At 51.3% G+C, this 135,953-nt stretch overlaps 8 protein-coding genes across 11 annotated transcripts; 5 read left to right on the top strand and 3 right to left on the bottom strand.

Annotated features, from left to right (window-relative positions):
- The first annotated feature begins 214 nt into the window (after positions 1–214).
- Positions 215–27,003, top strand: PPP2R5D (protein phosphatase 2 regulatory subunit B'delta). Its single transcript, XM_041424170.1, has 16 exons — positions 215–280; positions 682–777; positions 7,212–7,431; positions 8,503–8,702; positions 9,076–9,186; positions 10,510–10,602; positions 11,061–11,191; positions 11,303–11,362; positions 12,009–12,117; positions 12,987–13,040; positions 15,814–15,984; positions 17,934–18,061; positions 20,532–20,633; positions 23,107–23,179; positions 23,639–23,755; positions 24,105–27,003. The coding sequence occupies exons 1-16, from the start codon at positions 215–217 to the stop codon at positions 24,240–24,242; spliced, it is 1,869 nt and encodes a 622-aa protein (XP_041280104.1). The 3' UTR covers positions 24,243–27,003.
- Positions 26,886–28,207, bottom strand: MEA1 (male-enhanced antigen 1). Its single transcript, XM_041424178.1, has 3 exons — positions 27,843–28,207; positions 27,649–27,763; positions 26,886–27,582 (listed from the first exon to the last, which is right to left on the bottom strand). The coding sequence occupies exons 1-3, from the start codon at positions 28,194–28,196 to the stop codon at positions 27,419–27,421; spliced, it is 633 nt and encodes a 210-aa protein (XP_041280112.1). The 5' UTR covers positions 28,197–28,207; the 3' UTR covers positions 26,886–27,418.
- Positions 28,208–28,306: 99 nt separating this feature from the next.
- On the top strand, positions 28,307–47,342 carry KLHDC3 (kelch domain containing 3). 3 transcript variants are annotated; one of them, XM_041424173.1, is made up of 11 exons: positions 28,307–28,445; positions 34,386–34,612; positions 36,872–37,048; positions 39,241–39,356; positions 40,660–40,731; positions 40,960–41,173; positions 41,438–41,524; positions 42,781–42,889; positions 46,452–46,525; positions 46,890–46,968; positions 47,183–47,342. In XM_041424173.1, exons 2-11 carry the CDS (start codon positions 34,459–34,461, stop codon positions 47,247–47,249), a joined length of 1,149 nt encoding a protein of 382 aa, XP_041280107.1. In that variant the 5' UTR covers positions 28,307–28,445; positions 34,386–34,458; the 3' UTR covers positions 47,250–47,342. The 3 variants fall into 3 exon arrangements, with proteins under 3 accessions (XP_041280107.1, XP_041280109.1, XP_041280108.1); XM_041424175.1 differs by lacking the exon at positions 28,307–28,445 and adding an exon at positions 29,829–29,852; XM_041424174.1 differs by lacking the exon at positions 28,307–28,445 and adding an exon at positions 34,102–34,301.
- A 630-nt stretch (positions 47,343–47,972) lies between these two features.
- Positions 47,973–53,315, top strand: LOC121346394 (neuronal PAS domain-containing protein 4-like). Its single transcript, XM_041424172.1, has 8 exons — positions 47,973–49,845; positions 50,373–50,539; positions 50,638–50,774; positions 50,960–51,065; positions 51,206–51,452; positions 51,587–51,696; positions 52,126–52,261; positions 52,718–53,315. The coding sequence occupies exons 1-8, from the start codon at positions 49,745–49,747 to the stop codon at positions 53,010–53,012; spliced, it is 1,299 nt and encodes a 432-aa protein (XP_041280106.1). The 5' UTR covers positions 47,973–49,744; the 3' UTR covers positions 53,013–53,315.
- An 86-nt stretch (positions 53,316–53,401) lies between these two features.
- Positions 53,402–62,414, top strand: RRP36 (ribosomal RNA processing 36). 2 transcript variants are annotated; one of them, XM_041424176.1, is made up of 7 exons: positions 53,403–53,618; positions 56,648–56,786; positions 59,632–59,698; positions 60,480–60,584; positions 60,707–60,781; positions 60,883–61,000; positions 61,240–62,414. In XM_041424176.1, exons 1-7 carry the CDS (start codon positions 53,444–53,446, stop codon positions 61,377–61,379), a joined length of 819 nt encoding a protein of 272 aa, XP_041280110.1. In that variant the 5' UTR covers positions 53,403–53,443; the 3' UTR covers positions 61,380–62,414. The 2 variants fall into 2 exon arrangements, with proteins under 2 accessions (XP_041280111.1, XP_041280110.1); XM_041424177.1 differs by lacking the exon at positions 56,648–56,786 and having other exon boundaries at positions 53,402–53,618.
- Positions 62,415–63,675: 1,261 nt separating this feature from the next.
- LOC121346362 (transmembrane protein 121-like) lies at positions 63,676–66,731 on the bottom strand. Its single transcript, XM_041424118.1, is given in 3 exon segments — positions 63,676–65,219; positions 66,410–66,444; positions 66,447–66,731. Coding segments are annotated over 3 exon segments (1,002 nt in total). The 5' UTR covers positions 66,480–66,731; the 3' UTR covers positions 63,676–64,285.
- Positions 66,732–71,608: 4,877 nt separating this feature from the next.
- Positions 71,609–125,998, top strand: LOC121346389 (phosphofurin acidic cluster sorting protein 1-like). Its single transcript, XM_041424167.1, has 25 exons — positions 71,609–71,845; positions 71,996–72,027; positions 105,982–106,069; positions 111,030–111,119; positions 111,432–111,557; positions 111,752–111,914; positions 112,062–112,153; positions 114,101–114,181; positions 114,988–115,047; positions 115,689–115,840; positions 119,789–119,882; positions 120,192–120,263; positions 120,567–120,697; positions 120,821–120,953; positions 121,060–121,164; positions 122,438–122,544; positions 122,731–122,885; positions 122,978–123,088; positions 123,176–123,278; positions 124,026–124,068; positions 124,160–124,202; positions 124,297–124,441; positions 124,534–124,757; positions 124,952–125,065; positions 125,166–125,998. The coding sequence occupies exons 1-25, from the start codon at positions 71,684–71,686 to the stop codon at positions 125,279–125,281; spliced, it is 2,742 nt and encodes a 913-aa protein (XP_041280101.1). The 5' UTR covers positions 71,609–71,683; the 3' UTR covers positions 125,282–125,998.
- A 209-nt stretch (positions 125,999–126,207) lies between these two features.
- On the bottom strand, positions 126,208–135,681 carry LOC121346336 (cullin-9-like; the record flags this gene model as incomplete). The annotated part of the gene is made up of 24 exons (XM_041424055.1): positions 126,208–126,573; positions 126,657–126,892; positions 127,291–127,408; positions 127,580–127,725; positions 127,848–128,013; positions 128,111–128,321; positions 128,629–128,786; positions 129,113–129,295; positions 129,730–129,845; positions 130,074–130,250; positions 130,330–130,463; positions 130,969–131,144; positions 131,232–131,327; positions 131,495–131,600; positions 131,777–131,948; positions 132,016–132,106; positions 132,269–132,496; positions 132,801–132,906; positions 133,387–133,618; positions 133,764–133,981; positions 134,121–134,314; positions 134,410–134,620; positions 134,881–135,082; positions 135,294–135,681. Coding segments are annotated over 24 exons (4,350 nt in total), but the record flags the coding sequence as incomplete, so codon positions are not given.
- Between the last annotated feature and the right edge of the window lie 272 nt (positions 135,682–135,953).

The following is a 135,953-nucleotide window of genomic DNA, read 5'->3' as shown; positions in this document are numbered from 1 at the left end:
GCCCCGCCTCCGAGGGCGTGCCCGGCGCCCGCGCGCCCTGCGGCCAATCAGAAAAATCGGCCGCCCTGCGTCAGCGGCACGCGGCGGCGGCGGAGGCTGTTGCTAGGCAGGCCGGCGCGCCTGGCCCAATGGGAGCGGGGCGCTGCGGCCGGGCCCGGGCGCAGGCGGCGGCGGCGGCGGCGGGCGCGGAGTGCGCGCTCCGCCGGCCGCGGGGATGCTCCCGGTGGGGGAGGTACGGCCGCACCCACGCCCTGGCCCCGCTGCTCCCTCCGCCGGCGGGGTGAGGGCCCGGATCCGCCTCTGCCGCCGCCTAGGGCGGCTGGGCCGGGGCTGTGGGCGCCCTGGCACCGCGTATCTCCGATGAGGCCGCGCCCCGGGGAAGGGCTGGGTGGGCACACGGCCCTGTCACCCGCAGGTGCCCCGCCGGGGTCAGCCCGCGGTGACCGGGGCGGGAGATGCCAGCATCGCTCCTGGGCTTGGGAGCCTGGCCTCGCCCTGGGCGTCAGCCGCCGCGGGAGCCGTTCGGGATGCCTCTCCCAGGGAGAAAGGGCTGGGAGTGGGTGTCCGGAGCGGGGCGTGCTGCGGGAGTGGTCTGTGGCAGCACACACCTGAGCTCTGCAGAGAGATGCTAAAATTCTGAACAAGGTGGAGTTTTCTCTGAGTGTGTTCTCATCCTTTCAGGAGTCTCCAAAGTCTACCAAAAGCACCACAAAGCCTGGCAGCAGCAGCAGCAGCAGCAGTAGCGGGAAGGATGGTGGGGCAGAGAATTCAGAAGAGGTAAGGCTTTCACCTTGGGTACAGCAGTGTGCATGTGCGAACTCATCTTTGGGGAGGAATTAAATCTTTCATTTTAACTACTTCAAGCTGTTCCACCAGATAACACATGTCACCAGGATCTTAGGAAGTCGGAGAAGGAAAATTGGCCCAAAGGGAACAATGATTATGGATGAGACCGGATGAGTCTCATTCCCTACAGCCCTGCAAAAAGACATTTGGCACAAAGCTGAGGGCAAGTGGTGCTCACAGAGGTGGGCAGGGCATGGCAAAGTTGGCTGCCCAGAAAGGGGCACGCCATGATTATCAAGGAGGTGGAAGCCTGGCAGATGGGAGCAGCCTCCTTGCTCCTGTCAGAGCAAAGTGCCATCAACTCCGTTGTCACTTTGTGTCAGAGTGGGAGAGTAGTGAGAAGCAAGAGGAAAAGATCTGTTCTTCTGAGGCATTTTCTGGAGGAGTGAGATTAGGAAGCAATGGATAGGAACACTTGAAAGAATAAACTGCTAGAGATTCAATGGCTCTCCTTTGATATAACAGCCTTTTTGCTGAATGCAGCATTCCTCACAAGAAGGCACAATCTGTATTCCCAGATGTGCAGTCTCACTCTCAGTTTGGATGTTGCCAGGGTAGATACATTAGAATGGCCTCAGCAGAATATGATAGCATGATAAGCTGTCCTTAGAATTAGCACAAAGTTGTGTTCAGTGGAACTTTTCTGGTAGTCCTGATTTTGTTTGGCATTCAGGCAGTGGTTGTGGAATTTGAGAATTGTCTCAGAAGGATGTTATACACATCTGAGGAAGCATGCGTTTATGTGTGGTTTATTTATTTTAATGCTGCAATTTGGCAAACAAGCTGTGCCACTTCTACATCCATAGAAGCTTGTGTGCTCTAGTCTTGTCTGGAGCACATTGTGCTTGTCATTTGGAGGGCTGGGCATGGGAGAGATGTAGGGCTAATCAAGACTAGGAATACATGTGTAGTACAGTGGCATGGCTGTAGTCAGTGTTTTATTTTAGAGTCTACTCCGAAGCACAGATCTGCATTGCAGAGCCTCAGAAAATAAACCTACTACGAGCCACTCAGTTTTGTGCACCTGCCATGTGGGCAGCAAGGAATCAGCCTTACTTTGTGTGCCTTGGAGCAGGCAGCAGTTTTGTAGATCCTCCACCCTGGCCTTTTCCTCTGTCTGTTTTGTTCTGTGTACGCAGCTGAAACCAGCTTGGTGGGAGAGCTGCCTGCAGACTCCAAGGAAGTGAGAGAACTCCTGCGTTGGCATTATGGGGTCAGACTTTCCTTTTATTTGTGTGGAACTCTTTGCTGAGTTCACAGCTCTGGAAAGGTGTAGGAAAGTCTGGGTCTTGCAATGGATAGCCAGCAAAGCAGGTCACTCTGATGTGCCCATCCAAATCAGCAGTGGCTGTGGCACTGCTCTCCTGGTTGCAAGTGGTGCAGTAAGAAGGGAAGAATGTCACAGGTGACAAGCTTCCTTTTGTGACCTGAAATGGCATGTAATATTTGCCTGGGTGCAGGAGAAACTTAGAAGTGATGTGTCTAAAATTCCCTCCCACAAAACAAACCTAGCCACTTCCTCATACTCCAGACAAAATCCAGCCCTCCTTTAAGATGGAAAGCTGCGTCTCCTTTGATCATAGGAACAGAGAGCAGAGCAGAAAGGAGACACTTCTGCAGTGTGTACTGCCACAGGTCTCTTCCCTTCTCTGTTGAGTCTGCAGTGAAGTTTGTTCCCTCTTGGTGCTTTCCTGTCTCTGGAGTACTCTGATGCAGAATGGAGGAGAGCTCTTTGGTTGATAAGAAGAAATGTATACCAGTTTGAATGCGATTTTCTTGCTCTTCAGGAAACACAGAAAGGTATTTTGACTTTCACAATGTGTAAAGAATTAGGTAATGTGTGCTGGGAGCAAAACTCCTTCCTTATGTCAGAAGCAAGAGGTGGTTTGACTTGTGAAACGCTGGGAGTGGTGTTGTCTGGTGGGGTTGATGGGCTGAGCCCACCCTGGGTACCTCTGCTGCCATTGTGAGAGTTTCATGCCCTGTGAATTCCCTTGTGGAGTTGTGGTTGGTCGGTTGCCTGTTCTAGAGTGAAAATTGGGTGCACTAAAGAGATCTTTCCTTTTTCTTCATATCTCAGTAGATGCTTACTGGGCTTGCAGCAGGGGAGCAGGATGTGGGCAGCCCTCTTCCAGCTTTTGCTTTTCTCTCTCACACCATGCTCCATGGAGTAGGGGAAAGAACCAGCTTTAATTTATCCTGTACCAGAAAGTTATGATTTGTTTTGTCTTGTCTAGCTGGTGGGATGAGTGAAGCTTGTTGCAGAGCAGCTCTGTTTTGATGGATCTGGGCAAATGCAGTGGACAAAGAGCTCCTATGGGGATCTCTGTGGAGAGAGATGAAGAGGGTGGGAGCCAGTCCAGAACCCCCTAAGCAAAGTGCTTTGTTCTCTGCAGCAAAGGAGCTCTTAGTGGAGCTGATCTGGAAGGGCAGATATGTGGAAAAGCAGGCACATCCACAAGGGAAGGCAGGTGTTGGATTCTCTCTTAAGTACAGGGGTACTACAGTGCTCTTAGTTTTACTCCAAGATGAGCATCTCTCTGATGTGAATAGCCAGCAGAGCTTGGCCAGGCCCTGGCTTTGGGGGGGCAGTTTGCTGTGGAAGAGACAAGGAGCAGTGGAGCAAAACATGAGAGCAGGGAGTGGGAAATTAAAGGTATACTTAGTTCAGTCCCTCTGCATGTGAATGCAGGGAATTTCTGTGTAGCTGTTTAAGGGGAAAAAAATAAATAATGTCAGAGACCAAAGCAGTGTTGAATGAGAGGATGGGAAAGAGTTACTCCTCGTGGCCAGAAAGACTGGGAGAGGCAGCTGGGTGGGGAAAAGAGTTAATGACCTGGAAGTGGGAGCAGGCATTAGCAGCAGTAAAGATGGGAGTTGCTCTGCAGCCTCAAGGGCAGCTTGGAGCCTTGCTGATGAGATTTGCAGCTCTGGGAGAGGGTGTATCTTTTCAGTGAGCTGTATTTTCATGTTTTGCACATATCTCCATGGGGCTTGTTACTGCAGTACCTGGAGTTCATTATTCAGAGACAGGCATTACAGTGTGTTCGTGTTACTTCTGAGGCAGAGCGCCTCATTTTAATAGGGAAGCTGTGTAACAGCAGACAAAGAGAGCAGGTACTGACTTGAGAGATGGGAAGGGAAGAGTCATCTGAGGAGGAGGAGCTGAGAGCAGATCTGGGCTGGGAAGCTTAGCAAGCAGGGGATGCTCAAGGGACCAGTGAGGCAGAAAGGGCTTCCCGAGTGTCGATGCACCCAGCTGCAGTAGGAGTGCCTGCAGAGGTGAGGTCATGCACGGGCAGGGGAGAGCAGGAGGAGCTAGCACAGCTCAGGGTGGCTGGGGGAAGAGGATCTCTGTTCTCTGGGGTGGAGAGGAATGGCACAGAGCAAGCTCAGGGCCTGGGGCTCATTGACGTGTGCAGGCAAGTTCCTAACTAGGAGGAGAGGTGGTGGGAACCAGTGGGGAGGAAGTGCTCTGGAGGCAGGGATCCTGTGTGCAGGAGTTCTAATTCAGTTTCATTTAGGGGTGGCCTGTCCTGTTGGCACAAGGAGCTGCTCCACTGCAGTGGGGAAAGTGGGACTACCCCACTGTGCTTGGTGCTATTCTCTGGTCACTTCAGCATGTTCAGTATAGCAGCCACAGCAAAAGCCAACAAGGTGTTGGCTTTGTCATGGTGTGTGAGCTCTGCTTGTCAGGAAGAGGCTGAGCCTGCTCAGGTAGAGAGGTGCCTGCAGCCATGGAGCAGTTGGCTGGTGTTGGTGTCAGAGAAAGAGTCTGAGCATGAAGAGAAAAGCTTTCAGGTTCAGTAGTCTGCTGTGTTTTCAGGGATGGAAACTTCAGAGAAGAAAGTGTTAGGAAACTTAAAATAAGCCTCTACTGATTCATGTGCCAAGGTAGGAGGTGTTGAAGGCAGCAGGACAGCAGGCCTGCCACAGGAAGCACCTCCTGAAAGCAGGGATTCAACTTGATCCCAGGAAGTGCCTGTACAAGCAGCCCATCATAAACCCTCTGAGCACTGCAGCATATATCTGACCTCTCCAACCATCAGGTTTTCCCTAGCAATCTCAGCTGTGGGACTTTTGCATGTACATGACTGTTTCTTAAATAGCTGGCAGCTAAACCTGAAACTATGTTTTGTCTCTCTTCATGCAAGATGTTGAAGACTGTGGACTGTTGAAGGCTGGTGGACTTTTCCAGCCCCCTGATGCAGCCTGTTCACATACAGTAAACACACCATGCTCTGAACATTTGCCTGTGGTGATTTTGGGTGGGTGAGGAGTACACAGGCATGTCCTGTCAGCTAGGAGGGCCCATGTGTCCTGCTTCCTTCAGTGTTACCTGGGAGGCCACCAGTCCATCTCCTGCTTCTCTCTCTACCATCTTTGCTCTGTAGTGGCTCAGCATTCAGATTTTTCTCTTCTTCCCTGTGGAAGGAGAGTGATGCAGAGCTGAGGATTCCCAAAGGCAGTCAGACAATATTTTGAGTGGCTCACACGGCCCTGATATCCAGATACTCAGGGTGAGGAATGAACTTTTCAGTCTTGGAGGCTGGCCAGCAAGGCTTTGTCCTGGCTTAACTGAGCAGAGACTACTCTTTAGGATAAGTTGCCTCCAGTTTGTAGTCTGGGCCTGCTTTGTTTGGCACACACTGCAGTTTTTATCACAAGCTCATCTGGCTCCCTCCTCTCATCATGGGACAGTGCTACTCTGTGAGGGGAATTGAAACAAATGTAAACTGCAGATAGTTCAAATCTTGTTGTCCTCCCCCCACCTTGGCTTGGAGCTGAGCTTGAAACAGAACCACTCAAGATTTCCTTCAAACAAAGCCAGACCAGAACCAGAATTTTTCTGATTTCTCATTAAAAGTAATGGCTTGGCAAAAAAAAATGGGTGTTTTGCCTTGGGCCCTGTTGTCTACAGAGGGTCTTTACACTTGCTCTACAGATCCCAATCTGTAGAGCAACATCTCCTTGTAGACAGCTTTCCCTGTTCCTACTTTGCTGCCTTCCCACATGCTGCAGGTACAGTAACTCTTGCTCTTGCACTGCAGTGTTGTGCTGCACCTCTTTGGAAACCAGTTCAGGGAAAGGACTGTGCAGAGTAGCTGCAGCTCAGCCAGGAGCAGACTGTCCATCTGGAGGGTGGTGAGCTCTGCTGAGCTCCTGCACTCCCTTAGAGCACTGCTGGTCATGTTCTTGTGAGGTGTGCATTCATACCACCGTGCTCTATGTGGCAGCTGAGAATTATAGGGAAAGAAGGAGGTGATGTCCAAGAATTTCACTCCCTCTGCTCCCCATCCATTGTGCTATTCTTGCTGTATCCTAAACAGGTTCATCCTGCAGCTCCTTGGCTTCGTGTACCAGCAGGAAGGAGGTGGCTCATGCAGCACAGCCAGGGTAGGCTGGGTGCTGGTTCCAGCTAATCCCTCTGCTTCCTGGCAGGATGTTGCCCTCTTTTGTCTGAGTTTTCCACAGGTTGGGTCAGTGTGAAATTAAAGAGTCAGTTATTGAGTCATTATGGTCCAAGTGGGACTTGAACCAGGAGAGCTTCAGCAAGGTCAGAAGAGAGCTGAGCTGAGCAAACCCTGGCTTGAGTTTCTGGTCACATGCTAAACATGAGAAAGTGCCTCTGTTAGTGCAGTGTAACAGGAGTGCAGTGGGAGAGGAGAATGTGGCTAAAAGGAGTGATGTGGAAAAAGCCCATCTACAAAAGTCCAGACAACAGTGAGGCAGAGATGGGAGAGAGCAGCCAGGATGGGCTGGGAGAGCCCACAGCCTGGTATCCAAGGTTGTGTATGTTTATATGTATGAATGATCCATGTGGTTTATAGGTGCTCCTGGACCATGAATGCAGCAATGATTGTAGTGGGCCTCACTATTGCCTTTCCAAGGCCTTTATGTCTGCTCTGTACTACATGCTTTGCTTTTTCACAAGTGATTCCCTGCACAAGGACAAGAAAGCAAATGGCTAGTTTTCTAAACTTGCTTGTTGTGTGCTGTACAGAGTTCTGCAGGGACAGCAGCACGCTGAGATTTCTGTTTGGATCACAGAAAATTCTTGTTTCTTCTTCATGTAATTTTGTCACAAGATGTGACTTTGCTTTCCATATCCATAGCACTGGCTGTGCTGAGAGTCTCCAGTGTCTTTGTGGTACCTTGCAGACATGAGTAAAACTGATGTTTACTTTGCAGGTATGCTTCAAAGGCAACCAGCAGCTCTAGAGCTGATGAGATGCACTCAGCTGCAAGTGCAACAGTGAAAAACCTGCCTGGTTTCTTCGTTCCAAGAAGATGCTGATGGCGTCTGCTTACGAGGCTTGTAGGTAAAAGCTTCTGAGTTGTTTTACTCTTTTCTCTGTCACCAGGCCCAGCAGCCTCAGCAGCAGCCTCAGCAGCCACAGCAGCAGCCACAACAGCAGCCAACTTCAAACAAGCGGCCCAGTAACAGCGCTCCCCCCCCAACCCAGCTGAATAAAATCAAGTACTCAGGGGGACCCCAGATTGTGAAGAAGGAGCGCCGGCACAGCTCTTCCCGTTTCAATCTGAGCAAAAACCGGGAGCTGCAAAAACTCCCAGCCCTCAAAGGTAAAGAGGCAGTGGGGTGGAAGTGACCTGCATGACGGGCTGCAGTTTCTCCAGGCAGAGTGCAGTGATGTAAGGGTTCTTCCAAAGCAGCCCTTCCAGTGTCCAGCTAGTTACAGGGGCAGTGCAGCAAGGATGGTTCTGGGAAAGGTGCTTGGCTTGTTAGCACATAGAGAATTGATGGATGGTCTAAAATAATCAGAGTATTCTGAATGCAAACTTCATAGTTAGCTTCCCAGTTGAGGTATTTAAACTTGCTTCCGTGTACTGAGGATTGCCTCAGATTCTTCAGCAGGTTGTGCAGGAAGGTGGTAAAGTGCAGAGACCTTGGTGCAGACTGTCCTTGGTTCCTACATCCACCCATTCCTGGGGAAGGAGCAGGCTTCCTCCTCATTGTGTTTCCATTGCAAATTACCATAGTGCAATTGAACCTGTCCACATTAGGGCAACTCGGTATTAGCACTTAGTGTACATTATGTTGCAATTAAGCATGAGTATGGACAAGGAGAAAGCATTTTCAGCAGTCATTGAGGCAGAGCCATTGCTTGGTATTGCTCACAGACAGAGACAAGCCTTTGGGGAAGGCTGAGGCAATGTGTAGTTTCCAGTTGTATCAAAAAGAGAATCTGTTAATGTACAGCTCCTGCCACCCTGGCCCCTCTCTTCCACCCTATTCTCTGGCAGGAGGGGCTACAGTGTGTGCTGCCCAGCTCCCTTTGTGTCTCTGGGGTGCAGGACATGGCTGTCACTGGTCTGTGGGGGGAGCTGGTTGAGTTCCCTTTTCAGTGTTCTCTGTACACGGAAGAGATCAATGCTTATCAGGTTAGAAACTGCTACCCCATTTGAAATCCTCTCACGGGATAGTTGCTTCAGAGGCCTGGCAGCCTCTCTGCCTCCCTTGTCCCATGTCCATAGCAGGGATAACACTGCCTCTCCCTCTTCCCCTCCAGCAGTTCAAGGGCAGTGTGACAGGGGAGGGGGAAACCACAGGGAGCAAACCACAGTGCTACCTGGGTAAGCCAGGAAGATGCTCTGCCTGTCTCCAAGGACAAATGTCCCTGCTTTCTCTGACAGATGCTCCTCCACACGAACGAGAAGAGCTTTTCATCCAGAAGCTGCGGCAGTGCTGCGTTCTTTTTGACTTCATCTCTGACCCCCTCAGTGACCTGAAGTTCAAGGAGGTGAAGCGAGCAGGTCTCAATGAGATGGTGGAATACATCACACACAACCGTGATGTTGTCACCGAGGCCATCTACCCTGAAGCTGTTATCATGGTAGGGCATGGAGCCAGCATTTGTGTGCCAAAGAAACAGGGAAGTGTGGGAGGAGGAGGGGATGGGGATTTGTCAGAGAGGAGTGTGACCCCAGTCCTAACCATTCCTTATCTACCCACCTCCAGAAAGAGAAGTGTGTGTGGGGGTGGTGGTAGTGTCAGTGGCTGCTGTAGGGAGAGCTGGAAACTCTTGTCTCTGGCACTCTGGGGAGGTCCTGTGCAGACTGTAGCCCTGCAGCCTGCAGGAAGGGATCAGCGTGTGGGCACAGCTGTGACAAATCACAGTGTGTCACACTGCAGTGAAGGGTTTGCTGTATGGAGGACCATCATGAGGTGTTAGAATGTCATTCATGCAACTTCTTCACTCACCTCAGTTTTCAGTGAACCTCTTCCGGACACTCCCACCATCGTCCAATCCCACTGGAGCAGAATTTGACCCTGAAGAAGATGAGCCTACATTAGAGGCTGCCTGGCCACACCTTCAGGTGAGGAGAGGTGGGGGATATAGATCTGGTGAATTTATTTCCAGGAAGTTAAGAATCCATGTAGAGGCTGCCAGCCCTGCCACTGCTGCTTCACCAGCCTGCAAGGGTTGCTGGGGAAAGACCAGGCCTGCCACTCAGGGGTCAGAGGTGGCTCTTAGCTAGTGCAGGAAGCAAGGCTGTCCTGGGAACTGGCTGGTGCCTGAATGCAACATTCACCTGCAGATGGCTTTAGACAGGCTAGGTAAAAAGGGTTAGGAAAATGCTAAGTGAGCATGGTTTAGCAAAGCTCAGCAGTGGAAGTCATGAGGAAAGCTCAAGGCACTTGCACAGGGATGTGTTGTCAAGCAGACAAAGGCAGAAAAAGAGGCAGGTACTGCAGAATGAAGCAGAAAATACAGAGAAGAAATAAGGTGTCATTCTGCAGCAGTGGTTAATCACTTCTCACTGCTGCAGTTGACATAGGGATGTGAGCATTGATAGAAATAGCTTGTCTTCAGCACCAGAGTGCTGTGAATGCAAGGCAGCATTTGTTTCTCGGAATTGAGTCAGCAGCAGCCAGCATGGATTTGTGGCAACTGATTGCTGAGCTTTTTGGTCAACATCTCAGTTTTTTTACTGCTGTCCTTGCCAGCTAGGCCCTACCTGTAGATGCATGGTCCTATCATTCCTTCAATTCCAAAGTCAGACCTTTCAAATGCATTGATCTTGTTTGACCTAGTGGCCCCTCAGAACCACTGGGAGGGATGAGAGTGGACTCAGTCCTCTCAGAGAACAGCAGGGCCAGAAGTTGATGTTTCAGCACTGACAGCCCTCTTAAAGCAAGCTGCCCTTTGTTTTCCAAGTGGGACACAGCATGCTGCTCTCCTGGCTTAGTGAGGCCAAGCCAACCTTGAGTCAGTACCCAGGAGGCAGAGGACACTGCATGTTTTTTTGGGGTCTGTTTCATTTTTCTGCTCTACTGTTATTCCTTGGCATGTCTCAAGGGCATCCAGTGAGTCTGAGCCTTTGCCATCTCCGGAGATTTTTGATCTCTGTAGGGATGTGTGCTGAAGATGGGAGAAGAGTTTCCCAGGCCTAATGTCTTTATCTGAGTAGGTGGATGTTATCTTTGGGAGGTGATGAGATCTCACGCAGATTCGGGCAGTTATGTGCCCATTAAAGCAAGGGCAGCTGAGCTCATCCCAGTGGGTAAGGAAACACTGGGTTTTATGCTCCTGTTTGGGCTTCCTGGCTTTTCCCTGAATCCTTAAGGAGAAGGAGTGAAGTAAACACTGGTGAGAGGACAGGGAGATTTCTAAGTAATCTCTCCTTTTCCCCCAACAGCTGGTGTACGAGTTCTTCCTCAGGTTCCTGGAGTCGCCTGACTTTCAACCAAATGTAGCCAAGAAATACATTGACCAGAAGTTTGTGCTATCTGTAAGTAATCACTGCCCCTGCCACTGAGCACCACCTTTATGAAGAATGTGCAGCATATTTTGGTGCTTGATGATGTGACTGTTCTTTATTTGTCCTGAATGAGCAGAGAATTTTCTGTGCAGGGCAAGACTGTGAGTGAGCTGTAGTCACTGGAACTCGTAACTCATTGTACAGATGGAGTGGGGCACAGGGGCCTTGCAGGGGAAAGCTGGGGATGTGCAGCTTTGTAGAATGTGCAGGCCATCCCTGTGCTTCTGAAGGTGAAAGAAATGATGATGGCTCCAGCTTGTGACTAGGAGGTCACATGTTTCAGGGAAATGACCACTGTGCTCAGGGTGCTGAAGGCATCACTCAACTGAAAGAGCTGTTTTTGCCACAGAGGAGCAGTGCCCAGTGGTGCTGGTAGCTTTGCCCAGACAGGCAGTATGCAGGCACTGACTGAATTTCTCTCCCCACAGCTGCTTGATCTCTTTGACAGTGAAGACCCCAGAGAACGAGACTTCCTAAAAACTATTCTGCACAGGATCTATGGGAAGTTCCTGGGTCTGAGAGCATATGTGAGGAGGCAGATCAATAATATATTTTACAGGTGAGGTCTTTCTTATTACCATTTAGACTCCCTGTCTCCAGCATGTTTCTTTCCACTTGCTTACCAGACTGTATCCAGCATTTGGCAGTGACTTCCCATCCTTCTCTTTAGGTTCATCTATGAAACAGAACACCACAATGGGATTGCAGAGCTACTGGAGATCCTGGGAAGGTAAGGCCACTTTTGGGAGTCCCAGAGGGCCATAGTGAGAATGGCCTCCCAGCCCAGTGTGCTGTCTGAAAAGGCAGTGCCTTCCTTCAGCAGTCCTTGCAGGAGGTACCTCTTCCAGAGAATCTGTCTGACAGAGCATAAAGTATTCCCCAGCGTGCTGATAAATACAGTGGTAGCCTTCTCCTCCCCAGGTCTGTCTCCTGTTCTTTAGAGTTTGAGTCACGTCACACTTACTATGTTGCCTCAGCAGGCAGTGACAGAGCAGAGCTCCTCACAGCTCTGAGAAGCCTTAGCAATGGGCAGCCTTCTCCCAGGTTTCAGCTTCCCTTCTGTTTGTGGCCCTGTTGTGCTGCCATCCTCCTGTTCTGTAATGCACAAGACTCAAGCACTGAGCTGCTTCAGTGCTGGCCTTCCCCAGAGGTTCTGCCTAAGTGTGTGTGGGCTCAGTGTGGCAGGGACAGAGCAGAGTCCAGGCTCCATCAGAGACATTTCCCTGTGGTGCCTGCCAAGAACACTCTTGCTGAGCTCAGTGTGCAGGCTGGGCTGCAGTGACCACGCTTTTGGTTGGTGCTTCCTCAAGGGGCTGGTGAGAGGCACTGTATTTCTGCTGGGTCAAAATTTTAACAAGACTCTTGTTTCTTCTCAGCATAATCAATGGGTTTGCTTTGCCTCTGAAGGAAGAGCACAAGATGTTCCTCATCAGAGTCTTGTTACCACTGCACAAAGTGAAGTCTCTCAGTGTGTACCATCCACAGGTGAGAAGTGCTTCAAGTTCAAGGGCAGATTGGGATTTTGCAAAAGCTTACAGCTGTTAAAAGCTCTATATATTTATATTTTTTATAAGCTAATTGTTTATAGCTATGCACCAAGCCACATAGTACAAAGTTCCTGCTGTGAGATGTTCTGGGCTCTGCACTAGTCCCGTACTGTAGTGGTTGTTCCATTCTTGTGCTGTCTGGGCCTGTGCCACTGGATTATAGGAGAGTATCCTGACATTTCCCAGTGTCTTAATGCTGTGGCTTGCTTTGTCTTTCTGTACTGGAAGCTTGTGAAATATTGGGGACCTGCTGAAACCAGAGGTAAATTTCCTAGCTGCAGTCATCAGCCTGTGCATGTGGTGTATCAGCTATTAGTCACCACTGAGATATGTGGAGAAGTTGGCTTGCTAGTCTGCTAGATCAGTTTAGAGATTAATTTCTTCCAATTTTGAGTACATAACAGAAGAATAGAGAAGATGAGAACTTCGGATAGGAAGTAAAAAAAAAAAAAGGGTACTAAGTAGGGATGTCTGTTCTCTCAGCCCTGTTTCTGTGGGGCAGAGCTTCGTGTCAGTCAGGTTTGTTCTTCCCCATTGTGTGCAGCTGTGCCTTCATCTGAATGTATTGGCTGTGGACTGCTCTGGGTGACTGAAATTTTGTCCTTTAAATTACACAAATGTCCTGATCTCAGGCCCTGCCTCCTTGGTCTTAAAGTCTGCACTGGCCATCAGTAAACTGGATTTGTTTAGAGCTGCAACATAATGGGCATGGTGTTACTTCCAGCCTAGGAGGTGGAAGCACTTAGTCTTGGGTATACTTGAGGAAGCTCTAATCTTGCCATGTTTTTTTTTTTTTTTTCCCTACAGCTGGCATACTGTGTTGTACAGTTCTTGGAGAAAGACAGCAGCTTGACAGAGCCAGTGAGTAATCTTGCTTCACTTCTGTGTGACAGTCAAATCCCAAAAAGCTTCACAGCTTCCTTAGAGAAGCCTTTTTTCACCCTTGCTGTAAAGAGGCTGGGAGTCAGTGGTATTGTTTACTGGGTTTGCCTGGCTCCCTGGGAGAAGAAGCAGCTGTACTCCTCATGTGCAAGCCTTTAGCATTCTCTCCTGAAAGCTTCAGGAAGGTGGGCTGATCTTCCTTTATGCTTCAGATCTTGGTGTAGCAGAAGGAACAGGATACCAAGCTGTTCTTCCAGGGCAGAGCTTCTGGCTAATGAGGGATACTGCAGAGACAAATTACATGACCATCTGATGGAACCAGAGCTTGTGGGAGCCCTGAAATAGTAAGAGTTCCTCCAGACTGCTGGAGTTGGCTGCAGAATTGTGGGGATGAGGTTAGGAACCTGGGACACAACATCTACTTAGGCATGCCACTGTTCCTTCCTGAAAGTATTCCCCTTCCAGCTTTAGCATCAGTCTGCTACTTTTGTAGAGGTAAGCCACATTGTAGACACAGTTACCTTCAGGATATAGTGCTGGGAAACAGCAGGTTCTAAAATGTGAGCAGTGTAAATGGTGACCTCACATATTCTAGTTACTGTCTGCATGAACCTGCAGTGTTAACCAGGCTAAATGCCAGCTTGGCAGAGAGTGCAAGAAGGAGACAAGTGTTTCTCCACCCACTGCAGGCCAGGAAATGTCTTCTACAGAGCTGAGCTTCACAGGCTCAAAACAGCAGATGGGCAGAGAACACACACTTCTGTCACTGTAGCAGGGAGCACCAAAAGTGTGAGTGTTTTAATGAGTAATGCTGGCTGAGGTCGTCCTGTTCTTGGGCTCAAACGTGTGTGCCCATGGTGAGCCTGCCTGTGCTGGGTAGAAGCTGGTCAGCTGTTGTCAGCTTTCTGGCTCCACAGCTCTGACCCCAGCAGTGCTGAAGCAGACCTCCTGGCTTTTCCTTTAAACCTGGGTCCTCCATTTCCTTTGTTCCCAGAAGCCTGCTCTGAAGCAAACCGCTTAAAGTAGCTTCCTGATCATGCTGAGTACTTCCTGTGGCTGACATCCAGTCCTACAGCCTCCTGCCAAAGCACCTCAAAGGTTGCGGGAGAAGAAAGAAATGGAAATCTGTCAATATTTGTAGGCTTCACTTTGCAGTTTATTCAGACAGTAAAGCTCTGTAGCTCATCACTTTTTTTCTGGATAGCTGTTTAGTGGCCCCTGGATTACAGAGCCAGGTCTGGCTTGGTGCTTGTGGAAAGCAGTGGAATGACCCAATTTCACTACCTTCAGTAGAGTTGTGTTGTGTTTCAACCAGGCATACCAAGACCATACTTGGTCTTGGTCACAGCTTGGGTTCTGTTGAAGCACCTTGCTTGTGAGAGTTTTGAACAGACCCCCAAGATGACTGGTGTAACTGAAGTCTGGAAGAATTACAGGGCTTGTGCATCAGCAAGTCTGAATGTATGGAGATGTTACCAGCAGTGCTGGAAAGAGGCCAGATTACTCCCTGGGTCCACACTTGCCTCGAATGGCCTCCCAGAAGCTTGCTCTGCAAGGCTTGACATGGTAGCTCTTGCCTCAACAGCAGTCTGAAAGACTGTCAGGTGAGCAAGGCCTCAGATGTGCTCAGCAACAGCAAACACAGACTGCAGACACCTCACGCCACCTTAGCTGTAGGTGAAATGACTTCTGAGTCATTGCAGCTGACTGTGGCCTGAATGGCAGACATGAATAATGACAAACATTGGGGATAATGGTCTGCTGGTTTCTCAAGCCTTGAGTTGGCAGAAACATAATGCTCAGATATCCCTAATCCTGTTGTTGCACTGCCCACTACTGTCCTCTGCTGCTCTGAACTTCCTCTCAAGTGCCTGACTTCAGGATCAGGTAGCTGAAGTACAGGGGTTTGCAAGGGCAGCTCCTATGGCCAGCTGTGTGTGACTCTGTGTCCACAGAGTAAGCATCTCTTCTTCCAACAGAGTGAAGGTCTGCTGCATCTTGGATCCCACCTTTATAGGCTAGAAGTAGTCTAGGAGCAGATGGGTGGGACAGGAAGCAGTATTAAAAATAAACAAATAAAATCTAGTGAGATATAGTCCTTCCCTGTTCTTGTAAGCAGTAGTTTTACTCAGCTACAAGTTGCATCTGCATTGTCATATTTAATTGTGACCATTAGGTGTAAACTCCATAAACTTGTCTGTTCCATTCTGGAGTCTGTTTCAACTTCGAGTCTCTATAAAGTCTTGCAAGAATGAATTCCATAATCCAGTTACTTTAGTGTGAAGTAGTATTTCCTTTCCTTGTCCCAAACCCATCCATTGCTTTATTTATTCAGTGCTCCCCAGTATTCAAGCTCTATAGTGTTTTGAATAATGACTCTTCAGAGACCTTCTCTATAGCATTTCCAGTTTCATTAGTTGAACTTCTGTGGTTACTTTGCACTGTCTGCCAGTGCTGCCCACTCCAGTTTCACCCTTCTGTGTTAAGCTGTGATGGGGATAAGAAATGATTGTAAGCTTTGTACTTGTAATAAGAAATCATAGCAACCTAGGCAGAGCTGCTGCCATGAGTGTAACTTTGCAGAGTTTGGGCTTTTGTCTTCTTTTTTCACTGGTCACCTGTCCTGACTTACTGAGAAAGTCTATTCTGTTACTTCCTCCCCTCTTGCTGTTGTGACCAGACACTTAAAAATTTATTTTGCAGCTGGTGTTGACTTTGAGCCTCTAAGTGTCTCTGTACTCCTCCCACTCAGGTGATTGTGGGCTTGCTGAAGTTCTGGCCGAAAACTCACAGTCCCAAAGAGGTGATGTTTCTAAATGAGCTGGAGGAGATCCTGGATGTGATTGAGCCGTCTGAGTTTGTGAAAGTTATGGAGCCCTTGTTCAGGCAGTTGGCCAAATGTGTCTCCAGCCCACACTTCCAGGTAGGTTGCAGCTCAGGGAGGAGATGGAGCATTGACTTGTAATCCACTTGGCATGTGAGGGTGATACCACAGTTTTGGGCTTGTATCTGGCACGTGGAGGTGTGACCAGGGCAAGTATTGGGGTGACACGTGGTGGGAAGCAGTGAGAATCCTCAGCACAACCACAGCATGAGCTCATCCAAAGAGAAAACAGAGCAGATCTGTGGAGCCTCTCCTGCTGCTCTGTGCTGTTCAGCACTGTGCTGCAGCAGGCTGGGGCTGGAGCACAGGTGCTCTGCCACCTCCTGTTCTGGCTAGCAAGGACAGAGGAGATCCATCCAGGGTCACCCTGTTGAAGTAAAACCGAGCACTCTGCAGTATTGGAGAGAGGCCAACCAAAGACACTGTGCTGGGAAAGTCCTTTGTTTTATTCTGGCACAGGTAGTAAAGAGTGAGGTATACTGGAGAAGTGCTGGAGTCTGTTTCTTCCTTGTTTCCACTGAAGGGAAACTGGTGTGGTAGCTGGCTAATATCATCTCTGTGGATGGTTGTCTTAAGGGTGGTAGGACCTGCTAGTAGCTCCTAGCAGGTGTTCTTCACTCACTGTTTTAGACTGCCATGAAGAGTGCCCAGGAAGAAGAGAGCTTGCTGGCCAAACACATGGTTGACCGAGGCATAGGTGGAGTGTTAAAGAAAAAATGACTCAGTCATCTCCCAGTGAGACTGCACAGTGAGGCAGGCTGTCTTCAGTTTGTCTTTTCATATAGAGAGGTACAAAGTCATGTGTTTACAAGCCAAAAAAAAGGTCAGTCTAGATCACACATGTATGTAAAAAAATCAGTTTTGTGTAAAGGTCTAGGGGAGCATGATGGAAACCAGATGGACATGGATTACTGGTGTGGTGGTGGGAACCAAAGGACTAATGTGACCTTTGGGTGTGGAGGCAGCTACCAGAAGGAACTAAGGAGCTTAAATAAAGTAGGGTAAAGGCTGGAGGAGAGACATCCTGTACTTGATAGCAGCCCTCATCTGTTGCCAAATTCTGAAGAACAATACTGAGAAACCTGGAGAAGGTGCAAACACTTTAGAGTGTAAGAGAATTAATCCCAAAGGCATCCCATACAGTCAGGCTGAGCAGTCTACAGCTTGTCTGAAGAGCAAAATTAGGAATTGACTTCTTGGTGAGTCTGAGCACTTTGGTGGGAATGAGTTTTCTCTGAATGAATTGTGTGTTAATCTAGCAGAAAAAAGCTTAACCAGATCTTGAAAACCAAAAGCTAGGTAAGTGAACACAAAGTGAGTTTCATTTAATTTACTTGTGTGGAATATTAAGGGAATATAGCAAGTTCTGCATTATCTGAAATGCAAAACTGAGTCTGGATGTCTCTTTTTCTAGGTTTTTAGGCCATTCTCAAGCTAGCACTAAATGCAGAAATTAGCCTGCATTGTCTGTCACTGTGCAGAAACTTGTTTGACTTGTTTGTCTTGTTAGAGCAGGATGGCTGTCCCAAGATTTTCCATATTTCCACCTTTACTAAATCAGGGGGTTGAATTGTGGGACTGGAGACTGAAGCAAGCTTCAAAGCCCTGAGAGACGCTGTTGTGGAAAAGCCAGGGAGGAATGGAACTTCACAGAGGACAGTCTGAGGAAATGAAGAAGGCTTGAAGCTAATCTGAATTGGGACCTGTAGTAGATGACATTACTGTCAAGTGTTGTGTAAAGGATGTTGGAATCATCACTATATTGATGATATAAGACAGTAGGCTTGTCTGTTCAAGAACATGAGGCTTGTCTCAGAAAAGTGAGAAGTGTCTAAGGCAAAGGATGTATGGCCTCATAGAAGTTCATGAAGGTCAGGCCTGTGCTGTGGGGAAGCACGTGGGCTCCTTGGCTGGGTGGTGGCTTCCCTGTGCACCACAGGTGTTACTGGAAGGAGCCTCTTCAAGGGTGCCTTTCTCTCCTGCTGCAGGTGGCAGAGCGAGCGCTGTACTATTGGAACAATGAATATATCATGAGCCTGATCAGCGATAATGCAGCCAAAATCCTCCCAATCATGTTTCCAGCACTCTACAAGAACTCCAAGAGTCACTGGAACAAGTAGGTCTTTCCCCCGTGCTCTGACACGTGCTGGATTGTCTGACCCACTGGCAGTCTTGGGGCATGCTGCTGCAATGCAGCAATGCATGGTGCTTGGTGGCAGCAGCTGCTGAGACCGGGGGTTGGTGGTGGTATCAGTGTGTATCATGGAAAAAGATTTCCTGAACCCTCTGAGTTTTCTGTCAGCACCCCAGGAAAACCAAGACCCTTGTGCCCAACCAGTCTGCCAGTGTCCTATTAAAGGAACCCTTCATTGAACAGTCCTGCTGGGTCAGTTCAGCTGACTTATTCAAGGAAGTATGCCAATAGCATAAGAGAAACCACTCAGCAGGTTTTCCATTTTATTTGATTATGTTCCCTGTTGCTGGTGACTGCCATGGCTTGGGAAGGACTTCCACTGACAGTTCATGGAATAACATTCCTTATAAACATAAAATTGTGACAGGTTCGGGGACTGCCAGTGAAAGTATCTGACTGCAAAAACATATTCAAAGCAATTCAGAGAAGCTTTAATTCCCAGTAAAAGTATCCAGTGTGCAGAGTATGTTTCTTACCCACAGAAAGGGAAGAAGATGGGTTCAGCCTGTTGACTGATCCCAGTAGTTACAATGGAGTCGAGCTCATCCAAGAAGGGTGATTTCACCCCGGTTCCTGGCTCAGCCACAGGACACCTCCTATCTCCCGTGGCTGACAGGCCCTGTGCAGTTTATCAGCTGCAGAGCACCATGGAGATCCCTGCCAGGACTCCCAGGGACCTTGGCCACGGCGTTTCCACTCCACTCCAGCCTCCGTTCCATCCCCCTCAGCAGGGCTGTGGCTGCAGGTTGTGTCTGTGGGGAACCATCCTGGAGCAGGCTTGGAGCATGCCAACAGCATTCCATCTAGGGAGCAGCTGCATTTTACCCTATAAATCCTGTACTGTTACAGCTTCTGTTAGGATGTGAATATAGCTTCTCAGTGTCCTCTGACTTTGCCCCCAGCCATCTCTTCACAGCATGGAAAAGGGCCACAGCAGACCAGAGTGGCTTGCTTCTGCAAGGGTTAAGGCACCTGCTTTTACCAGCCTTGGGGCCATTGAGTCTGCATAGAGTTTGATACCTGCCTATCACTAATGTTGCCAGTCTCTCAGAAGTGTGCAGTAGATTTTTCCATCTGACTTCTGGCTGCTTGTTAACTAATGTCCCACCCTTATGTTCTCTGTGACCAGAGAACTTGGCTAATACAGTGCCTGACTCCTTGAGTACAGGAAAAACAGAGAAAGCAGAACGAACTGGGCAGCTGTCCATGTCAAATATTGTCCCCTGTGTCTGATTCCTAGATGCTACTCTGTTTTATGGTTCTCTTATCAACTTCCTTTCTTCTGACTTCTTCATTTAATACCTTACCTAATTAATTCAAGTTTAATTAATTTGATTTAACACACTTCCTTTAGTGAATTAGCTAAAAATTAATTCTAGGGAGGCTGGACAAGTCCAGAGCTCAGAAAAGGACTTTATGTTCTTGTCTGAAACCCTTCACCCATTCCATGTCCCTGCAGCAGCCAAGATTCATGATTCTGCTGTTCCTGTCTTTTCTGGTCTGCTTCCCAGTGGTATTGAAGAAGGAGTTCTGAACGTCTTTTCCTCTTATTTCTCCTTGTCTTTGAGCAACAGCCACATATTCTCAGGGCAGGTTGAGTACCTCAGATTCTCCTCTTCCTTCACATATTTCATCTATTTGGTCAGACAGCCTGCTTAAGTCTAGCAGGGTTGCATCACTCTTTGATATTCCATTTGCAGTGCTGGTAGAGACACAGAGCTTAGTCTGCTGAATCTCATCTTTTGCCTCTGGGTCAGGTATTTCAGAGACAGCTTCAACCCTTGTTTTCATTTCCTGGGAGAGTCTTTGTCCCATAGGGAGTTCACACACAGTGCAAGCTATCCATAAATCACTGACACAGAGCTGACTTTTCTTCTGCGATATTCTGTGTGCTGGTTCCCATCTCTTCAGGGCTGCTGCCTGGCTGTGTTTTGGGCAGCTCAGTGGAAAAGCTCATGACCAAATACTGGCAGCCCAAAAAAGTCATTGTGTATATGTGGTGCATATGCACTGTGTATATGTGGTGTGAACAGTGGGAGGCACTAAAGCCCCCTCGAAAACAGCCTTGAACAGGCCCCCCTTCATTTCCCACTTCTGACTGCAAGAAATGAACACATGAATGTGTATTTTTGCTCTCATTAATCTGACCACAGCAGGCCTGTCCCAGGGTCTTCTCTTTCTTTTCCATCTCTTTCCCCCTGTTGTACAGTTCCTGCTGTGTTTATGGAAGGGATTTTGCCTTGGTGATAGCTGGGGTTGTGTGAGAGTCTTTTGCCACATCACTGTAGAATGAGTTGCTGCTGCTGTTACCTCCTGTCTGTGCTGCTGGTGCCAGCTGAGGTGTAAGAACCTGCCCACCATGACTTGTTCTCCTTTCCTCGTTCTTTTGCAGGACAATTCATGGGCTGATCTACAATGCACTGAAGCTCTTCATGGAGATGAACCAAAAGCTTTTTGATGACTGCACACAGCAATACAAGGCAGAGAAGCAGAAGTGAGTAAGAGGTTTTTGCCAAGTAACTTGATCCTAAAGTCTCTTTGGGGTACAGTAACAGATGATAGATGCCAGTAGGCAGAGGGGAAATGGAAAGGTGGTAAGTAATTCTGTCAAAAAGTAGGATTCCTTAGCCATAACTTTGAGCAGGGGTAAGGTGTACCCTGATAAAAACCCTTTCAGTCCTGCTGAAGCAGGTAGCCTAGAAAAGGTTGATAGAGTTTGCTGAGTCATGAGCAAATAGATTGCCACATAGAGAATACTCAGCTTTGTTCTGCCTTGGAAATACTTACCAGTTCATAAATGTTGTAGTGATGTCAGTAGAATCTATTGCTTTAGAAAGGCTTTTCTGAAGAGTTTTGCTGCAGTGGGCATAATGCATCTTTCATGCCACAGGATGCTTTCAATTTTCCAGTGATAAAGAGTGAATGGTGGGGATAAAATCTGAGCTCAGCAAGTACCTGTGCCATGATGCTGTAAAGAGGAAAGAACTCCACTTTTTCTGCTGCCTTGTGCTGATTTTGGTGCTTCTATGGCTTGCCTTGGTGAGCTGAGTCAGTCCAGTAAGCGAGAAGGAAACTTTTTTTTTTTTTTGATCTATTTTCTGCTGACTTAGTGAAATAAAATAGTAAAACAATGCTCCTCATTCCTGGATGAGCCAGGGCTGCTGGTGGGGAGAGCAGAGATAATCCTTACTGGGAGTGTAGAACTCTGGGGTACATTCTGTTGTTTTGTGAAATAGGAGTCAATAACTCAATAATAAGTAATTAGTTGATTTATGAATCAGACCTTCAGATGAGTAACCTGCTTATGGAGAAATTAAGGTTTTTTAGGATCTAAAATGGGAGCAAGCAAGTTTTCTTTTTTTCCCATTCGAGGCCGTTTATGAAGCCCACCAATATCTTTACATACATTTTAAGTCACAGTACATTTCCTACAAGATCTACCTAGTGTTTCCATCAGGAGTTTTCTCTCTGTTTAGCTGCTGGCCTGCTGAAGGTGACTGTTCCCAGAACTGGTGTGTGACTGATGGAGAATTGTTCTGAAAAAGCTCAACTGAACAGCTCAGTGCTGTCCAATAAAAGGATGGGTAGTGCTGCAGTTTTCTGCTCATGTTAAGATGATTTTTTTTTTTTGGTCTAGTGCCTCTGTGCTTAATTAGGTTTCAGAAAACCTTATGCTGTGAACTAGAAAACAGCATGTGTGGGAAGGATTGCATGTGCAAACAAACTCAGTAAATAGGAAATGGGGAAAAGGAGATAGTTGTGTGTTCACTGTTAGGCTGCAACCAGATGTTGAGAGGTCTGATTATGGCTTAGCCTCATTTTTAATTAGGTAACATGCCTACAAGTGACATGCCAGCTCAGGCCTGTCACTGCTGCACCCCCAGATGTGCAGCCACAGCCAGGGTGGTCATGAGGGACAGACTCTGCAGGAACATGTGGTGAGGCTGTCTCTGCTGTTCAGTGCAAATGGGCTGACTGCACCTTTCTAGTCTCCCCAGACACCTTTAAACTTTTGGATTATCAGAATCCTTTAGAAAACCAGTGAGGAAGTTGGGGCAGATGGTGTCTTGCCCCGAATGGGTTATTCATTTGGGATGTTTTGGGGTTGGTTTGTTGGAGGTGTTTATGTGACCTTATGTTTTCTGGTGGAGTAATCTGCTGCTTGGCAGCTTCATTCTCATTCTAAGCCTACATGACTCTAAAGAGTGTGATGTCCTTACAGAGTATAAGAACTCCTTAACATGGATACATAGGGCACTAGAGAGACTAGTAGCTGGGATGAAAGTCATGTGGTTAATAGCCATAAAGCAGAGATTTTTAGTGCAGATGTTTAAAATGTAGAAGAGAATAACAAGGGGTGGTCGATGCTCAGCTCTGTTTGCAGCAAACGTTCACTGTCCTATGATTTATAAGTGACCCTGCTGAACAGTCACTTCACATGCATGCCAAAATCTGTGCCAAGTTCAAGAGCTATGCCTGGGTGTTCGGGCAGCTCTCTGGTGTGTTATGGCTAGAGAGAGATGGAACAGAGGGGCAGTGGAACCCCAGTTCTGTTGGAAAATAGTTTGTCCCTCTGCATCTGGGGAGCACCAGGAAAATGTGTGTTTGAAATCCAGACTGGTGTCATGGCATTACCCCAGACACTCTGGCGTTAAACCAGACACTCTGCTCTACTCCTGGCAGCACAAAGCCAGGTCAAAAGTACCTGTGCAGCCCAGTGTGGCCACCCTGTGCTCTGAGGTGAGCGAGGAGCATGCCTGCCTACCCTCTGCTAGCCGTAGTGTGTCCCCTCTTCTTGCCCCATTTCACCTGTAGATTTAGAATTAGGCTGAATTAGGGGTCTCTGAATGACAGAGCAGCTCTTCCTCTTGCCTGCACTTTTCTGCTGTCTCTTGCTTTTGTCATCCTGTGAGTGAAAGCTGCGCTTTCCCCAGGAGTTCACACTTGCTCTCTCTCTCTCTGTGCAGGGGAAGGTTCAGGATGAAGGAACGAGAAGAAATGTGGCAGAAAATAGAGGAGTTGGCTCGACTGAACCCCCAGGTGAGTGACAACAGGACCTAGGATGAATGAGGCAAGAATGTGCTGGGAGTCTTGACCTGCTGCCTCAGCCCATGAGAGCAGGTTTTAGCATCTGATCTCAGTCCTGTGGACACCGCTGCAGCAGTGATGGGTCTCTCCCAAAAATCAGTGTTCTGGGAATGTTGGCAGTGTTTTATCAGGCTGTCCCTCTGTAGCACTGACCTCTAAGTACTACCTTATTGAGAGCATCTATGTGTGTTTATGGACCACACTGAACTGCAGCTGCACATGCAGCATGCTGGGAGTCAGAGGGCACAGTGGGGGAGAGGATACTCTTCCTTGCCTGTGTCCCTACTGTTGCCTTTCCGGGGGCCAGAGAAGGCAGCTGGAAGAACTGAGCCATGCTTTGTTAGCATGCTGGGGGACAAGGTGTGGTGTTGGATGGAGTGCTGACTCTGCAGCTGTCTGTGTTGTCTGCAGTACCCCATGTATTATGCACCTCTACCCTTGCCTTCTGTGTGCTGTATGGAGACGGAGACCCCGACTGCAGAGGACATACAGCTACTGAAGAAAACGGTGGAGACGGAGGCTGTGCAGGTGCGTACGTGACTCCAGTCCTTTCACAGTTGCTCCCACTCCAGCCAGCACATCAGCATAGCCAGAACTGGCTCTTTACAAATGTTCTGAAGGTAAATGCCACTATTCTCACTCCTCATCATTAAGAGATCAACCTGTAGTTTAAAGAGTGGAGTTTATCCTTTAACCTTTTCATTCTGGAAAAAGTGCCAGTGGGACTTGCTTGTGTCCTTTTGGTCTGTGTTTGGCTCTCAGCCTGTTCTGAAGCGTGCTGCAGTGCCACCCAGCATAACCTAGAGCAGTTGGAGTCGGAGGCTGAAGGCATGAAGGGGTTTGCTACTGATTCCTGACTCCTTTGATTTGTTTGTAGATGCTGAAAGACATTAAGAAGGACAAAGTTCTGCTGCGCCGGAAGTCTGAGCTTCCACAGGACGTCTACACTATAAAAGCCTTGGAGGCCCACAAGAGAGCAGAAGAGTTTCTCACCTCAAGCCAGGAGGCTCTCTGACGGGCTCACGAGCTGGCCCAGGAAGCTCTGCCCCATCCCTTTCCTCCAGGGGTCATGGAAATGCACTCGGTTCTCATGTATAAGTAAGGAATGAACATGGTGAGCTGTGCCTGTCCTCCACTCCATCTGCAATCTGCATACCTCCAGGGTAGATCTGGTTTTATGTTATAACTTGTATCTCACCACTGTCCTGTCCTCCTGCTTTTTCTCCATCCTCCTGCTTTCCCACCTTGGCTCTGCAGGCATTAGGGGAGCCTGCCCGACCTCTGTTTTTATCAGTCCAGGCAGGACTCACTTCACTGTGAGCTGCCACCTGATTGTTACTCTGCCAGGAAGCCAGAGCCTTGCTCAGGCTCTGCGTTGTGCAGAGCCTGCCGTGCATGGCTCAGTGTGCTGCTCCAAACTCCAAGTGCCCATCTCCGCCACACCTGCCCTGTGCTGCCTGTGCAGCTGAGCCCTGCCATGGTCAGAGGCCAGGCTGAGCTTGGGGCAGAAGCAGAGTTTGTGAAGGCTCTGCTGCCTCTCCAGCCTGCCTTGGGGTGCAGCTCCACAGCTGAAGGGTCTTAATGCACAGCGGAGGAAATGTTTACTTCCACCTTTCTTTTGCTACAAGCCCCTTGTTTTGTTCCCCTGTCAGTGGAGTGGGGGTTCAGTGCTTTGCCACCCCCAGTTAAGCTGGGTGCAAGCACTACATGCTATTGCAGTCCTCCCTTTAGAGCATCCTTAGAAGCTCTCTTGTGAGAAAGTGAATTCCTTCTGCTGTTTGTGTTGGTCCGTGCTGACTCATTTCCTTCCCGATGTCTCGGGTTAATTGTGGGCCCAGAATTAACTTCCCGCTTTGTAGCAGGTGTCAGCCACTGACTTCTACTTTCTTCCTCTACCTGCTCAATTAAAATACTCCTGCAGCTCTCCCTTTGTCTCTGTATCCCATCCTTAGCTCTTCAGGGCCAGGGTTTCTAGGAAGCTTGTGCTGCTAGTCGTTTCCACAAGCTAGTGGAAGCAATGGCTACACCTCACAAGGGTGTGGCTGAGTTTGAGTGTTCAGTTGTCTCCTCATTATTATCAATGGCTAAGCACTAGTGCTGAATCGCTTCTGTGGGTGCTCTGAGCAAAGTTCACCTGTCCTGTTACGTGTGCACCTGCTGTGGCCCGAGGCCCTTGTCAGTTATCACTTGGTGCATCAGGGGCTCGTGCTAACTTAGCATTTAGAAACACTTGCTGATAGCCCAGGGGCTTGCGCAGCACTTGGGTGCTACTGTGATCCAGCTTTCACCCCTGTTGTTTGTGGTGCAGATTTAGTGCCAGGCCAAGGTGCCACCTCAGAGGCTGGTTTGTCATAGAGAGGGAGTCCTTGCTTCTTAGCTGCTGTGCCTGCTTTCTTGACACATAAGCTTAAGTGGGTTTGCAGTAGTGCAGGGAGCCTGCGGGGTTGGTGCTAGCCTGGCACTGCTTTGCAGCAGCACGGGATGTTGTAGAAGGTTCTGGTGTATCTGCTTGTCCTCACCAGTAAACCATTTCCAGGTCAGAGGATCACCCCCTCTAATCTTTCTGCTGGTGTGCAGCACATCTTTCCTCCAACCCCAGCAAGGCTGTTTTGACCTGTGTATCCTGCATCCCTGCCCCGTGTAGCTCTCTCCCGGCTCAGCCCTTATCAGGAATGCCACCATCTCTTGGGAGGAGCTGGCGGGTGCACGTGTGAGATCCCCCCAGTCACGCAGGGCCCCACCTCCCCTCCGCCTCACACAACGGGCCAGTTCGTCAGGAGACTTCAGAAACACCTCAGGGAGGTTATTGCTTATTTTGAACATTAGTCTGAGCTCATGATCAGCTGCCAATCAATTACCTCACGCCTGGCACAGCATGTGGACACGCACCGGGTGGTGCCAGAGCAGCACGGTGGAAATGAGGGCTGCCAGGCTCGGGCTGGGCAGGAGGCTCCTTCCTGTTTCAGCACAGGCTCTCCACCTGGCTGCTTAGCATTGTGCTGTAAGCCAAGACCTCATTTTTAGATTGCTACAGCATGGTATGCCCTCACTTGAGCCTGCTGGCTGCTGGGCAGTGGCTGCCTTTGCCCGCTGTGGGCTGCTCTGCCTGCAGAGGGAACAGAATCTTGTGGTGTGCAGGGCTGGCACTGTCCTGCAGATGATCTGTCTCTGCTGGCAGCCCCTGACCCTGGCCAGAGGAATGCTGCTGGGGTTGTGCCATGTGCAGGGGCAGGATTGTAACACATCATGATTATGTGCTGTACAGCTTTGATGTTCCCATAGCTTTTTGTGTCTTGTTTTGGGTCAGGGAACTTAGGCTTAGTACCTTCACATCATCCTTTGTTTGCTGCCTATTCATTCCAGTGTCCTGGACACCTCAGAAGGGGACCATGTGAGACAGGGGGGAGTGTGCTCACCCTCTCACCACATGTACTGCTCTTAGGCAGACCTGCATCTGCCACGCTACAGCTGCCCCTTGCTCAATACTTGGTTTCTAGCATTAGTGCTGCTCATTTCTGCCTATGCCTTTCCCCACATCAGCCAAAGGGACAGAACTGGAGCTGCCTCTTCCACTCCACCTGGCTTGCTCCTCCCAAGGGAAAAAGCAAAACTACTGCATTCACACCCTGGACACAAGTATTAAGCTGCTTACAGTTCATATGTACATATGGTGTACTTTATTTTCAGTAGAGCATTACATAGTATGAAAGTGTTGGATTTTGTACAGATGTCCCTGTATGTACAGAACTAAATAAAACCAATCTCTTGGAATGACACATCTTGCTCCACCTGTGATATTCCAACACACAGACCCTATCCTGGGAGGAGGGGCCCTAGCCTGGAGAGTGATTTCTCTAGAACAGTCAGCATGGGGCCACGTCCACTGTTTGTCCTGAGGGAATCTGGGCAAAGCCAGCCAAGCCCCATCGCCCCATATACATCCAGGCATGGAAAGCAATCTGCTTCCACAGAGGTAGAGGAAGCTAACACAAGGTCATCACACTGACTTACGCACCAGCCAGAACCCAGAAGAAGGAGTGGGAAGGAAAATCAGACAATGTCAGTGGGACAAACTGGGAGGTTGATACTGGCAAGTCCTGTCAGCACCTGGCTCGGAGGCAGCGGGTGCTTGCAGGGTAGAGGGAGGGAGGGAGGGCTGGGGTTTGCAGCCCCTGTGCCGCAGTTCAGCCCTCAGTTCCACTGAGGCCGGGGGCCGCCGAGGCTCTGCCGGGCCTGCAGCGTGCGCTGCACCACGTCCTTCCACTGCTCCTCCGAGATCTGGTTGGCCCACGCAGGGATGCCCAGGGTGGGCAGCTTCACGCTGGCCATCGTCCTCTTCACCAGCTCCACATGCTCTGGGAACAGAGAGGCCGTGAGACCGCGGCGGAGCCCCGGGAAGGTCCCGCCGGAGACGCAGTTACCTGCATCCATGGGGATGGAGCTGTGGCTGCTCTGAGCCGTGGCGCCTTCCGCTGCCTCCTCCTCATTCTCCTCCTCGCTGTCCACCGGCGGGTCGGGCAGGTGCAGCCTCAGCATCTGCGGAGAAAGGCGGGCAGCGGGGGTCGGGACCGCGGGTGCCCCCGACCCCGGCCCGGCGAGAGGCGCTGGGCGGTACCTGCAGCCGCTCCTGCAGGCCGGGGCCCGCGTCGCCGAGGCCCTGCTCCGGTTCCTGGCTCAGCGGCTGATACAAGTACCCGCCGCCCTCCTCCTCTTCCTCCTCCTCCTCCTCCTCATCGCCGCTCCACCCCGCCGCGCCGTCAGGGCCCTCCGGCGGCCCGGGCTCCCGGGGACAGACGCGCTCGGGGCCCATGCTCCGCACCACCGCCATACACCGGGCGCGGCGCCGAGGAGGTGCCGCCGCCGCCACCCGGAACCGCCGCGGCCGCCGCGGGGCACTCTGGGTGTTGTAGTCCCGAAGCGGGCCCCGGGCGCGGCGGGCGGTGCCGCCGGCACGCGCCGCCGGTGCCATCGAGCGTCGCCATCGAGTGTCGCCATCTCGGTCTGGGCCGGGGCCGGGCCCGGGCGGGGCGGGGAACCCAGGAGGCCGCCCCTGAGGGGGGCCGGGGCCCAGCACCGCGGAAGGGCCTGTCGGGGCCACGCCACTCCGGCGTGGGGGGCGCCCGCGGACCCGGGCGGGGCCACGCCGCACTACAAGTCCCAGGGAGCGGCGGGAGCTCCTGTCGGAGCGGGGCTGTCGGAGCTCCTTGTACGGGCACAGGTACGGGGCTGGGGCTGGGGCCGGGGCCGCAGAGGAGCTGCTGAAGGACTCCGAGAGTAAGTCCTATGAGGAGCTGCTGAGAGAGCTGAGGGAGTTGAGCCTGGAGAAAAGGAAGCTCAGGGGAGACCCTGTCACTCTCAGCCTGAAAGGAGACTGTTGCCAGATGGGGGCCGGCCTCTTCTCCTAGGTGACAACTGGCAGGCAGGTCAAGAGGAAATAGCTTCAAGCTGCACCAGGGAAGGCTTAGATTGGATATTAGGAAAAAATCCTTCACGAAAAGGGTAGTCTGGCATTGGAACAGGCTGCCCAGGGAAATGGTCGAATCGCCATCCCTGGAAGTGTTAAAAAATTTGTAAATGTGGCACTTTCAGGACATGGGTTAGTGGTGGGCCTGGCAGTGTTGGGTTAATGACTGGGCTCTGTGATCTTGGTGGTCTTCTCCATCTTTAAAGGATTCTGTGACCCCACGCATCCCTATCCTCCCTGACAGGTCTGTGTTAGGGAGGCTGCCCTTCTGCCCTGCCATGACCTCTGCTGTGCCTTCTCTCTCCATCCTGTGGGCTCATGTGGTTTCAGGCCATTTATTCTCTTACCCAGTCGTGGCTGGTGTGTGGCTGCATGCCTGGTCTTCCCCAGTCCCATGTGCCAGGCAGAGGGAAGGCTGGCACCTGTGAGCACCACTCTGCCTGGGGATCAGTGTCAGTGCAACAGAGGGGCAGAGGAACATACTGTGGTAGCCCTGTGTAAAGCAACTGGCTGTCAGCTCAGCTTTCCTGAGCCTGCTTCCCAACCCAAGGGCTGCCCTTGGCCTGGCAGAAACAGCTTGATAGGCTGAGACAAATTCCTGATGGGGAAGTGGAGGTCAAGCACTATCTCCAGCGCAGAGAAGCTGGGGTTTGGAAAGCAAGGTGAAGAATAGAAGCCAGCTGAGTAGGGGCAGAATCTCAGCTAGGCTTTAGGCAAAAGTAAGTCAGAAGTGGGCAAAATATTTGGTGAAAAATAAGGAGATGGTGAGGCTGGCTGTAGGGGGGCCACTGGGATACATTTGTGCCTGAACAGCGTGGTCTGTGATTCCCATGGCTAACATGAGCTTCCAGAGCAGGCTCTGGAAGGCTGTTCTAGCACCATCTAATTTACTGGGGCTGGAATTGCATTGTGAGTGTCAGAGCTGCTGAATGTGCAAGCTTGCAGTTTCACACTGCCTTAGCACAAATGCTCCAAGCATTAGATAAATGTCAAGCACAAGTGAAGAAAGCGGGTTGTTCTCATGCTATCTCTAACAGTATGTTGGATGTGCTTGAAATAGAACGGTCTATATGGACTGCTGTGAACTGGCTGGGCTATTTTAAGGGTTACTAAACCTTGTGGCTGGTGTCTTTTGGGAGACGGGACTGAGGCAGCCACACGGTAGGATTTGCTCTCTGGAGCAGCTTTGCAGGGTAGGCTGCTCTTCTTGGGGTGCTGCTGTAATTCTGGGGGTGACAGAACAGTCTTTGAAAATCCTGGCCACTTGCTGCTGGGTTTCTCCCCCTTGCTTTGGGAATTGGATGCAGCAAGGCTATTGTGAGCAGCTTTTAGAAATGGCTCTAGGTTTCCTTCTCTGTGCATAGAGGAGTGAGAGAGCCCAGTGAGCTCCCTTTGAGCAAAGAAGTGGATCCAAGGATATCTGGGTTTGCTTTAAGATCATCACCTGGCTACTGTACTTGGAGATGCTCAGTAGTTTTCTATCTTGAACGAAGTATTTTCATAACTAACTGTAGGGTTTGAAAATACTATACCTAAAGCCACTAGAACAAACAAGTGAAAAATCTGACTAAAACCTGGTTTGGTTTTTTGTTGTTGTTTTGGGGATTTTTTTTCTATCTGTGCCACAGTGCTCAAGTCACCACAACAGTTTTGGAACATATGCTAGTGAGAGATTGAGTGATGTTTTTGTTGACCTCAGGTGTCCATATGCTGTGTTGTTAGGCTCTTGTTAGGTGTAAGCTGGAGCAGGTGGGATGAAGGTTGTTGCAGGCATTAAGTGCATCTTGAGGCAACAACACAACCAGAAATATGGGAGTGCTGTATTGGAAGAATGCAGAGCTGAATTAAATCTGATTGTTCCCTGGCTTAGCAGTGAAATGCTCCGGGTGCTTTGTGGCAGAGGAACAACACACTGCTGTTCTCACTTAATTTCCAGCATCACCAACATCAGGTACTTCACCAGTAAGTGAAGCATGTCCTGATTTTTAGAAATGCTCTTATTCCTGGTTAATGACAGAACCTACCAGGGTTTCTAAATTTCTCCGCATCCTCTGTGCTTTACTGTATTTCTGGATAGGTCATGGCAGACCAGGGAAATGGGGAGTTGTGAAGATTGCATGGTTGGAAGTAAGAGATCTGTTAGTTTTTGGAGAGTGGAAGTGAGGATCCAACGTGAGTCAGTGGAAGCAAGCGGTGGCTTGAACAGAAGCTGTGATTCTGTGTGCCTCATCCTGCAGTGCCCTCCCAATTCTCTAACACAATTTGCCTCTGTCTTATCAGTATTTTTGTGTTTTATACATCACTGTTGCTGGTGTCCTAAATGAGAAACCACAGAATGTATTTTGCATAATCTAATATTGTACAGTTGGGGGAAATTGTTAGTAAATTGTTTCTTATAAATTTTGCTGTTTCCCTCTCTCCTTGGCTGTGTCCTCTGTGATCTGTAAAGAAATCTAAGCTGTAGCTTAATATCAAATGCACTTCTCCTGCTAAGAAATCCTCATAGGAATGAGACTGAAAAGTGGTTTATTTATGTCCTCATTTATATCATAAAAATTATCATTGGAAATTAAACTTGAAATGGAATTCAACAGTGTCCATATTGTAGGACAGAAAATATAGTTTTTTCTCAAAATATGTGTCTAACTCCTATTTGCAGATAGTGCACAGAGGGGGCTCAGAAGAGGAAAATGCTTTGGGACAGGAGATTGGTGTAGAGAAACTATTGTAAATAGGGCAGGTGAGGAGAGTCTGATGCTGGGCACAGAAAGCATGGGGTGGAGTAGGGGAGGCATGCTCAGGAGACAAGGCTGTGCAGGGAGGTGGGGAGGCCAGGCCTGTGCGTGGCTGAAAAGGGGCAAACAAATGCCTGGTGATGGCAGGAAGATGTGGTGGTTACAGGGTAGGGTTGTGGCCAGTGGCAGAAGAGGAAGATGGGAGTTTGCACAGATGCTTTTGTTACAGCGTAGAGAAGAGCTCTTGGGTTTGGAAAATCCCTGACAGCTTGTTAAACCCTGTGTTTTCCCGTGACCCTGTAAAGATTGCTTGACGCTTCTGGTCATTCTCTCTTCGTGAAGTGTTCAGATGAGTGTTTGCTTTTCTTGGCTCTGAGGAGGGGCAGCAGGAGGCTGTGCTGGCAAAGCTCTGAGTTTGCTCTAAAGGGGTATCCCTGGACAGAGCCAAGGCGAAGCACAGCCAACTTCCATCCATTGCCCTCACCACCACTCCAGACCTGCCAGTCACCTGGAAAGCACTCATTTGGGGAAAAACTTTCCCAGTAATTGTAGGAAACAGCATTTCAACATTGTTGCTTCAACCTCAGCATCTTTCTTGCAGTGCCAGGGACTGGGCCTGGAGCTGCTGTTTCTCAGTGGATCAGATTTAACTCTTGGGATGAGCTGCCTTCTGATGGGAATAGCAGAACTGCTGGGGCAGGGTAGCCAGCTCCTGTGGCAGTGACAGGACCAGCATCCTTGCACCTGGCTCAAGGGAAGTCCCAAGGGTGAGGAAGAGTTTTTGCAGCCTTTCTGACAAAAAAGGCAGGAGCCTTGGTGCAATGCTTGCCTGCCATGCCAAGCAGCTGTACTCCTCTACCTCAGTAGGAATCAATCAGAGAACTTGGAAATAAGATTCATCTTCTTGGTCCTCCTGGATTGGGCTCAGTCTGAAGGGTGTTGAAAATATTGATGCTGGTGATCAAGACCAGTTAAGCTCCTTGAGGAATCTTTTACAGAATCACTTAAACAAGAAGAGATTATGAGGAAACATTGGTTAGATTTTTCAGGAATAACTTGTGACTGAGGCAGGAAACAGATTTAGATATGTGAAGCCTTCAAAATAGCTTGGAAGGTGACTTTGGTGGGTTCCATGGAAACTCATCTGCTCTGTAGCTTTGCAGAAGACTTATACAAGAGTGCTGCCTGGCTCAAAAAAAAATAGATGCTAAAGGAAAAAAAATCTGCTAGATCTGAAATTGAAGCATGGCCTGCAGGAGATGGGGGCTGTTCCTGGGCCCTTCTGGAGCACCCCTGCTGGAGCAAAGCCTGCTACAACTTCCTGGGTTACTGACTGCAATTTAGGTTAGGGTGGTTGCTGCAGGAACAGGCAGGTTTGCAGGAGAGACTCCTGTTGCAATGAGGCTGCAGGATGGTCTCTGTTCGGGCTTTGCACATGTCCTGTTGCTGTAACATTCACATACAGAGCATGAAAACAACTGAAAAAATAAATGACTTTAAAAAGAAGCTACTCAAATTGTAATGACATTTGGGAGTTCTGGAATGAGGTGATTGGTTACTGAATGGTTTTGAGCTGTCTGTGGAGTCAGTGGATGAAGCTGGAAGCCTATTGCACTGTATAGCTTATGTCAGGTGGTTTGTTACCCCTTTTTTTCCATCACTCGGTCTTTCCACTACAGAAGCCTAAGCTCTGCTTCATGCCAGGTGCTCCCTGTTGGTGGCATCTCTTATTCTTCCTGCAGGAGGAGATAAAATGTGAGTGTGTGGGTGGTCAGGCTGCTGATGGGCCTCAGTGATTCCACTTGACTGAAGGGCTGGGGGTGGCCAACTGGAGCAGAGCAGCACGGCACTGCCCCTCTTGCTGCCCTCCAGCTACTTCAGAAACCTGAAACAGGACGGAAGTCCTCCTTGCCAAAACTCACTACTTTCCAAAATGAAATGGGGCTGAGCATAGGAATTTTATGTGTAGGAATTTAGTCCTTGTTCAAAGGCATCCCCAAATGTCTTTGGATTCTGCAAAGGCTAAAACAGATTGTGAGATGGGAGCATACTGACTGAATCTTTCAATAACCAAAACCAAGAAATAAAATAAGACAGTTTTACTTGTGCTGTCTGACATCTCTTATAATGGCTGTTTTTCAGCTAGGAGAAAACTGTTCAAAATCCAACTGACCTGCTGTTTCAGAAGCACCTGGGCAGGACTCTGCTCTAGATTCTTAGATCCAAAGGAGAATCTCTGCAAGAATCAGCTGTGGTGACTTTTCTAAGATATGATCCAAGCCATCTATTTGAGGAATGAAGGATATCAGTTGCTTTTAACAAGATGTGATGCTACAGAATTTTCATAGTTATGCCTGGGTTTGCTGTAGGAGGAAAAGACCTTTTCTGAGCATTAGCAAAGAGCTTTCTAGACTAGGGGGTTTCTCCTCTCTTGTGTCTAATTAGATTGAACCCTAGTGCTCAAATCAACGAGTCCAAATGCTAATGTTGTCACCCACCCCCATAATGGGAAGTTGGTTGCTTTATGTAGGTGTGGTTCTTTGGAGGTTTTTTGTTGGGTGTTTTGTTTTAATCTTTTCCTCTGCTGTTTCTCAGAACTGGTCCAAAGAGCACGCTCTTCCCTCTGGGTTTGTTCTTTTCACCTTCACCGTTGGCTCTCGCTGTGTGTTTTCATTCATGCAGACAAATGGCTCTGACATGTACGTGACGTGCGCGCGGCCAGGCCGAAGGTGTTTGGCTGGGGCTGCCTGTGCAGCCACCCTGAGGGCTTTTGTGTGCAAGGGCACCTCTGCTTGCTCCTCTGAGCCCTGCTCTGCGTCCCCTTCCCGAGAGGAATGCTTCCAGCTGGGAGGCAGGTGAATGAGGGTACATTAAGGTAACCTTTGCAGCAGGCGTTCAGGGAGGATAGGAAGACGTGCAGGATGGATCTTGTTCTTTTGGCATTGTTTCTGTGTTGCAGACCTTGCAGTGGCCTCGGAAGCATGTGGCTGTGGCACTGGGGGCCCTGAAGACCGCCTGGCTTGCAGGGAGGAATGCTACGGTGGGCAGTGCACTTGGAAGGCGGGCCACGGAGGGTGAACCACGCGGCCGTGGCTGTGGGGCACAAGGTCTATTCCTTTGGTGGCTACTGCTCTGGAGAGGACTATGAGACCCTGCGGCAGATCGACGTCCACGTTTTCAACGCAGGTAAAGTGTCCTTGTGGGGCACAAAAGGACTTGGCTTGTTGGGCTCAGTTACTGCTTTTCTTGCCTGCTGGTGCCTGACATGTTATACCCTGTAACATGCTGTCCGACTCTTTAATTTCCAGAAAATGTTATCTGAGTAGGTAGGAGCCTCTTTCTTTGTGCAGCCTTGCATTTTCGGCTTCAGGGGCAGGACCCAGAGGAGCTGTACTTGATCTGACTGCTAGGATAAGGACTCACTGAAGTAGTCACATAGCCATGGTTCGGTTTGTCCTTGTTCTCTGCGAACACAAACTCAGCCAGGTGCAAGGAGGTGATATCGAGCTGGCTCAGGTCCTCCCTCTCATTTGCAGCATGTCCATGTTCAGCTGCCCATAGTGTGGAATGAGCAGGGTGTGAGCCAGTGCACACAGTTAAGATTCCAGGTGTAGACATCTGAGCTGTTTCCCTGTGGGGGCAGCTGACAACTGGTGCTAGCATGATGGAGTCAGTAAGGGCATGTAGCTAGAGGGAGGCCTTCCCATTTTGGTAACAACTATTGTGCAGATTCACAACATAGCTTAGAAAAGCAACTGCAACTGGAGCCATTTGTGTAGGGTAACCAGTACCTGTCATGAGGTTGAGTTGGAGCCATGCTTGTGCTGACACAGGCTGTATTTCTTGATTGAGTGTTCCTTGAACTGAAGAGGTTACTGAGCTGGTCCATTAAGTATTTCCCTGTAATTAGGCAGGTGATTAAAAAACTGCACAGATGCTTGGGTGGCTCCAGCTAAAGAGAGCCAAGAACAGAGAACCAATGACCAGTTCAGCGTGCTGAATGCTCTGTGAGCACCCACATGTAGACAAACCTGGTTTGTCTGTAAGATGCAGTGAATTCACTCCTTTAAGACTGATGTGCAGCAGGGATAAAAGCATTGGTTACAGAGGGATGCCAAGGTGACCTGCTCTCAGTGTAGAGGGGGTGTAGCTCAGGATCCTGTGAACAATGACATTCACCTCTGTCCAGAGGGACTGGGCTTTCACACTCAACACAGCTGAATGTTGTAGAATGTGTCAAGTAGAGCAGCCACTCTTCTGGGGAAGAATAATGACTGTGCCCAAAGGAATGCTCTTGTGTTGTCTCTCCGTCTTACCACTCCCAAATATTAAAGTGTCAGAATGCTGCAGCCACCACATGGGAAGTGACAGTGGCTTCCCAACGCCTTACTCAGCTAGCATTGTAAGGTGGCAGTGCTAAAGCCAAGATACTAGACTTTGAATGGTCTCTTGTCAGTCTTCCAAAGATGAAAACTATGTTTTAGGTAGGAAGCATCCAGTCTAGCTTGACTTTAGCTTTGGATGTGATTCCTCAGTGCCCTTTCTGCCTGTGGGGTAGATGCCCACCTTTTGAGATGCCTGATTTTTCCCTTTCCCTTTATTAGTATTTCAGGGGAACTGAGACTGTTTTCTGCTGTATTTTTTATCAGCTCCATGTAGAAAACAAACCTGGAGGCTGTATGTGGTAGAAGGACGGTGACTGGTCCTGTTATGTAATGGCTGTGTAACACTTGTTGTGGCTCTTGCACTGTCATTAAACCCTGTAATACCTGTTGACTGTTCTGGCTGCTGCTGGACATGACACACAGGAAGGGGAACCTGTAATCCCAAGGAACTCCTATTAGTAATGCAAGGTTAGCAGGGAGAACTTGAAACAGATGGGGTAAAGGAGGCAGACAGCCACCTCATCTAGAGCTTGAAAACCAAAACAAAACCAAACAAACAACGTTCCTACAAAGCTGCTGGGTTGCTTTACTTAAACTGTGCTTCTGCAAGTCCAAGTGATGCCTTCAGGAGTTCCCTTGCATATTACTGCAGTGAGTTATTCCTGTGCTGCCCATTCTTCCAGGTTTGAGTATCTTCAGCAATCTCACAGCTTGAAGTAGTGTCTGCATTCATGGTCACCTCTGTACTTTTTCATTTTTCTTTCCCTATTTTTCTGTGTGTGTGCTGTATCTTTCACTCACAGTCTAGGATGAGCCAGAGTGGAAACCTTTTCAATGAATTGTTGTAGAGCAGAGCCTGTTTTGTCTTCTGGGCCTCCAGAGGACTTCCTTCTGTATTTCTTAACTAGCTACTACTCGGGGTCAGACACAGCTTTCTCTTGTTTACTCGACTGCTTCTGCGCCTTGTCACGGGGTAAAAAGCACCACGCAACATGGGTTATGAACTGTGAGCAATTCAGCAGGCTTAGCATTTGACATGGGCTCAAACTTGTGTTTCCAGTGTCTCTGCGCTGGATCAAGTTGCCTCCAGTGTGGACAAACAGCCGAGACCACGTGAGGGAGGTGCCCTACATGAGGTACGGGCACTCGGCAGTGCTCATCGACGACACCGTCTACATTTGGGGCGGTCGCAACGACACGGAGGGAGCCTGCAATGTGCTCTATGCTTTCGACGTCAGTAAGTTCCAGCTTCTCCCTGTTCCTTGCCACAACTGCTCTTGATCAGACCTCCTCTCTGCCCCCCACTCTGCTCCCCAGCTTGTTTTCCTGTCCCTCGGTGACAATGTGGAGGAGATGGTGTCACCCTCGGTGACAATGTGGAGGAGATGGTGTCACTGTCTGTTTCAGCAGTTTTAGAAGTGGAGTGTGGTGGCCATTGTGTCTGCGTGCTTACAGCTCTGTAAAAGCCTTTGGGCAGAGATTGCTGATATTTTCTAATCATGAAAATGGTTTTAATTTTTCTATCAGCTTTGTGTGCTCTCTGATGGTAGCTATAACTGTTCTCTCTATGTGATTCCTTAATTGTGGCTGAAGGGTGAAGCAAGAAGGAGCTGGGCTCTTGATGATTATGGTTCCTCTCCAGTGTGGTCCTTCTTTCTGAAGGTGTGAAGGAGAGCAAGGAACAAATCACAGGAGTAGTCCAGGACAGGATGGCAAAATCAGGGGAGACATGAGTCAAGTTAGATAAACTCCTTAAGCCTTTTGTTTGGCTTCTCCATAGCACTGCTGTTGCACCTCTGGAGAAAAGACACCATCAGGAACTGCATGGACACAAGTGTCAGGAAAGCAAAGGAGTATGTCTGGATTTTGGATGCAAGTCTATCTAAATACTGGCCAGTAACTGTCTTGCTGAACTTGCAAGGAAACTGTTTGCTCTGGTGTTTGGTCCAGGAATCTCTTCTTTACCAGGAAATATCTTACAGCTTATGGCACAGGGTTTCCCCCTTCCTTCCCCTGACACATGCAGCTGAGAAGCCACCAGTAAACCTCTGCCTACACAGAGGCTTTGTAGTGGGGCCTGCCTAGTCTCCCTGGCAGCTCCAGTGCTTCAGCATTAAGTGAAAATTAACAGAAAGTCCTGCTCCAAACCCTCTGCAGCTGTCTGTACACACAGGCCTGCCATTCCTGGAAAGTAAGGCTGGCAGTCACAGTGCCATGTCTGCCATGTAAGTTCCACTGTAGGAGTCATATCAGGCTAAATAAAGTCCTGTCTGAGTGCAGTTTTGTCCCTGTGGTGTCGAGCAGATCACAAATTGAGGTATTTTCCATCTCTAATTTAACATGCTGCACTTGGGTGAGCTTTTGCTGATACAATGTGGCTGAGTTTGGAAGCAGCCCCAGGGAGAAAAGGAACTCGATAGCCCTGAGATGTCTCACTAGAGGCTCCCCAGGGATTCTGCTGACCTTGCAAGACCCTTTGTGTGGTGCCAGCTGGAGCATAGGTGGACAGTTGTGTCCACAGGCCAAGTTCAGGGAACTCATCCTCATACTTTGGCTCCAGTGTTACGACTCTCTGAAATAAGAACTGTTTTTGGCAGCCAGGGGCCGTTAGGGAGGGTGGGAGAATGTCTCCTGCAGCCTCGAGGCTTATCTGTGCCTCTTGGAGCTCTCAGGGCAGGTGCCTGTTAGTGCTTGGCACTGAGTCGCTGGCTTGGCTCTGTGCTGCCCTGGCATGGAGAACAGCTCTGGCTGGATTTTAAGTCATCTTCTAAATCGAGCCAGCCCCTGGAGCGTGCAGGCTAAGGGGCTGAATCTGCTTGGTGCAGGCTCACAGGGAGCATTGTGAAGGGTGGAAAGTGAGGAAGAGGAGATGAGAATGTAACAAGCGGAGCAGATAAGACAGGGAGAGAGCTGCACTGCAGAGGTGGAGATATGCACAACAGCTAGCATGGAGAATTTGTGATTAAGTGATTTCTGTCTGGGTTTGAGAGCTGTTTTTCCTCAGTCTTGCTCAGTTACTGAGCGTCTCCCCGCCATGAGGTCAGTTGTGCCACTTAGCATTATTGCTTCATTGTAATAGAAAGTGTGAATGCAGAGTTAAGTGACTCACAAGTACACTCTGCAAGAGATTGGGTAAAAGTAACATTGTTCAAGCCGTGCTGTACTACTCACACTTAAAATGTGAGCTCTTTGTCCGGTCTGGCAGTCGGTGGCCATGCCAAGAGGCTGAGGCTTCTGTCCCTGTGTCCCTCTGTGGGGGCTCAGGCAGGTAGCCTTGCCCAAAGAAGCTTGCAGCCTCTCTGGCAGAGCAGGTGCTATGAGAGAAAACAAGAATGATTTTTGCCTTAGAAATTAAGAACCGTAGTAATAGAACTATCCCACCCCAACTCCTACTGTGTTTCCTCAGCATTGCCTCTTGTTTTGTTTCAGACACACACAAGTGGTTCACACCAAAGGTGTCTGGAATGGTCCCAGGGGCAAGAGATGGGCACTCAGCTTGCGTCCTGGCAAAGAGCATGTTTATCTTTGGAGGCTATGAACAGCTGGTGAGTAGTCTCTGTAACTGTTAATTGGTGAGCCCTTGGGAAAGAGGGTGTTGATACCCAGGACACTGATAGAGGCAGGACACAGGAGTGTATATGAATTCCAAGTCGCTGTCATTTTGTAACTTAGCAAAGTTATGGCATTAGTACCCGGGTTATGGTAATTGTTTTATGGAGAAGATGGTTGGAAAAGCAGGTCCAAAAAAGTGTTGGAGTTTTTTTTTTTAAATTTCACAAAACATTTACCACAAAGAGGTAAAAATTTAAATTTTTTTCTGGCTCATTTTTCAGCCAAATGTAGATACATAAATGCACAACATTTTTTAATAAGTATATATTGATCTACATTTATTTTAATTTGGCTTAGAAGTGAGCCAGAAAAATCACTTTCTGCAGTGTTGCTGTGAGGTTTTGTCCTAGTCTGGTGTATGTTCCCTATAGTCTCCACCTGCTCTGACATCTTGCTATCCCTTTCAGCAAACATTTGGTTGCCTTCCCATTAAGAATACCTTGAGCCTGCAATAGCTGTCAGTGTACCTAATGCTCTTTTTAGCAAATCCTTATGATGTAATCTTAAGAAGTGGATAAATAAAAATTATCACCAGCTTCCAGAACAGATGTGCAAAGTCACACCCGTTTGTTTGGAAGAAAGGTGAGGCTCTGTTACAGAAGTCTCTGGGTTATTCCTTCTTTTCTGAGGGTGATAGCAGGCCAAATCCATTATGTTGATTACAGCAGCAGGAGGGGTTCAGGTGTCTTTTTTTCAACCAAGACCAAATAAACCTCTGGCTGTCTTGCTGCTCTCTACCTTGCCTGGAGGAGCAGGAGTCCACATTGTTTGTGTGAATACAATCTCCTTCAGGCAGCCAGCTATAGATGAGTTTTGTGGGACCTCAGAACCTGGAGTGTATTTGCTCCTGGATATTCAGCTTCCCAGAAGTAATCTTAGCTTCTGCATCTTGTTAGGCAGCCTTAGCAGAGCCAATTTGACTTTTCCTACTAATGCCTCTTTCATCTGCTGCTACATGGGGAGGAGGCAGGCTTCTGCCATGAATCTATTGTGTGCCTTTGGGGGAGGAACTGAGCACCAAATAAATGGGAAAGCTGCAGGAAGAGACAGGACACCTTTGGGAAGAAATGGGCTTTGCTTTCCTCTCGTTAAGTGATAAGTGCTGCCTGAGCAAGCACCTTGTTTCTTAGGAAGTACTGAATCCAAAGGGATGCTCCAGGTCTGCATCCTTTCTGGGGCTGGATGTGACCAGGCTTCTCAGTCTCTTTGTGACCAAGCTGCTTGTGTGTCTTCCAGGCTGACTGCTTTTCAAATGATATCCATAAATTGGACACCACAAACATGACGTGGACCTTAATCTCTGCCAAGGTCAGTGTCTGTTTTTCCCTCTGGTTTGTGGAGGAAGTTTTGCATCTGTTATTCTCTGGGGTAGCTGCCCACACTTGCCTCACAGCTTCTGGCTGATGTGGCCGGGATCTACAGGATGGGAAGTTCTCCAGGAGAAGGCAGCCACCCAACTTCCCCATCAAGATGTGTTATTTCCCTGGCTAATCTGCACTCTTTTCTTTTGTCTTTGTTTTCTACTCTGTCCTTCAGGGTACTCCAGCTCGCTGGAGAGACTTTCATTCAGCTACCATCATTGGAACAAAGATGTACGTGTTTGGTGGCAGAGCTGATCGTTTTGGGCCATTTCACTCTAACAACGAGATCTACTGTAACCGCATTAAAGTGTTTGATACAGAAACCAACTCCTGGCTGGACTCCCCTCCCACTCCCGTGCTCCCGGAGGGCAGGCGGAGCCATTCAGCCTGTGAGTGTGGGTCTGCTGAGGGTGGAGGATGGTGGAGGGAAGTTTCTGCCTGCCTTAGAAGGGGTGTCTGCTCTGCTGGGTGGGGCTGTGGGTTAGAAAGGGTTGCACAAAGCCCAGTTTCTGTGGAAAGCTGCTGCTCACCCCACACTGCACATGAAGGTGATGTCAGGAGAGGTGGACAGCCAGCACCACGTTGCTTTGTGTTTGGTTTTGGGTCAGGGACCTGCTGGGTGACCCTCTGATGTCTGTGCTTACTCCCTACAGTCAGCTACAACGGGGAACTATATGTATTTGGTGGCTACAATGCACGCCTGAACAGACACTTCCATGACCTCTGGAAATTCAATCCAGGTATTTATGCTTTTAGCTTGCTGCAGTCATAGTGCTCCAGGCCCTCAGGCATGTGAGTGCTCAGAGAAACATACTGTCCTAGGAGTACTGCTTGGGGGGAATGGCTCCTGGCTCTTCTGACAGCAACTTGCTACCATGCCTGTTCCTCTTCAGGATGTTTCCAGATCTCAGTTAGAAAATAGAAAATGAGGTGTTGCTGAAAGACAAATTTCATTGGAAAAACTTTGTGTTGTTCTTAAATGTGCAAAAGTACTGACAGAAGAGAAGATATGGGGAAGCAGTAGGGTTAGGGAAGAGAGAGACTATAGCTGGAGAAACCATTCAACTTGAGCTGCAGGATCACCATCTCTTGGTACCAGCTCAAGCTGTGCTGCAGAAGGGGTGTTTCTTCAGCTGGTACCTGAATATCAGTCTGCTGTGAGCTGGTTTGGGGTCCTCAGGCACGTTTCACTGTCTAGACTCATTTTGTTTGCTAATTGCCTTGCATAGTAAAGTTACCAACGAGCTGCTCCCCAAGCTGATTGTGAGCTGGTGTGAGAGCTCCTGCAGGTTTCATTCCTGTGCATTGTCGCCCCCAAGCATCCTTGCCACAGAGAGCAGCAAGAACAAAGGCTGCTGTCTCCACCTGGTCCAGTTCTCCACGCCCTCTTCCTGCAGCCGAGCTGTCCCAGCAGCTGATGCGCCTCTGCCAGGGCGCTCTGCGATCGCAGCCTGCCAGCAGATGGAGCTGGTTCCTGGATCTCCCTCCTCCAAATCCCGACCGCAGCAGGCTCTGGGGAGGGGAGGCTGCCTGTCTGTTCCTGCAGCTCTGCCCAGTACAGCTCCCTGTGATGTCGGACCCGCTGCCGTGGCAGTCCGTGGGGCCTGGTGCTCAGGCTTTGCAAGTGAAAGGCCTTGATGGGGCACTGAGCAACCTGGTTTAGTGCAAGGTGTCCCTGCCCATGGCAGGGGGTTGGAACAAAATGGTCTTTAAGGTCCCTTCCAACCCAAACCATTCTATGATATAATCTGCAAATCCTGTCTCAGTAGGCAGAGCTCCAGGACTGTGACTGGCATCTGAGTGGCACTTCAGTAATAACCTCTTGGAATTAGTCATTAATGAGGAGGTCAGGAGAGAGGGTGGATATTGGCTAGCTGGTGTCTGTGGGGTAGTGAGCCTCTGCTTTTCCTGTGATCTGTTTAAATTCATAACCTGCTTATAGCTGGTCTTGGCCAGGCTCTTTTGACAAGCTGGTGCTCTCTTTTCCTCCTGTTAGTTTCTCTTTCTTGGAGGAAGATTGAGCCCAAAGGGAAAGGGCCGTGTCCTCGGCGCCGGCAGTGCTGCTGCAGAGTGGGGGACAAAATCATCCTCTTTGGAGGTACCAGGTGAGTTGTGTGAGGTGGCTCCTCGAGAGGCTTTGCCAGTCCCTTCAGCACAGTGTCCCTTCACGCTCTGACCCACGCTGTATCAGATGGACTTCAGAGGCACGTGGCAAGTGTCAGCCTATCTGACAAGTGTAGGTAATCATGTACATCAGGGCCCCCCTGAAAAAAGGCCATGGAAGAGACTGAAGGTGTCATGTAAGCTTGTAAAGCATCTGGTGACAAGCCATCTTGTACATGTAGAGACAGAAGGGTGTAACAGGCTGCTCAGGAAGGGCTGTGCAGTGCTCAAGCTTTCTGGTAAAGAGGTTGTGGGGATAAGAGAGGAGATCCTGCTGTCAGAAGGACATGTTTCTCAGTCTGCTGTGCCAGAGCAGACCTCAGAGTGACTTATCTTCGCCTACATGCTGCCCTGCTGCTCCCACCAGAGCTTCTTTCTTCCATTGGCAAGTGTGGGTTCTGCTGCCAAGCTGCAGTGGGATGTCAGCTCAGCTGGGAGCTGTTTGAGGAGCCTACACACATGACAAGACAACGTTGCCTTCTGCGCCAGTGTTCCTTAGCAACATTCCCATTCACAACAGGGACTTGGTGTTAGGGATTTAGCTGTCAAACACTGGAAGTGATACTGTCAGGGTGCAGGGCAGCTGGATGTGGCCAAGAGCCTTAACAGCTGCTAAAAGAAAGGAAGTGGCCTATCACCAGGACACACTCTATGCTGTCTGAAGTGACAAATTGCAGCTCTGGAGCACAGTCCTGCTTGCCAGTATCTACCTTGCAGAGACATCTTAAATGCTTTCAGCTCTCCATGTGGTTTGGAAAGCTTTGGGTCTCTCTCTGGGATATTGTCAGTAGCTTTTTGGAGATGCTTCTGAAGCAAGCTTGGGGCAGAGAACCAAGCAGGACAGTTTCTGCTGGTGTCCTGACCATACCAGTGTGTGACGGGGTGAAGGGCCTTCAGGTTCCAGGGGTTCAGGGGGAAGTGTGCTTAGGTGTAGGATGTCCATGTGACTTTGAGAGGTGAGGTATGCAGAGGTGCTGAGTTTATCCAGTCTCCTCAAAAGATACTGGGTGCTGGTCAGTACAGCAGAAGGCTTGGTAGGGCTTTATGGGAGTTTGGGGTGGTCCCAGATGCTGTGCTGTGTAGATTTGTGTTACAGCAGCAGCAGCTGAACTTTGATGTTAAGCCTTGGCACTCCTGGGAAATGCTAGCAAACCACATCAAATTTGACACCAGCTTTTTGGAGTTTGGTTCACCCTTGCCAGGCAATGCAGCAGTAAAATGCTAGCAAACCACAACAAATTTCACACCAGCTTTTTGGAGTTTGGTTCACTCTTGCCAGGCAACGCAGCAGTGCCTTGTCTTCTCCATGAACCACTTCAGAATTCAGCTTGTTTCTTAGGTCAGGCCCACCCCCAATACAGGCACATTCATCAGCACTAGCTGGGCTGGGAAGAGCTGCTGGCAGCCAGGAATGCAGCCTGCTTGAGCTGTTGCCAGGCAATGCAGCAGTGCCTTGTCTTCTCCATGAACCACTTCAGAATTCAGCTTGTTTCTTAGGTCAGGCCCACCCCCAATACAGGCACATTCATCAGCACTAGCTGGGCTGGGAAGAGCTGCTGGCAGCCAGGAATGCAGCCTGCTTGAGCTGGAGGGAGGGTCTTGCAGGCTGGGGAAGTGGGAGGTGGGGGTGGGTCTGCTCGCTTCCTGTAACAGTTATCAGGTGTATTCTGGAGCTGCCTGGCGAGATAAGAAGTTTTCCAGGAAGTCGTTGTAATGGAGAACTCCCAGTGGTCTGCCTCCTGACCTGTGCTCCCCTGGCTGGGAAGGGGGAGGGGTTGGGGCTGTCCTGCAGGGATTCTCAGAGGATGAGCCGGCAGGCTCAGCTTTCTAGGGAAAGGCACTGGGGGATGGGCAGGCAAAGCCCTTTTGTGTTTGCCCTTCCAGGATTCACACATCCTGTAGACTGCTGAAGAGGCACTTCTGCAGGCTGCTTGCTCCTATGGCATCCAAAAGCTTTGTTTCTTTGATAGTCCTTGCCAGATCTTGGTCTGGTTTCCTCCCAAGCCCACCAGCAATTCAGTGTGCATACCATCCACAAGGAAGAAGTGCGGGGAGAAGGAATATAAAACAGTTAGCTGAAGAGATGCTGATCCAGATTTGGCTTGAGACTGTTTTCCCTGACAAGGCTTAGGGGTCCTGGCTCTGGTGAGAGAACAGGGGCTGTCACTGAGTGCAGGGTGAGTTGTTTTGCAGCTGGAATGAGCAGTTCTGCTGGGCTCTGGCTGGCAAAGGTGTGCCCTGCAAGCTGCTGCGGGGTTGCGGGGGGTTGCCTGGTCTTGAACTCCAGGCTCACCCTGCTACTTTCCTTTTGGTGATTAAAGCCACAGATGTGGTGCCTGCTGGCTTTCCTTTGATAGATAAGGGATGGTCTAGGGCTTCCTGTGACGTGGATGTGAGATTAGATTGTGGTGTGGTAAGCACACGAGGTGGAGTTAAAGGGGCTCTTGCCTGTATCCGGGCAGATGGGTCCCATCAGCAGCAGGTCTGTGCCAGCAGTGAACTGTGCTCTGCAGTTTGGCCTGAGGTTGTGGGGATCTGGGAGAGCAGGTACTGCCTCATGTCCCATGAGGTGTGAAGCTTGGTGGCTCATGGGTGGGGAAACAAGTGACACTGGGGTGAGGAGTCACTGCATGAGGTTGGTCCCAGCTAAGAGGTGGGGACACACTAAGTTGGTTTGTCACAGACCAAAGCAGGACTTAAAACACTTTTCCTTTCTTTCAAATTCTCCAAACAACCATCAGCCATGGGAGTATGTTCCCCTGTTTCAGCACAGGCTGATCTGTGTGTGCAAGGAGATGTAGTGTCCAGTCTCTCAGGTGCTTTGGGTGTTCCATCAAGACCACTGTGGCAGGAAACCATAGGTGAGGCTGTCTGTTCCCTAGAAATGCCTGGTGCTTCCTCATTAGCATTCCTGGACCAGCATCAAATGGGAGTATCAGCAAATTGGAATTGGTTTAAAACAACTGCTGCATTGCTCAGTGCTCAGCTACAGTCTTCTGAAATGCCATCCCCATTTTGGCACAACCACTCCAGCTGTGGCTGGAGTCCAAAGTGATCCCTCAGTCGGACTGAGAAATGTCTGTGCTTGCCCTGCCATGCAGATGTTTTCTAGCTGCTTTCTCTACACTCCTCTTACAGCATCTCAGTGGCCAAGCTGAAATAAATGCATTAGATCTTAACTACATGAGAACAGGAGTGATGGACAGGTGGGGTGAGGGGGAGGCTTATGGCTGGAATCATCATGGTCATCCATGAAAAGGAGGCAGATCTCTCATGCCCTGCAGAGGAAATAGTGTGGGTTTCTGCTCCCTGTCTCCTTGTGCAGCTCTGCCTACTCTGCAAGGAGCTGAGAAAGTGATGACTTTGGATGCTGCTTGGGGCATCAGAGGGGCAGGAGGGAACACAGGGCCCTGCCCAGGAACATTCCTGGGCTTGCTCAGCCCTTGGTTAGCTGGTGTATAAGAATTTTGGCACTGACTGACACACTGTCCTTGGTTTCTGCAGCCCATCTCCAGAGGAGGGAATGGGTGATGAATTCGACCTGATGGATCACTCAGATCTCTACATCCTCGACTTCAGTACGTGAGCACTTCCTGCCCAGCCTGTAACTCTTACCACAAGACGCCCTGTGAGCAGGCCCTGCTTTGAAGCACCTAACTGTGCCCTCTATGGCTGCAGGTGCCATATCCTGGAGCCAGACAGCTGTGTCTGACCAGTGCTTGGCTTAAGGCAGAGCAGCCAGAGCTGCAGCCATGCTTTGTGCACTCCTGCATGCAAGACCTCTTGTGGGAGCACAGAAGCCACCCTAGCCTGTCCCTGGTGTGCAGTCTGTCTTGTCCCTCAGACAAGACTGCTGTTTCCTGTGGCACTGATTGCTTGATGCTGGAGCCTCCATGGTGTCCAATCAAAGCCTGCTGTAGCTAAACTGCTTTCTTTTCACAGGCCCCAGTCTGAAGACTCTGTGTAAGCTAGCAGTGATTCAGTACAGCCTGGACCAGTCCTGCCTTCCCCACGACATCAGGTATGGTGTGCCTTGCTGGGAGCTCACCCTGGGTGCTCTCTGACCTTGAGGTGCTCCAGCCCTGGCTGAGGGCTGCCTGCGGCCCTTGGCACTGTGCGCCTTTGAGGTGGGCTGGGCTGGAGACTGTAGCTGAGGCTAACATGAAGCAAAGCTGCTCTAGCCCTGGGCACTGTGTTTGTGCTTTCTCTCAGTGTATCCTCTTTGTGTGTTACAGATGGGAGCTCTCAGCCATGACAACGAACAGCACCATCAGCCGCCCCATTGTCTCCAACCAGGGCTGAAGACAACTCGTCCTTCTACCACCCTGCCCTCACCCCTCCACATACTGACCTCTTGCTCCACTGCCTGCATGAATTTTTAGCCCTTTCAAGCAAGGAATGTGTGAGCTCGGTTTGTCTTGCCCTAGCTAGGCCTCCCTCTGCCCTTGTCACGCTTTGGGCAACACAAGTGGACAGGCAGAGCTGGCCACTGAGGGAAAAACTGTCTGGCCCCAGCAGCACAGACCCTCTCCTGTGACCCCTCTCCTTGCTGGTGGCTCTAGAGCTTCCTTTCCCTTTGCCTGTGGAACTGCAGCTGTGCTGTCCGGTGTCCATCCACTTTCCAAGGGCCTGAATCAACTCTTACCACCAGCCATGGCTCTGGGGTTGATGTCAGGGTCAACCTGAACTGTTCCTGCATTGCCTCAAGAGAGCAGGAACCTCTACACCTGCTCCTGCCAGCACTGACAGCTTCCTGGCACTAAATGGCAGGCCCCAGCTCCAAGCTGAGCCCAGTGTGGGGGCCTGGGCCCGGCTGGACACTGCCCAGCTCCCATTGTAAAACAGCAACTGGGGGAAGTTTTATAAATGGTGAGGCAGACATGGCTTCTGTGTGTCCTAGCAGGTGAACTGGGGGAGAAAAGGCGTGAGAGGGGAGAGACTGAACCAGGTGCTTTTCCCTGAAGCTGCAGGCTTGTGGCAGCAGCAGGCACAGTGGCTGATGTAAGCCACAGCCCTGCCTGGGATGGGGAAGGGAAGCTGGGCCCCCCCCAGCAGCACTGCCATGGGACACCTGTCTCCTGCCCAGAACTGTACTGTCCTGCAGGAGGACAGAAGGAAAATGCTGTACGTCTCCTGGGCTACACTGCCTCAGGTAGGTGGATGCCCTGCAGCTTCCTGCTTCAGGGCTGGAGGTGCAGGGATGCCTGGGACAGCCTGCCTGGGTGGCACAGAGGGCTGTGGTCAAGCCCTTTCCCACCAACTTGAGGCGTCTGATGTGAAGAGGAGCTCCAGTGGCAACTGTAGTGGGGCTAGTGCAGAGAAAGCTAAGGAAGCACTCGGGGCTTTTCCTGGGATGTAAAGTCACAGGGGCAGCTGAGATGGTGGTGGCTGCGTGCCAGGAACCTGGGTGGCAGAGGGCCCAGGCTGTCTCCCCTGCCCTGAAGGCTGGCACATAGCCAGGGTCAAGTGCTTATCCAGCAGCACAAGGTTGCAGAGGTGCCTGGGCTCCTCAGCCTGCAGGAGGTGGCCAATGGAGCACAATGGAGCAGTCTGGAGCGGCGTGAAAGCAGTGAAAACCCCGTGGCAAGAGAACAGAAGGCCCTACAGTGGTGACAAGAGCTTGTTCTTCACACTAGCAGCACCTCGCTGTGATAGGTGATGAGCATCATTGGCCTGGAAAGAAACAGGTTGTGCTGTGACAGCACGTCTGGCTGAGGGGGAGCAGCCCCAGCCTGGGCTCATCCTTTGTGGTCCTTGGCACCTGCAGGTTACCAAGAGGACTTAGGTGAACATTTACCATGCGTTGTCCAGCGGCTCTGACTCCCTTCTATCAGCTGCCTCAGCCACAGGCACTCTCTCCAAGCTGTGAAATAAACGGTGGAATTTTTTTGCTGTGCACTAAAGCACCAAGCTTATTCTCCTTGCAGGGTGCCAGGCACTAGGAACTGTCCCCTGAGCACCCAGAGTCCCTGTTGGGGGACTGGGTTGTGTGGTGCTGAGCACAGAGGCTCCTCAGTTCTGTCTGTGAATGGCTGTCATTGGGAGAAATCTCAGTCTCTGGGGCATTGACGGGAGACAATAGGCCCCAGAAAAGGCTCAGCACCCCATGCCAAATGCCTCTAGGAGAGCAAACCTTGGTGGGGGAGAATTCTCCTCTGGGAAGAAAAGTGGCTCATCAGTGAGAGGGGTCACTGACATCCCACTCCTCTTCTAAAGGGTTCTCTTGGGTTTAGGGGTGCTGTGGCTCTAACCTGCCTCTGCCAGGAGCCTACTGCAGGCCTGGGCACACTGCTCACCACCTTGATTCTGGTCTCTGCAGTGTATTTTCCTGGCTTATCAGCTCCTTCTCCCAGCATCCATGTCAGTCATCAGAGATGTTGGAGCGCAGCTCCCAGTCAGGCAGACTAGACACAGGATGTTCTGCAGGGCTGGCAGGAGCTGGGCAGATGTGTGCCCCACAGGGAGATCCCTGCTGCCTTTGTCACTGCCCCCCTCCTGAGCGGCAGGTTTGCTTTAAAGACCCTGGCTTCCTTTTATTACTTCCCCTCTCAAATTTCAACTGGTTGCAAGGGCTATTTTTAGCAGCCTGCCTTCTAAAAATAGCCCTGAGCTGTTTGGAGTTGCGTCACAAGAGGTAATTCTCGCCCGTGAGTGGCTTGGCCTCTGCGCCCCAGGAGGGTACAAAAGGAGGCCAGGAGCAGCAGGGTCAGCAGGTTCAGCCACAGCCGGAGGCGAAGGAGGCAGCGGTTCCCTGCCAGCGGTTCCCTGCCAGCTGCAGCCATCCCAGCCCGGGCAGCATGACCATCTTCTGCAGCCACTGCCACCGGCCACTGCAGGCAGAGATGAGCTGCCTGCCCGCGAGGGCCAAGCAGGCGCCCAGCGCCTCCAGGCCGTTCAGGTGAGCTCTCTCCCACCTCCTGCCATCCCTCAGGGCTGGGATAGCTTCCCAGAATCCCGGGATAGCTGCTGTAGGGTCTGACGGCCCTTGCAAGGTGCTGACACCAGCAGCGGGACTGCCAGCCAACGCATGGGGAGGAGGTGCAGGAATTTGGAGGGGTATTTTAGGTGGTGTAGGAGGAAAGGCATATTGTACTGGGCTGGGGTGCACATTCCAGCACCGGATGCAGTTTCCATCCTGGTGGGGATGTTGTGTCACATGGGCTCCCCACCAAAGCACAGGTCATTGTCCAACCTGGTGCCCAGCAGCAGAGGCACCAGCCATACCAGCGGCATGTGCCCCTGGGTAGGCTTAAGCACCTCTGCCTGTGCCCACAAGGTTTGCTCTCCTAGAGCAGCAGCAGCTGGCACGGCTGCTGAGCATCTCCACTCCATATCCCCGAGCTCGCAATTCTTCCCACAATGACAGGCAGGGAACACTGTCCCTTCCCCTCCCTGGACACGTGTCCCAGATGGCTGACTTTGCAGGTCAACCAAGAGCGCTTCCAAGGCTCGCCGAGACCAGATCAATGCGGAGCTGCAGGCGCTGCGCTCCCTGCTGCCCATCTCTGCACAGGAAAAGGAGCGGCTCTCCTACCTGCACACCATGGCCCTGGTGTGCCTCCGGCTGCGGGGGGCTCAGCTGTTCCCTCCAGGTACCCTCAGCACTGCTGTACTCCACACTCGCTTGGCTCTGTGTGGGGCACTGCCCCTGCCTCATCCAAGACAACACTTCACCCTCATCCCCCTGCAGGCTTGGCTCCTCCTTCGGGACCGGCCCTTGGCACAGAACTACTCTCCCTGCTCCCTGGGTTTCTGCTTGTGCTCTCAGCAGACAGCAAGCTGGTCTACATCTCGGAGAACGTGACTCAGGTCCTGGGCCTCTCCGTGGTAAGGCCTGCTCACTGGGCATTTGCAGTCACTGTCCCCATACCCATCCTGGTGCCTTTATTGCCTGCACAGCACGCTGCCCCAGCAGACACTGGGCTGTGGCTCCAGCAGGCTGTGCACCCACGAAGCCAGCCAGGGCCCCCTGAGACAGGCACAGTCTCTGAGGGCAGCCCTCTCTTTGTCAGGTGGAGCTGCTCGCCCAGGGGGACACGGTCTTTGACATCCTGGATGGGCGAGTGGGAGAGGATGTGCACAAGAAGCTCCTCCTAGCCCAGGAGGAGCCTGGAAGGGGTAAGGGAGGCCTCAGCTGGCATCTCATGGATCTTGCCACCCTGCTCTGGCCCTTGGCTGTGACTTGAGAGCACACCAGCCCTGCTGGGAGCAGAGTGAGGGAGCTCCTGCCCCACTCTGAATGGTGTGTTTCCCTGCAGAAGTCACTTTTGTCAGCGAGATGCGCACGTCCAAGGCCTTCCGGCTGCAGCATGGGGGGAATCGGGTCGTGGCAGTGTGCGGGCGCTTTCTGGCCCTGTGCTGGCCACCCTCCCCCTCCACCACAGCCTTCCTGGCTCTCTGCACACCCCTTGTGCAGTCGCCCACAGATGGCGAAGCTGCTTCCCAGGATGATGTATTCCAGAGCATGCATCTGCTGGACATGACGTTTATTGATGTCACGGAGAGGTGAGAGATGCCTGCTTGTACCACAGCCCCAGCTGTACATGTCAGGCAGCAAGAATCATTTCCCTTCACCAAGCCTGCGTATGGGATGCAGGCTCCGTACAGCACTCAGTCCCCACTCCTCTTGTCATCCCCAGTGTCACCTACCACCTAGGCTACCACCGGGAGGAGCTGGTCGGTCAGTCGTGGTACAGCCTCCTGCACCCTGAGGATGCTGACCTGGCAGCTGCCCAGCACAGGGCCGTGGGTGAGTGTCATACCCAGGAACGTGCGTGCTGTCCCCTGGCTCCATGGTCTGGTTATGCCTGAAACGCGGCTATCTAGAACAGCAGTGACAAAGCGAATTCAGCCCTCCCTGCTGTGACTCCCTGCTCCAAAAAGGATGAGGTGGGGAAGTGGTTACACACCTCATATACTGTCTATAAGCAGTTTCCAAGCTGGGGGTGGGCATCCTGCTTTGCCACGGTATACAGAAGAGAGACAAGTGCATCTAAGCCAAATCTCTTCGGGAGGGCAAGAGTGCTACGGACCTGACTCTGCTCTGTGTTGCTTCTGTCCCGATGGGGCCAGACTAGTGACCGGCGGCAGAGCCCATCGGGGCAGCCTGCGGGGCTATCCGGGCACCCTGGGGCCGTGCCCTGCTGCCGGCTCACACAGTCCCTTCCCTTGCCCGCAGCGCTGGGGCCCGGGGCCGGGCCGGCAGCGGGGAGCGCCGTGCTGCGAGTGCTGCGCAAGGACCGTGCCTGGAGCTGGCTGCGCGTGTGGGCGCGGCGGGACGGCGGCTGCATCACCTGCACCTGCCGCTGCCTCAGGTGAGTGGGATCTCGGGGGCGGGGGCTGCATCACCTGCCCCTGGGGCTGCCTCGGGTGAGCGGGATCTGGGGATTGGGGGCTGCCTCCCCTCCACCTGCCGCTGCCTCAGGTGAGTGGGATCTCGGGGGCGGGGGCTGCATCACCTGCCCCTGGGGCTGCCTCGGGTGAGCGGGATCTGGGGATTGGGGGCTGCCTCCCCTCCACCTGCCGCTGCCTCAGGTGAGTGGGATCTCGGGGGCGGGGGCTGCATCACCTGCCGCTGCCTCAGGTGAGTGGGATCTCGGGGGCGGGGGCTGCATCACCTGCCGCTGCCTCAGGTGAGTGGGATCTCGGGGGTGGGGGCTGCATCACCTGCACTTGGCGCTGCCTCAGGTGAGTGGGATCTCGGGGGTGGGGGCTGCATCACCTGCACCTGGCGCTCAGCCAGGCTGCTCCTTACCCCGTGTCCGTCGCAGGGAGGAGGAGGCGGCCCACCTGCGCGCCCGGCAGCCCCGCGCCGCCGCCCCCCCGCCCGGGGGCCGGGATCTCGGCCGGCTGGCCGAGCAGCTCCGCGCCCTGGCCGACAGCCTCTCGCCGCCCGCCGCCGCCGCGCCCCGCCGCTGGCCTCGTCCCGAGGAAGCCCAGGACGATGCCTCTGTCTGCCTTGGGAACTCTCCGCTGCACCCTCCCCAGTTCCTTCGGTTTCCTTTCGAACAGAAAATAGGGTGCAACATTCCAAGTGTGCAGGTGTCGAGTGTTCAGAGATGCTGACACCCCTTGGTCTGCTGGCTGTACCTTTCCTAATGCAGGCCACTCTGTGTAACCACATCTCCTTTCAGCCTGCTGGTCGCTTCTGACAGCTGCAGCTGATCCCCTTGGAGGCCATGGCAAACCCTCGTTCTGTACACTTGGTGCTCGTATGAGGAACTTAGTCTGGGCTGCCATAAATCCGGCATCAGGACGACTCAGTCTAGCAGCGCAAAGGGATCTCGCACTTAAAAACACTTATTGACTACTTAGTTGGATATCGCCAGGGCCTTTGTGTACGTGACCCATTCCTCAGGAAGGAAATATTTTTGCTATTAAAAAAAAAAAAAAAGAAAAAAAAAAGACAATAAACGCCCCTCTCCCACGTGACCGCCTCTGCCTGCGCGTGCTCCGCTTCCGGTTCCGCCGGTGCCGCGCGGGCCGTTCCGGGGGCAATGGGGCCGGGATGGGGACGGGGACGAACGGGAGCCCGAGCCGCTGCCGCCACAGAGGGCGAGGAAGAGGCGGCCGCGGAGCAGCGGCTCAGGAGTCTGGAGCCGGCGGAGGAGAGCTCTGGCTCCAGCGACGAGAGCGACGACGGCGGGAGCGTGGCGGGGGCTGGCGGGAAAGGTGAGGGGCCCGGCGGGAGCGACTCCGGGAAAGGCGGCAGCCTCAGCTCGGAGCGCGGCTCCCGGCGCTCGTTCGGTGGGAAACGAGCTGCCAAGTAGCTCGGTACCTTCTCGTATTCCAGCCCCTGCATCCCTGCCCGGCTGGGCAGCTCAGGGTCAGCAGCACAGCAGGGTTTGCGCTGGGGCTGGCTGAGGGGTCCCTGAAACAAACACGGGTAGGAGCCTTAAAGATCACCTCACCCAGTGAACTCCCCTCGCCCGCGTGTGAGGGACACACCTCGCACCAGGCAGATTGCTGTGGAAGGTGTCACACCTTCGGGGACAATGCTCTGTGCCCGAGCTCGAGAGCCCTCACAGGACAGGCGAGGGGAAGAAGCAGGCCGAGCCCGCTGTGTGGGCTGCGGGTCAGGGGTGGGCGTTCTCATCCTCTGCAGCAAACACAGTTTGGTTTCCTCGTCTCAGAACGATCCAAGTGAGAATGAAAACCTTACAAAAATACAAGAAAAGCCCTAGAAGGGAATTGTAAGGGAGTGGGCATTGGTGTTAGCCGCAGGCACAACATAGCATGTCACGGGTGTGAAGAGTCACTGGTTCCTTGTGAAAGGGTCTCCAGGGTGTGTCTGTGGGGCAGGCACATCTCTGGAGGTGAGCTTTTGGCAGTGGCATTCAGAGGTGGGCAAGGTGCCTCGCCATCTGTTGTAGGCATTTTGTTTTCCTCTGGTGAGGAAACGGTGAGCAAAGCTCAGAGAGAGGATCACCGACAGACACCCTTTCCTTCCCACAGCTGGATGGGAACGGGAACAGCAGTTTTGCTTTTGCTGTCTGTCAGGGCGCTCTGTGATCTTCTTTGTGGAGCAGGAGGAGTTATATTGCAGTCCAGCACTGCTTTTGTCTCAGCAGGGAACGACTGGGCAGATATCAGGTATTTCTTTAGGCCATCTGTTCTTGCATCCTGGACACTGATGTGCTCTGCAGGTTGTGTAGCTCCCTGCAGGTTCAGCTGAGGAAGGCACAAGGTGTCCATGTGCCACAGGAGTCTGAGGGAGGAGAGGAAACACGAGGAGGCTGTGCTTGAGAGCAGGAAATGCCCCTGTTATCAGCAGGTAACAGCAGCTTATCAAGAGGTACAAAAAGAAGGAAACAATCCACAAAATAATGAATGAAGGGAAAAAATGGCAGGAGGGAAAATTAAATGGACAACAGAGACAGCAGAGAACAGGTAAGTTATATTCTAAGGGGAAAAAAGGAATGAAAAACATGGGGAAATTAAGTCTTCAGGAAAGAATGCAAGGAACAAGAAAAATAAGGTAATCCTGACTTTTTAACTAGTACCTTTTCACACACCCAGTTGCCAAATCTGCTGCCCAGCAGTGAGTGCTTGCTGGGGCCATTCACTTCTGCTCCAGAACAGGCTTCTTTTTTTATAGTGATGTCCAGTGATGTTTTTATCACTGTGAGTGGTTAATTAATCTCCTATAAATAGGCAGTAGGATGTATTTTGTGGACTGATACTACCATGTGGAAATCATTTTCCTTATTAGGTTTCAGGTTGTCAGGTTTCATCTCCTGTACCAGTGGTGAAATACTTTATCATGGAAACTCTGCATGCCTTTGCTTTATCTGACTTATACCAAATCTCCTTTTAGCATCATTTTATATGGTGTCTTTATCTCATTTTCATTGAAGTCTTTGCTGTTTAAGCAGTTTTGTTTTGGAATTTCGGCCAAATGGAATATTGGAGTGCAAGTGATGATGCCTTGTCTTCATCAAGTCCTGAGAGTATCTTCCACATCATAATTCCTTTCTTTTAGTGCTTTATTTGTCCTTTTGACTGTCCTTGTTCAGAACTTGGATTGGGGGGGTGTTTAGAGGAAGCAGTGCAATGAAATCATGCTGTATTCACATTTCCTTTGTCCCTTGTGCAGCAGACTGGATAGTCACTGTTCCTGTATCCCACCTCAGAGCACTAATGAGCGTCATCAGAGCAGAGTTCCTGAGCATTCAGAACAAGCAAAATGAAAACATTTACTGAGGCAGCTCTTGGCTGTGCCCATTGTGTTTTCTGGATGATGAGAGTAATTTCTGAAGGTCTTGGTTATTGCCAGGATGAGAGTGCTTGGGATGAGTCCATGCTCTGAGCCAGTGTGACTGACCTCATGTTGCTTCCAGAATTTGGGAGAGCACACACAAACCTTGCTCACGGGACAGTGTTTTGTGTTTGTGTGGGAAGGGCTTGGGAGTGAGTGGGCTACAAGAGCAGCTTGGAGGGCACCTGGCATCTGGCCAAGGTATCCCAGGTTGTGATGGTCCCTGCTGGTCACAGTTGGTGTGATTTGTACTGCAGAGGCTCAGAAAGACCACGTGCCTGTCACTGCTCAGAGGTTCTGAGCCTGCAGACACCACCCAAGTCAGTTTGTCAAGGCTTTCCCTTCCAGAAGGGACACAGTGCAAACTCCTCCTTGCCCTTACACGGGAGTGGAATGAGTATGTCCAAGTGCTGACTGAAGAAATGCTTTCAGCTGTTGGTTCTGAACACCTAGAAGTATAAATCTAGAATAAATAACAGTATGATAATAGAAATTATCATATTTTTGCATTCTAGTTATAAGAAGCATTAAAGGTTAGTGACATTAAGGGGTATTAAAGAAACATTAAAGTGGGAAAGTCAGGACTGAGAGGTGACCCCTCAGAATTCGCAGTGCCCAGTGTAGAGCTCATACTGCTCTTTGTACCTGGTAAAAACTTTGTACTGGTCTCATGTGTGCTGTTGAGTGGAGAGAGAAGGAAAGACACTCTGGGGAGAGGGGGAGGCTGCTCTGTTCTAGTGGTGAAGACTGAAGTGATCAATGGGAGAGGAACCAGAGGCTGAGAGATGCAGAGGTTTCTTTCTGCTGTGCAGTTGTACAGGGATGGCACCACTATGCTTGTGTCACTGTCTCAAGCTCTGGGGCATCCCTCTTGGTGGAGTTTGGGGGTGAGAAGTGCCTTGAGAAGCTGTTCAGTTCAGGTGTGCCCTGTGCTCTCTTCCAGATCACTCTGACATGTCTTTTGAGGAACTCCTGCGGGTGCAGAGTGATACCAGGACAAAAGTGAGCAGGAAGGTGCCTGGTGGGAATAAAACTGCAAAGCCTACCAAAGCTACACTGAAGCAGCAACAAGGCAAAAAGGGGTAAAGAGGCTCTTTTGTATCAGAAAAATGTGTATGTGTGCCCTCTGCATTCCAGAAATTACACTGGGAGCTCCTCACAGCAGTGATGTTGCCTTGGAGCTGGCATAGATCTCCTTTAATGTACTGGACAATAATGCCTGTCACTATAGTTTCATTTGGGAATGGTCTGGTGCTGTTCTCAGAGCTCTTAATATTCTGTTCTCTTCAAATCCCCAGCAGGCACCTGTCACTTGACAGTTAAATTGGCACTCAAAGCCTTTATACTCTCTGTATGAAGGCACTTGTAACCCTTGGCATGGTGTGCCTCTCAAGCTCTCTGACAGTGTCCACTGTGACCTGAAATAGCTGCCCTGCTGGTTCCTAAACCCCTCCCAGCTTATCAGTGTCTTGTGCCTGGCTCTCACTGGCTGGAGTTACAGTCACAGACAATTGTTCTGGAATTCCATTCATCCTTCTGTTGCTGTCTCATCTGTGGCTTGTCCGATGCTCATTTTCCTTTTTTCCCCTCTACAGTACTTGCCATCACACATTTTTTCCTGTATTCAACAAAACAAAAGCTATCATACCTTTTTACAGTTCTCCACAGGCCCCCACTGGTAACAGCAATACCCTTACCCCTTATTTGCTGTAATTAGGTAGTTTTCAGTCCTCAGAGTGGCACCCAAGTGATTTGAATGGGTTTCCTCTGTTACACTGACACTCCCTATCTTATTTCTGAATCTCTGCTCAATGCACAAGCAGAGAACACAAAATACATTTCTTCTGCCATAAAGAGTTGATTAGGATAATGTTTCTGCTTGACTTTTTATTCAAGACTCTGGGGGATTTTGTGTAGTGCAACATCTTCTCTCAGTGTCTCTATTTCTGCCACACAGTTTGCATAATTCTGCTTTTGTTTAATTCCTCTAATCCTTTAAATAATGTGTTGCTGTAAATCCCACATGCTTTTTCTCTCATGTTTTTGTTGTGGAAGTGAGCTTCTTAAAGAAAGGGCTTCAGGAAAATCCCCTGGCACTGAGCTGGCTTCAGCAGTGACTCCAGAGCATTGTGCAGGGTTGTAGCCTCAGTGGATGTGAGAATACACTGAGCACTGCCCTGAAAGGGATTTGGAAAACCTGTGGGGTTGTGCTCCTGCCCCAGCATCACTTGTGGCTGGCTGGGGGTGCTCTCAGCAGGTGTTACTGCTCAGCTTCTCTCTGTCACCTGTGAAAGGGCATGGAGAGCAGGAGAGGTGTGAAGCCAGTGTCATTCCAGTCTTTAAAAAGGGCAGGAAGGGAGGACTTTGGAAACTACAGACCAGTCCTGGAAAAGTGATAGAGCACTTCATTCTGGAGGCCATCTCTAAGCCTGTGGAAGAAAAGGTTTTTGGGAGTGGTCTGTATGGATTCACCCAGGGGAAATCATGCCTGACCAGTCTGGTAATCTTCTGTGATGGCATGACTGGCTGGGTGGATGAGAGGAGAGCAGTGGCTGTTGTGTACCCTGACTTCAGCAAGACTTTTTACACTGACTCCCTTAACATCCTCTTAGGCAAGCTCAGGAAGTGTGGATTAGATGAATGACAGTGAGGTGGATTGAGAACTGGCTGAAAGGCAGAGCTCAGAGGGTCATCATCAGTGGCACAGGGTCCAGTTGGAGGCCTGTCACTGGTGGGGTCCCTGGGGGTCAGTACTGGCTCCAGTATTGTTCAACTCTTTCATCAGTGACCTGGGTGAAGGGGTCAGGTGTCCCTCAGCAAGTTTGCTGACAGCATAAAGCTGGGAGGAGTAGCTGGTCCACATAGGGCTGTGATGCCATTCCATGAGATCTAGACAGGCTGGGCAGCAAAGAATCTTCTGGAATTCAGCAATGGCATGTGCAGGCTCCTGCACGTGGGAAGGGACAACCCCAGGCTGGGGTGACCTGCTGGGCAGCAGCTCTGCAGAGAAGGGCCTGGGGGTGCTGCTGGACAACGAGCTGCCCTGGGGGACAAACAAGGCCAACAGGATCCTGGGCTGCATTAGGAGCTGCATTGCCAGCAGGTCAGGGAGGTGATCCTGCCCCTCTGCTCAGCCTGGTGAGGCCAGTCTGGAGTGCTGTGCCCAGTTCTGGGATCCTCAGGACAAGAGAGACCTGGAGCTCCTGGAGAGGGTGGATCCAGTAGAGGGAAAAAAAAAATTAGGGGGCTGGAGCATCTCTCCTATGACAACAGGTTGAGGTACCTGGGAATGTTTAGCCTGGAGAAGAGACGACTGAGAGGGGACCTTATCACTGGAAATATGTAAAGGGCAGATGTCAAGAGGATGGAGCCAGGCTCTTTTCAGTGGCACCCAGTGACACGACAAGGGGCAATACTGAAACACGGGGAGTTTCACCTGAATATGACGAAAAACGTCTTCACTGTGAGGGTGATTGAGCACTGGAACAAGCTGATCAGTGAGGTTGTGGAGTCTCCTTCTCTGGAGATGTTTAAAACCCACCTGGATGCAATCCTGTGCAGTCTGCCCTAGGTAACTCTGCTTTAGGAAAGGTTCCTTCCACCCCCAGCCATTCTGTGACTTCGTGAGAGGAATAATCAGTACAACACATTTAGTGATGCAGGTGCTGGGTTTTCACTTGATACAGTGGAGCTGTTCCAAATTCTTCATAGGGTTGTTTTAACCACATATTGATACATTTGGTTGTTGTAGCCTTCTGTGGCTTTTGACTGAGCCACCTCTTTGCTATCTATATCATGGAAAGGATTGAGCTGCGAGAATCTGTTGTGCAGTAATATTCTTCTGAGGGTCCAAATGACCTACCAGCATATTAGCTTGGGTCTCATTCTGACATTTGCTCCTCTTAAATACATTTTTCTTGTTTTCAGGCCATTGGAGATGTCAGCCAAGAAGCCTGTACCTTTCCTGAGACAAGTTGTCCCTGTTAGGAAGAAGGTGAGTGCTGCCCCTCCCCAGCTCAGGACTTGCCTTAGTGCTGCTGGCAGGGCACACACTTGGGAATGGGGCTGCTGCAGATGGCACAGGCTACTTCTGGAGGACAGGGCGGGACCACTGGGGAGTGCAGACAGTGACAGTGTTTCCCTGTAGAGAACAGCGGGTGGGCTGGAGCAGCTGCAGATTAACTTGAGAGTTTGGGACCCAGATGTTTCTAGAAGGTGCAATGACAGCCACCAATGACAGTTCCACTGCAAACCATGGTCATTGTTCAGTACTAATCCCAGAAGTTCAGATGTCCATCTACTTTCCAATCTGAATGTAACTTTTGACTCATTATTGCTGGATCATCATAATATGGTAATTTCCACAGTTAGAGACCTCTTTTTGTCCTGCCCTTTTTGCATGACCTGACCCAGTTAATCTGTGAAAATCTAGACAGGTTTGAGTTCCTAAATCCATCACCCTGACAAAACATACTCAGCCAGCTCTTGGTCTGGGAGTTGCAGGTGTTTGACAGCAGCATTCCTGCTGTTATTCCTGGATACTCCTGGGTAGCAGACTCACATATGGCAATGTCTGTTGCATTATAAACTTGGTGCAGGCATGACTTTGGGGATGTCACCTTGACCATCATACTCGATCTTTGCCAACTGCAGATACTTCAGTGGTGGGAGCATAATGTTGCTGGGGAAAAAAGTTGGCTGTTCCATGAAGGGGAGAGTAAGCAGGCTGTTAACAGGGTAACACTGGCTACAGCTCTTGCCTTCCCTGCTGACAGGTCCAGAGAGACCCTCGATTTGATGACCTGTCTGGAGAGTATAAGCCTGAAATATTTATGAAGACATACAGCTTCCTGGACAGCATCAAGAAGCAGGAGAAGGAGGTGATGCTCTGTGCCTGTCCTTGCCTGGAAGAACCTTGCTTGGCAGGGGCTGCTTTTTCAAAGGCTTTTTGCAGTAGAGGGGACAGGCAGGCAGTCATGCAGCTTTCTGCTCTCTTCTTCAGATGGTTCAGAAACAGCTGAAGAAATGCCGGAACATGGAACAGAAGGAGAAACTTCAGCGGCTCCTGAACCGTATGGTGAGTTCAGTGCAGCATCTCCTCTCTGGGAGGCACTGGGAGAGAGGATGTGTCACCTGAGGTCTGCCTCCATGCTGACACAGGCCATCCTTTTTGTACAGACACAGCAGGAACAGGCACAGAAAAAACAGCAGAAGTTGAGAGAGAGGGAGCTGTCTTTGAAAAGACAACAGAGGGAGTTGGCCAAGCAGGGAAAGAAACCCTTCTTCCTAAAGAAATGTAAGTACTTGGAGTGAGCATGATGCAGGAAGATCTAGAGGGAGTACTGCTGGCAGGAATTCAAGCACTGGGAGCAAGGTGTCCATACTATTCCACACAGCTGTGGGGGAATTGTTATAGTGCTGGTACTCAAGGGAGAAGCTAAGCCTGGAGCAGGGAGGGAGAGGTGAGAAGGGGCTGCTCTGTAGAGATGTTTTGGGCTACAAAAGTTTAAAACTTGACTTCCCTCTCCTCTGCAGCTGAGAAACGGAAATTGGAACTAGCTGAGAAGTATGCAGAGCTGAAGAGGAGTGGAAAGCTGGAGAGCTTCCTGAACAAGAAGAGGAAGAGGAATGCCATCAAAGACAAGCGCCATCTGCCCTCACAGAAGAACTTGTGACTGTTGGACAGTCAATGCTGTTGTCTGGCACTGGCTCATTCTGCCTTGGCCAGGCCTGGAGGATGGTTATCCCTCTTCCCAGGATCTGCCTTCCACTGCACAGTGATGCTCTAAGGCAGCAGAGTAGGGGCTGAACTGAAGGAACTAATGGGTTTTTTTGTAGCTGAAGTATCTGCTTTGCTTGTGGTTTAGATCATGCCTGGGTGGTGACAAGTGTGTCATGCAGATGCTGATGGTGATGACAGCTGTCTTTGCCCTTGCACCTGCTCATTTCTCCAGCAAGGAAAGCGTGAGTCCTGCCCTACACTTGTGGCTGTACTCCAGGTTCTTTCAGACTTCCACTGAGGCAGAAAAGGATGTGGAACAATCCCTGCTCAGAGCAGCAACGCTGACTTCAGATCAGGTTGCTCAGAGCTGCTTTGGTGGGATCTGGTAATGTCCAAGGACAGATGCCTTCACCTCTCTTGGCCTCTGCTCTACTGCTTCAGGTTCTCAAGATGGAACTTTTTGTTCCCTCATCCAGGAAACCTGCCTGGTGTTAGTCCACAATCATTGTCTTGTTCTCAGTGAAGTGCCTGGCTCTGTCTTCTCAGCAGCTTTGTCACAAGTCTGAGGGGTAGGTGGAAAGGGGTGCTGTAAGGTCTCCCCAAAGTCTTTTCTTCCCAAGGGTGAATGAGTCCTGTTTCCTCAGCCTTTCCTAGCAGTGCTCCAGCCTCTGACACCTTCCACATACTCAGCTGGAGTCAGCCCAGACAACCAACAGCTATCTTTTGATGGCCCAGCATGGATCAGTATCTGGAAGTAGTCTCACAAGAGATGAGTAAAGGTGAGAGGATCACTCCATGTGGGCTGCTCCTGGTGATGCAGATCTAGGTGAGCTGGCCTTCCTCATACACGGGGCATGCTGTGACTGCTCAGCTATTGCTGCTTGGGATCTCTCCTTCAGAGCAGCTTGGTTTCTCAGGGTCGTCTCCACAGGGTTATTAGTTCTTCTAGGAAACTGCTCCTCTATGAAGTAAAGTACCTGTTTTCCTTTATTTCCACTGTCAGTTTGTTAAAGTCAAAAGTGTTTGACCTTAGGGGAGTCAATGCCTCTCTCCAATATCCCACCAGCCCTCTTGTTTCTCCTTGTACCTTTTCTCCTCTGTCTGCCGTGGCTGTGCTGACAAGGTGATGGCTAAGGTAACCCCAGTGTGACAGGACAGAGTGTGCTGGGAGAGTGCCTGAGCACAGCTGTGCTGCGTGGGTATGGCTGTGCTGACAAGGGCATGGCTAAGGTAACCCCAGGACAGAGTGTGCTGGGAGAGTGCCTGAGCACAGCTGTGCTGCGTGGGTGGCCAGTGGTGTTTGGGGCCTGGGGACAGGCCTTGCTGGGAGCAAAACATGGAGCAAGGAGCAGGTCAGGCCTGAGGGTGTTGCTGAACCACTTACCTCCACTGTAGTTCCCGTTGGGTGATGCAGATTCTGCACTGGTGAGAGGACTTAGTGCTGAGGGATCACGTGGCACCCCTCAGCACTCCTGAGTCCCTCTGTTCCCATCCCCTGCTGCTTGTAGGTCTGGTGCACCCCCAAAGTGGTCCTGCTTTCCCCTCCTGCCCCTCTGGAACTAAAGGTCTTTTTCCTGCTGTGCCCTGTGCCTGCCTGCAAGGAGGACATCCTCGCTGGGATGTCACCTGCTTCTGCTCAGCACGGTGGCGGTGCCAGCCACCCCTTGGGCCCAGCAGCCTCAGCAGGGGAAGTCCTGGGGCATTTCCCAGCTCAGCCAGGGCTGAGGTGCCACTCAGGGTATTGGGCAGGAGGCAGCATCACAGCACCAGCTCCAAGGGAAGCAGATGCTTCCCAACATCTCCAGAGCTTCCTACTGCTGAGGAGCTGCTCTTTCCAGTAGCCTCCCAGCCTCAAGCAGTTGGCTTATTTTTCCTGTTTTCAAGGCAATTTGGGCAGACATGCACTGGTGTCCCTCCAGCTGGAGTGTGAGGACTTGCTGTGGGTGTCCCTGGGCATGACTGTTCCCAGTTGCTGTGACTGCACTGGTTGCACAGGCGGTGGTGGCTGACAACGCTGCCACGCACCTGTCAGTGACACCCTCAGAGCCCACCAGACGCTCACAGGACCTCTGGGGCAGGAGGAATGGCCTCCTGCCATTCCAGTGGCCTGGGATGCTGTCCCCAGCCCTAGGTGGTCACTGAGTGAGCCTCTCCACATGCTCTGCAGCTGAACAGAGACCCAGTCACACAAGGCCCCCAGAAGAGTGGGGGAGATCGGCCTGGTGGCAGGGACACAGACATGAAAAGGCTGCAGGGCTCAGGTCTTTTATTGCAAAGAGGGAGATACAAAAAAAGGACAGTCACCCCTTTTTGGGTCCCCCCAAGCCTGCAGCTGGCTGAGAGGGGTGACAACAGGGGGAGGCCCAGGCCTTGCTCCCCCTGCATGGGCACTCGGCTCACACAGTGGGGAGCAGGCTGCTGCCAAGGACCACACTGGAGCCAGGGCCAGCCACAACAGAAAAGTGTGTGACCTGCCGTGTCCCCGTGTAGCACCCTGGCTGGCCAGAGAGCAGTGCTGCACAGGGAGCACTGGTAGGGAGCCTTGCACCGGGTAGGGCTGCCTGGCCCCACCCAGACACAACTCACGGCAGGCGGCCCTGGGGCAGGCGGCCCGGGCCTCGTCCCCTGCTCCGCTGTCTTACCAGGTGGGGTGCTGAGGTTCCAAACTGCTCTGCAGCCTTACAGAGGCTGCTGTGGGGGCCCTCGCCGTGTGCCCCTCGGGGCCCTGAGCAGTTTCACCCAGGGAAGGAGGGAGCAGGGTCGTTGCCCTCTGTCCAGGCAGGGAACTCCACAGCCTGCCCCGGGTTTGTAGGTACGGCCAGGCACGGGGATGGCCGGGCTGTAGCTCCTGCTGGCTCGTCACGTGTTGTCCTGGGCCAGCTCCTCGGGGCAGGCAGGCTGGTCCCGGGCCTTGCGCAGCCCCGTGGGCGGCTGGGCTGGCGTGCTGTGCTGCGGGTCCGGCCCCGGCGGGGCGTGGTGCTGGTGCCGCTGGTACTGCACAAACATACAGACCTTCATGCCAATGGCCAGCATGTTCTTGCCCATGAAGATGCTGGAGACCCGGGCATCCCTGAAGAAGATCATGTTGCTGCCTCGGATGAAGATGGTGGCGATGTTGACGGTGAGCATGCTCAGCATGGGGTACAGCATCATGCGGTGCGGCACGATGCCGATCCCCTGCATGCTGATCTCGCACAGGGACACGCACGGCAGCACCAGGAGCAAGATGTAGCAGTAGAAGAACATGATGCCCTCAGCCCAGAGCGGCAGCCCTTTCTTCTGAGGCTCCCACAGGTTGGCCTGGATGTCCAGCACGTCCAGCATGTCCACAATGACCCAGAAAAGGCGGTTGCGGAGATCTTCCTTCTTCTTGAATGTTCTGACATACTCCATGTGCTCTGTGGCCACCAGCAACACATAGAGAGCTGGGATGCAGATGGAGAGCAGCAAGGTCAACGCTTTGCGGGCTATGAGATCCAAGCTTTTCCGGTCGGCTTTATAATTCTGGTATACAAAGTAGACTTTGATCTCCAGAACGAAGACGTACAGGAACCAGAGGATCATGGCATATCCTCGCTTAGCTGTCTTTACCTCTGCCCCAACCCAGATAGCCACATAGCGGAGGACCAGCAGGAAGCATATGTCACCCACTGCCACCATGACACAGATGCCCAGCTTCCTGGAGCCCTGGCTCTGCTCCACCAGGTAGGCATCCATGAGGACGAGGCTGGTCATGATGAGCACTGTGGAGAGGCACACATGGGGCTTGCTGACAGGTGGTGGGGGAACCATCCTGCACAGAGGAACAGGCAGGGTCATCAGGAAGCTGCTGAGATTTCCTGTTCCCACCCTTGGGCCCCCCTTCTGCCACCCTCTCCTCAACAGCTGTGGATGGCTGAAAGAAGGGAGGGAGCCATTCATAGATTTCTCCCATCCTCTGTGCCTGGCTTGTTCCAAACCTGTGATTTCTAGCCAAGGAGCTCCTGAGATTGACCGGGCAATCCTGGTGGCATGTGCTGGCTGAAACCTAGATCCTATGAAGCACATGGTGAGGCAGGCTGGACACTTGGGACACCTCAAGCACTTGGGATCCCACTGCCTTTTCTGGTGGCTCACCACACCGACTAGCCTCTGCCACCAGGAATGGTACATGCCTTATTTTCCATGGGATTTCCCAGCCAGTGGTACTGCTTACATTTTCCCCCTACAAGGCAAGCTAAGACTAGACCTATGTGTTTAACCCAAGCAAGCCCTTAAATGCTCTGATCCAGGACCGCTCTTTTTAGTCTCTTTATTTTCATGCACAGCACAAGATGAAGCCTGGCTTTTTTTAGCCTGGCTGTCTTGTGGGGTAGGAGGGAAAAAATTGGCCCAATATTCCGTTTCCTTCAGGTTCACACCCCGCAAGAGCTTTGCCTAGAGATATTTGCCAATGCCCACCCTGCCCCAACACCATAAACCGAAAGCAAGGAAAAGCACCATGAGCCCAAAGCTCCAGGTCACACGGAGCTCTGCAACAGGCCCTGAATTTCTGTGGGATGCTCAGATTTCCTGGGCTGGGGCAGAGCAAAGCACTGTCCCCAAAAGCACCCTGCCTGCCTTGTGTGGCACCAGGGCTGTCAGACTCCCTCCCCCTGAGCAAGCACAGCTGCAGGCAGCTGCCTTCAGAGGCAAGGAGGGAGGACAGAGCCGAGGCCTCACCAGGCAGAACTTGGCAGCTGCTCTGGAGGGGAGCCAGCCCCCCGGATGAAATGGAGGATGAAGCTGGGCTGATGACTGTGTGGCACAGCGCTGCACGAGGGCTGCCCACGCGGAGCCCGCCTCTGCCACGCCTGGGCTGTGCACCATCCTGCTCATCCAAGGGGCAGCGTGCAGGCGGCACTTGAGCACGGAGCAGGATGGAGGCCGCACAGTTAATGGTCACCCCTGCACGGCTGCTCCTGCTGCTGACATTGATGGCACAGGGCTCTGGGCACAAGCTACCTGAACTCCTGCTTTTTGGCTGAGGGAGCAGGCGTCCGGCGCAGTCGTGCATCCCTGGGCCCAGCAGCATCCTGGCACGTTGCGGGAGGCAGCGAAGCCTGAACCTGTCAGACACAGGTGCCTCTCAGGGGGAGCGATCAGAGGCCGGCGGGCATGGGGGAGCCCGTGGATGTGGCACATCTGGAGCATGCCACGCGGCCGGGGGCTCACCCGCCTGGCACCCCACGGCCTGGCCGAGCCTCCAAGGGGGCTGGGGGAACCCCAGGCCCCGGCTCAGCACGGACGCCCGCCCCGGGGCCCGAGCGGGGCCGTCCCTCCGAGCTCCGTGCCCTGGGAGCGCCGGGGCATCCCCGGCCTCGCCTGCCCCGCGCCCCCTGCCCACAGCGGCCGGGCCTGCCGGGGGCAGGCGCTGCCCGCCGGTCGCCCGCGGGCCCGGCCCCCCCCGCCGCTCCTCCGGCTCCGGGCGCCCCGGCCGGGCTCGCTCCCGCCCCCGGGCCGCCGCCTGCATCCCCGCCCGTCTCCAGCCCACGTCCTGCCCCGGGCAGACCCAGGGCCCGCAGGGCCGCAGCCCAGCAGAGGCCCCAGGCCAGCCAGTGGCGCCCTGGGAAGCCTGGCCTGACAGGGATGTTTGCCCTCCAGGAGGGACTGGAGCCGCGACCGCTCCTTGCTGGGGGGAGAAGGCAGGGGAAGGCATGACCTGATACCCAGCTGTGCCGGTCTGCAGGGTCCTGCAGAGCCCCAGCCTCGCCGGGCTCTGGTACAGGTGAGCTTAGCACCACCAGGGGCTTGTGTGCAGATAAAGCAGGCCAGGGAAGGCAAAAGGTTTCCATTATCCTGGTGGACATACCTCTCTGCAGCTGCTCTTCTGTCAGCCTGAGCAGCTTATTGCATTTAACTCCAAACTTTCTTCTAAGTGATTCAGGTCTTAACTACACAGGGAAGGTTTTTCATGTGTTTCCTCTCCGCCTTTGAAATGCTCATTGTAGATACATGTATTTTGGAAGATGTGGAAGCTCTAAGATCTCTGGAGATGGGCTATGAGCAAAACCTGCCACAGACCTAAGAGCAAGGACAAGTGCAAGTGACAGAGTGCCAGGGGAAGTGCAGCTCTCCTTGCATCCAGCTGCTGAGAGTAGCTGTAGGTCCTTGTTGGATCTAATGCCCTGGGGCATCTCAGCTGCCACCAGGAACACATGAATGTAACTTGTGGTGTCCTTGGCAAATGGAGACACTGGACCAGCATCCAGCCTTAGCTCAGGTGTCCCACAGTGGGGGTGGAATTGTTGATGCAGGCAGGTGGAGGTCCTGTGTGAAGGGAGCAGAGCTCTGGGTTAGACATGTGCAACAAGGTGAGGAGTTCGGCTGTGGGAGCATTCTCCTAACCCAGGAATAAACAGCAATCCCCAGAAGGGCTGAAAGAGCAGGGAAACAAAGCAGCCAAAGCAGCCTACCTCCAAAAATGAAAGGAGAACTTGCAACTCGAGTGGAGAGCAACGTGAGGCACAAGAGGGCAAGCTGACACTGCAAAAATCTACTTCGTTCCTCCAGGACACAGAAGCATTGGCTTTCGCTATCCCAGCAGTGTCTTGCAGGATGCAGGGAGGAGCAAAGGGCCTCTGTCCATGGAGGCAGCCAGGGAGGGAGACACCACAGAGGTATCCACACGACAGAGGCAGGAGAGGGGTGTTGGATGAACCTACCAAGCAATGGGGCTAAAGACAAGATGATTCATCTGTGAGCTGGAATCATAAAACCCCTGAGTCTCCACTAGAGACTAGGACAGGAGGTGACAACATTCGTGTGGGAAGCAGTAAAGAACTGCTTTAACAAGGCACATAAAAATAAGGAGCCAGAGCAAGAACAGATACGTCTGTGCTTCTCTAAAACACGATGCTGGAGCCGGGGTGCCAGAGTTGGTGTGTGGATGCATCTGTATCACGGATAAAGTGGAAGGGAACCAGAGAGGGTACACCAGGGTCCCCAGGCACACAGCTGCTCTCTGGCTGCTGCCAGCTCCAGACCTGAGTGCAGAAGCATCTTCAGCTTAGCCCATGAAACCTGCACCCCACCACTGGCACTGAAAAGTCCCTTTGCAGTGACAGCAATGCACTCAAAGGCTGTTGGGAAAGAGATGGGGAAATCCATCGGTCGTGTTAACATCCTCAAAGGGGAGCTGTGGGAAGCAGAGGAAGCTTGTCAGCAAGGAACAGCAAGCAGTGGCTGTAATGAAGAAAGGCTGACAGTGGCCTGGGGACCGTGCTGAGAGCTTCAACGGTGACACATAAAAGAGAATAAGTAAAAGGCTTTTCTGAAGGCACATTTCAAATGGGTTACCTCGATGCTGAAGAACATTTCCCTGATGTCCTCAAGGATCATATCCACAAGGAAGCAAGCCTCAGTGAGTGGCTGGCACACAGAAAGGTCTCAGCATAAGAGGAGCTGGGAAAGCAGCTGAATGTGATGACAACTCCACCGGCCTCTGTTTGAGCTGGAAGATAACAAGGCTTTGGAACTGCAGTGAAAAACACAGGATAATTTTGACCCCAAGGAGTGGGAAAAGCACAGCTGTGGGTAGGTCATGCTGTAGGCACAAAGTCAGTATAACATGAAGACAGGAAAAAAAATGAAGAGTGGGCTGTGTAGACAAGCCCCCAAATAAATAAAGCACATTAAAACAGCCTGAGAACAAATGTATAAATTCATCTGTAAAAAAGCCAGAAGGCCAAAAAACCCCCAAGTAAGCTGCAAGAAGTACTTGAAGGGAACTGGCTGGAGGGAAAGAGGCAGAGAAACACACCTCAGTCCCACTGAACATCCTTCCAGGGGAAACACAGCAAAAAAGAGGAATCTCATCAACCAGAAACTGCAAGTGGTGGCTGTGACAGGTAAAGACCATTTATGATCTGGGGACTGTGCCCTGAGCTCCGACAGCTCTGAGAAAGCATCACAGACTGTAAACCATGACAGAGCCCCAGGGCAGAGCAGGGGTGGCTGGAAGTGATGGGCATCCTTCAGGAAGGTGGGGGAAAGGGGGAGCAGCAGGACTGCCAGCCCTTGGCAAGTGCCTGGAAGGCAGTCACCTCAGCAGGGTGCCCTGGGCTCAGCAGGGAGGTGCCTCTGGTCTCCTGGAACTGAGCAGGCATCGCTGAAAACCTGGAGCACTCAATGCTATTAAAGTACCACACAAAGAGTCAGGAATGGTGACTCAGAAAGCAAATGGATGAAAGCAAACAGCTGGGGGGAGAGACTGCGTTTAGGGTAAATCAAGACCCTAGATTTAGCAAGCTCCTCTGGAGCAGGCAGATGCTTTTGGGGAAAGGCAGTGGTGATACCCAGTTGAGGTCAAACAATGATGGATGACAATGCTGCAAGAAAGGCCACGACCATTGTGTGACTCTCTCTGGCTGCAAAGCCAAGGTTTCCACATTAATTGTCAGAATGCTATGGAAATGCAGCTCATCCTTGGTCCAGCTGGTCTTACACAAAAGCCTCTGCTAAGATCCCCTAGAAAATGTTCTTAGAGAACCAAGGCTGTCAAGGGTGAAAGCAAAGGTCCTCTTGTGCATTAATGACCTAATTAAAGAAAAGCAAATGCATTAAAGCAGCAATCAAGTTGTTTTGTGAGCAAGTCAGGAGGTCTGGGCAACTCTGCTGTGATCCATGCTATTTATCAGATGCAGAAATGGGCTGGGAAGGTGGGCAGGGAACAAGAAGTAAAAGTTTGATCATGGTTCAGATTGTCCATCTAGTCAAACTGGAATCTGATGTGAATTACCACCATGTTACTGACCAACCTGAACCTCAGCAGCAGAGGAAATGCAGACCTGACAAATGCAAGGAAAAAGAAGAGGTGCAAGGGACAGACTACAAATTATACATCAGTATTCAGGAAGGTGCCTCTGAAATGTTTACTGGTAATGTTTTGGAAACACAGTACTCAAGATTGACAGTAGAAACCATGGATATTTTAGGCTGCTTTGCAAGATTTTGCTGCTGCCACTTTTCTAATTCCTCCATTAGCATGAGCCACATTTTACATTTTATTTGCCTGGAATAACACTGCATCCATGGAAAACTCTAAACACATTGAGAAGCACAGGTTCCTGCAGAAGCTGCTGGCTTTTCTTTGTTTTCTGGTTTGACCACTACTGACTTGGCTGTTTCTTCACATAGTTTTCAAAGCAGCTCTTGGACCATCCCTGCTTCCTTTCAGGAGCTCTCAGTCAGTACCACCCTATTATTTGATTTCTCTGATGTCCCATTTTTTCAAGAGGCAGAGCCATTTTAGACAGATACTTCTGCTGGAGGCAAGCTCCAGGGGGGAACTTTTATGCTTTCTACCAGAACACAGTGCACTTGTCCAGCTGCAGGCTTGCCCTCAAGCTCTGTCCCTAGGGATGCTCTGCCCTGCACATGCTTTATGATCTGCGATGCCTTCTGAGCTGGTGAAGCTCTGGCCATGGTCTCCAGGTCACAAATGGCTTTTGCCCATGACAGCCACCACTTGCAGTTTCTGGCCGACGAGCTTCCTCCTTTTGCTGCATTTCCCGGGAGAGCTTCAGTGGGACTGAAGGGGATTTCTGCCTTTCCCCCTGCAGCACGTTCAGAGTTCCCAAGTGTTTCGAGGAAAGAGTCAGTCAGAGGTCTCGGCTTCCTTTTGGCTTCAACCCGCCGTGTCCCGGGTCCAGCTGCTCAGTTCCTCCTCAGGCCCACCCGCCGGCCGGCCCTGCTGTTCACCCCTGAGGGCACCCTCTCCCCGCGGCGCTCCACGGCTCGTCGTCACCGCCACGGCAGCTCGTGCAGGACCGAGGCCCTGGCCAGCCCCGGGGAGTCTCCGCCGCTGCCCGGGTGCGGGGACGGACGGACAGATGGACCAGCCCCGGCGGCGGGACGAGCGCCCGACCGCGCCCCTGGGCGCGCTCCCGCGGGCGGCGACCGATGCGCTTTAAAGGGAGCGACGCCGCGCCCTCCTACCCCCGCCAAGCCGGGGCAGCGGCGCCGCTCCCATTGGCTGGCCCCGCCCCGCCGGCCTCTCCGATTGGGCAGCGGCCGCCCCGGCCTCGCCTCTCGCTCGGCTCCGATTGGCTGTTTGCCATCAGTCGCGGTCCTCGCCCTTTTTCCCGGCTCCGGTTGGCTCGTGCCCGCGCCCCGGCCGCCCTCTGATTGGTCGAGGACCGCGGAGGAGCGGGCGCGCGCGCGCGCGCGCGCCGGGGTGGAGGCCGTCGCTGAGGCGAGGGGCTCGCGCCGCCCCCCAGCGCCAACGGCGGCGGCGGGATGGCGGCGATGGCGGCGGCGGCGGTGAGCGGCGCGCTGGGCTCGGGCCCCGCCGCGGGGCCTCCGCCGACTGTCGGCGGAGCGGCGGCGACGGCGACCGCGATGGCGGTGGCCGGCCCGTTGTCGGTGCCAGTGCCCATGAACCTCTTCGCCACGTGGGAGATCGATCGGGCGGTGAGCGGCGCGCTGGGCTCGGGCCCCGCCGCGGGGCCTCCGCCGACGGTCGGCGGAGCGGCGGCGACGGCGACCGCGATGGCGGTGGCCGGCCCGTTGTCGGTGCCAGTGCCCATGAACCTCTTCGCCACGTGGGAGATCGATCGGTCGGCGCCGAGCTGCGTGCCCAGGTGAGCCGCCCCGCCGCCGGGGCTGCGCGGAGCGCGGACACCAGCGGGGCCGGGGGGGAGGCGGCCCCCGCAGCATCCCTGCCCCGCCGGGCCGCGCTCCTCGGTGGCGGGGAGGCCCGGCCCCCGGCAGGGGCTGATGCGCGGCGAGCCCCGGCGCTGCCAGCGGGAGCGGCCCCGGGACCCGCGGGGCAGGGGGCACCGCGCTAGAGCGCGGCTGCGTTGCCTCCATGTTGCAGCCCCTGGCGAGCGTGTGCCACGGGTCTCAGAAGGGGGTGGGTGTATCACCGTGGCCGTGCTTTGGAAGCTGCCTCTTTGCCCCCGAAGTGAGCGGTGATGGCCCCACAGCCGCTTCCGTGAAGCCAGGCAGTGGCCATCCGTGAGCCTGTGTCATCTACACGCCAGACCTTATGGAGCAGCAGGAAGGATTCAGTGTGCTGCCAGCTGAACTCAGAGTTGTACCTCTGGCAGAGCTGGGAGACAGGCTGAGTGGTGTGGATGTCATCGCTGTCTGCATGGCTAGGTGTGCTTATGACCGCCTGTCTTGGAGCCAGAAGGTGCCTGGTGTGTTAACGAGGTGGGTGGGTGTCCTTTGGCCCACTCATCTTACCAGACTCTGGTCAGGTCTTCTTATGAGAGTTACAGGGTAGATTCAGGAAGTCACCCTGGTTCCTTGTCTCTGGGCTGTGGTGTGTTGTCTGCAATGATGTATTCAAGTGTTTCACAAAAATCAGAGGTGTAAAGTTCAAGAGGGTGAAAATAAACATTCCTGTAGGGCAGCAGGATACCAGCCTTTGTGAAAGGGCTTTGCTAGATGGATATGTTTGTAGGGGGAAACTCAGTGACTGTGTGGCCAGATGGGCTGGAGTAGAAACGTTCCAAAATACTCCAGGCTACTAGAGAAAGCCTCTGTGATTGTGGTGCCCAAGGGAGTGCTGGGCTCGGCAGGCAGCAGATGTGAAGGAATTTGCAACATGTGTCTGCTAAAAGCCTGTGCACCTTTTGATGACACATGCTGAGGCTGCTGTGTTGAGCAGGAAGCAAGTGATCATGTCATAGCTTTAAAGTGACTTGAGGTGTTGTTCATTTGTGGGCAGGTTACTCCCAAGCTGGAATTTGGAGAGCAGGACAGAATTATCAGGTCGACTTCCTGTAGAAAAAATTTGCGTATGCAAAACACAGAACTTAGTGATGGTGAAGGATGTGCATGTGCATAGGCTTCACAAATGAAGTGCTCCAGGAGCTAGGGAGAGGAGAACTGCTTTGGGCAAACCACGGACAGCGTGACTGAGAATAGTGAGTCTGAGTGTAGAAGAGTGTAGAAGTGGGTTACATGGGTGGCAGGATGCCAGCGGGTGAGAAGTGATGTGTAATCAGTCTGAAAGTTGTTTGTAGAACTGCTTTTTGGCCCAGTGAATCTTGTGTCTTCTCACAAGGACAGTTTCCATTAGCATTGTGTAGATGCTTGCTCTAACCCACGAGCTCCTTTGTGTGCTGACAGCCCAGGGGGCAGCCATCTGCACAGCTGCTTGCAGGGAGCTGCTGAGAAATTCATCTGAAATATCCTCTCTGGAATATCTTCAGACACAGCACCTGCTAAGATGGGAAGAAGCTAATGGAAGCTGATTCTTCCTTCAGAGGCCATGGCTCTACCATGATGTGCTGTCATGTCTGTAGAGTCAGCAGGTCTGGAGAAATCCTGCCAGTGGCCACAGTCCACAGTGACCAGTTGGGACTGGTGCTTCTGTGTTTTCCAGTCTTCAGTAAGCCCAAGCTTTCCTGAGTGAGCAGGTCATGGATAGGCATGTGTCAGGCAAATGTTTCAGTTCACTGAAGCTGAAGGGAGCTCAAGGCCCAAGCCTGAGCTGTTAATGGTGTATCTGTGCACTGTGCTTCCTCATTGCTTGCCCATGTTCTTTCTCTACTGATCTACTGGTATATGGTATAGCCTCGATGTGTTCTTCAGGGCAGGAGCTCTGCTGTGCTGTCCCAGTGTCTAGCACAGGTGGTCTCTGCTACTGGTATATGGTATAGCCTCCTTCAGGGCAGGAGCTCTGCTGTGCTGTCCCAGTGTCTAGCACAGGTGGTCTCTGGTCTCACTGTGCTTTTGGAGTGGTAGTGGTGGCAAAATAATTTCCATCCATGGGCAATAATGTCCTTGGGCTTCTCTGTCTCTTATGCACTTGTAGTCTGCATTTTTTCATACTTATGCATGTCTGGAGAAAGAAGAACTTTGCACTGGTTTTAATGCTATAGAAGATGATTTCTTTTTCTGGAGTATCTATTGCAAGTCTTGGCTGTCCCTGTGCTGCTTCTTAGGTGTTTAATTTTCTGCAGGTGCAGCTCTGGCTGCTTGCAGGCGTGGGACTGGGCTGGATCAACCTTTGTGGAGTTGCTTTGTGCTTGGCTGTTAATGCAGGACAAGTGGGAGGTTGTCCAGACCTTCAAACTACCAGAAGGAGTCTGAGGCCAATAAAAATGGTCAGTGGGAAGTATAAGCCCCAGTGCATTGAATGGTTCAGTAGTATGACTGCAGGACTTTTGATGCCTTGCAGGAGGATCTTGGCTTTCTAAGCTCAGCTGTTGCCTGTAATGGAAGTTTTTTTCTGGCTGAATGGGGCATGTGCCATGAAGGAAGTCCACATTTATTTTTTGGAAATAGCCTTGCTCTCTGGATGGAGGTGTCATCCCTCCTGCTGGGGTCTTTCTCTTTTGAGGGCCAAGTTGAGAGAGGTCTGTGACCTCTTGATGACCCTTCTATGAACTGACTGAATGTAGCCTAGATCCAGCTGCCTTTGGCTTAAGTGGCTGCCAGGGGAGGCAGAGCTGAATTTTATGGTCAGTGGGCTATTCTGCAGAAAGGCAGAAGGAAGTGAACACCTGGAAACTATCCAAAATGCTCTTTGCATCTTCAGTGGGGCTACCCATCGGCTCAGAATGATTTGCTTCCCATCACAGTGCCTTAGAAGGAAAGCAAACCTGCTTAATTCACGATGCAGGATGTGAGGCATACTTTGGCTAAAATAGTCCATCAATCAGCCTTAACTTCTACTCATAGTTATCTTAGTAGAAGTCTTTATAGCAGTGTTCTGAGGTGGGAGTGTCTTTATTGAGATGCCTTGCATATAGGTTCCCTTAGAGGTAGTAGCAGATTTTCACTGTGTAGAGATGGCCAGAATTGAACTAGAGCATTGCCAAGGTAAAATGTCCGTCTGCATCAAGGTAATGTTTTACTGTGTTCTCATTGTTTTTGTGTGTTGGTCAGGCAGTACGTTGGGAAAAAATGTGTCAAAGGACTTTGTGCAAACATGCTTGAAGTCTTGTTATTTCCACATAGTGGTATTTTCCACCTCCTTTAATAGGACTGCTCTTTTTATTTTTTTCTTTTAACATCTGAGCGTCCATAAATGTGAGTTCTTAATTAGGAAACAAGATAAGATTGTGTGATTGTGTTCACTTTTTCCATGACACAGCTACTGTGTTCAGTGTTATGTGGATGTTGTTTCAGTGATAAGTAATCATATTTCTAGTTAGAGGTGAGAGATACAAGTTGTGTTTTGATTGCTGCGTCAGTATTGCTGAGGTCAGGCTGCAAAGGCAGATTCTACCTGTGCAGATTATGCCGTGAATGGCACTGCAAGGATTCAAATACACTGCATTTCATCCACAATGCCTTGTATCTCAGTACAATGCATGAGGAAACATTCCAAGTCTTGCTGCCACCCACACAGTGTGCTCGAACACAGTGTCTCCTGTGTATGGTTGTTAGAAAAGCATTGATTGAGGGAAATGCGTGTGTTTCGGGCTCACTTTGTGACACTGTGTATGTGTACCTTCAGGATATTACATTCCAGCAGGTGCTCTGAATTCTCTGTCATTATAAATTGCAAACTTTTGTTTTGGAGAGTTACAGCCTAATGAATGTCTTCTTGGAATGAGAGCGGTTGTTGCAAGTACAACTGGAAATATCCCAAAAGTGCCAGCCAGGGTGATCCTCTGAAGTTCCATGAGGTGAATGCTCTGCTCTTGTCTCTGCAACCCAGTTTTCCTGTTTGGGCAGCCAGTGTCCATTACCTGACAACTCGTGGAGAGTAGGTTAACACTTTATTTGTGCAGGTGTGGTTGCATGCTTTCCATTGCCTGAGGTCCAGGAATCCTTTCAGTGACATTTCCTGTGGTGCGAAGTGAAGGAACGTGCTCTCCTCTGGCACAGCGACATGAAGGGGCTGCTGTGGGCTCAGGGGTCTGTTTACTCTCAGCACAGAGCATTGCCTGTCTTTCCTACACCCCCTAAGAGTTTTGTGGCAATGAAGAGCCTCTGAACTGGGTGTTCCTTTAAGAAATGCTTATTCCAGCTGGAATAATATGTATTTATCTGCCTGAGATGTTCTTGAGTGGTTTCCTGGGTAAATCAGACATTTTCATGGTAAACTTCCAACCTCAGCAAAATCTGTTCTGTTTGGAAAAGCTACAGAGTTGCACCTCTGGGAATGTTAAATGATTCCAGATTGTTCCTTCAGAAGACACTATGATTCCTTGACAGACCGATGTAGCTTCAGACCCAGAGTGCTTGGGAGAGGCCACAGTTTCTTGCAGGGAAACAGTCTCTTATAACTGGTGATATGCCGTGTTTGAATTACGATTTCCTTGCAGTCCTATATAGAAAACAAAATGTTCTAAACAGCCATCAGATTGCTTATTATTCTTAATATCATGGGCTTGGCTACAGGCCTGCAGGATAATATGTCTCATATGTTGTCCACTCTCTGTAGCTCTCTGTGGCAGTGGAGCACATTTGGGATTTCTTCTCTGGCAGTGTTTTGTTCTCCTTCTGAGCATACAATAATTGAGCAGAACTTGGGATAAGTGTGCCCTCCTAATATGATTGATGGGGGGTGTGCTCCTTGCAAAATGTTAATTCCCTGAGGGTTTAATTTTATTGGAAGGACCTGTCACGCTGCATGGTAGCCTTGTTTCCCAGCGCTTCATTCACTAGCCAGGCTGTGTTGCAACAGTTCTCTGATGGCTTATCAAAAATGTTACATTGTTCTTACTGTGCTAGGACACCACGAGTGCGCATTCGCCTTCCTCTGGCGTCCTCAGTCACTTGTGGCTGATCTTCAGCAGCAATGTTGTTTGTGTGCAGTCCACCCTTCTCTGGGATCACAATTCCCAGACATTAATTCTGTCAAAAGAAGGAACTGCTGAGCACCAGCAGCCTAGAGGGTTCCCTTAGGAATCCATTCTGTGGTTAGGTCTGTGCTGATGCTTTTGTGTACTTGTTTGAACATGGAATGATTCTAGATTGAAAGCTGTGTCTCCTGTCAACTTCAGAAGTTGTTTCCAAAAGAGAGCCAGGGGTGAAAAACATATTGCATTTTATAGCATGCCAGGTGAGCATATGGCCAGAGCTATTTTCCAAATACCTTGTGTTGTTATCTTGTCCAAGCTTTCAGCATCCCAGCTGATGGGGAAGCTGTGCTTCTGTTTTGGTGGGTTTTTTTTGAGTTTTTTTTTAACTACATCAAAGCTGGTGAGTACTGTTTTGGGAAACAAGAAGTGAGAGTGTCTTACGCCTCTGTGTGGGATGTGGCAGCAGGAACTTGTCTCTGCCTCTGTGGAAGCAGACAGCTCAAGAGATACTGCTCTTGTAGCTAGAAGTCTCTTAGCTAAATGAGGCTTTGTTTGGATACTTCAATATACTCATTGCAGTGTGCTGGGAGGAGAGCTGCAATGTTTCAGGTGCCTGAGCACATTGCAACTGTGGTTACAGAGACCACTCCCTGCCCTGCAGTGTGATTCAGCCTCAGTGCACGCAGCCCAAAATTACACTGACGTTTTCTGCTGGCCTGTTGCAATGCCCTCTCCTTTATAGTGCTGCCCACTGCCATCTCTCGTGCACAGAATACTGTGTTTCTGTATTGTGGTCTAACACTCAGGGGTTCTGTTTGGTAAATTATGTGGTTTCCTTATTTACCTGTCTGTGTTTTCCTTATTTACCTACTCATGCTGATTTTTAAACTTCCATTTCTTATCAAGTTTCTTATTCTTCAGTGCGAACATATTTTAAGTAGCATGAGATCCAAAGCCAGTGCATGTGGGACCATTTCCTGAACAAAAAATGTCCAGGTTCCATGCCCAGCTATGTATTTTTAACTGTTTTTCTGCATATGTGATAAATACATTCTTATCAGTACAGGCAGTTCAGGATGACAGCAGAACTCATGTCTTTAGTTCCATTTTCCAAAACTGAAAACAGTTAACAATTAAGTGTTGGACTATTGCAATGGTAGCAGGGTTAGAATAAGAGTAACTCCTTGGTAAAGGGCTCTGCTACTCTTTTCCTGTTCTTTAATAGGTTTATCTACCAGGAGAGAAGATCCTGTTCCTGTAAAGCCTCTCATTGATTCTTCTGCTGTTTCATTTTCAGTAACAATTCAAGTACTGTCTCTGAGTCGGTATTATTTAGATAAATATCATTTAGATTTACATTATTTATATACTTTTAGAAGAGCTCCTGTGTATTTAGGATTTCCCACCATGTTCCTTCAGCTGTCTTCTTCTAGTCTATTTTCTGCCTTATCAATACATGCACCTTTTTCTCATTGCTCCTTTCTCTCAAAAGCCCTGCACGTGCCTGTGATACTTTTGACACTGTTCTCACGATTTTTTCCTTGCTTCTGGCTTGACTTGCATACCTGCATTTGAGCAATCTTTCAATCCAGGTCTTAATTTTTCCTTTCTCAAATTGGGTTGATATTTTTCTCATAATTTAAAGACTATTCCTTGTGAAGCTGTAACAACCAAATCTTGTTCTTGTATGGCTTGTATTTTTCAGCTGAACTATGTTCTTGATCTGCTTGGGTTGTTTTTTAATGGCTTTTACATTTCTTCAGTGTTAATGAATATCAGCTTTTTTCTTCTTCTAGACTTTCTGAACTCTCTTGTATGTGCATCCCTGAAATAAGTCCCGTAAGTCAGCATTTCTTTCATTTCTCTCATATCTTGTGTTCAAGGCTGCTTGTTCCAGGTATTGCTTCCTTTCCTGTGTGCTCCTTTGTCAGAAGCAGACTCTGGATGTCCCTTTTGGATTTCACATCCTGTGTGTATGAATAATTTATTAAATTTTCTCCTTGATGTTTGTCAAGTCCCTTGACATTTCAAGCTTTTTTCCCCCTGCCTCTTATGCTCCTTAATTTTCAGTCAGACAAAAGGACAACATTCCCATTGCTCTGCATTTACACTGTTTTCATCTCATCTGTGTGTTGCTGAAATGTTAATATTATTTGGAGGTGATTTTTTTTAGCTGTTGCTGTACTGATTTGTGATAATATGGACAAGTCAGCCCTGTTTCAGGGTCCTGCTCTGCCCACAAGGATCTGAGCAGAAAACAGTATTGTACAGGCACTGGTTGTTAACAACTTGTGTTGATGAAAAGCCTAAGAACAAATTTGCCAGCTTTGGTAAGACTCGCTCTTTTGAGTGAAGAATCTTAACTGTGCAACCCTTTAGAATTAAACTTTAAAATTTTTTTCTTAGTTTTTGAAGAAGCCTCAAAAATGGATGTCCATGCTGGTTTGACACTCTTTCATGGGCTTGTATCACTTCAATCTCCCCCCGCCTGTGCTGTTGTTCCAGTGTAACTTAACACGATACAATGTTCCTGAGCCTGCAGGGATTCACATCTGAGGTGCTTGCCAGCTCGAGATAAAAGCAGAGGAAGTGGAAGGGGTGACAGCCTTGTGTCCGTGCTACTTCAGGAGTAGCAAGCTGTAATGAAATGTGAACTCTACATTAAGCATTAGTAGCAAAACTGTTAACTACACTTTAGGGAGGCTGCTGTGTGGCACATGATTGCTTTTTGCCAATGCGTGTGTAGATCTTTACCAGGACACTCTGGATAGTGGAAGGAGTTGGTGTGTATCAGTGACCTAACCCTGACCTCATTTCACCACCTTTCCCAGCCTAGCTGCGTTGGCACAGCAGTCTTGGAGATGTATCTCTGTAAACTCTGCCAGGTGATGAGTGTGAGGATGTGGTCTGTTTTGCATCCCCATTAGCACTTTCTCACTTGGTTCAAAGGTACTTGTCACCACGTCTTAAGCACTTGTGCTTTCCTTTCTGCAGAAAAGGCTGCAAGTGGTGTTTTTGTAATCACCGCTTTGTGGTGGTTACTTCATTAACACATTTTATTTTGGCCTGGAGACAGTGAGCGAGCTGTTTAGCAACAGGTACCTGACAGGCTGCTCTGGCAGCGGAGGCTCGGAGCAGGTGTGCTGCATTTGCACCTTGCCGTGCACTGACTGCTGGTCTCCGCTAAACTGGCACGGCAGCATCTTTGGTTAAAGCAGCCTTGGGTTTGGGGACAGCTGGTGCAGCAATTCTGCTGCATATGGAGACAGAAAATTTCAAAATCTGTTACATTTGCGAAGAAAGTTCCATGGCATTAGCCATACTATTGCCGATGCCTAATTTCAGCATGGCTAAAATGAGGGAAGATCAGTGTGCTGCTGCAGTCTTCCACTATTTCTTGTCTGCCCTGAGATGGCTTTTGAACTTTCCAGTGAACAACTGGAAGTTCTAACACAATGATTTTAAGTAAAGCAGTGACCAGGTAAAGATGGGATGTGTCCTAACTAGTGTTACCCTTTTATTGCTTAGAAAAGATAATTTTAGAAGTTCAGTGCAGCATGTTACCACTGCCCTGTGGATTGGTTAGTAAGCTCTTTTTAAGGTTTCTGGGGAGGCTGTTACACATCAGCAATGAATTTGGTCATGTGTTTTTTCTTAAATAAGTAAAAGTTTGAAAATATTGTTTGAAAATAAAGCAGAAAGATGACCTTGTGGTTTGGACACTGAAGTGAGGCTTAGATTCAGATCCTGAAGTTGCTTGCTCTTCTAGGTGAAGTAGCCCTTTCCCTCCCTGAAGCCACAGCTATGACTCAGGTTCCTGTTCTCCCTACTTTGTTCACAGCTGTTTCCATGCCACAGTGTTGTCTTTTTCTTGCGTGTGATAGGGTGACTGTGGAGAAAAAACACCTGAGAGTGAGAGCACTAGCAGAGCTTGCTTTGCTGCCCAGTCTGCCAGATGGGAATCCCCAGGAGCTGGTGGAATCTAGACTGAGGTTTGGCGAGCAGTGTGTGGAAATTATTTGGACTTTGTGCTGAGGTTTTAAGGGCTCTTTGTGCTGGGAAAAGATATTGCTCCTCTCGAGGCAATGAGTATCTGTATAGCTTGCAGTGGAACATGAGAGAGGCTGAAGAAGCTGATGGCTGTGTGACTGGGTAGAATGCTGTGCATGCTGGGCCAGGGTTCAGGCTGTTTGGGCAGATCCTAATGCATCCTCAGGAGATGCTTCTTGACAGTGCCCTTATTATCTGGAATTCAGCTTGTGTGACAGGACATGCTAGGAGGCTGTGGCAGTCTCACATCCTGTTACGGTAGATGCTGCGTGATGTGCTACAGTGAAATGTTGCTTGTTTTGCGGGGGTTTTACTCCATGCTTTGGATAAACATGGATGAGGGAAAAGCAGAAATGAAGCGATTCATCCAACAGTTAAAAAGTGGCAGTGACAGATTAGATCTTATGTCTCTGCCCGAATCCAGATCTTAACTCTAAATTGCATCATTCTAAGAGCAATAAGGTCTTGCTGTAGCAGGGCCCAGGAAATGTAATTATGTCACTGCAAGTCTCCTGTTCACACGGTGGGGCAACAGTTGCTTGGTATGATTTGTCCTCAGTTAATTTTCCTTTTAATTTTTTGTCACTCCTTCCCAAATATTTGAGCTTTGTGAACAACACAGCCAATAAGTTGTAGCCTCACACGAGTATCTGCTAGGAAATTACACGTCTGTCCAGCTTTCTCAACTTCTGATCTATTTGCCCAGTTTTGTACTGTCTTGTCAAGGGCAACTGCCTCAAGAGCCATATTTCATAGAAATATGTGGTTAAAGGGAGCTTGGAGGTCCTGTTGGGTCCCCTGTGGTGGAGAACTTGGCTGTCTTCCAATCCCCTATTTGCTGGCTGGGTGTGCTGTGAAGGTAACTCAACCATCCTCAGGGTTGCTGTCTTTTTGTGGTGGGATGGTATTGAGAACCTGGAGGGGAAAAGGAGGAGAGAAGGCAGCCTGGAAAAAGCTGATATGAGTGCAGGAAAGGGGGTGGGAGAGAACGGTGCCTTTTCAGGCTAAGCCATTTCAGCTGTGTTCTCTCCAGTGATGCATCTGTGTGGGTTTGTGGTGTGAAAGGATTGCAGAGTTGAGAGATTGGTTTCAAGGAGTCTGTTTCATTCATGGTTTGTGCAGCAAGGTGCACTTGCTCCCTGCATAGGTAAATGTGCCTTTAAATCAATGAGTAGGAGGCAAAATTAACAACTCTAAAACACCCCTCTCAAACAATTGGAGTAGGAACAGTTTAACAGCCACCCACTTGCCTTGTAACTTCTGCCTACTCACAGCCCAGCCAAGAGGAGGGAAAGGAAATCTCTTAACCTGATTATTGTTTGTGACTACAGGAAGCAATCCAGTTACAGCAATACTTTAATCCTGGCACTGTTGGATCCCACTTAGAACAGAGAAATCTTGGTTTCATACCCTTGTGGGCAGGGATGTGGTGTCTGTAAAGGAAAAACATCAAACCTCCCCTTGCCTTGGCCTGAAGAAACTGTGATGAGGCTCCACACTGAGTACTTGGAGTCTGTTGAAAGAGCATGAGAACAGCTGGCACCAAAATTTGAGTCCTGTCTATCTGTCTAGATAAGGAATTACCTTTGTAGATCTAAATGTCTTTTGGGGGAAGTTTGAAGCTTTTAGCAGATCCTGATAGTTGTGTGCTCTTGGGAAGAGGAATCTTGAAAAGCATTTCCCAAAGACTACTTCTGCCATTGCAGCCATGGTTATTTTTCCTCTGGGTAGCTGGCAGAGCTGTGAGGTTAGGGAAGAAACCAGGCTGAAGACTGTGGTAGCAGCTTGTTTCTGTGACAAGGGAAATGGTGTTCTTTGGGTGAGATGCAAAAATGCAGAATGGTGGGTGGTGGACTGGCAGAAGTGGTCAACATTCCAGCTAAACACAGCTGTGAACAGAAGGCAGGATAGGTATTGGCCCCCAGAAGATTATTTTCTTTTCTGAGAAATGATGAGGCACTTGTCTGGTGTGCAATTCTGATTGTAGCAGCAAACACTCCTGTTGACATGAATATGAATACGTTTCAGGTCCCAAGTGACCAAAGATTAATAACTCTGCTTAATTACAGCCTAATTTTTTTCTAATACTATGAGAGTAAATGACTTTTCAAGGAGACCTGACTGTGAGATGTGCACGATATTGGAACTCTCTTTGGGAAGAAGGCAAAATTAAATAGATCAAGGTTTAAAATCCAGGCAGAATTTGTGTGAGAGAAGCTCCGTGGTCTCTGCCTTTAGAGTAGGTGTGTTTTCAGGCCAGACAAACTTTCCATTGAGGTTAGCAGTGTTCAGTGTGGATCTGTCCCAGGGTGGTTACAGCCTCAGCTATCCAGGTTACGGAACATTTTCCTTGTGACATCACAGCGCTCCAAAGGAGATTATGAAGAGGAAGTGTAGAGTTACATGGTGTTTTGCCAGCACTAATTATACATTTTATTGTATGTATAAATAAATCACATGAAGTTTTCGTATTCAGTTCCTGTTATCCAGAATAAACATTTGTTACTGATGGCTCTCTAGAAGGATCTCTGAGTTGTTGACAGTGCAGGTGAATTCGTATGTGATACAGTTTCTCTGTCTAAGCAACATGGGGGGACTTCCTCAGAAGCAGCAGATAGAACAACTAATGCTAAAAAAGGGAATCTCCTAGAAATAAGGAAGGAAGATAAAAAAAGAGAGAAGAGAATAGAAGAGATTAAAAAAAGAAAAGAGATTGATTGGTGACAGTGTGAGGATTTCTAGATGAATTTTTTTGAGCGTCCTGGTTCTTGTTGACTATGGGAAATGAAGCCATTGAAGGGAAATAACTTGGTTCTTTCTGGGGCTGGTGAGAGAGATAATCTCAGGCTGCCTCAAAGAAGACTTTTGAACAACTTCTTCTTCCCTTATTTTGCAGTAGGAAATATGGCTACCAAATAAGTGTTATGTGTTCTGTAGAGCATCTCTATCTTTTTGGGCATGTAACTGAAATACATAGGGATGTGCACACCCTCCCCACTGCCCACCTGAAAGACAAAAACTGGACCTCAGTGACAAGTTACCACCTTGTGAAGGACACGTTGAAAATGCACACACTGCACAAGGCCTATGGATTTGAGCTGTGGTGCTGTGACTGTTAGTCCTTCCTGCTTCTCCATGTACCTGTGGACTCTTTTTGGAGTGCCAGCTCTGTGTGCAAGCTGTAGGATGCTCTTGGGATTGCGAGGGACAGTTGCTGCTTCTGAGTGGTACCTGGTGAAGGGGAGCTGATTGAGAGTGTTTGAAAAGCATGTGTCTGTGCAGAATACCTGTCTCCACCACCATGCTTGTCCTGGAGATTATACCTGCATTGCACCTGGGTTCTGCCTCTTGCTCATCATCCCCCCTTCTCCTGGGACACAGGTGCTCAGCCTTTTAGAAAAGCAATAAATCCATATAAAGTAAACAAGTTACAGGTTGGTGTTGTCTGTGTCTCTGGTGCACGTCTAGGGAGAGGGGACAAAAATGGAGGAGAACTTCTCTTCCCTGTCCTATTGAACTGAAAGACATTTTGCAGCTATGTCATTAATTGTATAATTGTGTGACAGCTGTCAGCACTGTAGAAACTCAAGCCTGTGCCATTTGCTTATTATTTCCCTGGTTCTCACAATTCCTAAGTTTTTACTATATCTTACAACATGTAGATTATGTAAAGTTCAGCAGAGGCTGAGTGAGAGCCAGCCGTGTTTTCTACTTGCTGATTTTTTTCCTTTCATATTTTCAGTTTTTGTATTACCTTGAGATTTCCCATTTTTCAGCTATGACAGAAATTCTTGTAAGGATTAAGCCTTAATGTTTAGGATTAGATAAAAGGATGTTGAGGGAAGGAGTCTGTTCTATGCTTGGTGACACTGGTTTTGTGCATGGACAGCCTGCAATGTTTGGGAGGAGAGGCAGCTCCTGAACAAACTGCTCATGGACTAGATCTGCTAATGACAGATGGTTTGAGGTGGCAACTCCCTGGCAGTAAAATGACCAGGCCAGTGAAACAAGATAGCAGAGAGATTTTTTGGGCTTGGGAATTTGTATGGGGTTTCGTACAACTGATTCAAAAGAGCTTTTCAGTCTTGTACTGTGTTGCAGTTGATGCTGCCAAAGTGCAGCCATTGGCAGTCTCAGATTCCCTGAGTTTGGTTTTGACATGTTGCCTTAAGATTTACAGACTGAAACACATCGATTTGTTGCTTGTGCTGAGTTTCGCCACACTGTTTCACTGTCATTAAATTGCCCCAGTGAAATATAAACTTAGAGCAAATTCAACTAAGCTGAATGCTTCCTTTCCTCTGATTTACACCAGCTTTGCCTTGGGAAGTGAACCTGATAATCTCTCTTGCAGTATGTATGCAGGCGTACAACAAATAGGCCCTAAATATGATTTATTTTTTCTTCTTTCTCTAATGGAAGGCCTTGAGATATTAGGAACTAGGACAAATCCTACTCTTCCATGTGGACATCCCTGAGAACAAAAGTGTTTAGAGTTCCCTAGGACCCACAGCAGTATTTCTTCCTTGCCTCCCTGTCTTCCCTGCCCTTGCAGAATTTGGCATGTGCTTTCTGTTGCAGTGATAGTAGGAGGTTTCTTGTAAAGCTTTGTGATTATTAAAGGCAGCCTTTGTTTTCTTTTTACTTTGCCTGCAGAGGTTGTGCTTTGGAGGATTGTCATCCTCTGAATAGCAAGGCTAGCAGCTTTCTTCTTAAGAATAAAGATCTAATTTTGAAGATGTATGCAGATTTTGTGCTGAAGGAAGATGTCTAATAAAATAAAGAATTTTCTGTCAGGACAAGCTGTGTATTTCTTCATGGCTGCAGCTACTAGATGAAATGGATGAGAGGCTCCTAAAGCATCTGTATGTTGTAAATTACTGGGCTACATCCAGTGATAAAACTGGGTGTAAAATCCTGCTCCTAACTCCAGACAATTCTGGAGGGCTCAGGTCCATATCATAACAGAACTGAGAGAGCTGAACTGTGAGGTGTGTGGTTGAGTTTCCCCCCTGTCCTTTCAGATGCATTTCAGGCTGTTTCTCAATGGCTGTTGGCAGACTTCCAGCCTCTTGCTGCCTTGCTCAATCATCTGCAGTGTGAGTAGTTTAGTAACACACGAGAATTACAGCAAGCGTGAGGTGGTGTGCCTGCGTCGTGTGAAATATTCTGCTGTGCCCTGGGAAGGTCTGCCTGGAAATGGCTTTTGGGCTCACTGGTTAGTATGACTTTGAGTGCAAATCCACCACTAACTCCCAGCAGCTGACATCCCTAGCAGGGGATAAGTTTGTAGTAGTTGTTTTCTCTCTTTTGAGTTAGTTTTCTCGCCAGTCCAAAGGAGAATGGAGTAATGTGGCATGAATGCTGAGAAGCTGCCCCTTTGTAGAAGAGCATTGCCTTTTTGGGACTCTCTAGAGGTAGCAGCTGCCACAGGGCAAAAAGAGGGTGTGATGAAAATCCAAACATGGCTACTGGAAGGATGCTATGCTTTTCATTTCTTCAGCCACGGTAGCTGACTTCCATCATCTCTTCTATGGATCTGGTTTAGTATGGTTTTGGTAGGGAGGAGGCAATCTGCCAGCCTTCCAGTATTTTCTAAGGCAGCTGTCAGTCTCTCTCTCCTTGTTTCCCAGAAGAGATGGGAAGGAGCATGCAGACTATCTGTCAAGTATCTACCAAAGTAACTATCTGCAACTGGAGAGGCTTCTGGAGGGCTAGGTAATTATAAATGTTATTTCTTAGAAAAGAAAAACCAAGTTTTCTGAAGCCACTTCCTTTCAGTTGCTTCTTCCCTGGGAATATGGAAAAAAGAAAAGCTATCTGCTCCCCTTTTGGAAGTTGCCTGAATATTTGGCTGACTCTGGTGTGGAGCAAATGCTACAGATGCTCTACAGGTGCTAGGGGAGTGTGTTAAGATATTTACACTTCAAATATCACAGAATCCCCTGAGCTGCAAGGGATCCATGAGGATCATCAAGTCCAACTCCTGACTCCATATAGGACAACCTAAAATTCTCAAACTTGTCAAAACTCAAAATTATTCACTGTGAGGGTGAATAGGCCCTGGCTCAGGTTGCCCAGAGAAGTTGTGGATCCCCTGTCCCTGGAAGTGCTCAAGGCCAGGCTGGATGGGGCTTTGAGCAACCTGCTCCAGTGGAAGGTGTGCCTGCTCATGGCAGGGGAGTTGGAACAAGATGATCTTTCAGGTCTCTTCTAACCCAAACCAGTCTATGATTCTGTGATAATTGTCCCCATTTCTAAAGAACATCTTGTCACTCCCTGGCTGTATGTCAGTTCAGGATGGGAATCGGAGCTCTCCAAAAAGTTACAACTGTTTCTAGGTGTAAAGATTTTGGTGCTGTTTAATGCAACAATGACTTTGATGTTGAACTTCAATGTTGAATTCGGCTTCCATGAATGAATACAGAACATCAGACTGCTGCTTTGTCTGTCTGTTACAAGAAGTTTCATCTAATATCTGAGGTGCTTTTTCAGCTGTGTTGCCTTTTTTAGTCTGTGGACATACATCACAAAATGGGGTAAATTTCAGAGATGACTTGACACCAGCCCAAGTTTTGTTACTCACTGATAAAAGGTGGACCATTCCTCAGTGGGTTTTTGGTGTGTTGCCATTTCTTTTTTGCCTAAGCAAATATGTTATTTGTCTATGCTCTACCGGAGGTCAAGCCAGACAGACTTAAAAGACTTGTGGCCCTCCTAATCTTAAGAATGGAAAAAACCCCAATGGGAAGTCTTATATGCTGAGATTAGAGGCTTACATATTAAATGCAGATACTGAATGGTTTTCTCCCAAGTATCTTTTCAAATATCAACTTGTTGGGTTATTTTTTCCCCCCAAAGAGTGTGATTTGCATGGCACCTTTCATGGGCTGTAGTGCAGGTAGCTGGGATGCATGACCCAAAGACATCGTGTGAGCTCTCAACACAGCACAGCCAGCGCTGTCAGTAGAAATCTGTGCAGCAGGGTGCAGGATTCAACACTGGACAAAATATGTGAAATAAAAGTACTCAAAGCCAACAATGCTGCCTTCAGGAAGCTGCTTCAGGAGCTGTGGTGTGCTGAGGGAGAGAAAGGTGACAGGCACCCCAAAGTGGCTAAGTGCTGTTGTCTTATCTTAACTGGAAGCCTTGCATGCCTTTCTGCTGGGGTGCTGGGTGATATGTATGGTTGGCATTACAAGTGCTTCCTGGAGGTGATTCATGCCTTGGTTGGGTTGTTTCAAAAGAAGGTGGAAAGTTTTATTCCTTTCTCAAGCCCATTTCCAGATCTTCTCTACTTACACTCAGCAGGGACACCTGGAATGGCACAAATTGGCAGTTCAGCCTCACAGCTCTGGACTGGCACTGGTTCCAGCACATGCCTGATTATGTGACGAGCTAGCTCAGTGCTGGCCTGGAAGGAAACAGCTCATTGTTTTTTAGGCTCATTCTTTGCTGGATGAACAGGCTGAGTCAATATGTCACGTGCTCAAACACACAGTGGTGCTTGGGAATCACAGCGAGTGAAGGATACAGCATAGTGGAGGGATAGAAGGATACAGGCAGTGGGGATTGGTTCTCCAGCTTCCCTGCCTGCACCCTCTGAGAGGGATTGTCAGTGTTTCCAAAGAAGTGGGGTGTTCCTTGATTTCTGTGAGCATCTCTGACAAGGGCCTGAAAATGAGCCTGGTGGGGAATTGTCCAGGCTCCTCTGGGACTCCTGGGGGAATCTTTACTGCTATGGGCAGTAACTATCCTTCACCCCAGGTATCTGTCTGCTCGATGCTGCCCTTTGTGTGTTCTCTGATGGGCACAGCCTGTAGCATAAGGTCCATAAAATGGAGCCATGCTGTTTTATCTCTGGGAGAAAGGCAGTGGTATAAGGAAAAGGTCATTCTGACTTAGTGCTAGTGTAAACAGATTAAACCCTCCTCTTTATTTCTTCACAACATTTTTTTTCCTTTGATTAATGTGGATAGATAGCACTCTTTACATGTTGTTTTGTACTGGTTTCAATTATCCATTTACATGGATAGCTGAGTAGAATAAGGTATTTCTTACTGAGTGCCAGTTCTAATGGGGATGTTATCAAGTGTTCTCTTCCCTGGCACATTTTTCCAGGTGACTCCTTGAAGAAAATTGTCTGCAGAGATGGAAATATGTCTCTAACTGAAATAAAAAAAAAAAGGATCTTCCAAAAGCACCAAAGCACAGTGAAGTTGCACTGAAGTATAGGGATTCCCAAGGATATTGCTGCAGTGTATGCATCCTTTCTCGTTGTGTTTGAAGCTGTTACAGAATTCTTGTGCACAGAGGTGTTTTAAGCCCAAATGGCCATGGTGTATCTAGGGCTCCAAGTAAACATCATTCAGCCAGTGGATGGCAGGGATACTCACAAGGCTTTGCAATCTTTTGCTGGAGACAATTTCACCAGGAGTGCAGCCCTCAGTCAGGGGTGTGTGCTGGATAAATTATCAGTAGTGCTCAGATACCAGCTTTATCAAAAACAGTGCAAACTGAAGAAACAAGTGCCAGAAGCAGCTAACAAATACCTCCACAGTCTTTGTTCTTTGATTGAAGTCTTCTCTTTAAGCCTTTCTTTTTACGGGGGGGTAACTGACCTTGAGTCTGAAGCCCAGTGCTTCAGTGTCGGTGAGCAGCTGTTCTTTGAGCAGATAATACAAGTGTGTGGGAGACTGGCCCAGCCTGCCTTCTGAGGCGTAAGCAGCATTAATCTGGGGAGGTGGAGGGTTGGTTCATACACAGGTGTGCCCACAGAGCCTGTTCATGGAGACCCAGGGACCCTGTGCTTTATGTAGCCATCAAACCTGGAAGCAGAGGTGTCTGTAACAGATGCAGGAGCTTCTCATAGTTTTGTGCTCAGTCTCTGTCCTGAGAGTTTGGTTGTCACCTGTACCTTCTGGATTTTTCCTTTGTATTTCATAGCTGTTCACATTGCTGGGTTAAATCTCTTTTCTTGCAGGAAGAGTTAAACCATAGATCTTATGTTTTGTCTGTCAATGATACATGTGCACATTTGGGGTTTATTATGTTTCACCTCTATTCAGTTGCAGAGTTTTGGCATCCCACAGCATCACCAAAGGTGAGGCTGGACTTGCTGTCAAATCAGAATATTCCAGAGGGAGGCAAAAGCCCCACTGACAGAAATGTGAGTGGTAGATTAATCTCTTGTTTCAGGTTATCTCTACAACTGTTGGAATAATTTGATCTTTCTCTGTGGTGGTGACAAGCAGTCAGAGGGGCTGACAAGAGCAATTGCATTAAGCCTACTTAACCCTTGCTAATGCTGTGAGCCAGAGAGATTGCAGTATTGTCTGGCTGAGGCTTAAGCCAGTTCTTTAATATCAGGTACTTGAGTTCAGGTTTTGAGAGAGGATATAAACAAGAAGAAAGGGAAAACACCCAGTTTTATTTAATCACTCGGGTCGGTCTAGTTTTATGTTTTTGTTGCCTGTCGTGCTGAAGCAACACAGGCTACTTTTTAACAGAGAACAATCTGTGCTGCACACCCCATGTGTGCTGCTCTGCTGCTCACAAGTGTAGATATGCAATGTGTCATTCCCTCAAATGGAAAAGCTTGGAGAATCAATCACAATGGCAGCTCAGTGATCTGCCTTTACAGTACCTTCACAGCTTGGCTTTGCTGGATGCTGAGCCTGCACCGGACTTGCCAGCTGTTCTGGTGTCCCTTGGAGATCTTCCATTCATAAGACTGAGCTGGGCTGGTCTTACTTAGGCTTGCAGTCCTGTTGCCAGAAAACCGGATAGCTGGCTGTCATCCAGGTGCTAAGAGGGCTTTGCTGTCAGAGTTTTCTGAGTGTGGTGGTCTCCGGTGACATGGATTTGTGGAGTTGCTGTGGCAACCTGCATAGGTTTCCTCAAGCCCCTGCCTGGTTTCTGGTTTCCAAATTAGCTTTGTTATTCATCCCACTTTGGAGAAGGGACACTGGGGGCTGGGCCTTGGGGCAGTTTGCCTGCTGGAGAAGCAAAGCAGCCTCTGAAGAGGTGGGGGCACAGAGCTGATGGCTGCAGCGTGGTGCCTGCCTGCCTGCCCTCCAGCTGGGCACATGAACGAGAGCCTCTGCCTCTCTGCAGCCTCCCTGTTGCCTTTGCTTGCTTATTCCTGCTGTAGTTGTAGTTCAAAAGTAGTTAAAAGTTGTTGTGTCCTGGCCCCATTGCATTAGGTCAGACTGATTTGAAAACCCTATGCTGTTTTCATTTTAAGTGAAAAAAATATTGATAACTTAAGCAGAAACATTGCTTTCTTGCTTCAAGAGAGGTCATTCCTCTGAAGTTCATTTGAGTGGAATGTAGTTCAAACAAAGCCTTGAGTGAAGCCCTTGGAAGGCAGAATTTTCCAAGCTTCTGAGGTAACTCAGGGCCTGATGCTTCCTAGCTGGAAGTCCATCCCACACCCTGGAGCATGCAGGCTGTGCAGAACTGTCCCTTTCACACCTGTGAGCTCAGTGTGCAGCTCTGTTGGCTCCACATACTTGCAAATGTTCTTCTTGAAGCTCCATACTTTCTCATGAGGCTGCCTACAAGGTCCTGGGTGATTGTCTCTTCAGGTGTGAAAATGTGAAAGGGAGAAAATGAAACTTCCTATTTTATGTGGCTAGCTTTTAACAGGTAAGCAACCTAATTAATTAAATGCTATACACAGTTCTAATATAGGATAATAAAGGGTTGGAGAGGGATGAAATGATTTTTTTCCTTTTAAATAATATTTTAAACACATAATTTTATTATGATGCATCATGGATTATTATATACATATCTTGATTGAAATTTTATAATCTTCTCAGGATCTGATCACCCATCCCAGCATAATAGTCTTGTTTTCCTGTTTCTTGTGAGGTGCCCAGCACTACTGCATACTTAGTGTTCAGGGCAAACTAAACATGAAGTGTCTATCAAAAGCTGTTCCAATTTTTATTTTCACTCTCACAGGTTCTGCATAACTGATATCTTGATTAAAATATAAATCTTGCAGTTTTTTTCCCATTTGTGTAAAGTTTAGTAGCAAGTGGAGAGAAAAAGATAAGCTTAGTGAAATGCTACTTGCAGTTCCATGACAGCAAGAGTTGCTTATATTTTGGGCTTGATATGTGCTTGGATCATGATCATAAGAGTTTAAAGTTGGAAATTCTGGACTGTGGACAGCAGAAGTGCCTTTATATTGTCCAAGTGGTGTGGTTCACTTAAAGTAACTTTTGACTTAACTTTACACAGCCTTGAGCCTGAGATATTCTGGGTATTGTATGTCTCTGATAAAAATAACAGAAGCAAATATGTGCTCAGGACTGGGATTGTTGCAGAGCTGATAGTGATCTCAGAAACCACAGGAGTGTCATGTTCCTCAGTTCCTAGATGGAGATGCCTTGAAATGCCTGTGTGAAGTGCTCCAGGGCATTATGAACCTGCAGCCTGCATGCTGCAGAGACCATACATGGGTAAAGAAGAGCAGTTTGTTGAATGGTAACACAAGTCCTGATCTTCAGTCTGGGCACAGGACTGTACATGTTAGTGTCTGTACAGTTAACTCACTGTGAAGAGGGACTGTGTAGGGGAGCTCTGGCCCATTTGAATTGGGTTTGCAGCCCACCTTGGGTCTCCTGGGTACCACAAATACACCTGAGATCCCTGCTCAAACTGCTGTGGAGGTGATGAGAAATGTAGTGGATGAAGGGAGACTGGGGGTGATGTTGGGGGCAGAGAATTGCTTTTACTTGTTTCTGCTTTTGCTCTTTGAGAGTAATCTTAAATATTTGTATTACATCTCATTGCATTCTCTGTCTTACTTGCCAAGACTGGTTGCCTTAGTCACCAGGGCTGTGGTAACTAGGACAACAAGATTAAGCAGGCAAATGTAGAAATAATGGTAATAACTTTCTCAACTCTTCCTGCAATTGGCTTGTATGAACAAATATCCTGCATGTGGGTGACTTGTGTCAGCAGTCTGTTCTCCCTTTCTGCCTGACACCTCCTGAAATCCTGCTGGTGACACTACCCTAATGGAGCTGTGGTGGTGCCCTCCTGCAGCTGGAATAAGCCTGTCAGGGCCATGTGAATGTTGCTGCCCACCTCCTTCCTGAGCGTGGCAGCCTGTGCTGGAGCTGGGACAGAGTGCAAGGGACACTAAAGGCCAGCTCTCGGGGCCAGCACCTGTGTGCTCACTAGCTTGGTGGCAGAGTCTGAGTGGGACCAGTATCTGCTGGGATGGGGAGGCTGCCTTACAGTGCTGGGGCAGCTGCTGGCTTCCATGCAGTCACTTTCCTCTATACTAGTTGGCCTCTCCTGAAACAGTTATTTATGTGTTGATTTATTTGCTCACTGTGGGACTGAGGAGGGTCTGGGAAATGGTAATTGTTGTTCTGTCTCTTATTCCTCAGGATACTGTTTGCACTATGGGTATAGTTGGAGGTCAGCTTTTGATGCAATTTTGCTTTGCTTTGAGAGCAGGCTGTTTCTATCCCACCAGGTAAACCCAAATCCTGACTTGGGACAATGAAGCTGTATCTCCCACCCCACCTTGGAAACATGTTGTTCCTGGAAGCTCTCTTGCTGTGTCTGCATCTTGTGTCTGCCCTTCCTGCAGTAACAAACCAGTGCTGTATTATCTCCTCTAGAAACCTCCCAGCTCCATGAATTTGGGACAGCAAGGCACTTGCCTAGTGTTCCTCACTGATCTGTGCATTGTTTTCCTTCTCCCTGCTTGTTTTTTCTACTCCCTGCTTGTTTTCTCCCAGCTGAACATGATATGGAGCTGCAGTGAGCACAGTAAAGGGATTCCCTGGATGCACAGGTCTCTTTTTGTGGGCACCCAGTGCAAGCTTAATAGGCTCTTGTGAACATTCTTGACAATCTCTGATTGATCTTTCATGTGGGGGAGGAGTAGGGTGATTGCATAGAAGGAGTTGTGCTAACAAAAGACCCTGTGCTTTGGTATCTGCCTTCCCTGGGGAACAGCTTCCTCTGCCTTTTCTCCATATGTGATTATCCTGAGGAGTGCATTCACCTCTCCTCTGAACTGGCAGCCCGTTTATAGCTGCAAGCAGCATTTCTATTAAGGAACTGTCAGATATTTCTGAACTAAGTTTTTGCTTTGAGTGGTACCCTTTTAGTTTTTCCAGATTCTGGGCCTTCAGTTAGGTTTCCTTCTCTGATGTTGCTTTCCCCTGACTTTTGTCCTCTTAAAAAATGTAACTGGCTGCAATTTCGTAGTCACTTGCGGTCTTATTTCTTGCCCTTTCTAACCACTGTTAGATAGAGTCAGATTCAAAGGTGTTCCCTCATGGCTGTTTTTAATACTTTTCAGTATTATTTTGGACTGGAACTAGCTTTTATTTCTTTTATAGGCTTGTTTTACAGTTTGATCAGTGAACCAAAAAAGCCATGTTTTTTTCTCTTCTGCTTCAGTTGGCTGGTGCAGAGCTTCCTGTGGGCCTGTCTCAAGGTAGTATGTGCACTGGCAAATGTTTTTCTGGGAGCCTGTGTACAAGAGCTGAGGTCAACTCATTTCAGAAATGCTTAATGACCTCCTGTATAAAATTCAGAGTACTTTGAGAGAAAACAAGGATGCTGCATCTGAACATATACAGGACAGCGTATGCCCAGATAATGGACATAAGGAGTGCCTCTGTTGCACCAAGTGGTTTTGTGTGCACCTACTGTGCAGGAAATCCTTCACTATAGCCAGAGATTCCTGTGGGTTGGTGGCAAGGGTTGCTTGATAAATCACCTGTCCCTCCATTTCCTGAGTTCTTCAATAGGCTTTCTGGTGCTTCAGTGAGCACTACAAAATTGTGCTTTAAAAAGACAAAGTGGTTGGTAGGGTGTTGAACTTCTGAAGTATGTTACAAATTTAAATTTTCTTAGTGAGGGTGTGTTTGGATGGCTGCCTGTGCCCGGTGGGGCTGTAATACAGGATGTGGTGAGGAGGCACACCAAGTTATTTATGGACCCTTTTGCTAGGTGAAATATGTGCTGTGATAGCTCCTGGCTCTGCTTGCAGCTTGCTGAGAAGGTGGATAGGCACAGTGATCCTTGGAAAGAATGTCCTGTTCCACTGGGACAGTGTCTGGAAGCGAGCAGTTGCAGGTGCATGCAGTGTCATCTGTTTGGTCTGGGTGCTGCTTGCTGGGGTCCCCAAGGGCCCTGCCAGCCTGTGAGTGACTGTGTGACACTGCTGAGCCCAAGCTGCAGCACCTTGCAGAGTAGGGACAGTCTGCTGGACAGCCTGGCAGCCTGCTGGGAAATCTTGTGGTACCAGTGAGCAGGAATGACTGTGGACAGCAGCTGCCTGCATGCTTTGCCTGGAGAGGGCTCTGAGGGGAAATTGCTGCTGCTGTGGTCCACTGGAGCTCAGACTGTTCCCTGGACACATTTATTTTTGCAGCACAGCTGGTTCATGCTTTTTGATGCCTGCTCCCAGAGAGCCTGATGTTACAGGGTCAGTGGATCTGGACAAAAAGCAGTATTCTATTGCTGGTATGTTTTGGTAAGTACCATGCTATTCCTGAGCTTGGGAATTTAGTGTGAGCCATAGCAGTGTGTATTGCCTTGTCACTCTCACTCCAGCTGCGTGGATTGTGTGGCATCCCTGCCTCAGAGAAGCATGCATATCTGGGTAGGAACAGCCCAGAAGCTTGGTATTGCAGTAGTGTTTCAAGATGGATGTCTCTGCCAGGAGGGGCTATTTTTGAAGCTAACTGGTGAGGAGAAGCAGTGCACACTGGAGTGTTTGCAGGTACCTCTGTGCTAAAAGGAAAGCTGCTCTGTAGCACCAGGTAAGCTGCAGCTCCTTGCTGTGGAGCGTGGGATGGCTCTGGCATGGCTCTGTTAGTGACAGGCTGGAGTAGCCAAGTGTCTTTCTAGGCAGATCTCAGGTTTTTCATTCCGTCCTCTGATCTTGTTTTTGTCACTGACTGCACAGACTGATGGCTCTTCCATGATTTTAACAACTGCCCTTTCATAGCTTCCCCACTTCTCGGACAAGGGTTTGTTGTGGGTGGTCTGTGGCCTCACTGGTCTAGATCACTGGCTTAAGAGATCTGTGCAGCAGAGAGGTTTATAAACCTGTTGGATAACAACTCCTGGGCAGAGATCTGTACTGAATTCTGTCTGGAGAGAGGAGGCTTGCTAGGAAAGGGAGGTTGGAATTGCTGACAGGCCATGCTCATCCTGTTTGGGAGTTTGAGGTTCTGGGGAGGTTTGGCATCACAGTGGCAGCTGCTCTTTCCTCCTACAGTGGGACTAACCACATTAGCAGGAATGTCCCCTGAGATCAGGGTAGGAAGGATGTGTATCTTGTGTGTAATCTGCTCTCCAGGCTGGCAGAACTCGTGGGAGCTCTCAGTCTGCAGCAGGGAGGATGAGGAGGAAGCAATCCTCAAGTCAAGAGGTGGCATTTAGGTTATGTATTGATGTTGACCGTCTCTCTGTCTGCTGCCTGCAGTGTGCCATGCTTTTCCTCAACACAAATCCACAACACGAACAAGTACTAGGCCAGAGTGGTCCACTTCTTTGTGAGGCTGCCTGTGTTACTGAGTCTGAAACTCTGGAGCTGTCTGTAGCTATGGAGCCTGTAAAGGCCAGTTGTGCTTAGAGAGTTCTGCCTGGGAACAGGAGGGGAGCATTTCGTAATATAGGCTTATCTTTGACTGGCTTCTGCTATGGTGTTTGAATTGGTTTGAGAAAACACTATTTGTCTTGTTTAGAAACTGTTTGTTTGCAGAGATGCTGGCACACACTTGTCCATGTGAGGAGGCACATCCAAACATCATAGGATGGTTCAGCAGGCTTGAGAAGGAGAGCACATATACTCTGGAGCTGTTGGCTGCAGGCCTAACCAGAGGGAATCCCAGAGATCTTTGCTGGTCTGAGAGTGTCACTGCTGTCTGTGCTTTGTGGGGGTGCTGGAGGAAATGGAATACTCCTGTATGGCCTTGGTCAGTCATTTGTGTGAGTTTTTCTATTGCAGCCAGGCTTGCTCTGCCCTGGTTTGGGATCTCATGACCTCTGCATTGGCCCTACTTGAGGCTTGAAGCAGCCTCACTATGCCATGGACAGCAAAGGAGAGGGATCTGGATGTTAGCTCTTAGCTCCTGTCCTCAGTAGCCATTCTTTCATTGGAAATGCAGTGTTATGAGTAGTTCAAGTCTTCAGTGTGCCTTGCTAGCATGGTAACATTTTGGCAGCACAAAAACAGCTGAAAGCCTGTAGTAGATACAGCTTTTAGGAAAGAGAAGTGCTCTGCACCGTGAGCTCAGCACTGCTGGTGGTCCATCTGCCACTCCTGGTGTGACTCCCTGGGTGTGGGGCTGGTGTACACTCAGTGATGCATGTTGGCTGATCTCCTTTAGCAAGCATGTTTCTAAAGCAAAACCTGTTATAATCTTCCTGTGAAGGAAACACTGGCTGGTCCTGGAATAGTTTTGGCTGCAGTTTGGCTACACGTGTCAGATAGCAGTTTTGAAAACCCTGAGGAAGAGGATGATTTTGTACAGAGAGTGATTTGTTCAGTATTTAGAAAATATTTTTATATTCTCTTAGATAAATCCAACAAATCTCTTCCATAATCCTGAGTGAATCTTAGTTCTTCCAGACAAAAACAGTGAATCCAGTACCTGTCTGCACTTTCCTTCCTTACACCTGGCTGCTTTCACACTGGTAGCAAGCAACTCTGGTGGCCGTTGCTGGTGATCAGTAGTAGCTACTGCTGCTGGCTGAGTCATGCGTAGTGTTGATGTCCTTATCCTTTCTCCAAACCTCCTTATCTCTCTGGTGCACCTGACCCAGCCTGGAATGCCTGCCATGCCTTGTCCTGACTGTTGTGTCTCTTTGGGACATGACCTGCCCTGTTCTTTGCCTCTGTTGAGAGCGGCTGCATGCTGTCTCAGTGGTATTGCAGTGCTGTGAAATCCATCTCTGAGCACAGAGGAATGCTGCGGGCCTGTGATGGAAGAGAAGATGCCTGGGAGGCCTCTGGGTGGCAGTCAGAACCCCTGGGCAGAGCCCTGTGTGGTCCCTGCAGTGGGTGGGAAAGCTGCTTCAGAGGTTTAATAGAGCAGCTGGGTGCTGACCAAACCAGAGATCGTCTGCGCAGAGAATAAAGAGTTAGACACCCTTCCAAGGACTGGTTGGAGCAGGGCAGGCCTGATAAATGTGCATACACAGTGAGATGGTGATGTTTGATGCAGTTAAGAATGGCCTGCCCGATCAGATGAGAACAGCAGGGGCTGATGGTGTGGTTTTTCCCTTCTATGGGGATAGGAAAATGAAAAAAATGAGGTGCTCCAATTCAGTACAGTGGTGCTGAGGTCCCATTTAATGCACTGCACTGGCCTCTTTTCAGTGACTGCAGTCTATCTTGAATGGCCATTCCAGGGGGGAAATGCTAACCAGGACACAAGGCTGTGAGGAAAACTCCAGGCAGTAGCAAGAAGCCAGCCAGGAAGAAAAGGAAAGGCAGATGTATCTGCTTGCAGGACACTGTTTTCTTCCCGTTTGCCTCCTGTCTGAGGATGAATTGCTTGATGATACCTTGCTCTTGGTAATGTATATCCTACTGATACTGCTATTTTTTGCCTTCCCCAGCATGACTTTGCCTATCCTCCTCCCCTGTAGTGCAGCCAAGTTGCTGCTGTGAGGATAAGAAAACCTTTCCTTTGCTGCACCCTCAAAGACAAAAGGAAGGAGGGTGTCATCTGGCCCTCTGGAATATCTGAGCTTTGGGTTTGGTCTGTCTAGGGGCACATGGAAGGGGATGGGATGATGGAGGGGAGGAATAATCATGTGGGAAAACAGGCTGCATTTCTTGAGGCAGGCAGAGCTGTAAGCTGTGAAATGCTTCATAGGAAAGGAAGGGACATAACCTGGGGAGGTTTTGTGTTCTGTGCTTCGTGCTTTAGGATTTCCTTTGTGAATGTCACTTGGGAATTGGGATAAGTCAAACCTACTGCAATTTGCAGTAACAGAACCCTGCTCTGCATCCAGCAGCAGGGCAGATGTGTGCTACTGGTAGCAAACTGCTGTTAGCCAGGATGCAGATGAGCCAAAATGTGTCTCTTATGGCAAGGAGAGGAACGCTGGTCAGCACCAGGGCTGTTGTGCTGCTCAGCACCTTGTGCATCTTGGCTGAGGGACTTGAGACCCAGCAGGTATTTGGTGGCTCTGCTGTAGCTCTTTCTTGGTGATCCAGGAGGGTGCTGTCATATTTTTTGGCCTTTGCCTGTTACTGTGTTACACCTCTTCGGTGCAGCTTGCTTTACTTGCCCATCTCAGGCTGCAGCTGTTGCAGTGGCTTGAGGGCAGAGTGGCAAGAGTGTGCTGGCAAGCCCTGAGTCCTCCATCTCTCTCTCCCTTGGGGAAGCTCTCAGAGCAGGCTGATGCTTTCCTCCCAATCCACCTGTAATTGGCTCACCTACCTGTGCTGGTGCCTGATCTGCAGAGCCTGATGAACCTGCTGCTGTCCCAGTTTATTGCTCTGTTTGCTGGCAACAGGGACTTGGTTTCTGAAAGTGGAGTAGGTCTCTCCTCCCCTGTGTGTGTGCATCGGTGGTGTCTCATGCAAACACACCACGCGGGGCTCGGGGAGGGTCCTGCTGTCAGGAAGCTGTGGCACATTTCGGGTGGCGTCTCACCGCTGGCACACAGTTTGTGTGCTCATCCCTTGACACCTGCTTTGGCCACTATCCGAGGTGGACTCTATGGATGGACACCTCTCTGATCACATCTGCTTTTACAAGCTGCCCCGTGCCACCGCCAGTCTGCATAGCGTCCCGGTGTCCCGTTTGTGTCCAGGCCGGCTGCCTTCTGCCCTCTAGCGGGAACATGTTTTGGGAATAGGTGCTACTCCAGCGGTTCGCGGGGTACAGGAGCATCGGGAGCGTCCCGTGCCTTGTGAGCCCCGTGGAAATTCTGGCATCTTTCCAGAAGCCCAGTCTCAGAGTTTAATATCACCTTGAAGGGAAACCTGAGCTGTCAAAGTCAGGAAAAATATTGAAGAGCAGCTAAACTGACACTACTAAAGGCTTAGTCCACGTCTGTGCATCTAATAAAGGTGGTAGTGCTGACAAGGATGCACAGCAGGCCAGTGCTGGGAAAGGTGGATGTGTTCTAACATGGAAACTACAGGAACACCCAAGGTCCCTGGCTGCTGCCACTTGGAGAAATCAGTGCAAATGTGCAGGGAAACAGTCTTGACCAGAGAATGAGCTGCCACTTACGAGTGATTGGTAAAACAAGCACTGAACAGCCCAGGATATCCGCAGAAAAAGAGAGCATTTCATGGGCTTGACCCTTAACTTGGGGATAAGGACTGGCTCTGAGGCTGGGGCACAGGGCGGGGTTGGGCAGTGACTCTGGATGCACACTGGGCTTTTCTCCTGCCTTGTTCCAGCTGCAGTAGGCACTACGCCAAGAGCAGATTTCCAGATGTTGCACATCAGTTGAAACACTGTTTTGTTATTTGGATGAGATTTTCTTTGGACTAGTACTTGCTTATAATAGTTTTTATATATACTTTTGAAAAAAAATCTAAGAGCATATTTTTATACATATACATTTATATAGGTAAGAGGGTGGTAAACATACAAATAATATTTGAAGACTTCCTCCAGAATGAGGACTGTTGTCATTGCTCTTAAGAAGATTTGATTAGTTCTGTTCATACATGGAGGGCATCACCTGTGACCCAGTATAGTGGCAGAGTCAGAGCAGCAGAAAACCTACTTGCTTTTCGAAACAATATTAGTTTTTTTAACTTGGGGAACGCTTTCATTTTTTTCAAGGAGGAAGCTATGCAAAGAGTACTGCCCAAGCAGGAAATTGTTGCATAAGACTTCATATTGCCCCTTCAGTGAAAAGGAAAGCAAAAAATTATCTTTTGTTGTTGAAAAGAAAAAAAAGAAGTAGATTAGAAAATGCTTTAATGTCCTCTTGCTGTGGTCTCTAGGAGGTAGAGGATTAGGTCCATTGAATCTGCAGAGAATTTTGACACTTTTACTGCACTGCAATAAAAATACCAAATGAATTGGTTCTTAGATAATATGTACATGATTTGTTATAACAAATAGCGATAAGAGTGCTTGTAAAAGCGATCGTATACATCTGTGTATTGCCCTGGCAAAAAATGGGGACACAGTGCAGCTCTGGCCAGACTTCAGCTCTATCAAAGTTAAAATGTTTAGGATTTATTGTGAGGAAGGGATAGTGAACAATAGACCCAGGAAGAATAGAGACCATAATTAAGCTCCCATGTCTGCTTACAAAAAAGCAGATATGAGGATTTTTCAGAATCATGGGATTTCATCGGCTGTGGTTTCCTGGGTTAGGGGAATTGACTAAGCCTCTGACAGAGGCAACCAATAATGAAAACACAGAACTTGTTGTATAGTGCTCAGAGAGGGAACAAGCTTTTAAAGCAATAACATGGTGTCTGCTCCTTCTCTTGGGCTCCCAGATTATAGAAATCCCTCCAATCTGTATGTACATGAAGTGAAGATAGTAGAGTGATAATGCAGAAATTGTGACTGCACCACAAACCAGTCACATATTATTCCACTCAATTCAATTGCATTGGGAAGACCAGCCTGCAGGAAATCACTGTCAGCATCAAAAATATTGGAGAAAGCTGCCTCTTTATCCTGGGACATCCCATAACAGTCCATGTTCCACGTGCTGTGGAAAAACTGCAGAGACAGCGTGTGACCAAGCTCTATTGCCACAGTGGGTCATGTACATACATGGGCATGAGCTGATCCTCCTAATGGCAGATAACATCATCTTAAAGGATGTGACTCCTTGAATTCAGCAGGTCTCACATCTCTGCCTGGTGATTTGAAGCTCCAGTTTGAATATTGTGTTCAGTTTTGGGCCCCTCACTACACAAAAGACACTGAGGTGCTGGAGCGTGTCTGGAGTTGGTGAAGGGTCTAGGGAATTAAGTTTATGAGGAGTGCTTGAGGAGTGCTTGGGGCTGTTTGGCTTGGAGAAAAGGAGACTCAGGGTGACCTTATCACTTTCTACAGCTCCCTGAAAGGAGGTTGTACTGAGTTGGGGGTTGGTCTGTTTTCCCAGGTAACAAGTGACAGGACAAGAGGACAAATGGCCTCAAGTTGCATCAGAGTAGGTTTAGGTTGGATATTAGGAAAAACTCTTCACTCAAAGGGTGGAGAAGTGGTGGAATTAAGTGTGGGAATCACCAGCCCTGGAAGTATTCAGAAAACAGGTGGATGAGGCACTCGTGTACATGGGTTACAAAGTTAGTGGTGAACGTGCTCATGCTTTGTTAATGGTTTGATGATCTTAGAGGTATTTTCCAACCTTAACAATTCTATGGTTCTCTGATGGAGAATATCACCTGTATGATGCACATTTTAAATAAACTAGAGACTGATTTAACTGATGTTCTCTTATATTACCCAAATCTAGTTATTTTTCCAGATGTTTTGTCCTCCTACCTGCAAGGACGCTGTGATGAGCCAGGTAAAAGCAATTGAAACAGAGCCACTCTTAGCAAGGATAAGTGCACAGGGACAGGATTAGTAGCCTTAGCACATGCAGCATCCTGGGAAGAGGAGAACGTCTCTGTGGACTCCCGATATGTTTTTGGGGTGTGTCAGGCAGCAGGAATATTATGGAAAGAATAGGGATTCTTCACATCAGCAGGACAGAGTATCTATCCCTTAGAAAAGAAATATTTAATTTGTTAGAATTAATACAGTTACCTGTGGTTCTGGATGGTCAGACAGGAAAGCTTCCTTAACAAAATTAAGTCACTGTGTGTCCTCTGTGACCTCTTGATTGGATACTTTTGCAAACAACCGCTGGAGGCAGTGCTTTGCTGCTGGCAGTGAATTTCACGAAATGCATACATAAGAGCTTTCCCTTTCAAGAGAACTACAGGCCAGCTTGCTGAAAGCACAAGTATTTCAGTCAAACTTCAGAGCAAAAGCTCCAAATGTGTCATTTAGTCTGGGAAAGAAGGCAGCATTTTTTAAGATAATACCAGGGAACAGTGAGTACCTCTCCCCAGTAAATGACCAGTCGAGGAATGTAGGAGTACTGTGGTTCCAGGAGGCTGTCAGGCTGCCCTGTTGGAGTTCGTTTTCCTTGTTGCTGTCAGTCATTGTTGCTATCAGAATGTTACACAGACGTATTTACCACGACTCGGTGTAGCGAAGGTCCCTGCAGCAGTTCCATAGCTCAAGAACAGTTGCTACTTGTTCTCTTTAATTATGGGAGTAAGTAAATCCAGATTTATAATTTGTCTACCAAAAAGTGATTTTCAGGGATCACACTGTGATCAGTTCTGAACAAAACCATGGGGTAGTTGCCGTGGGATTTGGCTGAAATGTTCAGAGCAGCATCTGATCTCTGTGGATCGATCCTGTCCTGTAGATATCTGCAGAGATTAGTGTGGGACCCTCTGCTGCCCTGTACTGGCACTGGACACTCAGCACTGATGTAAATCTGGGTGATGCAGGGATTGGTTAAGTAACAGATCAAAAGAGGATCATCAGGGACAGCCAAGCTGCTTAAAAATTGTGTGCTCTTGTGCTGTAAGTACATTCAGACTCTAGAACATGCATGTTAATCCCTGTGGGAAGGGTTGTGGTATTTTAGAAAGCACTGTTTGGAGAAAGGTTGGAGCTGCAGGATGCAAGCTATACCTTTGAGTACCTTATGTCTTTGAGTGCTGCAGGGAGGAAGAGCACAGGGTGGAAGGAGGGAATCACCTTCTGGAACATGCTGTGGAAAGGACATGAGGCAGACTACAGCATCTCTCACTGTGTAAAATAGATCTTGAAAGCTGGAGAGGGGTAGAAAGAGAAGAGTGCCGTATCAGAGATGGAAGAGCTGCCCAAGTAGGCATTCATTCTTCCCCTGGAAAAAAGACCAGGTACTGCCTCAGAGAGGAGCTTGAAGAGCTAATGAGTGAATTATTTTTTGATGTGTGTTTCTACAGTGAGAACTACTGTCAGGTAGAATTACAACCTTTCCACATCCTCCAATTAAGACTGAATATCCTTATGTAAGTTTTAGTCTTTAAGAGATAACTTTTCCATGCAGGTAACTAGGTGACTAAATTAGTGCTGCAAAGAAAGTTTGAGTAGATGTGCTGTCCTTGTCTTACATGTTCAAGCCTTGTTTCTCTCCATGGCTTGTCTAGTGACAGTCACAATTAGCACTGGTTAGTGGTGGTTGTTAGCTAAGCTCAGCCTCTGCAAGCTTTCCTTCAGTACATCTGATGGAGTTGCTGTACCCCTTTTTCTGGGGAGAACTCAGTTGTCCCTCCCCCCCAGCCTGAGAGGTGCTTCTTTCTCTTTGGCCTTGCTCCCCTCAGCTCACCTCTAACCATGCCTAAGTATTTCTGGGGAGGAAGAAACCTGCCTCAGGTAATAAGGTTTCTCCCTTCCTACAAGCAGAGGCTCAGAGGTGGACACAGATGGGACCACTTACTGTAGTGCTGGAGTGCACGGAGTACGAGAGCTTAGGGTCTGTGCTCTGGGTTTTGGCTGAAATAATGCAGCCATCTGGCAAACGAGTGTGCAGAACTTCCCTGCACACCCAGCTTCCTGACTTCTGGTCTCTACCAGGAGGGACCAGAACATGAAGGGCAGAGCAGCAGGGTTGCAGTCACAGTCCAGGAAACCTTCTGCACAAGCCAAAATTATTTTAGAAGGGAGGATGGGGAGATGAGTACTTGCTAAGCCCTAAACCTGTCCTGCACTCTGGCTCTGTACTTCCCTTTTTACTGTCGTTCCATCTCTGGCAGTGTTCTACACTGCTGCTGTACATCACCATAGCAAGTGCAGGTTTTTTCCTTTAAAAGTAAATAAAGCAGGTGTTCAGAGAGCACAGTGTGTCAGACAGAAAGGTAATTGGTAGCAGCCAAATCTGTTCTCCAGGGAGGGTGGCCTGACTCTCAGGTCCAGCATGCTGATATCCACAGAAGTCCAGGGAGCCAGAGTCTGCAGCAACGCAGCCGTGGAGCACAGAGGGTAACTTGCAAAACATCAGCGTGCTCTTACTGCTGGCAAAGCCATGTCTGGCTTTGCTCCCTGACACAGAATTCCTTGCAAGTAGTCTCTATGGGAGTCCTGCTGCAGGCTCCTAGGCAGGAGATGGGAGTGGCTGGCTGTCTCACCGGCACTGACTGTTCCTTTGAGCAGCAGAAGTAGCTCTTCTCACTTATCCTCAGGATCCTTCCTAGCTTTTTCCTGGAAGTGCCACTTACCATGCTGAGTCCCCAGGATTTGAGCTTGTCAGGGTGGCTGAAACTGTATGAAACCTTCTGTGGGGCTGCATCCCAAGTCAGCTCTGTGTGGTACCGTGCAAGAGAAGAGCTGAGTGATGTCTGCATGGGAACATTTGCCTTAACTAAGTCCAGGATAAGTGTGGATTTAAGTGCTTTGGTTTATAAATAAACAGTGCTGTGGCCAAGGTAGATTTAAGTAGAGCTGGCAACAGCGCTGCTTGGGAAGGGATCTCTTTACCACATGGCCTGCTGTTGGACTTCCTGTTGCATGCTAATCCCTTAAGCCTGCTTTAGCTCTGTTAATTTTTCTTCTTTCCTTTTTTCCCCGATGGGCTGTCTCCGTGGCGCGTGAATGCCAGCGTTCCTAGGTCAAGCTTGTGCCTGCGACTGGGCCAAGCATCCAGGCTGCCTTCTGAGCGCTGGGTACCATGTGGCAGGGCCCCAGGGATGGTGGTGCCTGAATGTGTCCCATTCTCTCTGTCTTACAGGCTCTGCAGTCTGCGCCTGAAGAAACTCACAGTGCTGAAAGAGCTGGACAAGGAGCTGAGCTCTGTGCTTATCGCTGTGAAGATTCAGGTAGGCTCCTCTCCTTGCTGCTGCCCGATGGCAGCAAGCCAAGCCCATCCTTGTGCCCTCTGTGAAGTGCTGGTCTGCATGTCCCTTGCCTAGTGCCAACCAACCCCTCTGTCTCAGTCAGCATGCTCAGGGAGATTTTGGCTCTCAGGCAGGTGGGAATGATGCCCTAGGGACAGCATCAAGATACCTGGTGCTGGCTTGTATCGGGAATGAATTTGGTTAGATACTGGGACAGAATCTGTCATGCCTCCCTGCCTGCCTCTGCCAAGACCCTCCTCTCAAATTGCTGTTTGGAGTTTGTCATCCTACTGTTCCCTACCCTTTAAGAGAGGATCAGTGCTGGATGGTTTCCAGCAGTGTCTTCCATCCAGATTGCTCCCTGGGGAGTGAAGGGTGGGAAAGGAAGGGTGCAAGGGATCAGCGTCTCTGTGCATAATGTTCTGCTGATATTTGTACCCTGTCTGATCTCTAATATCCCTTCCCTTTCCCTGCACATCCCTACTAGGCCTGGTGCCTCTACTGTGAACCAGGCAGAAGGGAGGGGAGAGGATCTTTGTCACCTAGGGGGCAGGAATTTGCCACCATCCTGATATGTGCGATCCCTCCACCCTCTCTGCTGCTTGTGGTGGAGCGATGTGTTCCTGGGGGTGCAGGCACATCCTTTCCACATGCCAAAGGACAGCATGGAAACAAAATACATCTTGAGGAAGCTGTCCTGGCCACAGCTTCCCTGACCCAGCTAGGGTGCTGGTGTCCTTCCTTCGTTCTTGTCAGCTGGCACGAAAGCAGCTGATCCCGTTGAAAGCATCGTGGGTCGGCAGCTCAGCAGCTTTGTGCTCCCACAGAGCTCTTTGTGCTGCACACATTAGGATCTAAATCCTGGATTAATGCTGGAAGCTGCAGTATTAGTGGAGCTCTGTGAGCTGGAGTTTGCCTTCATGGCAGACCTGATTCACTTGCACAGAAGAAACTGAAAGCAAAATGTATGAAACCTGAGGCAGGGAGTGAGGACAGACGAGGAGGCTGTGGTCCACACACTATTGGTCAGTGTCCCACTTTGCTGGCATTTCCATCACTGTATGTATGGTGTCGTTCAGGAGAGCTGAAAGCCCTGGAACCCCGGAGACCCGTGCCACTGTGGTGCAGGCTTTAGCAAGGAACCAACCTGAGCAGCAGAGAGCTGCCTGACTGGCCCTTGGAAATGTGGAAGCAATCCAGGCTGGGCCACAGCTGACAGCTGCCCTGACCAGGACTAGGGGGCTGGCAGCCAGCTGGGAGCTGTGGGTCCTGCTTGACTGGGAGGGCTGGAGTGGTCCCTGACTTCTCTCCTGTCAACCAAGTCAGCCCAAGCTGAATGTGCTTCCCTGCACTAGGAAACCTTGGGTTCTTGTGCAGCCCACTTGTGCTGGGGCTGACGTGTGCTGAGTGTGCATGGCCTCAGCTGCAGCCCTGACACTGCAAATGTGGAACTGTGGAAGAGGCTGCACAGTGGGACTCCAGCTCTCTCAAACAGACCGTCCCCATCCCTGCCACAGGCCAATCTTGCACCTTGATGGCAAAAGAAATTAATAGGCCTCAGCAGTTTGAAGCCAGAGAGCCTTCTTGCTGCAGGGCTTCTTTTCCTGTTAGGGAATGGAGGCTGCATCCAGAGATTGAATTTAACCATGGTCACCTCCTCTCTGCATGGCCATGTAGCTGTGGCTGCATGCTGATGTAGACTTCCTGCAAAGCTGAAGAGAACAAGGAGAATGCTTTTGCCCACATTACCCCATGGCTCAGCATTCCTTGTGGGAGTGGGCTGAGTTTGTGTGCCTCCCTAGGCTGCTTTCCACCTGCCTGACCAGCTGCCTTGGCAGGGTTTGGGACTGCTGGAAGGCAGATGGAGGCTGTAGGCAGCTTCAGCACAGTGTGCCTACAGAGTGGCCTCAGATGGATCCATTCCTCCTGCTCCTCTCCTAGGTAACAGATGAGTCACACTAGTAAGAAACTGTTTGAAGGCTTTCCAATGAGCATTCCATCTTTTGGATGGAAACAGCTGATGTACATAATTTATAAATGACCTGAAAATTCCCAAGGGGGAAGCTGGGGACCAGAGGAAAGGAGAGCTGTATTTCTCTCGCTTCAGTAGTAGTTCTGTTAGGGTCAGGAAGTTGCTGCTTTGAAGGCAGATTGCATGGAAATAAAGCTCTGACCCTGCCTGGATGGAGCTGCCACCCAGGCAATAGCTCCAGTGCTGGAGACAGTCTGCTTATAAAATGTGCATGACCCAAAGGACAGTGTAAAGGCTGTCCAGAACTCCTCATCTTTTTCTCACAGTGCCCTTCTCGTCTTAAAAGACAGCTTCCAAGGGTACCATGTGCTGCTCCTTCATCTGGAAATACCACTGTGAAGGGGAACTTTTATGTCTACAGAACTTATTAATTTCCCAGAGGTAATTTGAATAGATAATATTCCATGGATTTGAGTGAGATAAAAGGCTGAACTCCTGTGGAAAAGGGGATTTGCTCTCATTCACTTGAGTGGTTTTTTAACCTTTGTCCCTTGTTCTTTGTTTTAACAGACTGGAGCCATCATAGAGCATTTCCTTCTGTGTGTTGTTTAGCGTGGCACTAAGAGATTTGGATGTGCTGGCTCAGCTCCATACAGCTGCAGATACCTGCCTTGGTATCGCAGCTGATTATGGCATGAAGGGAAACACAGTGTTCCCACTCAGCAGAGAGGCTGTAGTTCACAAACACCCTGTCTTGAGCCATGAAGAGAGGAAACAGTCAAAGAAAAAGAAGACAAGGCCCAGCACTCCCAGAACTTTCAGCTCCTGTGACAGGTGCTGTGGATGCAGGTCTTCCTGCATCTGCCTGCAGGATATAGCTGGTGACTCAGGTTCAAGCCTTGGTGCTGCTGTAGAGAGATGATATTGGCAGTCACTACATAGGAGACAAGAGTGTGTGCTATGAAATAGGCCAAGTTAAAAAGGTTGTTTGCCTCTGCCAGGCCTGCCCACTGCCCCAGCCCTGCTCCCTGAAGGAACTTGGGCTCTTTTGGTCTTTCTTACTATCCAGAGTTTTCTGTTTATGCCTCAATAATGCTTTGTTTCTTATCTCTTTGTAGTATTTTTCACTCCTGCCTGAGCAATCCTAGCTAAACCCTAAATTTGTTTATTATATTAATGGGCTGTTCTCTCCCAAAATGCACGTTCAACTTGAATTCTGGTGTTTTGCTGTCTGCCTAGTCCAGTACTTGTATTAGTTCTCTCTCATTTTCCAGATGTGGAATGCTGCTCTAGCCTCAACCTTCTTATAAACCAGACCAGTCAGGACAGACTTACACCTGAAATTTGGGTTTGTACCTTGCAAACCAGAACTGGGCATCACGCACCTGTGTAGTGTAGTGAAAACTCCTTTGTATTTTCAGTTCTTAGGTACTAAAAACCTGTAACCACCACTTGTCCCTAATGCTTTTCCCTTCCTTGACCCTCTTTGTCATCCATGATTTTCACTGTAGCAGTCTGATATTAAGTTTTTCTGTAGTATTCATAGGGATATTCAGGTGTTCTGCAGAGAAATAGGTGTTGCCTGACATTACCCAAGATACAGATCATCTGAGCTATATGAAGTGCTCAGTGTCATGTCCAGTTGAGGTTTGAATTTCTCAAAGGATGGAGAATCCTCAGTATTTCTATGTCCTTGCAATTCCACAGGGGTGTGTGCTGGCATTTCACTGAGGGATTGGATTAACCTAGGATTGAGGCTGGGTATGTAACTTCCTTAGTGGTAAATGACAGTGAGGCACAGGACAGCAATGTTTATGAAACCATCATTTCCTGAACACGCCACTCAGGATATCCTCACCTTTTCTTTGCCATAAGCCCTTCCCCAAAAATAGCATCTTTAGGAAGAGTAATTGCACTTCTACTTGTGTTTTGATGAAAGAATAAATCTTTGGTGGATAATTTCTCTGCAACAAAGAGCAAATGGTGAATCTGCTAAAGTAAATGGTCACTGTCATTGTGACTGCCTATCATCTGTTATCAGATAAGAGTTCAGGAAGGGTCAGGGTGTTCTTGGCCAGGAAGACTCACAGATGGTGAAGGGGATGAGCTCCACCTCCTCTCTTCCGTTTTAGGAAGACCTTTTGCAGGAAAGCCTTGCTCCTGGCACAGTCTCTGGGAACAGCATTGCAAACAGCTTTTGGGAGGATCTGTGGGTTGCGCCACCCTGCAGCCAAGAGGACCTGGTGCATGCAGACAGCATTTTTCTGCCCCCAAGTCATTCAGTGTCTCTATCAGAAACCAAGACATAGAGATAGTAGAGATAGGGCAGGGGTAAAGGAAAGAGTTGGAGTGGGAACACGGTTAGAGTGCCTCTGTTCCTGCCCTTCTGCAATGGTAAAAACCATTTCTGTATGTAGAGAGATAAAGACTGTTGCCTGAGGAAAAGACTAGGATAGAGTTTTCTGAGACACAAGCTGAGCAAGCAGGGGGACCCCCTGTTCTCCTGGACATCCTGACTAGGTCCCAGCAGAGCCATCCTGCCAGCTGTGCTTAGACAGGGATCTGCACTGGGTCTGTCTGCCTGGGGGAGAGATGTCTCCAGGACCTGTCCCTTTCCTGGCCAGGCAGTGCATTGGGACCCTTTCCTTTGTCCTTCCTGGCTCCCTCTGGCTCCAGGAGTGTCCCTCTGGCATGGGAGTGGCACTCCAGGTGCAGAGAGCCAGATTAAGCAGAGCAGGCTTGTGAAGAGCAGGTGCTCCCTGGCAGGTGGGCAAGGAGAAGGGGCCTCTGCCAGCTCAGGGGATACTGCAGGCTTTTGCAAAGCGTTGATAGGCATGTGAAAGGTGGCTCTGCAAGGTGGAACAGAGCAGAGTCAAGGCATCCTCTCTTTCCTTGTGGACTGTGATCACCATTGTCTTGTGTGTGTGATGCAGTTGAGCTCAGTGTGTGTGTCTGTCAATCTCGTTATAGGGTTCAAAGCGAGTCCTGAGGTCAAATGAATACATCCTCCCACCTGGGGGCCTGATGGAGACCGAGCTGGAGCTGACCTTCTCACTGCAGGTACCTGGTGTTACCTGGTCCCTTGGGCTCCCTTACCTGGCATTTTTCAGCAAGCACAACCTTAGGGCTAAATGTGGAAGGCACAGCCTCTGTGGAGGAGCCTGCTGTGGTTGGCCAGCTGCTCCATTGCTCCAGGGATTGTTTTTGCTGGGCATTGGGATTTGAAGGATGACGGATAGGTGCAGGTGGCCTTTGAGGGGCACCTCAAAGCTCAGCAGGTCAGATCCTGCTGTACATCAGCATTGAAGAAGAGTTTTCTACCTGTGTGTTGCGCTGAACGTTGCCCTCATGCTGCCACCTTCCCTTCCCCAGTACCCACACTTCCTCAAGAGAGATGGCAACAAGCTACAGATCATGCTGCAGCGGAGGAAGAGATACAAGAACCGCACCATCCTGGGCTACAAGACCCTGGCAGTGGGAATCATTAACATGGCTGAGGTACAACGTGCTGGGAACAGAGGGGAATCCCACATGGCCTTCCTGTGCCAGAACTGGGCAGGGAATGGGGCTGGCAGGCAGGGTCTCATTGCTGTGAGTGTTCTGGCTTGTTGGCTGGCTATACTATAGAGAGGGTGGGCTGCCAGCTGCCATTGTGTCACCCTATCAGGGAGCTTGTCTGTCTGTCTGTCTAGGTCATGCAGCACCCGACGGATGGCGGGCAACTCCTGGGCCTCCACAGCAACATGAAGGATGTGAACATTCGAGTGGCTGAAATCAGCATCTACTCTCTGTCCAGTCAGCCCATCGACCATGAGGATGGGAATGTCCCCTCAGGTCCTAAAATAAAAGCATCAGGTGTGTTTAGTGTTCAGACCTGCAGGCAGACATTTGGGATACGGGTAATGGAGTGTGTTCCCCAGCACTGCCAGCAATGCCAGTCCATTCACTGGTGCCATGAGAGGCGTCATGCTTAGCTGGGGCATTTGCACTGTCTGCTTTCAGATCGCTCTCCAGACATTGATAACTACTCTGAAGAAGAGGATGACAGCTTCTCCTCCGAGCAGGAAGCCAGTGATGATGCTGTGCAGGGTCAGGTAAGGGAGGCCTGGCAAGATGCCTTATGTCCTGGTCCTGTTTCTGGGGCAAGAGTCAGGCATTGATGTTCTTGATCACCCTGAGCCCTCTCATCCCCTTGTAAACATCTGGCATTGTTTCAGAGGGCTGAGCTGTAATATCTCACAGCAAAAAGAACTTTGACGGCAGTGGGCTGCTGTCAAGTCCATGGTGAGGCAAGGGACTTTGGAGAGCCATAAATCTCATCTGTCTGTCTTTGGAGCTGTCTGATCTGCAGCAGAAAACCCCTGCTGAGCCCTCTCCATCTTGCACCATGATTTTCTCCCTTCTCCCTGTGATAACAGGTCAGAGACTCCTCACTGTCTGAGAGAACAGGGGTTTTAGGAAGAAATAGTTCTGAAAATGGTCAGAGGTGACAGACCCATCCCAGCCCTGTAATGAAATGTGTCGCTGCTGTTTGCTGTGCTCTTGTGGTGCCTGTACTCAAGACCACAGAAAGCCTTGTGGTAGTGTGCTGATAAAGCACAGGGACAAGCCCCTGTTCAAGGTTGTTATGGTCTGAGGGTAACTGAGGTTATTGGGGCAAATTAGAGTGAAGCAACACTGGATGACCAGTGTTTATAAATGTGTATCTATATGGCAGGTTTATTTCAGAACAACTTGGTTGCAGTGGAATGGAGCTATGTGGCCATTTTGGTTATTATTACCCATAGTAATACAACAGCATAAAAGTATAAAGATACCGTATAACAGAAAAAGAAAGAAAGAGAGGTAAAGAAACAATAAGAGTAGATGGTGCAGAGAAAAGACATCACCAGCTGTGGATTCAGATTTGATTATTGCTTGGCTGAAGTGATGTCTTGATGGGGGAAGCCTGAAACAGAGAGTTCAGTGGTTAATATGCATTCAGGTTTAGGTGGGAATGCCCAGGTGCCTCCACTGGAGTGGGGACTTTTACACTGTCTAATGTAATACTGTGGATCTGATGCAACACTGTGGATTAGGTGCGGTCCTCAGGTGAAAGGCCTCAGGAATGAGTCTGGGGCTGCTTGGGGGTGGTCTTGATAGATTGGCATCTTCTAAGATGTGAGAGCTCTCACTTCAGTGTAGTTGAGCCAGTTATGCCCCATCAGAAGGGATTAATACCTTCAGGCCTAAGGGAGGGGGGGATGGGGGAGGAAGTTTTACACCTGAGCCAGTTGTGTAAGGGAGGATATTGGTCTCATGAAAAGCATTATCCCACCCAGCAGGATCTGCTTCCTGTGGCCTCTTCTTTTATCTGGCTCAAAACTCAGTTGCTAAACTGAAGTTGGTTTGTCATGGTCCATCTCTGGTGATGGGTACTCACCCCTCTGCACCTGGGCTCTTCTTTTGCAGATCAGAGGCTTTTCCACCGCACATCCAAAAATTCTCCTCCTCTTCCTCTTCAGTTTGCTGGGCCTCAGCAAAGCATACCTGCTGTTTTTGCAAATGACCATTTGTTCAAGACATTAACCATTCTCATTTCAGTCTCTCACAAGGGTCCTCCAGATTACCTGTCCCATCATGCTGAGTTAATACAACAGGGGCCCGTGTCCCTGGGAGTTGTGCATATTGTTAAGGCTAACCCCTGGAAAAAATGTTTGTTTGTGATTCATGTGCTGTGCTCTCTGAGCTAACTCTGGAGAGGGGAGAGCAGGAGAACAACGCATGGGTCCTGAGGAGGCTGTGTCTCCTCTTATCTTGCTGATATATTCTTCTCTGGAGGGCCTGGGGACAGAAGTGCTGGGAAAGAAGGTCTGAAGGGGAACAGTGCTAAGGAGAGAGAAGGAGCTCCATAGAGAGAGGTACCAGAAAAAGACAAGACTTTGGGGGCAGAGTGGATCAAAGCTTTTCAAAATGGAGGGCAAATGTGGGTCGGGAAAATTTTAGGAGGTGCTGCTCCGTGAACTTAGTTGTTCTAATGTACTGTGACTTTTTGCCTGCAGGATCTGTTTGATGAAGAGGATGACTTGAGGAAAACCAAGAAGTCCAGGAGGAAAATGAGCCGAACCACATCAATATCCAGAGTAACATCAGGATTTACAACATGATCCAAGGGGATGGAAGGGATTGACTTTCTCCCCTCTCTGAAGGCAGTGAGGGGTGTTGGGAAGGGGAGATGCTGGCACTGGTGCAGAGCAGGGAAGAGAGCCCTTGGCTCTGAGAAACTCTTGCCATTAATGAGCTAGCTTGTTGCTCAGAGCTGTATCCCAGTTCATGGTCTGTACTGTGTTCAGCCTGGCTTTGTATCGGTGGTGATCTGTGTGCAGCAGAGTTTTGGCTTGCTGCTGTCACATGGTCTCCTTCCTTTCTTGAGGAGGGGGAGGGTAGGCACAAGGAAAGCTGAACTATTGGCAGCTCCTCTGCATGTCTGGAGAACGGAGGAGCTGCTCAGCCAGATCCTTGCTCTCCAAACTTCTCATCCCTGTTGCCTTCAGCCCTGCACATCCCTGGCCTCCTTCTTCCTGATTTGTTCTCCATCTTTTCTTGCTTGAAGGCAGTATTGTTCAACCAGGTGGTCTGGGGAGAAACAGGATTTAAATGAAGTGCTAATTCAGCCTGTAGCAGAGGAAATATGAGTCCTTGCATCCTCTCTCTTGCCCAGACCTTGGCTTCTTGTGGAGTACAGAGATAGTCCAGGTCCTATAGCAAATTTAAAGAGAGAGAAGGCAATCACAGCTGACCTTGGACCTCTGGACATCATGTTAGAGAGAATAACCATGGGCTATATGTTAGAGAGAATCTGGACATCATGTTAGAGAGAATAACCATGGGCTTGGAATGTGGTTTGATAGTTTTGCTGATCTTTTTTTCTTCCTTTCTTTTGTTTTAGCAACCAAACTTCAAGCAGAAATTTGTGGCTTTGCTGAGGAGGTTCAGAGTGACAGAAGAGGTAAGAGGACAGGAAAGCTGCCCCATCTGGCAATGTCTCCTGCAGATGTGTAGGTGTCAGAGTGCAGGTTCCCACTCACTGGAAGCACAAGGCTCATGAGCTCAGGGATGGGCCAAATGTGGTGTGAGACATGGCAGAGACTAGGACATGGTTTTTCCAAAGCCTTCTGCCTCAAGAAAACAGCTCTGAGCCTTGTGCTCAAATCAAAAAGCACCTTTCTGTTGGGAGAAGGTGCCCAGGGAAGAAGAGTGCTGTCACAGACTGACTCTGCATCAGGAGCTGGCATTGCAGGGGCAATCCTGTCCAGGAACACTGGCTGCAGGCTAACATCAGCCTGTGGATGGCTTCTCTTGGCTGACAGCCCAGGCTAAGTGTGTAGCACAGCCAGTGAAGGCCCTCCCAGGTGTCCTAACTGCCAGTAAGTGTGACGGGTGTCTGAGACTCCTTTGGATGTCATGCTCATGGCACCCTCCTTTGGCCCAATGACAATGTCACTGTATTCTTCCACAGCTTGGATTTGCCTCCCTGAGGTGAGAACAGTGCCGTGGTGTGCCCCATGACTGCCAGGCAGTTTGTACGTGCCTATTATGGGATGCAGGGAACTCCGTGTCTCTTCACTGCTCTCTGGCTTGGTCCCACAGGTCCTGGACTCTGACCCTGTAGACCAGACCCAGGAGGTGGAAGAAGACCTGGGCTTGCTCTATGACAGCCTGGAAGAATGCAACAACAGTGACAGTGGCCCAGAGATGGAGGACAATGAGAGTGTGCACAGCACTCCCAAGCCCACCCTGAGGTAAAGGTTGCAGGGAGTCCCTGGCCAACAGCACAGCCTATGGGACCTGGAGAAATGGTCTCCAACACCTTCCTGTTGCTTGGGCTAATGCAGGCATTGTCTTGTCTTCACTCCCATTGCCATCTGCTACTGGCACCTCTGGCTCCTCACTTAAAACTGCCCATTAAATCTGATTTTCTTCACATTTAGTCTCGTTTTTCTGCCAACCCAGCATCTGACACTGATCTGTTGGTAGAGCCCTATTTGATCTAAGCCCCAGCTGCTTCCAGCTCTCTTATCTTTCTGCCAACAATCCTGGTGTTCTCTGGGCTCTCCACACTGAAGCATGCCTGTCTTTTGAGCCCTTTGTGACTGCTTGGACCATCCTTGTGAGATGTGCATGCTGTGTTCCCACCCTGTGTGGAGATGTGACTAGCAGCCAGCAGAGCTGTTCCTCATCCCGTTCCCCAGGCACTGGTGACTTGCTCTGCCAAGAACTGCTGACTTAGCACAGGGGTCTCCAGTGGATCATGCAGGGAAACCAGGCTTTGCTCCCACGTGATCTGTGCTCACCTGGCCTCTCTGCTTGTGGCTCTTGTGCTTTTGTGCTGTCTTTTTGTGAAAAAGTTGTCTTTTATTGTCTTTCTACTTGACTGCGTCATAGTGCACTGGGTTTCTTGTAGTCAAGCCAGGCTTACTTGGTATTGTTGTTTCTATGGTTTTATGTGTAGAATCATAGGAACATAGAATGGCCTGGGTTGGAAGGGACCTGAAGGATCATCTAGTGCCAACCCCCCTGCCATGTAAAAAAAAAAAATTAAAAAACATCTATATAGATATATAATATATATAGATTAAAAAATAGTATTTGGTTGGTATCCCCTCTGAAGGTACTTAGTAGGAGTAGCAGGCATGGTTTGCCACAGGCAAACTGAAATTAAATCTGCTGGATTCTGGAACCAATAGGCCACTTGGGAAAAAACAGGAACATGATAGAAGTCATGTTTTCCACAAACCCACAAGTTATTGTGAAGGAGACAGCGGGCACATGGGCGAGCTGCTTAAGTGATCTGCTTGGACTCCAAAAGGAGTTTCACACGGTCTCTCATCAAAGGAGACAAAGGTGCTGTGGGAGAAAAAGGAAGGTCTTTCTGTGGTCAGATAATGGTTTATGTATATAGACTATGTGAAACTGTAAGAAAAGTCTATTGAAAGTACTTAAATGTAAAGACAGACCTCCACCCTGGTTCTGCAAGTGCCTACTTGCAAACATCTGGTCACTGGAACAGCATTCCAGAGTAAGTGCTGGTTTGTGCTGGTGCCCACCATTACAGTTTTCCTGGAGTGTTTGGTGCTATTCCTGGAAGGACAGCCTATTAGGCTCTGAGCTGTTCTTCGTCCTGTAAGGAAGTGTCTCTGGCTTGGTTTGGTCTCTGGTGCCTCAGTTTCTGGCAGTGCTGAATGTGTATCCCTTGAATTCACAAGGGAATACTTCACAAAGTTCTGGGACTGTATTTTTTCTAAGGAGATGTGGAAGCTGCCTGCCAAGGTGTTTCATGTAGACTTCTCAGGGGGTAAATTACAGCCCAGCCTGTAAATTAGAGGTGATCTTCATGTTGGATTTCTTGTCATAGCCTTGCTAGACACTGTAAACATCTCTGTGAAGCAAGGGCACTAATGGTGTGCAGCCCTTAGCAGAGGAAGGTGGCTGGTGCTCTGAGTTGGGCCAGTGGTGCTGAGAGCTGATCCTTTTGATCAGCCAGGGATCACACAGCATCAGTTTGCTCCTGCACTGGGGCAAAACCGGGGCTGGAGCTGAGGCTGTTAGGCAGGACCCCAAGTCAGACCTGTTGATTGAAGGTCAAAGGTGAATGAGCAAATATCTCCATAGGGAAAATGGATGGGACGAGGGGGGCTAAATTCATTTAGAGCAGAAGGGGGCTGTGCAGAAGGACTGGGCTTCACCTAAATCTCAGCATGCTGTGATGTGGGCTCAATCATGCCTGTAGGAGGAGAGCCTTTAAACTGCTGAAGAGGAAATTGCAGAAGGGCTCTGTGCTTAATGTGATGTCCTTGAGGCATGAAAGCTTCTGAATTGCAAGTGAGAGAGGGCACAAACAAACACAGCTTTCATGGAGAAGGGGGAGACAGCCTGATTTAAATGGAGTGTTGGAAGCCAGAGGAAGTAGAATATAATCTAGACACATCCAATGTCTAAGAAAAAGGCGGGAATGAAGATACCTCTTTGCGATGCCAGTGGCACAAAGGGTATGTCACATTCTGGTGGGATTACTTGGGACAGTATAGAAGAGTATGGAAGAGATGCTGATTGAGGGGTGATCTTGGAAAACCTACATGTTTTTCTGGTTTGACTCTTAAGTTCTTAATGTAGTCTGTATGGATTCAGTTTCTGGCTGGGAAAGGCAAGTATAGAGTAATGACTGTACGGAGTGATGATAATGCCTGAGATTTTGTAGCAGAGAATGGAGGGGAAGAGAGAGAGGAAATATGTTGGTAAAAGGAGATGTAATTTATACCAGTGTGTGGCCTGGAGAAAATGTCCCACCAGGGCACTGTTGTGACTCTAAACCTGAAACAACTGGTCACAGAGCCAGTGAGGGGGAAATCAAGCCTTGACTTTTCCCAACCAGTGTGTAAACACTGCTGCTGAAGAGCTGCTCTGTGCAGGAGCCATCATTTATTTACAGAGGTGGAATGTCCTTTCAGGAGCAGTAAAACCTGACACACACTGTTGTGCCTGGCAGTACAGTGTGCTGTGTACAAATGAGGAAGCATGCTAAAAGGAAAACAAAAGGAGCAGGCAGAATGTTCAGAGGAGATATTGTGCAGGAAACTGCAGGTAAATCCTGATGGGAAAAGTAGAAAACAATGGAAAGACACTCTGATAGAGTACTAACAGAAGAACTTCTCTATGTCTTATGCCTCAGTGGCCATCCCTGGAAACCTGCAACCTCATAGCCCTATCTGCTTACTAGGCACATCAGGAGAAACATTTCCTGGGAGTTAATGAGCACATACACAAAGCTTAGAGGGAATCTAGCTCTGATCTCCTGCAGCAAAGTCACACATTGCAGGTGGATCCTGCTTGCTGTAAAGGTCCTGGGAAAACTGGCAAGTGAGATCCAGTGATAGACTCCAATTGTTTCCTAAAAACTGGTCTTGGAGCAGCCCACAGGCTGTGAAAGGGGTCCTTGGCAAAGTAATGGTGTGGAAAAAGGGTAAGCAAAGGTGGAAGCTCACACTATAGTGGCAGAGACTGTCCTGGCTTCCCCAAGAGAGTTCCTGTGAGCTATGGTAACTTGAAAACAGGACCTAGGAGCTGCACTGTGCAACTCTACCAAAACATCAGCCCAGAGACCAAAAACTTGGCAAATTTAAGTACTGTGCTACCTGAGGTGTGCTTCTGTGTGCAATACTGAGATCTTCAGAACCTTGGGAAAGGGGAAAGCAGAAAGGGAAGGAGAATGCTGCAGTTGGAAGAGTGCAGCAGCAGCAGGCAGAGGCAGGGAGCAATCCCTGGAAAAGGGGAAGCAGAAGAGAAGGCAGCAGAAGTCTGTGATGGTGCAGAGGAAGCAGAGAGGTTTAGTAGCACGCTGAAATTGTGGTGTTGACTGAGACTATATAGCTGTGAGATGGGGCAGAGTGGCAGCTCCTCACCTGCACTTCAGGGGTAGGGGATCACCTGAGGCAGAAAGCCCCAGGAGCCCCTTCCTCCAGCTCCCCGAGGTCACAGGGGGCACTGCTGACAGGTCTGCTCCTCAGCTGTCACCCAGACACTTGGCTCTCTGGCCCTGTGTCCCACTGAGGACCTCTCCACAGAGCTCTGTGCTTGGGACAGGCCAGTGGGGGTGTGCTGGGATCATGGTGACTTTGTTCCTCTCTTATTCCTGCCTTTTTCTCTCCCGTCTGTCTGTCTGTCCGTCCGTTCGTCTGTCTGTTTCTCTGCAGGCGTTTCTTTGAGGGAGTCTCTCATTCTGGTTCCCAGACTGAGATCGGCAGTCTGCACAGCCAGAAAGGGCAGGATCAAGAGTCGGGCAGCCCTGTGAGTTACACCTCCACCACCACCTCCTGCCCCTTTCCCTCCCCAGCTAGCCCAGCACTCCCACAGTGCCCGCGCTCTGAGACCACAGCTCCTGGCAGCGCCTGCCTGGGGCTGCTCCTTTCCTTCTTTCCTCCTCTTTTTCCCAGCACAGGCAGACAGGTAGCGATGGGGGACATCCTCTGGGGCCGGTCCCAGAGATGCCCAACTCCCCTGTGGGAGCTTGTGTTCTGTGAGGCCAGGCATGGGTCACTGGCAGCTGCCCTGCACAGAGTGCTCCATCCTGCTCTGACCCCACTCCCTGTCCCCCAGGGCGAGGCAGACAAGCAGAAACCAGGACCACAGCGACCACAGGAAGAGCAAGGAACGGAGGTCCCTGCAGTGGTGAGTCCAGGCTATGGGATGTGGAGTTTTTCAAACTCCAACTTGCTTTCTGGAGTACCAGGGGTGCCCACCAGGCTGGGAGCAGGGCTAGGAAGACAAGTAGATTGTGCTGGAGAGCAGCAAGAGTTGAAGGAGTGTTAGGGTCTGCAGGACATGCAGCCCAGCCCTCCCAAGACCCTGCAGCCTTGGCTCTCCGGGAAGGCCACCAGGCCCCTCTTGATGATGGGCACCCATGGGTGCAGGGTTGCTCCTTGTTGGAGCTAGGAGAGCAATGTGTGTGAAGTGACTCTGTGTGGCCCTCAGGAGCTGACGTCAGAGGAGTCGTGTTCCCGGCTGACCCCCACAGAGGCTGCCGTGAGGGAGGGCAGTGTGGACAGACTGGCCCTGCTGGGCTCTGGGAGCAAAGCCGAGCTTCCCAGTGCCGTGTCCCCCAGGTAAGGCAGGTCTGTGCCCCCTCCCAGGGCTGAGCGAGCTCACACTGGCTCCCTGAACTGAGTAGGGCTTGGTGGAGATGAGATTTCCTCAGCAGTTTTGCCTCTCCTGCTTCTCCTTCACAGCAAGGCAGAGAGCAAGCAGCTGTGGCGTCCCCGCAGCACCTCCGTGAAGGATCGGCAGAGCTCAAAGGTACAAGGTGGCCGTGCCAGCAGCCTGGACAGTGAGAGCTCTCCAGACTCATGGCATAACACCCAGGTGAGCCCACTTGGAGGTTTCTCATTCAAGAGCTGCCAGGTCTTCAGCCACGGGCGGTGTCCAAGGTGGCTGTCTGGGGTTAACCTTTGTGGTGATGCTGTCACAGGTGCCTCGAAAGTCTGTTTACGATCAGCTGAACCAGATCCTGGTCTCAGACGAGCAGCTCCCTGAGAGCATCGTGCTGGTGAATGTTGCTGAGTGGCAGGGGCAGGTGAGTAGGTGATGTGTGATGGGAGCTGGATGTATGCAGGCAGCTGTAAGCAGGGTGGATTCTCCCAATCATAGCAGAGCATCCTAGGGAAAACTAGCACAAGCTGTGCCCTTCTCTCCCCCAGTGTGGCCCTTCTTTCAGAGGGACAATGCATTGACAGGGTGCTGAGTCACATACACAAGAGTCAGGTGTGTCTCCTCCATCACACATCATCACTGGATCCTCAAAACATGATGTCCTGATCAGTCCCAGAAAGGCTGGCTAGCAGACTGTGCCTTAGGCCCCTCACTGTTTGGTCCTGGCTCCCAGGAACCCTATGGGTCAGAGCTTTGTTGGATTCCCTGGCAAAGAGCTCCCTGCCTCTGTGGGCATGAGGCCCTGGGAAGCAGCAGAGGTATTTCCCACTGAGAGATGGGAGAGTGTCACCTGTCACTCCCAGGGAGCATTACCTCCATCATCAGAGCAGGGTGGGGTGTGAGGACAGGCCCAGTCGCTGACAAACACTTGCCTCCCTCATACCTGGAGCTCTAAAGCCAGAGGTGAGCAAGGAAATGTACATTTGTGCAAACATGCAGTTAGGTAAAACACCTGTGAGACCCCCTCAGGATCCTGCAGCTACATCTGGCATCCAGAAAGGGTGCTGGAAAATTTTGAGACATAAGAAAGGGCTTAGTGAGAGGCAGTGAAGTCTTGACTCAGGCCATGCATTGGCTTGTTCCACTTCTTCTGGGTAGGGAAAAAAGGGTCAGTGCCCTCTCCCAAAACCAGCCCCCTTGTCCATTTTGACTGCTTATTTTACCACTGTTGAACTGCATGCAGACACCTGAAGAGACAGAAGGATTTTGGAGTGCCACAGTGGGAGAGAGCAAGAAGAGGGAATGAGCAGAGGCCGAGTGAGCGTAGAGCAGGGCCCTGCTGTGGAATGGCAGAATTAAATAGAGTGTCCCTGGACCAAACTGCTTATTTCAAAGAACACAGCCTGGTTCTTGGGACAGTTTTGCCCTTGCCATGGCACTGCCACAACAGTGACTGCTGTGCTTAAAGGTGAGAGCAAGGGGCTGGCTGGCCCCTAGAGCAGAGCTGGGAGGAGCAGGGATGCTCAGGATGCAGCTGTGAGTCACCTGATGGTTTCAGCCTCCCTGCATGGCACGGGTGGGGCCCGGTGTCCCAGCTGCAACCCAGGGGGCACCGGGCTCAGGGCAGGCATGGGCTGGTGCTGGCCAGCACAACCATGCTTCCAGGGTGCCTTAACCTGAGCTCTCTGCATTGGCAGTACGTGAGTGAGCAGCTCCAGGCGCACAAGCAGTTGGTTGTATCCACGTGCTCCGTGGCGGACATCCAGGCAGCCTTCAACACCACTGTCTCCCGCATCCAGCGATAGTGAGTACAGCTTGGGCTCAGCCTGGTGGTACTGTAGGGGTTCAGAGAAGGGCTGGGTATGGCCCTGGCTCCCCAGGGCTCATTAGGACCCTTTGGGGCTGTGGACAGGTGTACATTGTGTCCTCTGGCCCACCTGCTGAGCCACTGCACATCCCTCAGAGTCTCCTTTTCCTCTCCCTTTGGCAGCTGTAACTGTAACTCCCATATGCCTCCCCCGGTGAAGGTGGTGGTGGCAGGGGACCAGAGCTACCTGAGTGTTGTCCTCCGTTTCTTTGTGGAACAACTGGCCAGCAAGACGCCCGACTGGCTCAACTACCTTCGCTTCCTGCTTGTACCACTGGGTGAGAGCCATGAGGAGCCCAGCCCAGGGCTGTCCTCTCCCACATGCCCAGACTCTGCTGCCTGAAGCCAACACTGCCCTTCTCCCCTGCAGGCTCTCACCCTCTGGCCAAGTACCTGGCCTCGGTGGATAACAAATACAGCACTCTTTTCCTGGACACAGCGTGGCGGGAGCTGTTCAGCAGGGCTGAGCCTCCCACCGCAGGTGAGGAGCAGGGCAGGCTGGCATCAGCAGTGCCCTGAGGGTGAGCCCAGCTGTCATCGAGGTCTTCATGGCTCTTTGTGCCTGCAGACACTGTGGACATAGCAGGCCGTGTTGCCCAGTTCATCGCTGGAGCCAGCCTCTCTCACCAGCTCCCCATCTCCGAGGCCATGCTGACCTACAAGCAGAAGAGGTGAGTGTGGCCCCAGGGTGCCTGTCCTCCCTCATGCGGCCCCGGTCTGGGACGTGCCCAGGACAGGAATGAGGGACACGGGACAAGTGAGTGAGGCCCTGCATTCCAGTGACAAGCAGCACGGTGCTGAGGGGAGCTGGGGTCCCACAGTGAGAGGCCCGCAGCACCATTCCCTGCCACCTCCTGGTGTGCTTGGCCCCTCCAGTAGCTGTGACTCTGACAGCCCCAATGGTGGGGACCAGCTGGGATGGGCTGGGTGGGGCTGCAAGCTGGTACTGTGCTGTCCGGGGGTTGATGCTCGTGTTCCAGCTGCACTCTCACCTCTCCCTTCTCTTGGTTTCTGGCACCCAAGGAAGAGAAGTCTCTATTTTGATTTTTATATCAGGTATTGGCTTGTGCTTGCTGTGCCGCTGCCTGGCCCCTCCCCGCCTTTCCCCATGTGCGTCCATCCCTCTTGCTGTGCAGAGGAGCCGTGACCCCACAGAGGGGCAGGGCTGCCCTCCCGCATGCAAGCCCTTTCCCAGCACTGGAGGGGACAACTCCTTGCCTCCTTGTCTAGTGTGCCCTGTGCTGCCATGTTGGGGACAGGGGTTCTCATGGGAGGGAGGGCAGAGGAGATGGTCCTAGTGGATGTGAGCCAGCGTTGACCCCTGCGAGTGCAGGGCTGCCTGGGCACAAGGTTGGTAGTCACACAGCAATTGGTGCTCAGCACACCCAGACCCTGACCAGACTCTCTTCCTTCTGCAGCCCCGACGAGGACTCCTGCCAGAAGTTTGTCCCCTTTGTGGGGGTGAGTGAGTTGAGGGGCCAGCAGGGGCTGAGGGGAGAGGTGCAGTGCACAGTCTTGCTGATGCTGGGTATCCTCTGGTTTCTCCTTGCAGGTGGTGAAGGTGGGCCTGGTGGAGCAGTCTTTCAGTGCCTCTGGTGAGTCCCTGGGAATGCCCAGCTCTCTTTTCCACAGGTGGGAGGCTCTTGTTGGTGTCCCCCAAACCCTCAAACCCACACTTTTTCTCCCCAGTGGACTCGGATGATGCCACAGTCTGCACCCCCTCCTCCCTGCTGAGCTCAACACCAGTCTCCAATGCATCTGTTTCCTATGGCAAGGAGACCATCTGCACCCCGCCACCCTCTCCGTCCGTCTGCAGCAGCCTCTCGGGTGCTGGGTAAGGAAACGAGGCCCCCTCAGCCTGAGGCAATGGGGGCAGAGGAGCAGAGGCCCCACCTGTGTGCTGCATGTGCTGCCTGTGTTGCCCAGGTCTCCGAGCCCTGGTCTGGAGGTGATGGGCCTGCAGGTGGACTACTGGACAACACAAGGGCTGGACAGGAAGAAGGAGGGTGACAAGCGGGAGACGGGTATCAAGAACACGCTCAAGAGCAACTTCCGCTCGCTCCAGGTCAGCCGCATCCCCAGCACAGGGGAGCTGGTGCCCCCCAGCACCATGGCCATGACTGTGGTCACCAAGGAGAAAAACAAGAAAGGTAACCAAGCCCACTCTGGGGTGTTCTCTGCCTGTGGGGCCACAGTCCTTTGTGGAAAGGGTGGGGGGAGCCTGCAGGAGGTCATGGCTGAGATGTGGCCCAGCAGGGGACAGTCAATGCACTGGGGCAGGGGCTCCCACCTAGGGCCAGGTGGGGACATCCTAACATTGGTCCTGTCTGGCCTTGGTCCCCAGTGATGTTCCTGAGCAAGAAACCAAAAGAAAAAGACTTGGAACACAAAAGCCAAGTCATTGAAGGGATCACACGCCTCATCTGCACAGCCAAGCACCAGAACACCATGTTGCGAGGTGAGGACAGGTACCAGCCCCTTGGGGCTGTAGTGGGGCAGACCAGGCAGCACAGGCTGGCTGTGGTAGGGCTGTGCCTCACTGCACCCTCTCCTCTCAGTCTCCATAGATGGGGTGGAGTGGAACGATGTGAAGTTTTTCCAGCTGGCAGCACAGTGGCCAACACACGTCAAGTACCTCCCTGTGGGCATCTTCGGCTACTCGAAGAGTGTGTGAGACATTGGGGCATCCCTGGAATGGAGCTGCAGTGGGTTGCAGGAGACAGGGAGATGGACATACTCTTGTCCCCATCTTCTGCAGACCAGTCCCTGCCTGCTCAGTGGGGGGGGATACTACACCTGCACCCTGTGGGCCAAGACCCGTGAAGGTGAGGCCAGTGAGACCGGGTCCGTGCACCCTCCAACACCAGCCAGGACACCATGCCATCTGCCTCCCATGTCCCCCAGCAGCAGCCTGGGACAAGGGTTGGCACCAGCCAGCAGGGCCCCAGGATGGGCTCTGGGCCCTACTCTCCACAGATGCACCTGCCAGGCCAGCCCTGTAGTCCTGCCTGGTCCCAGCTGGGCTGGACCCAGGCAGGTTCCCCAGTGCTGCGGCCAGCCAGACTGCTCTGTGCAGGGGCAGGTGCTGAGCAGGGCCCACCACCCCTGTACCACCCTTGCCAGCCCCACTGCCAGCCTTGCACTGCTGTGCCGGCCCTGCCCTCTGCAGCACAGCCTCAGCAGCTTTTCCAGTCCCCCTGCAGCCCTGCTGCTGAGGCTGTCCTCTTCATGTCCCCATCCCTTCCCAACCAGCCCTACCCCAGGGTGCTGCCAGCTGGAGGTGTGGGGTGAGGGCACCTAAGTTTTTTTTTTACAAGATTCTATTTTTTTTAAATTTATTGTATGGTTACTTTTCGGGATTAATTTTAATAAATTAATGCTGTTACCATTATGGCAGGGTATTTGTGTGTGTGTGCCCTCATCTCTGAGGGCATGACTCAGCGCAGCTGGGAGAGAACAAATTTGGGCAGGATGCAGCCACTACCACCACTCCAGCAAGCATGACTGTCAGGGCTCCTTGAGCACATGGGTATGGCCTCGCAGCCATGGACCAGCTGAGCTCCCCAAAAGACTACACAGTGGGACTGGGTGGAGCTTGGCTCATTTATTTAGATAAAACTCACACGTGTTTAGGAAGAGATAGACTGGATTCAACCTGAGTTCTCCCAGCCACGTCCTTGTCTACCTGAACGTGGAAAAAGTCTGTCTCCTTTCGGCAGAGGCCAGGTTTGCTGCTGTCTTGATTTCTACAGTATGGAAGGCAACCTGTGGCTGGACCTGAGAAGTGGGGAGCGTTGTGGATTCAGCAGAGATGTATTCCAAGACATGAGGCCTCCCCTCCTGGCGCCGGAGATAGCCCTGGTTCAGCAGGTGCAGGATGCAGGACAGCACGTCCACGCTGTGGCAGCAGAAGCTCAGGAACTGCACCCCTGGGCCCAACTCGCCCTTCTGACAGGCATCGATCACCTAGGGCAGCAAGAGAGCCCCAGTGCAGTGGCTGCAGCCCCCAGGCAGCTCCTGTGCCCCCTGTGCCCCCTGCGCCCCCGTACCCTGAACACCAGGTTGTCGATGTGCAGCTGCTTCTCCACCTTGAGGATGCGGGTGATGAGGCAGCACAGGACGTTCCTCTTCCTTTCCAGGGCGCTCACCTCGGCCCTCTCTGTCCGCAGGTAGCGCTGCTGGGGCAGCAGCCTCAGCTGGCGGCCGGAGCTCAGGGCTGCCTGGTTCAGCCGCAGTGCACCTGGAGCCAGCCCCAAGCCAGGCTCAGCCAAGCTGGAGCTGGGCCCTGAAGGAGCCCCAGGACACGTGTGTGGCTGGGGACCCAAGCTGGGCCTCCTGCGGCTGCCTGCACCGCTGGCCACCCCAGCCCTGTCCCCCACGTGTGGCCCCAAGCCACAGCCACACACACAGCCCCTGGCTCTGGCCCAAGCCCACACACAGACCGAGACCCACCCACCCAGCCACGCTGACCCAGGCCCCGTGCATGGCCATAGACCCACCCCACCCATCACCCCCAGCCCTGCACTGGCCTCAGGCCCCACCCTGACACACACACCTGTGCCCCGAGCACCAACACGTGGACCCAGCCCCCTGACCAGCCCTACCAGCTCTTGCACCCTAAGCCCAGCACCCCCTGGGGGTTCAGGCCAGCCCCTGCCCTGGGTGCCCCAGCCCCGTGCTCACCCCCTGGAGTGCAGCTCCCCACCAGGACGCCCTGGCCGTGGGTCAGCGGGGTCAGCGCGTGGTGCACCAGGTCAGCAGGGAGCCCCGTAGCCTGCAGCAGGGCCTCCACAGCCACCTCCTGCAGCACGGGGTGGGAGGGCAATGGCCAAGAGTCACTGGCCCTGCCTAAGAACGGGGTCCCGTGCCCCAAACACCGCTGGAGACCCAACATGAAGGCAAGGGAGGACACGGCCCTGCCACGCCCCAGCCTCCACCGCCTCCCTGGCCCCACCGTGGCTCCAGCCCCTACCTGGGCGCTGTTGAAGCACAGCAGGATGTACATCTGCAGCGTGGACACGTGCAGGACGCAGTCTCCAAACTGCAGCTCGGCGTGGCCCAGCCACGTCCACTGCAGCCGACGGGGCTTCGTGCACTCCCAGCCCAGCTGGCTCTGGCCTGCCGGGGACAGTGTCAGGGACAGGGACGGGGACCAGCCCTGCCAGGCACTCCCAGCCCACCACCACTTGTGCCTGAGCTGCCCTCGAGGGTCTGGGCACACCCCTGGCCACAGCACTCACTCTGCCGGCAGAAGTCAGCAAACTCATCCAGTGGGGAGCTCAGCACCGCCGGGAAAAACCTCCCAGGGTTCTCCATGTAACAGAGCGGGGAAACGGGCCAGCAGCGCGGGGACAGGGCCAGCACCTTCACCTCTGGCACGTCTGCCACCGCGGCTGGTCCCAGCACCTGGGCACAGGGGCACGAGGGCAGCTCAAGTCAGGCTCCGGGATCCCACCAGGAAAACCAGCGGCCTCCGGCCTCCCCATGCCCCCATCCCGCTCACCTCGTCCGGGCCCGTGTCCAGCTCCAGCAGCCGCTTGTCCTGCTCCTGCAGCTGGAAGAGGCAGAACTGCCGCTGGAGCTCCTCCGACTCGGCCAAGTTGCTCAGCATATCTTGGGGAAAGCGGCTGGGGAAGCACAGCCCGATCTGCTCCACGATGCCTCCTTCCAGCCAGGATGGCCCTTGTGTCAGGAGCCGGTCCCCCAGGTAGTGCCTGCCGTGGCCACCAGCTCCAGTCAGGGCTGGGCCCGAGCCCTGTGGCCGTCAGCCACCCACCAGGAGACAGCCACCGAGCCCAGTCTCACCCCACAGCACACGGGCCTGGCAGCACACACGTGTCCCCTCCCTGTCCCCTGCAGGGAATGTGATTCCACACACTGGCAGCATCCACGGGCCCTCCACACTCCATGATCCCATAAAAGCAAAGCAGGGGCAGCACTGCCACAGCAGACCAAGCTCCCCCAGCACACCAGGCCACGCTGCAGCAGGCCCCTGGTTCTGGGGAGACGCAGCAGCCTCACCTGTAGAAGTGTTCAAAGGTGTGGGCAAACTCCAGGCCACTGAAGACGACGAAGGGCTCCAAGAATTGCTGCAGCCGCTCCAGAGGCCCCGTGCTGCCCGCAGCCCTGCGGAGCTCCTGGATCTGCACGTCAAGGTAGCGGGCAAACTGCTCGCTCACCTGCAAGGGACAGGTTGGCTGCAGACAGGACTCACCAGGTGCCCACAGGGCTGGGCTGGGGGAATGTCCCTGCAGGGAGCAGCCGGAAAACTCTGGCACTCTGGGCAGGGGCCGAGGGTGCCCAGGCACCAGCCCAAGGCTGGGCCCACACTGGGATGAGCACCACACACCTGAGCTGGGCACCATCCGGGGTGCCAGAGCAGGGCTCTGTGGCTCAGGGGGAACAGGACACCACCCACCCAGAGCTTGTCCCAGTGCCGTGGGCCAGGGCAGCTCCCCAGGCCCTGCCCAGGCCACGGCATCGGGGCCGCGCTCCCTGGACTCACGTGCAGGGCAGTCAGGAAGGAGAGCTGCAGCAAAGCCCCCGCAAAGCCCTGGCCCAGGGCCAGCACAAAGGCGGCCTGCTGCCCGAAGAGCTCCTCCGTGGCCCCGCGCAGGCGCCGGTACAGCCGGCAGTAGCGCTCCGCAAGGTCCGGCGCCTGCCCCGCCGCCTCCAGGAACCGCTGCACCTGCGGGAGCGGCGCGAGGGCTGAGCCGCAGCGGGATGTGCCCTCGGAACATCCCCAGCCTGCCCTGCCAACACCAGCTGCCTGCTCCCCGGGACTCGGGGCCCTGCTGCTGCTGCTGCTGCTGCGGGGCTTCCACGGTGGGAGCGCAGCTCTGAGGGCTGCCCAGGGGCTGTGGGGGCACTACGGAGACACAGCAGCAGCCCAGCAGGAAATAACAGCCCGACACCGGACCTGGCTCCTGGCCTGGCTGACACTCGAGCCATGCCGGGGTGGCAGGCGCAGCAGGGCTGACCCCACATCGCTCCAGGCTCTGTGGCGGCCAGGTACAGCCCTGTGCCTTCCCCATGCTCCCAGGGCACTGCCAGACCCCACTCCCTGCTCCAACCACACAGGGAAGGTCCCACACCCCTCCCAGTCAGCCCTCCAAGCTCTACCTGCTGCTGCACCACGCCACGCCAGCACTGCGAGATTCCCCGCAGGCCTCTCGACTTCTCCGCCACCGCCTTTGCAGTCCTGGCCGGCACCTCCTTGCTCTTCCCCTGCTTCCCACCTGCCAAGGGTCAGTCTCAGGCTCAGTGTGGCTCCGTGGGCAGGCCCCGCACACTGACTGCCGCAGCAGGGCTGAGGGGACGCTGGGGAGGCACGGCCACTGCTGGGGCATGGCCACAAGCCTTCCCAGGCTCAGGAGCCTCTGTGCCACAGGATGCTCCCAGAGGAGCCCCATGGCCACAGCCTGGCACTCCGGAGCAGCCCCAGGGCAGGGCAGCCCCTGGCTCACCAGCTGCTCTGCTCTCCTCTGGCTCGGGGCCGCCGGGGTCCACGTGCACCAGGAGCTGGGTCAGGCGCCGCACGCAGGAACCAAAGGCAGCCCTGCGTCCCGTGGCACGGCGGGGCAGCTCCACGCTCTCCAGGTACTCACTCAGCAGCCAGGCCAGGGGACTGACACCATCGGGGTCTGCGAGGCCAACCAGACCCTCAGCCAGGTGCCTCTGCCTGGGGCACGGCACGGCTGGCTCCCGGAGAGCGCAGGCTACCTGGGCTGGTGATGCTCTGCACCAAGGGGTTCACCAGGGCCTCCCAGAACGTCCTGCCCAGAGCCCGGGCTGCCTCGTCGTCGGGAAGGAAGTGGTTGGCAAAGCCCTGCTCGTGCTGCAGCGCCCGGTTCAGTCTGCAAAGCGACCGGGCAGCACTCGGTGCCAAGGGCTGGAGAACTCCCACGGCAAAGCAGAGCGCAGTGGTGGCTCCCTGCTCCGCCCTTTGCCAAGGCACGATGGCTCCCTGGCCCCACTGGCCCCCAGCAGCCAGGGAGGGCCCCTTGCTGTCCCTGGGGCCTGCCCCCAATGGCCCTTGGGGCCTTCGCAGCTCCTGCCAAATGGGGGCTGTGCAGTGCCTGTGGCCACGAGATCCTGCTGTGCCTGGCCAACCTCTGTCAGGACGTGCCAGCCCCTGGGGGGACCAGCATCCTGCTCTGGGGGGTTAGCCCAGCTTAAACCCAGATGACCCTGGCCAGGAAGGACCACTGGTGGCCAGGAAGAAGCAAGGGCCCCTCCCATCCAGGTGCCACAGCCAGCTGCTCCTTCCCCAGCCCTGCAGTCCCTCGCAGGCTGCCAGCCATGTCCCCCCCGGGCCCTGGGACACCAGGGATGCGATGGCACAGCCAGGACACGACTCACCTGCCAAAGAGCTGCAGCAGCCGCCCCCGGTCTCGGCAGATCTCCTGGCTCCAGGCGTGAGCCCGAGCGGTGCAGGAGAGGAACGTCCGCCGGCACAGCTGCTCCCTGAAGATGGGCCAGAAGGTGGGCTTGGGACCCAGCACCTCGATGCCACGCACACGTGTGTCAATGCCACCCTACGGGACAGCGGGACCCTCAGTTCCTCGGGCTGGGCCCTGATGCCCCGCACTGCCCGCTGCCAGGCCCAGCCCCTGCTCCCCTACCTGCTGGCACCGCTTCACCCGGATCTGGATGACGGGCCAGAAGTGGGTCATGTTCTCCAGCAGGATCACTCTGCTGTCCGAGGGCAGGATGGTCACCTGCAGGGAGGCACCGAGCCCTCAGCGTGACAGGCAGCCCAAGGAGCTCCCACAGCGCAGCTCCTGCCATTCCCACCTCCCCGAGGGCACCTCCCCGGGCCTCACACCACAGCCAGACCTCCACGGGCCACAGCAAGGACCAGCCCGCCACTCCCACGGGGACTCACCGCATTGAGCTCCGTCCTGATGGTGGCAGGGCTGTCCCCGCCCAGCACCACCACCCTCGATGGCATATAGCTGGAGTCCTCGCTGGCCACCAGCATGCTCAGCTCCCTGCAGCACAGCAAACACGGGGCTGCCCAGCCATTCCAGCCTCCCTGCCCCAGCCCTGAGGGCACCACGCCCTGCCAGCCTCCTCCTGCTGTCCTGGGACGGGGCCACTGTGGCAGGGCTGGCACACATCCCCAAAACCCTCTCCTCCACACACAGCCCTGCTGGCCCAGCCCCACCTGATCACCACTCCACACTGCATGTGCACAGTGATGAAGTGGGAGCCGGTGCTGCCGTTCGACTCCCAGTAGGTCCTGGGGTTCCTGTCCATGAGCTTGCTGGCCTGGTGCGAGTTGGAAGAGACCTGCACCTTCTCCCAACACTTGTCCTCCTTCACCTCCATGCTGGAGCCTGTGGGCAGAGCACATGGAGCTTCCAGCCACCAAGACTGGGGTCAGCACCCCCTGCCTGCACTCACCTTGGCACAGGTTGTGCAGGAAGACATCAAAGAAGGGGATGCTGATGGGCTGGTGGCTCCGGCGGTGCTCCTCAATCTGTCCCAGGACCAGCTGTGGCATGGGGCAAGGCTCTTACCAGGAGCCCCTGGTCCTCCTCCCCTCAGCCCCAGCAGGGCTGTGCCAGGCAGGGAGCACAAGGCCGTCCCTCGGCAGCAGGGACAGCCTGATGCCCCCAGACCCAAATCCCCAGGCAGCCGTGCCTTCCCTGCCCACCTGGATGCAGCCAGCCAGGATGCTGCTCGTCAGCTTCTTGTAGAGGCTGGCGTACTTCTCACACTCCGCCACCAGCTCGAGCAGGGCCGGTGCCAACGACGGCACCGTGCTGTGCTTTTCCAGGGCTTTGGACAGAGCCTCGTGGGTGCCCACGTGGCACATCACCACCACACAGTCTTTGCTGGCACTGCCCAGGCGGTGCAGGAAGCCAACGACCTCCTGCAGCACCTACGGAGACGCAGCCGTGAGCAGACGGGCACTGCTGGCGACTCCCCGGGGCTCCCAGCAGCCGGAGCTGCAGCTCCATTCCCCTCATCCCAACCCCACCAGCACCCACCAGAGCCTGGCCAGGCACAGCCAGACTGGGCATGTGGCCACTAGGACACGGACACGGCCAGGACAGCCGCTCCCCACCTCTCAGTGCCTCAGACACAAGGCCAGGCTGCCACCAGCGGGGCCCTGCTTGCCCAGCCCGGCTGAGGCACAGCCAGCACAGCCACCCTGCCTGCCACGAGTCCCGGGGCCCCCTCACCTCCCAGCTGCTGCTGTGCGTGATCAGGAAGGACACGCAGGGCTCCACACACTCATGCCAGGGCAGCACATCCTCCTGGTAACTGTCCAGGAACTTGTTCAGGATCCTGGGTCAGAGAGGGCCTGCTCAGGCTGGGCCACAGGGACAGCAGTCCTGCAGGCAGCCCTGCTTCCCTGCCCCACCTGGAAGGCACCTCTCAGGGACTGGGAACCAAGGCTCCCCTGGCACCCTGCACACCCCACCAGCACCCAGGCATGTCCTCTGCTGCCCCTGCAGGTCCCCACCAGCACCAGGCACAGCTGCTGTGGTCTTGCACACCCTACCAGCACCCAGGCTGCTGGCCCCATGTCCTCTGCTGCCCGTGCAGGTCCCCACCAGCACCAGGCACAGCTGCTGTGGCCCCACGTGGCCCTGTGCCCCAGGACACACCAACTGGCACTTGCCTACATGCTGGGGTGGGCCTGCCCCCAGGGAAGAACAGCCCCACCAGGACCCACAAACATGCACTGGTCTCCCCACCATGACCCCCAGCACTCACACACCTCATCAGGGGGTCCCAGACCCCGCTCAGTCACCCTGCACCCACCTGAGGATGCTCAGGCTCACGGCCTTCTCTGTCCCCAGCAGCTCCAAGCTGCGCAGCAACAGCCGGAAGCAGCTGTGGTCCTGCAGCAGCTGGGCCACCTGGCCAGAGGGAACAGGGCCTTGGCTGCAGAGCTGCCGCTCCAGGGCCACCACCACCTCCTTGGACAGGACGCCATCGTCCAGGCCACCCAGCAGCATCTGCACGCCCTTGGGGTCCAGCAGGAGCTCTCTGCCTGCCATGACAAGGACACGTGAGCCCAGCCCAGGCGCTCGCTCGAGTGGCAGCAGCCCCTCAGGGCGCTCTGCCCCGTCGGGCCGGGCAGTCCCACCCGTGGCACCCGCGGGGCCATAGCACGGGCAGGGTGGGCAGCACGGTACCTGCTGCCTCCGGGCCCAGGGGCAGCCCGTGCTCTGCCAGCCGATTGATGGCGCTGAGGGCCAGCACTGCCTGGGGGCAGCCGCTGCTCTGCCCGGCCCTCCAGCAGCTCTGCAGCACCGCCAGGAGATCGCAGCTCGCCAGCTGCTCCGCCAGGCCCCGGTGCCCGTCCATCAGCATGTTCACCACCAGCAGGCCGTTCTGCACTCCTGAGGAGCCCCTGCAGGGACACAGCCGTGCCACTCTCCTCTGCCGGGCACAGAGCCTCCCCTGCACCCACAAGCCACCTGCCCGCCCTGCCCGTCCTTCCCCCTGCAGATTCCGGCCAACCTCAGCCGCTCTCCACGCTCTGTCCCTACCCTGGGACCCTCTGCATGGTGCTCAGGGCAGCAGGGATGCAACTCAGCAGGCTGGCAGAGCCCTTGCTGGAGGCAGAGCCGATGCTGGCAAAGATCTCCCGCATCATCTGCGCATCGCCGTGGTTCCAGGGCAAGCACTTCCCGCCGGCGCCTCCCGGCTCGGCGTCCGCAGCTCCCACCAGCACCTTCAGGGCCTGCGAGGACGAGAGCAGCGCGCAGGGCAGCGGCCCCTCCAGCCCGCCGGGGCAGCCCGCGCTCCCTGCCCAGCCCGGCACGCCCCGGCACTCACCGCCAGCCCGGCCTGCTGCACCAGGGCCGAGCAGCCGTGCTGCTGCATGCAGCCCAGCACGGCCCGCACGCCGCCCTCCGTGGCAAAGGGCACGCGCCACTCGTAGCACAGGGCCAGCAGCACGGCCAGCAGCCGCAGCGTCACCGCCACCAGCGCCTTCTCTGACACCTCCGTGCTCAGCAGCTCCACTGACACCTGCACCAGCTTCTCCCTGCATGGGACAGGACACCTCAGGCACGGCCTCCTTGGGCCCTGACAGCCACCTCCTTCCTGCCCACGCTGCAGCTGGGACGGCCCTGCCAATGACCCTGCCTGGCACAAAGGGACACAAAATCCACCTTTCCTCTCGCACACGCCACCCTTCACACTCCCGCTGCCACCTCCCGCTCTTCCGGCCCAGCACCGTCCCCCACCCTGCCCACAGGGCCCTCCCCAGGCAGCAGGAGGGGTGTGCAGCACCCCAGCACTCACCCAGCACTCCCGATGCCCAGCCCGCCCTGGGCTGTGCCGACTTGCTGCTCCGACTTGGGCTCCTCCTCCAGCATCTTCAGGATGTGCTTGAGCCCAGCTAAGCGCAGCCCCACCGCTGAGCTGCTGCTCTGGATCACGTCCACCACAGCTGCAACCTTGGCCAGCGAGCCGCTCTCGCTCAGCCCCTTGGAGCTGCCCAGCGCTGGCCGGAGGGACGGAGGGGTCAGGGCAGCCGTGACACCTCCAGCAGCTCCCAGGGTGCCACACACCCACAGACCCAGCGCCCGCAGGCACCCCCACTTCAGGCAGCCCTGCCTGCGTGGCCCCCATGCCCTGCCCAGAGCCTTCCCCTGGCGGGCAGCAGTGCCGCTGCCAGCACCGCGCCTGTGCCCCGACGTGTGGCAGGACATTACCTTGGATCTGCTCCTCCGTCACCTCTGGCAGGAACAGCCCTTCCCTCTCCAAGAGCTCGCTGAACAGCTGGGAATCTGACTTCACTGCCACACTGCAGCCTTGGGGCGGCCCTGGGGCTGCAGAAAGGTCTCCCTCCGCTGCCTTGGCCATCGTGCCTTCAGGGCCGGTGCTCCTGTCACCCTCTGAGGACACTGCGGTGCTCCCTCCACCATCCTGCTCTGCCCCCCTTCCGAGGAAATGTCTGGCGTAGACACGGGAGCCACGCAGGTCACGCAGAGAGCTGCCCTGGCACCGCTTCTCCAGGACCTGCAGCACCTCCTGGGCCAGCTCCGCAGGGACCGACAGCTGCACCAGGGCTTCTTCATCCACCTCCGACAGCCACACCCAGGGGACAAGTTAATCTCGGGCTCCCCACGCACCCCATGCCCCTTGTGGCGGCCACTGCCACCACGGACAGAAAGGCTGCACCGCCAGAGGTGCCCAGGGCCACTCCCCACTGCCACCCTCCCCTGCCTGTCCCCGGCCCAACTCCCACCAGCCCACACCTCCCACCCGTGCTCACCACCCAAGTGCAACTGGCAGAATGACCCCACGGCCTTGCCTCGCCTGCCCAAACCTTGCTGGACAGTCACTCTTCCAGTCAGGGGACACTGCCTTTC

This window comes from Onychostruthus taczanowskii, unplaced genomic scaffold, assembly GCF_017590055.1.
Source record: "Onychostruthus taczanowskii isolate IOZ18803 unplaced genomic scaffold, ASM1759005v1 scaffold80, whole genome shotgun sequence".
Taxonomy (NCBI): Eukaryota; Metazoa; Chordata; class Aves; order Passeriformes; family Passeridae; genus Onychostruthus; species Onychostruthus taczanowskii.
This window is presented reverse-complemented; position numbering and strand designations above follow the sequence as displayed.

Excerpts from the sequence above, each read along its gene's own strand:
- PPP2R5D (XM_041424170.1), top strand. The coding sequence starts at position 215 with ATGCTCCCGGTGGGGGAGGTACGGCCGCACCCACGCCCTGGCCCCGCT. Across the intron at positions 11,363-12,008 it reads CTACTGGAGATCCTGGGAAG|CATAATCAATGGGTTTGCTT; the intron begins GTAAGGCCACTT and ends GTTTCTTCTCAG. Across the intron at positions 23,756-24,104 it reads TGGAGACGGAGGCTGTGCAG|ATGCTGAAAGACATTAAGAA; the intron begins GTGCGTACGTGA and ends ATTTGTTTGTAG.
- MEA1 (XM_041424178.1), bottom strand. The coding sequence starts at position 28,196 with ATGGCACCGGCGGCGCGTGCCGGCGGCACCGCCCGCCGCGCCCGGGGC. Across the intron at positions 27,764-27,842 it reads GCCTGCAGGAGCGGCTGCAG|ATGCTGAGGCTGCACCTGCC; the intron begins GTACCGCCCAGC and ends CTTTCTCCGCAG. Across the intron at positions 27,583-27,648 it reads CTCCATCCCCATGGATGCAG|AGCATGTGGAGCTGGTGAAG; the intron begins GTAACTGCGTCT and ends CTCTGTTCCCAG.
- KLHDC3 (XM_041424173.1), top strand. The coding sequence starts at position 34,459 with ATGCTACGGTGGGCAGTGCACTTGGAAGGCGGGCCACGGAGGGTGAAC. Across the intron at positions 37,049-39,240 it reads GCTCTATGCTTTCGACGTCA|ACACACACAAGTGGTTCACA; the intron begins GTAAGTTCCAGC and ends GTTTTGTTTCAG. Across the intron at positions 39,357-40,659 it reads TTGGAGGCTATGAACAGCTG|GCTGACTGCTTTTCAAATGA; the intron begins GTGAGTAGTCTC and ends TGTGTCTTCCAG.
- LOC121346394 (XM_041424172.1), top strand. The coding sequence starts at position 49,745 with ATGACCATCTTCTGCAGCCACTGCCACCGGCCACTGCAGGCAGAGATG. Across the intron at positions 50,540-50,637 it reads GGCTCAGCTGTTCCCTCCAG|GCTTGGCTCCTCCTTCGGGA; the intron begins GTACCCTCAGCA and ends ATCCCCCTGCAG. Across the intron at positions 50,775-50,959 it reads AGGTCCTGGGCCTCTCCGTG|GTGGAGCTGCTCGCCCAGGG; the intron begins GTAAGGCCTGCT and ends TCTCTTTGTCAG.
- RRP36 (XM_041424176.1), top strand. The coding sequence starts at position 53,444 with ATGGGGCCGGGATGGGGACGGGGACGAACGGGAGCCCGAGCCGCTGCC. Across the intron at positions 59,699-60,479 it reads TTGTCCCTGTTAGGAAGAAG|GTCCAGAGAGACCCTCGATT; the intron begins GTGAGTGCTGCC and ends CCCTGCTGACAG. Across the intron at positions 60,585-60,706 it reads TCAAGAAGCAGGAGAAGGAG|ATGGTTCAGAAACAGCTGAA; the intron begins GTGATGCTCTGT and ends TCTCTTCTTCAG.
- LOC121346389 (XM_041424167.1), top strand. The coding sequence starts at position 71,684 with ATGGCGGCGATGGCGGCGGCGGCGGTGAGCGGCGCGCTGGGCTCGGGC. Across the intron at positions 115,048-115,688 it reads GGTTCAGAGTGACAGAAGAG|GTCCTGGACTCTGACCCTGT; the intron begins GTAAGAGGACAG and ends TTGGTCCCACAG. Across the intron at positions 115,841-119,788 it reads ACTCCCAAGCCCACCCTGAG|GCGTTTCTTTGAGGGAGTCT; the intron begins GTAAAGGTTGCA and ends GTTTCTCTGCAG.